Source organism: Tenrec ecaudatus, unplaced genomic scaffold (genome assembly GCF_050624435.1).
Source record: "Tenrec ecaudatus isolate mTenEca1 unplaced genomic scaffold, mTenEca1.hap1 Scaffold_602, whole genome shotgun sequence".
NCBI classification, from domain to species: domain Eukaryota; kingdom Metazoa; phylum Chordata; class Mammalia; order Afrosoricida; family Tenrecidae; genus Tenrec; species Tenrec ecaudatus.
Window position 1 is genome coordinate 1,463,310 of NW_027459485.1, and position 122,584 is coordinate 1,585,893.

The following is a 122,584-nucleotide window of genomic DNA, read 5'->3' on the forward strand; positions in this document are numbered from 1 at the left end:
CCTTCTGGATGCACTTTTTCTAAGACAATTTTTGTTTTCAGTTCCTCTTTTTAAGTAACTTATTTTTCCTCAATTGCTGTCAGGATTCCTGTCATTTGTAACTTTCATCATGATATGTCATGATTATTTTATTTCAGTCAGCCCTGCTTTTGGTTTGTTTAGCTTCATGAGTACATTTTTTACCATGTCATGATATATTAAGGAAGTTTCCTTCTCTCTGCTCTTTTGATTGTTTTGTTTGTTTCTTCCTGGTTTTTTGTCCAATCACACATAATGTACTTGATGTTGTCCCACAGAATTCTGTGATTTTCTCTAGATTTTCTTGTCTATTTTAAAAATTATTCCTTTACCAAATTAGGTTGAGAGATTTTCTTTAATCTCACTGATGAACTCTCTCTGATTCAATTCTAGTCCATTTGCTCTTTTTTAAAATTAAAAGATCATACTACTGGGGACTCAGTTAGTTTATTGTGCCAACCTGGCCGATAAACACATGTGGGGTTAATTGAAGGGCAGAGGGATAAATGGCTCAGTGAGCCTCACCTTTCTAGTTCTCGGGTCTCTTGCTTTGTGGTCACACCAGGGTGTAACTGCTTTCGCAGTTCCCTGCTACAGCCAGCTTGCAAGACAGACTTCCTGCAAGACATCCCCAGGGAGAAGCCACATGAACGTACCCCGATGCAGTCCTGGGTGCTGGAGCACCCACGTGGAGACCCCTGCCAGCGCTGAGATGCTTACATATTCATTGACTCAGCTTTCCTCTGCAGTCGACATCATTGTGTCTGTTTTGTGAGATGGAGCAGGACTTTGTGGACTGTTATTGGACTAATGGGTTAATGTTGGACTTGTGGGCTTGGGCAGCACTGGGTTGGGATATTTTCTTGATGCGCACTTAACCTTTACATACAACTCTCTCTTATACACAAGTTGCTGTAGATGTACTTCTCCAAAATACCTAGACTAATAAAGGGGCCCTTAGAGCTCTTATAACAATCAATACATCAATTGCATCAAGCATATTTGTACATATGTTGCCAAGATTATTTTCTAAACATTTACTTTCTATTTGAGCCCTTACTATTAGACCCCAGGGACTCTCAAGGGGCAGGATTGTACTAGGAGGCCAAGAGGTGCAGTCCTTATGCCCTTGTGATGATACTGGCCTTGCTGTGCTCCAGGGTCAGTTAGCCCCTAGGGCAAGGCAGGGCATGAAGTGAGACCAGTGTTAAGAGCTCCCCTGGTGTAGGCAGTCCCCAAAGGAGAGAGGGCCACCGTTGATCCCAAACCCTAGCGAGGTGATCTCCTGGCTGTCTTTTCAGGCAAGTGGGGGAGATATGTCAGTTACATGGGCACTGACAGAAAATGAACCAGCCATGTGATGGACATGGGGCTTAGAGGAGCCAGCAGAGAGCAGGCTGCCACGGTCAGGCCTTATCAGGGGTTTAGAGGCCAGGGTCAAAATATCAGTCCCTCTTTTTCCCCTCCCTCCCCACCCCACCTTGACCCCTTGATAAATTATAAATTATTATTATTTTCATATCTTAACCAACCACTCTCTCCCGTCACCCTTGGTTTCTGTTGATCGTCCCCCTGGGGTGGGGGTGTGGTTATGTGTCAATCATTGGAGTCACCTTTCTCCTGCCCTCCTGGTATCACTACTTCCATTGTTATTCCTTGATTCAGTGTGTGTCTCCAGCTCTTATCTGTATCTGTGTACATGTTCTGGTCTAGCCCGCAGTGAAAGGCAGGACTGGAGTCATGGTAGTGGGGGGTGAGGAACCTCAAGGAACCAGAGGAATATTGTATATTTCATTGGTGTTATACTGCATCCTAGTTGACTCATCCCTTGTGACCCTTTTGCAAGGAGATGTTCCATTATCTACAGATGGATTTGGGGGGGGGGGTGTGGGTGTGTGTGTATGTGTTTTGGGTCTTCTGATGCCTGTTACCTGATCCCATCTCATGATCACACAGGCTGGTGTGCTTCTTCCATGTGGGTTTGTTTATCAGCTAGACAGCTGCTTGTTTAACCTCAAGCCTTTCAGATCCCAGATGCTATATCTTTTGATAGAAGAGGTACCATCAGCTTTCTTTTTTTTTTAAATATTAGCATGGTGTGTTTTATTTTTGCAGTACTTTCACATATCCTGCTCCAATTAGTGATACTTATTTTCCCCAGAGATAAAGAAAACAAGGGAATGGGTTATTAAGCTAAACTGAAATAAGGTATGAATAGCAAACTAGTAAATGTACAAGTAATTTTCTCACATAACACTTGATCACTAGAGTATGAATAGCAGCTTCTCCAACTCTGACACCAAGCGATTACATTTAATGCGATGGAAAGTTAATGTCCAAGCCTGGGTGAGCAGCATCTGACACTTGTCAGAGCCAGTCTTAGTTTTCTGTTGTTGTTGTGGTCGGGTGCTGTCGAACCAGCTCCACCTCACAGTGACCCTCTAGACAAGAGAGCACACCCCATCCAGTCCTGAACCATCCCCAGTATCGCTCTATTTTTGCATCATTGTTGCAGGCAATCCATCAGCTTTCTTTACCACATTTGCTTGTGCACCCATTTTGTCTTCACCGATCATGCCAGGAGGGTGAGCATCACAACATGCCAGGTTCTTAGAACAAAGTATTCTTGTATTGAAGGCAGGCCCTGAGCAGAGACCTAAAGTCCATCTACTACATCAATGTCTTGCCATATATGATGTACATAGACCAATACCTCTATTTTTATGAATTAATGTATTTACATAGGTACACACTTATGCTTATACCTCTATCTATAGCTTTGCTTCCTAGATCTTTCCTGTTTCTTTTTACCTTTCTTCTACCTCACCATCACACTCACCCTTCTTCCACCTTAGTAGTTCTTCTCAGCTAAATTGCTGTTACCCCAACACCACCAGGATCTCTTTATGTCCTCCTCATTGTTGATTTTAATTCCTTAGTTATTCCCCTGTCTTTGGCGTTGTTTGCTTACCACTCCCTTCCCCTGCCTCCTTCTACTCGCAAAGTCATTTGCTCTTCTAATGCGTTATCTGTTTCTCTCATCTTAGTATTAATCTTCTGAATTTCTCTTTGCTGTGGTGTACAGTTTCTAGTTTCAATTGATGTGTTATTTTAGTGCTTTCCTGAATTACTCTAAAGTGTGTGTGTGTGTGTGTGTGTGTGTGTTCAGTTTTTCTTTAGCTTCGCAATCTTTCCTTTCTCCCGGTTCATTGATAGTATAAAAGTATAATTTTTAATAGTTTATCAGGTAATTTCAATGCCTTTTCTTCCTGAAAAAAGGTCTTCTAGCTCTATATTGGTCATGTGCTTCAGCTGTTCTGTCTTGTTTCTTCATATAAACTTAAATTGCCTTTGCCACTGAGATGTTGTAGTATTAGTGTTTTTGTGTTTAATTGATCTTAGTATCTTGAGACTGCAGACACTCCACCTATCTACTGGTTGTTGTAAAGGATAATTTGAGAATGTGTGTGGTACTGTTTGTTGTTATTATAGCACAGTTAGCAATGGTTTGTTTGGTGGTCTCACTTACGTAAAGATGATCAGGTGGTACAGGAGTATGTAGTGTCTGTCACTGTATAGGTATGACTACAGTCATAGAGGTGGCTAGGCCTGCGATTGCTGTCCACTGTCAGGTAGAACAGGAAGGGACAAAAAAAATTGCCAACGAAGAAATAATTTTTGAAAAAGAAACCAGCAAGAGACAGCGGACAAACAAGAGCAAGTGAAAGGAATTTAATAACTAGAAGTGTGTGTGTGTGTGTGTGTGTGTGTCAAAAACCAAGGTAGAGAAAAATAAAAGAGAAGCTAATCAAAACATAAAAAAGGAAAGGAAGGGAACTGGAAAAGTAAATTAAAATGGAAAGAATAGAAGTAGAAGCAGAAATAAAGAAGAAAGCAGAGTGCAGAAGTGATTAAAATAAATAAAAGGAAGAGAAGGAAAAGGAAAAACAAAGAGAAAACTTGGGGTGAGGACCTTTTTGTATAGGTCACAGCCTCTAGGGGGTTGAATATTGATTCCAGATGGAGCTTGGCAGGCCTATCTGTTTTCTGTGGTCCACGCACCTGATCCAGTAGGGTGTTTTTACAGCTTAGGTGATAGCTGAGGGGAATCTTTCTGGTAGAGAAGCAGCTGGGTCAGAATGGCTAATCATGGGGGAACTTTCCACGTGTCCAAGAGCAGCGAGGGATCCAGCATTGTATTTTTTGCTAGTGCTATGAGGAGAATCTCAAGCATTTCTGGGCATGGGGGTGATAATCCATCTCTAGGCATGGGGATGTTAAACCATGAGGGCATAGCTTTGTCTTCAAGCAGAAATGGACTTACAAGGATATCTCTGTCTGGTGTATGGGTGAAGGTAGGGGCTGGCAATTGTGATATCAGGAGGGTGTGGGAAACAAGTGAGGATCCTTTCTTAGTGCCAGCTACCAATGTGCCAGGCTTCTGTCTGGATGGAATGCGTCAGGCTAGCTGACAATTCACCTGTCTGTTCTTGCACCACTTTTGTTTCCCTTCATCTTCTAGTTAGTTTTCAGTCCACTTTTCTATAATTTCTTCTGAAGCTCAAGGTTCCAAGATTACCTAGTTTTACTAGATCTCTTGTATCTTTGTTGTAAGTTGTCTGTATAGTTATTCATTATACCTGATGTCCTTAATACATAAGTTCTTCTTTTTTTAAAAAAAAATATATACTAGTTACACTCCTGGAAAATTCAGGGTTTATTAAAGTTGGGCAAAAAACCACTTCTGTGTTTACAAGTTTCTTATTGAATTTAATTTAAACTATACAACTCATTTAAGTAATTCTGATTAAAATACCAATAGCTTTAACAAAATTTGAATAAAGCAATAAATATAGTAAAGTTAACTTAATTCCTTATTAACTACTTGTTACTGTTGAGTTGATTATGATCTATCACTGTTGGAATTTTAAAATAAGCTATTAGTTTGTTTTTTATTGATGTAAAATATAATCCAAGAGGTTATTTTCCAATAATTTCTTTTCTGTGTCCCTTTTTTCCCTCAGCATTTTTTACCTCGTTGGAAGTGTGAACAGTTAATCAGACAAGGAATTCTGGAACATGTGCTGTTATAGCTTCACATTTAGACAGAGTCCAGCTCTTGGAGACATCTGTACATCTTTCCATCTACCTGACACCACTGTTTAATTGTTAAAATTACAGGCATTCTTTATGTAAAACCAGAATTACTTGACTACATAGTTTTAGTGCTCATTTCTAAGAATTTATTAGAATCCTAAGAATTCTCATCCTTGCAGTAATCTCTATCCATATATATAACATTTTATATTAGTGGTTTGTTAATTACCTTTGAGTCTTTTTCCTCTTTTCCCCCCAAACACAGTTGCATTTGGCTGTACAAGAAGAAGGCAGACCCTCATGGGTCTTACATTCGGCAGGGATGCTGTAGCATTCCTGGTGAAGCCAAGAAGCCCAAGATTCTTGAATATTTATTAATGTTTCACACAAGCAAGTTACGATGATGTGTAAGACCTCTTGCTATATTTAATGTGTAACCACAATTGTTTATCATCTGATTTGCGAAGGCAGACAGTAATGGCTAGCCTGGCACATGACTATCAATAAACTTGTGCATCAGCAACAACTAAATGCCATAAGCAAGGTAGCTTAAAACAAAGGGAAGTTTATTCTCGGTTCTGGAGGCCAGAAATCTGAAGGCAAGTGTTGACAGCACCTTGTTCTCTCTCTGAAATAAGGGAGGTCCGTATATCGTTTTTCTCAGCTTTTGGGAACTGCCAGCAATTCTTAGAGTTGCTTAGCTTGTAGTCAATCATTCATTATCTATTTACTTGTGTTTTTGGATTCAAATGCCTTTTAAAGATACCAATCACCATTTTGAAATAACAGTGAAAGCAAATAATAATTTATAAGTGTATGTATATATATAGGTAGATATGAGTTGAACCGGTGGTCTGTGGGAGTATACCTGTGTGGCAGGGACTATTTTGATATACTTATTTGTACTGTAAATATGTCAATATGTCCACGTATGTGATAGAGCATACAGGGTACAAAGTTATGAAAACTTATTCATATCCAAAACACCTTCAAGTTCTGAGGCACTGGACTGGAAGGGTAAAGACCATAGTTTGGAGACTGTCTAGGTCAATTGGTGTAACAGTCTTTAAACCGAATGTTTTGCATTTTATTTGGATGAGTAGCAGTTACAGGGAGTCTTATAAGCTTGCGTGGTGACCAGTTAAGTTCCAACTGTTAGTCTCTTTCCATTTGGAAAAGAGTTGAAATCAAAGACCCAAACAATTAGGTTAAAGAACTATTGGACCACATGAACTCCTACCTCCTGAGGGGTACCAACTCCCACAATCAAACGGGTCCAGTTGTGTAATTGAGGGGTAAAATTAAAGAGACAACAGACAAAATAAAGTATACAATTGCTCACCTTCAGGACGGCCATGATCTCAACAGCCAGGTCCACACACAGAGAGAAAATGTATCATATTTCTAATCATGCTGTATATACATTTTGAGGACATTCAAGCCTCCTAGTGACAGGTAACCATATGCGTAACAGGAAGGGGCTGTACAATAGGTTTATGCGTGACAGAAAGGGGACGAGCTAGGAATACACACACAATAGGAAGGGGGAAACACTGGGGATACACCTGTGACAAGATACCCGCTAAGCATCTGACCTCCAAGTGTACAGTCATTTACCATGTGTTATAATAAGGTTGTAACAACCTGGGGAAAACCTTTCTGTATCCCACAACCTCTCTAACCTTAAGACGAGGAGAACTGGAAGGTTCCTGGCTACCACTCTAGTAAAAATCGAAGATCCTGAACAGAGTAGGAGAGAAAAGACCAGCTTCACTGGTCTGATAAAGACAGGTAGAGAATCCCCTCTCCCCCTAAGACTATAACCCTTAAACATCCGTCAAACCTGAAAATGAACCTATTCCCAGAGATCATTTTTATGCCATACTGGACAGACCTGTAAAATAGTAACACTTGTGAGGACTCATGAGAACAAAGTATACTGACAATCATATGAGAAGAAATGTTGCTAAAAGCCAAGTTCAGAAGGCAGGACGAGGGTGAAATGGGAACCCAAAAAGGATGTTTAAGGGATTACAACTAATGTCACAAAAGAAACAAATTAAGAATTGTTGAATGCGAAACTAATTCTGTAAACAGGTACAATGATGAAGTGTTCTTTAATTAAATAAAAACTTAGTATTAGATTGTTGTTGCTGTGCATGTTGGGTGCTGTTTAAGATTTTCAACTCAGCAACCCCATAAGTGTTTGTTGGGGCTGTAGTTTTGGTCATCTCTACTATATTTTAAATTATGAAATGATGAAATGTTAAGTAAGTGAGTAAAGCTTTTCCAAAAAGTCATGTGGAAATAGAACTAAAAGATAATCAAGAAGGACTTCTGCCAAGATTAAATAGACACCGAGAGATTGAGACAGAGTCACAGAACAGAGGCAGGGTTCAGACAAAAATGAGTGAAAGAGAAAGATTTTATTGAGGGAAAAGAACTCCCAGATGTATTCCGCAACCCAACAAGAATAGGTTAAGGAAGTCGCGCATGGTGCTAGGGTGGCAGGATATATACATATTATATGAGCTTAAAGGCATATGGGCCGGTAAGGGGAAGGGAGGTTCTTTGTACTGCGGCTGCAAGTTTCGGAGCAGGAGATGACCTGTCCATAAATCATCTTGTTCTCAGCAAACTTGCTTCCTGGCACGCTGGGGGGGAGTCTGTGTTCTGCCCGGGGGTAAGCTTTGTGACATGCTGGAGGCAGCTGCTTTGAAGTTCAGCAGGTCATTTGTCTTCTTGAGAGGCTGGTGCAAGGGGCTGCCTGGTCCGGACCTGGCCCAAACAGACACACTACCAAGATCCTGTACAAGAAATATGTGAAAGACCAAATAAAACACGAATGAAAATCCAGGGACCCTCAGTTTTAGAGGAGAGGATAGAGAGATTATTTGAATGCTGACTACAAGAAGCTGAATAAAATCTAAATATGAAGACACGAGACTAGTAAATTCTCAACTGACATTACAGCACATCCATTATGAAATTTGTGTTTAATGTGAAATCATCACTATAATCAACATTGGAAGATTTTCTTCTTGTACCCATTGCTGTTGAACATTATGAAGTTTTGTGAACAGGGTTTGATCAGAACAATGAGCTGACAACTGCCCCATATCAATAGCTGGCAGCCCAGGTGCCCAGCCCTCCCCCTCCCCCCACCCATTTACCATAGGAGTTCTACCTACAGGTGGGGGCCACTTTTTGACTAATGATAGTGGCCAACATCTTCTAAATCTGTTCTCAACTGCACTCCGCAGTGAACAGAGAATTATAGTCATTCCCGTTCTGTGTCACACCCATAAGGAGACAGGTGCTTAGCACCTAACAACATATAATCACCAATTAAGTACAAATAGTACCATTACAGTACACTGAAAAATTCAATTTCATTTCACCCAAAGAAACAATTCACCAAAATAAAGATCTAGAAACCCTTTCTAAGGAAGAAATGTCATGGGAACTTCCTAATAGTTAATAATTGGGCATTTTACATAGAGAATATTGCAAGGCAAACAAAACTTTGGGAAAATTCAGGGACGACTACAATAACAAAATTAATGAAACATTAGAAATTATACCAACACAGCAAATTAAAATCCAAAAGATTACAGAAGTAGGTAGCATTGAAGGTAAGTCAATGAAATGTAATCAAGAAGAAACATTCATCAAGAGAAGACAAAGCTCATTAAGCTGATCATTTTTAGGTGCTATTTAGTTGGTTCCTCATAGCAACCCAGTGTACAAAAGAGCAAAATACTACCGTCCTGTGCCTCTTCACAATTAGGTTTGAACTTGTAACCATTTTATCAGTCCATTGTGAGAATCTTTTTTACTACCCTATTTTAACAAGTCTGATGTCCAACATCTTGAGACAATATGTTCAAAGTATGTGAAATGAAATCTTGTCATCTTTACCATTAAGGATCATTCTAGCTGTATTTGTCCTAGAATACTTGTTCTGCCTGTCCCTGGTCTTCTCACTGTTCTTCATCAATACCATGATTCAAATGTATCCATTCTTCTCTGGTCTTAATGCCCAAATGCCACACTCTCTTGGGTCAGACAGGTCTCAGTCTCAAAGTGACTCCCTTGCTCTTCAACACTAAAATGTCTTGTGCAGCAGATTTGCCCAGTGCAATACTGTTTGTTTTCTTGACTGCTCCTTCCATGGGCATTGCTTGTCAATCCAAGCAGAATGACATTTTAGATAATATTAGTCTTTACCATAATGTTGACTACTGATTATAAGGGTTTTGGTTTCCTTTGCATTGAGTTGTATTCCATACTGAAGATTGCAACCCTTGATCTTCATCAGCAAGTGTTTCAGGTCCTCACCTGTAGCAGTTGAGGTGTCATCTGTATATTGTAAGTTGTTAATAAACACTCTCTCCAATCCTGGGCCTGTCTTCATATGTTCTTAGATTATTATTTCACCATATATTTTGATTAAATATGGCGAAAGAAAGCAGCTCTGACATGAATATTAGCTGCTTTTAAACAGCCCCATATTGTTCTATTCCAATGAATGCCTCAAATACCACTTGGTTTGTACAGGGATGATCAAGGGTTGAGGAATTCCCATTTTTCCAAATGTGATCAATAGTTATGATCTATGTACCCTGTTACCTTTACAACGCAAGTAGCAACAGTTGTTATCTTTGTTCAGCCAAGATCCATCTCATATAATCAATGATAAATCCTTTGTTCCACATCCTCTCCTGAATCTGACTTGAATTTCTGGCAGCACTCTGTTGATTGTAACCATTGATGAATTTTTTTCAGCAAAAGTTTATTTAACAGATATTAATATAAGAAGTTTGATAACTTCTGCAGTCTGTTGTATCACCTTTCTTTGACGTAGGCACAGATTTTCAGTTGGCCTTGTAACCTTGTGCCAAATTTCTTAGGCATAGACGAGCCTGTATATTACTTCGCTGAAGAAACATTTCCATTGACCAATTGCAGGAACTTTATTTTTTGCGAATGCCTTTGATAGGGCTTGGACTTCTTCCTTCAATACCATTGGTTTTTGATCAGAAGTTACCACTTAAAATAGCTGAATGTACTTTTCAGTACAGTGAGTGTTCTTCCCATCATCTTTGGGTACTTCCTGCTTTGTTCAATATTTTGCCCATAGGAATCCTTAATGTTTAACTCAAGGCTTGGATTTTTTTTTCAGTCCTTCAGCATGAGATATGTTGAGTGTGTTCTTCCTTTTTGGTTTTCTAACTTCAAGTCTGCATATTTGATACTTTGTCTCATTAATCTGCCCTTTGTGATTTTCTGTGAACTTCATTTCTTAAATTTATTACAGTTGATCTATGATCAACTGCAAGTTTTAGGGTCTCTTCTGATATCTGCTTTATTTTCTTTTTATTGGCATATTGCTTTCTTATTATATAACCTTGTCATTTATTTCATCCCACAGCATATCAGTTGTCATCAGTGTTGTTAATATTTAATGCTGTTCTTGATGTGTCTATAAAATTGAGGTGGGATATATGCAAGGTCATATTGGGGCTTTTGTGGGCATGTTTTAATTTTCAACATCAACCTGAACTTTTTTGTGAGCAATTGATGTTCTGTTTCACAGTCAGCCTTTTGGCTGCTATTACTGAGCTTCTCTGTCATCTCTTCCCATGGAGGTAGTCAGTATGAGACCTATCTATACATTCTGTATGCTGTCTATCCAAGTACACATTATGTTGTTGAAAAAGGTATTGCATTTAAGTCCATCTCAGCAAATTCTATCATGCAATCAGCAACTTTTGTTTCTCTGAAGCCATAGTTTCAAACTATTGTCCCTCTTTGTTCCAGCTCTCATTCCAATTATCAATAATGCATCTTGATTATATTTGTGATCAGTTCAGACTGAAGTTGGTAGAATTCAATTTCTTTATTCTTAAATTAGAATAATAGTCATACTAATTGGGCTTCCTTGTAGGTATATAGATATTTTCATATTACAGAAAGCATTGTACTTTAAGTTTTGAAATTCTCTTTAATCCACATTCACACAATTCAATAGTTCAGTCATATCAAGAAGAATTGTACAATCATTACCACAATTTCAGAATATTTTCTCTATACCCCCCCACTCCCATGGTTAAATCATCTTTAAATTGAGTTGTGTAATCACCTTGAGTCCTAGTACTCACTCCCCCTCCCACCTTCATTGTTTACTTCCGAAATAGCCTCACCCTCCCCAATCCCTGCTCACCCACCCCTATATCTCCTAGAAACCCTTTCATCAGTTAACTATATTTATCCACTCCTGTGCTTCAACTGGTAAATCCAACAGAAATAATAACAAAAAATAAAATGATATGGATAAGACAATAATATATAAAGACAAATAAAAAGCACCACCATCATTTTTTTTTTCCTAACCCACCACCATCAATATTTTAAAGGCCAGGGAAGAAGTTTTTATCATGGAGTAAGCAAGAGATCCTTACACCTAGAACAAATTCAGGATGGATCTAGAAGGTCAACTGATCAAATCCCAAGTTTGATCCAGCATAATCAGGATGACAATGATTTTTGTTTGGTAGTAAGTATTTCAGACCTTTGCCTGTAACTAGAGATCTGCCAGTGGCTTAATTTGTCTTGATATTCTGCAGATGGATTTTGGGCTCCCACTGTCCTCCATAGCCTTCCACAAATTGGGTGTTCATAATTTTAGGTCTGATATTACTTCTTTCATCATATTTGAGTTTATTGTCATCTTTGACTCATACGAGCTGGTTTTCTTCCATGTTGGCTTAGTGGACTCCTTACTTAGATGGCTTTTTATTTGAATACACACCTTAAGACCACAAACACGATTCCACTTGAGAGCCAGGCACCATCTGCTTTCTCACCACAATGCGTAGGACACTCTTCAGTGATCTTTTCATGTGAGTGAGTATTGAGCAGGGCCATGTTTTCAGAACTGACTATTCTTGGGCTGGAGCTAGAGTTCATTAGGGGCCCATAATCTAGCTGCTTCTCCCGGGGATATTCATGACTCAGGTTTACTGTGGTGGTTGTGTGTTAGTCCAGGTAGAGAGATCCAGGGAGACACTCGTGTATAAAAAAGAACTTTATATAAAAGAGCAACTGTATATTGAGAAAACATCCCTGCCCAGTCCAGATCAAGTCCATAAGTCTGATATTAGTCCATATGTCCAATACCAGTCTATAAATTCCTCTTCAGACTCAAGCAACACATGCAATGATGTTGAATGACGAAAATCACAGGCCAGTGGGTGAAAAATCCGGATCCAGTGGTGGTGGAAGCATCTGAGCGATGTCATGGGTCTCCATATGACTCCTCCATCTCCAGGGCCCTGGCTCCATCAGTGTAGCTCCCAGTGGCTTGTCAACAGGAATGTCTCACAGGGAGACAAACAGAGTCAATCAGATACAGAAAACCTTAAGAGTAGAAACAACATTGTCAGAGATGGTGCCAGAAGATGAGCCTTCAGTCCAGAAGACACTCAGTATGACTCCAGGAGAACTACCTTCACAAAGTAGAGTCTATTGTGATGTGGGTGAAATACACCCTACATGAGTAAAGCCTTCAGGACCTTCATTTACTGATGGGACATGACTCAAAAGGAGAAGAGATAGCTGAAAACACCAATCACCATATATGCTTGAGTGTAAGCCACGTTTTTTGTTTTTTGTTTTTTAATTTTAACAATTTATTAGGGGCTCATACAATTCTTATCACAGTTCATACATATACATAAATCAATTGTATAAAGCACATCTGTACAGTCTTTGCCCTAATCATTTTTTTCCTCTTTTCTTTTTTTACATTTTATTAGGGACTCATACAACTCTTATCACCATCCATACATATACATACATCAATTGTATAAAGCACATCCATACATTCCCTGCCCCAATCATTCTCAAGGCATTTGCTCTCCACTTAAGCCCCTTGCATCAGGTCCTCTTTTTTTTTCCCCACTCCCTCCCTTTTCTCCCCTCCCTCATGTGCCCTTGGTAATTTATACATCGTTATGTTGTCATATCTTGCCCTATCAGGAGTCTCCCTTCCCCCCTTCTCTGCTGTCCCTCTCCCAGGGAAGAGGTCACATGTGGATCCTTGTAATCAGTTCCCCCTTTCCAACCCACTCACCCTCCACTCTCCCAGCATCATCCCTCAAACCCTTGGTCCTGAAGGTATCTTCCACCCTGGATTCCCTGTACCTCCAGCCCTCATATGTACCAGTGTACAGCCTCTGTCCTATCCAGGCCTGCAAGTTAGAATTTGGATCATGGTAGTTGGGGGGGGGGAAGCATCCAGGATCTGGGGGAAAGCTGTGTTCTTCATCGGTACTACCTCGCACCCTAATTAACCCATCTCCTCTCCTAAATGCCTCTATGAGGGGATCTCCATTGGCCGACACTTGGGCCTTGGGTCTCCACTCTGCACTTCCCCCTTCATTTAATATGGTATATATATACATATACATATACACATATATACACATACATACACACACTTATATCGTTGTTTGTTTTTTTTTGCATGATGCCTTATACCTGGTCCCTTGGCACCTCGTGATCGCACTGGCCGGTGTGCTTCTTCCATGTGGGTAAGCCACGTTTTTCAGCACATTTTAATGTAATTTTTGTGGTAAAATTAGGTGCTTCGGCAGATATTCAGGTCATATACTTGAGTATATACAGTAATGGAACTTAGAATGTAGGGATTTAGGAAAATTGAGAGTTGTAAAAAATGAAATGGAAGACAGAAATAGATATTCGTGGTGTTAGTGAACCAAAATGGACTAGCATTGGCCATTCTAAATCTAAATGTAGCTTGCTGAGAATGATAGATTCAAGAGGAATAGTGTTTCATGCATTGTCAAAAAGGACATTTCAAGATCTAGAGTATAATGCTGTCTGCGATGCAAAATCTATCCTCATATATGGAAATCCAAACAATTGTGATTATTCAAATTTACATACCAACCATTCAAGCTAGTGATACAGAAATTGAAAATTTCTACCTATGTACCTATGTCTCCATTCTGTAATTTATCAAACATGGGAATACTGCATAGTTTAAAATCATGAAAGGTGTTAGTCAGTTTTATACTGTCTTACCATACTTACTCAATCTGTATGATTAGCTCAATTATATAAAGAATGTGACACCAGAATTGGAGGAAGGCATATTAACAAACTGCAATATGCGGATGACACAACCTTGCTTGCTGAAAATGAAGAGAAATGGAAGCACTTGCTGATGAAGGTCAAGGATTGCAGCCTTCAGTATGGGTTACTATTCTATAAGGTAAACCAAAATACAACTGGACCAGTAGGTAACAGCATGATAAATGGAGAAAAGGTTGAAGTTGTCAAGGATTTTGTCTTGATTGGATCCACAATCAATGCTCATGGATGCAGCAGTCAAAGAAATCAGAAGACATGTATTTGGGTAACTGAATATTTTGAGTACCAAGTTGCGCCTGACCATGCCGTGGCATTTTTTTTCTTTTTTTACATTTTATTAGGGACTCATACAACTCTTATCACCATCCATACATATACATACATCAATTGTATAAAGCACATCCATACATTCCCTGCCCCAATCATTCTCAAGGCATTTGCTCTCCACTTAAGCCCCTTGCATCAGGTCCTCTTTTTTTTTCCCCACTCCCTCCCTTTTCTCCCCTCCCTCATGTGCCCTTGGTAATTTATACATCGTTATGTTGTCATATCTTGCCCTATCAGGAGTCTCCCTTCCCCCCTTCTCTGCTGTCCCTCTCCCAGGGAAGAGGTCACATGTGGATCCTTGTAATCAGTTCCCCCTTTCCAACCCACTCACCCTCCACTCTCCCAGCATCGTCCCTCACACCCTTGGTCCTGAAGGTATCATCCACCCTGGATTCCCTGTGCCTCCAGCCCTCATATGTACCAGTGTACAGCCTCTGTCCTATCCAGGCCTGCAAGGTAGAATTCGGATCATGGTAGTTGGGGTGAGGAAGCATCTAGGATCTGGGGGAAAGCTGTGTTCTTCATCGGTACTACCTCACACCCTAATTAACCCATCTCCTCGCCTAAACGCCTCTATGAGGGGATCTCCATTGGCCGACACTTGGGCCTTGGGTCTCCAGTCTGCACTTCCCCCTTCATTTAATATGGTATATATATACATATATACACATACATATACACATATATACACATACATACACACACTTACATCTTTTTTTTGCATGATGCCTTATACCTGGTCCCTTGGCACCTCGTGATCGCACTGGCCGGTGTGCTTCTTCCATGTGGGCTTTTTTGCTTCTGAGCTAGGTGGCCGCTTGTTCACCAAGCCTTTAAGACCTCAGACACTATCTCTTTTGATAGCTGGGCACCATCAGCTTTCTTCACCACATTTACTTATGCACCCATTTGTCTTCAGCGATCCTATCATGGAGGTGTGCAATCAATGACATGATTTTTTGTTCTTTGATGCCTGGTAACTGACCCCTTTGGGACCCCTCGATCACACAGGCTGGTGTGTTCTTCCATGTGGACTTTGTTGCTTCTGAGCTAGATGGCACCTTGTTTATCTTCAAGCCTTTAAGACCCCAGTCACTACCTCTTTTGATAGCCGGGCACCATCAGCTTTCTTCACCACATTTACTTGTTCACCCACTTTGACTTCAGCCGTTGTGTCGGGAGAGTGAGCATCATAGAATTCCAATTTAATAAAAGAAGGTATTCATGCATTGAGGGAGTGTTTGAGTAGAGGCCCAAGGTCCTTCCGCCACCTTAATACTTGACTTATAAATATAGACATATAGATCTATTTTCCCATCCTCCTATATATATTTGCATGTACATGTATTTATCTAGACCTCCATGAATGCCCTTTGACTCCTAGCTCTTTCCTCCATCTCCCTTGACTTTCCTCCTGCCCTACTACCATGCTTCGTCGCCACCTGGGCTAGAGTATACCTCTTCTCTAAGCAACCTTACCCTTGATCATTTCCCACCAGGCCTGCCACTCCCCCTTCTCTACCATTTGGGGTCCCATGTTTTTCCCTTGACCCTGGGTTTGTTAACACCACTTCCTTATACCCCTCTACCCCCCCACCCCAAGTCCCCCCGGAACTGTCGGTCCCGTTGTTTTTCCTCCAGATAGTTCATCCAGCCTGTCCTATTCAGACAGACCTGTGGAGACACTAACATGCACGAAAACAAGACAGAGGAAAACAAAGCAACAGTATACAACCAGGCAACAAAACAACAAAAACAAACCACTGACAAAGAACAGAACAAAACAGTTCACAAGAGAAAAGCTTGTAGTTAGTTCAGGGATCGTTTGCTGGCCCTTAGGAGCGTTTTCCAGTCCAGTCTTTTGGGGGCCATGGCATTTTTAATCATCTCATTCACATGTAAAAATTGGACATTGATTAAGGAAGATCAATGTAGAATCGATGTATTTGAATTATGGTGCTTGTGAAAAATATTGGAAGTAATTGGACTGCCAAAAAACAACAACAAATCTGTCTTGGAAAAAGTACAGCCGGAATGCTCCTTAGATACAAGGATGGCAAGATGTTGGACATTGGACAGGTTTTCAGGAGAGACCAGTCCCTGAAAGAATGCTTGTTACAGAAAAGGCACAGCAAAAAAGATGGATTGACATGACTGAAATCATAGGCTCAAAGAGAAAACGTGTGTAAGGATGACACAAGAAACAAGCACTGTTTCCTTATGTTGTCGATAGGGTCACCGAGTCTGAACTGACTGGGTGGCACCTAACAAAACAAGATTGAATATATGCCATCAGTTATATCTATTTTTTATGTTCAAATAAATCTTTATTTTTTTAAATCATTTTATTGGGGGCTCATACAACTCTTATCACAATCCATAGCACATCAATTGTGTCAAGCACATTTGTACATTCGTTGCCCACATCATTCTCAAAACATTTGCTCTCCACTTAAGCCCTTGGCATCAGCTCCTCATTCCCCCCCCCCACCCGTCGCTGCCCTCTTTCTCATTAACCCTTGGCAATGTATTATTTTGTAATATCTTGCACTGTCCAACATCGCCCTCCACCAACTTTTCTGTTGTCCATTCCCCAGGGAGGAGGTTATATGTACATCCTTGTAATCGGTTTCCCCTCCCCCCCACTCCTTCCACCCTGCTGGTATCCCCACTCTCACCACTGGTCCTGAAGGGATCATCTGTCCTGGATTCCCTGTTTTTCCAGTTCCTATCTGTACCAGTGTACATCCTCTCATCTAGCCAGATTTGTAAATTAGAATTGGGATCATGATAGTGGTGGGGAAGGAAGCATTAAAGAACTAGAAGAAAGTTGTAAGTTTCATTGTTGCTACAATGCACCCTGATTGGCTGTCTCGCCCCACCCCCCAACCCTTCTGTAAGGGGATGTCCAGTTGTCTACAGATGAGTCTCTCTTGGTTCCCTAATCTGCACCCCCCTCATTCACAATGATAATATTTTTTGTTCTTTGATGGCTCCTACCTCATCCCTTTGACACCTCATAATCCCACAGGCTGGTGTGCTTCTTCCATGTGGGCTTTGTTGCTCCTCAGCTAGATGGTCGCTTGTTTACCTTGAGTCTTTAAGACCTTAGACACTATATCTTTTGCCACCATCAGTTTTCTTCACCACATTTGCTTATGCACTCATTTGTCTTCATCGATTGTGTTGGGAAGGTGAGCATCATGGAATGCCAGTTTAATAGAACATAGTGTTGCATTGAGGCAGTACTTGAATGGAGGCCCAATGTCTATCTACTACCTTAATACTAAACTTTGAGGGCCCCCCAGTCCCTTCAAACCTTGTGGATCTGTGCCTACTTATCTTTATGATGCGCCTCCTGCAACCCAGCAGTGTTGAATTTCCCTCTTACTAGCTCTCCTGGGTTGATTTCTGTGGAGTCCCTCTGGTATGTGTTACTCAGTCACCATCTTCCCTCCAAGATAGTTTTTTTAAAAAACATTTTATTAGGGGCTCATACATCCAAGATAGTTTTTATTGATTGTGTTATTAAACTTTTTTTGGTCTTCATTGCCTTTTTTCTTGACATTTTTTTTTCTTTGAGAGTGGTGTATTGAAGTCTTCTGTTCTTACTGTCGATGTGTCTTGGTCCTTTTTCAATTCTACGAGGATCTGATGTATTTCAAAGGTATTTCATTGAGTGCATAGATGACTATTAAAGTTATGGTTTTCTGAGCTATTTTTCCCTCTATCATTATGTAGTATTCAATCTTTTCTCGTTATGTTGTTTACCTTGAAGTTTATCTTCTTGGAGATTAATATTGTTACCCCTGCTGAGTTTTGTTGCTGTTTGCTGGGTATGCTTTTGTTCCACCTCTGATTTTTAATTTCTTCAAGTCTCTGTTTGTGAGGTGTTTTTCTTGTAGGCAGCATATTGATGGGGCTTGCTTTCTTATCCATTCAGCTTCTCTCTGTCTCTGTACTGGTGTATTTAGTACATTAACATTCAGTGAAATTATTGACATGTATGTGTATTTGTTTCCACCATTTTGGTTTATATATGCGTGTGTTGTGTGTTTGGATGTGTATTGTGTTCAGTTTCTTTGTTCTTCCTGTGTCGTTCCCTTGCTCTGGGTGTTGTTCCGTGTGTGCTGGTTTTTGTGAGGAATTGTCTTGAATGTTGGTTTCAGGTTTGTGTGTTGTTGCTGTTGGTTTTTTTGGCCACAGTACTTCATTGAGTATTTTTTGTAATGGTGTTCTTGCTTTTGGCTTTTCTTGTCTTGAAATAATTGTATTATACCACCATATTTAGTTGCTGAACCTTTGTGTGTAATTGATCTTTTTCTCTAGGTGCTTTTAGATTGTTTGTTGTTTCCGTTCTGATGTTTGACATCTTGACTACAATATGCCGTGGAGTTTGCCTTTTAGAATCTCTCCTGGCTGGGGTTCTTTTGGCTTCCTAAATAATCGTCTTTTTCTCTTTTAGACATTGAGCAAAGTTCTTTGGCTGGCGCTCTTGGACTATTCTCTGTGTGGATGTAACTTTGTTTGTTTCTTCCTCTTCTGGAATTCCTACAAGATGCAGGTTGTTCCTCTTAATGGTGTCCCACATTATTATCAAGCTTTTCTCAGTCTCTTTTGCATTTTTTGGTTATTTGTCCTTCCTTTAGATTGGAATCTATAGATTTGTCTTTCAGTTCACTAATTTGGGTTTCTATCTCTTCAATTCTGTATCTCTATTTTTTTTACAGCCTCCCGCTTTTCCTTTATAGCAGGGGTGTCAATCTGGCCCTGTCGGCCGCATGTAGCCCCTGAGGAGCTTTTTTTGTGGCCTGCGATGCTCTGAAATAAAATGAAAATAGAAAAAAATTGTTATGAAGAAAATAGCACTTAGGGGAGATCGAGGCAATACCGTACACACAATTCCCTCATTAACCCTTTATCTGAAGATGAGTATACATGTGGCCCAGTGCTTTTTGGGGGGCCTGTGGATGTGTATAAATGCACTGACTTAGTTCCAGTGATGATTGGAAGCGATCTGTCTGCCACTCTCAGTGTCACATAATGTAAAGAGATCCCAATAGTGAAAAGGTGAAAAATAGCACTCTGGGTTGTGCTGTTATGATCATACCTAGCAGCAGTGCTAGTGACCATTTTTAGAGGGAAGCCATTACAATTGTGCATCACGTTTGTCAGCTGCCCAAATCTTGGTGTTTTTTATTAGTTACCTTGTTATATTTTCCGGTCACAACATAAGACGTAGTGAAAACTAGTAGAAGGAAAGCACTGTCAAGTTAAGGGTAAAACAATAATTTTAGTTTTATAAATACATTAAATAAAATAAATATTTAAATAAAAGCTATTATAGTATTTTAATTATCCTATCCATATTCCTGAATCCTCACTTCAAAATAGAAATTGAACAAAATTTGTAAATGTGATGTGGCCCATGTGAATCTTGCCTGTTGCACCAAATGGCCCGCTTTTTAATTGAGTTTGACACCCCTGCTTTGTAATTCTGCTATTTATTGTAGTGTTTGATTTTTGTGTTTCTGTTTGTTTCTCTAATGAGGTTATAGCTTTTCTATTGTTTTATTTTTCCTTTCAGACTTCTTTCAGCTGTTGCATGAGCACAAACATCATTCTTTGCATTCTTTTTCTGGGAAATCCATAACTTGTACAGTTTCAGGTATTACATTTAAGTCTGATTGCTATTTGGTTATTTGTTTATGTTTCTCTTGTTTTGTGTGTGTGTGTGTGTGTGTGTGACTAATATCTTCTGTTGTTTCCTTGTCATCTTGGAGTCTATTGGGAGTGTTATGTAGGCGATGTTATTTGGAACTGGTTAACTCTATTAGGTGGTGCAGTAGAGGGCTAATGGATAGTTTGTATTAAGTGTCTGAGGGAGGTTGCTAATTTATGTGTTAAGGGAGTCATATGAAATTTGGGGAGGAAATATTATGAGTGTTGGGAGAGTGAAAGAAGCAGTAGGTTAAAAAAGAGGGTGGAGGATCAGGTAGTGTTATATAGTAGGTTAAAGGAAGGGGTATTTAGCCCTGAAATGCCTCATTTGCAACGATGGATCAATGGGTACTAGTATTTGAGAGCAAAAACAATTTTAAATATTGTGATAGTAGTATTAGTCTTTGGTTTTATGAGTCTGAAAATGTAAGAAAAATTTTGATGATCAGTACAGTGAAACTAAAAGACAGGTTAATGATGTTATGAAGTAAAACTTTGGATATTTAGACTAAATAAAGGAAAATGAAAGAAAAGGGGTAAGAGATGACAGTTTTAATAATAGTAATAGGAAAAATCATACTAGCATAAGATGCAGGAGAGCTGTTAATGTATGTTTGTCCGGGACACTAAGCTTCACACTGAGCTTAGTCTCTGTTGTGGGTGGTGCGAACTAGTAGGTAGATGGGGTGTTAGGGGTCTAGGAAATAAACCAATGAGATCGGAAGGAAAAAACATAAAGTAATATATCATACAAATGATATATATAAACTCCCTTATATAAATTCCTTGCCTGGGCTTGTAAAACCTGTTCTGCCTGCCAAACCTGCTCCAGCTTCTTGTTTTGTGATGCAAATACTTAGTCAATGAGTCAGGTGTATGCAATCCAGGTATGTGTAACAAGTAATATGAAAATAAATCCTCAGAGTGGCCCAATTATTTAAGGTACCAGGCCTTTGGGGTGTCTTCCGATCAGGGGTTGTGCTGAGTGGTACCTCAGGAGGGGGCTGGAGCTCTTGGTGTTAATCACTTAACACCTGCTTTCAGCTGCCCTGTTCTCAGCCCTGTGAGGCTCAGTAAGCTGTGAAGTACCCACTACTAGGAGTGAGTCCTAGATGGGGGATCTCCACTGGCAGTCTTCTGGTCTTGGCAGGAAGCCAAAGAAATTTATATTTTTATTTTCCCTGGTCCCAGTCTGGTCACTTCGAATTATGATCCTTTTGCTCCATCACACCCCACTGGCACGTACCCCCCACCCCCTCATCTAGCTTCCCAATTCAAAGACCCGGGAATCTCCCCTCAGGCGGCCGAGGAGATGCCCTAAGCGGTTCTAATTGGCTGGTGTTTCTGCTCTCTCGTTGTAGTCTATTTGTGTCTACCTATCTTTATGGTGACAATCCTGTGGTCTGGAAGTGCTATCCCTTTCAGTAACTCTTTTGCGCTGTTCTCTGCAGTGTGTGCTGCTTGGTCATCCTCCTCCTCCCAGCTGCCCCTCAATCCCCTCTCAGGTGCTGCTTATCTCCTCTTGCTGCTCTCATTGTCTTTCTTATTTGAAAGTTCATATCCCCTAGGAGGAGTCATCAGGCTGTAACCTGTTTGATAGGTGGGACTAGTGCTACAGTTTCCCACAGGGTCACGTTGACATAACATCTAACTGCCACAACAGCTAAAGGCAAACTGCTTGTGCTGCTCCTTTAAAACTGGAATTGAGAAAAAACACATTTGCCCAATTAGTAGCTGCTATCAGATACTAGAAGAGATATTAATCTACTCAAGCAATAAAACCATTTCTGGGACAGCAGCTGCAATTGGAGTCACCACCTGGATAAGTTTCCAGGCACCCCCTGCCATTCTCAAAGATCCATCTGATTTTTGCACTGACCAAATTGACAGGGACAGAAGAGGCATTTTCTGCCTGCAATATGGGAATTAACAGAAGACCTTGTGAGAACAGGTTAGTAAGCAGGTCAACCTTGAAGCTAGGCCCTAATGAATGTCCTCACACAGCAGTGCTGCTGGAGATAAATCTGACAGCACACTGATCCAGAGACAAAAGCTGAGATTGCAATTTAAAGAGCCTCAAGGGTGGTCTAAATAACTAATTAGAAAGCTAATTGTACATCTGTGGAGTGGCAAACTCCTCCCCTTTAAAACTGTCTTTTAGAAACTAGGAGTCTTCCCCTAGACAATGAATGACCCTTCTTAATTTGTGAAAGGGGCCCCCACTACATTCCGGGAGCAAAGCATATTTTATCTATGCTTAAGGTATCCTTTTCACCATGCCAGAAGGACTCACATACTTTCTTTGGAAATGATTCTATCTATGCTTTAATAAAATTGTTGCCCAGCCTGTGTGATCACAAGGTGTAGATGGGATCAGAAAGTGTTAGGGAGCTAGAGGCAGAAACCTCTACCTCTACCTGCCAAGGCCTCCCTCCACCCTTACAGACTGTGGGAAGCTGCTCCAGGCTGGATGGCATGAATAAATTCAGGCAGTTGAGACGAAGCCAGTACTCTTGGGAGGACCTCAATCTAGGCCAGGTGAGCTTAATTGAGTCAATGGAGTCAACCAGTACTGTCAACCACGCCTCCCAGTGGAGGGCCCTGAAAAGTCAGAATTGCAAGGAGATGACAAGCAATTCTCCAGGTCTCCAGACCCCATATGCTAATTGCCATACATTCCTCACTACCCCTGTAAAAACCCTCGCCCCCAGCTGCTGAATGGGACTTCCCTGACCTGTCCGCCTAGGTCACGAAACCTCGGCAGGGAGCCGCAGGAGCCGCCCTACTGCCCCACCTAATAAAGCTATTTCTGTTTCTGCTTTCCTTGTCCTGTCAGTTATGTCTGTCTTCCTCCCTGTACCTCAGTTTCACCTTTACACTTCTATCCTTTATAAAAATTCACTTGGATCACAAACCAGGCTTAATGACCCAGGTATTTCCACCTGAGGAATCTAACAGTATCAGACATCAGGAGACCCCAAACCATCATATGATGTGAATGAAGGGAGTCGGATGGAGACTCAAAGCCCATCTGTAGACAATTGGACATCCCTCACAGGAGGGACAAGTCAGCCAGAGTGCAGTACAGCACCAACGAGACACACATTTCTTTAGTTCTTTAGTGCTTCCCGCACCCCACCCCACCCACCTATCATGACCCCACTTCTACTTTACAAATCCCAGTTCTAGCTTACAAATCTAGCTAGACCAGATGGTACAGATAAGAGCTCTTGTCACACGGGATCCAGGACAGATAAACACATCAGGAACAGTAATGGGAGTAGCAATACTATCAGCGTAGGCCACTTAGGGGGAATGTAGGGGGAGAAGGGGGAGAAACAGAGAATTGATTACAATGATGATGTAGACATAACCCCCACACCCTGAGGGGGACAAACAACAGCAATGTGGGTGAAGGGAGACAGAAGATGGTGTAAGATAGGAAAACGATAATAATTTATCAAGGGTCTTGAGGGTGGGAGGGTGGGTGAGGGAGGGAAAAAAGGAGCTGATATCAAGGGCTCAAGTAGAAAGAAAATGTTTTGAAAATGATGATGGCAACATATGTACAAATATGCTTGACTCCACTGATGTATGGATTGTTATAAAAGAGATGTAAGAGCCCCTAATAAAGTGATTAAAAAACCCCACACTAAAAACTGGCTTAACCGCTGCTGGTGCTTGTGTGTGTATAAGCACAGCTTATACCTGGACCCTTACAAACCACATAGGTCTAGAGTTTGCTAGTCCCCCCATAGACAACAGCTCAGTTCGGAAGTAATGGTCTCCAGCCCTATATTCTTCAATTCCTTGATGGTGCAATCTTTGCACCCTGATCTTTGCAATCCCTCCAGGAAAACATAATTGCGTTGGCTTTACCATTTTCCTAAGTAGAGGTAGCTTTACTAGCTTCCACTCCTGCCCCTGCCATAGTAGTCCATGTTCTAGAGTCAGGTAGCCATATGGGGTACTGGCAGTCAGTGAGTCTGTCTATTCCATTTATGTGTTCTAGAACAGGGAAATTACTATAGGATAGGTTTGGGCTCATACTGGATCCCCTGTGAGATCAACCTGAGCTAAGACTCCATTATAACTTGACCTTTATATGCTCCTAGTCTGATTGTGGGACCTTAAAATTTAGGGTCACTTAGATTAATGTCAGTTTGGAGCCAATGTCCAGTAACCATCCCCAACGTCTGATTATTTCCTTTCTCCAATGAGAAAGGCGCAGTTTCCACTGGGCAGGCCTGGGAGAAAGGCTAACTATGCATTTTTTTATTAGTCTAGTGGGTGCCTTCCTCAAAGGGACCTGGCTTCCCCGTAAATGAAGGGTTTGTGAACTGGCTCAATTTTTGGGAATTGATCGAGCATTTGCGACTCTATATCTGGCTATTTGAATTAGACTGCTATTCAACTGGCCTAGAATTTTTCAACTTGTACAGATCAATGATAGATTTGGTAGGTTTCTCATTTATTTCACTCCTAGGGACACTCTGCTTAGGTATCCAATGCCATACAAATCAGGCTATTCTGTTACTACTTTGACTCTGCTAACCATTTGGCAACCACACCCACCTTGTCTCTGTTAAATGCTACTGCTTACCGCCTACTACCTTGGGACCCAATCAGCCATGTTATGTGCAAACGTCTTAATTAGGTTATTTTCCACTGTCAAAACTGGCTCAAAATAAAATATCAATCACAGCAGTCTTTAGAGATACTTATGATCCCTTCAGAAATTTGTTTCCCACTGAGAGAAAAGGTGTGTCCTCAGTGCATTCCATTTGTGAGTCTATGGGTCTGCCCTGAAACACGCCCATTCCCTTAATCCTCTAAAGTATACCAAGCTAGGTCTGGTACTTCAACTTAACTTGCTCTAAGCCACTGCAGAAGCTTTGCTTCAGTAAACCAAACAGATAAACTATTAGATTCTGTCCTAACGTCTGGTGCTGAAACACTGACTGAAGGATCAGTGCTTAGTTGGTCCACGTCAACACATTCAGACTGATGCAACCGTTTGCTCCTTGCATCATCATCTCACTCCCGCACACATTCCTCGGGTCTCTGCCTGTACATACTAGAAAATGCTAGCAGTCCTTTAAGAGGATAGCACAGCTCTTTCTGGATCAATATTTGGAGGTCACCTTTGGGATTACTGAGACAAGTTTAGAGGCAGTGTCGAAGCAGGCATGAGTGTCAAGGTGTTTCCCAGCAAGTGTCAGCATTATCTTGCAAGGCATCTGCTGCAGGGAATGCTCCAGATACAACTCGAGGTTCCCTATCAGCAGGGAAAGTTGGGCTAAGCTCAAGTGCAGGTGGAGGGGACAATGGCTTTACTAAGGACGGATTAAACTCTTCAGATGTGAGAGTAGTGTTGTTGGCTGAAGTAACTCAATGGCATGTCAAGGATCCATGTTCTGATATTTCTGAGAATAATCTTTCCATGTGTCCCTATGATGGTTCGATTTTATATCAGTTTGATGCATCTGTGTGAAAGTATGGGTAGAGTTCAATCTCAATAAGGCCCTCTCCTTGGAGGAGGTGCCCAATTTAGAGAGATGCCATGGACAACTTTCCTTCCCTCTCCCTCCATCCTGCTTACCTTGATTCTGCATCTCTAGGATTCATGGCCGAGCCGGCCTGCTGATCATAGGAGCTGCAGTGCCCTGCCCTCTTCCTGCTGACCTTACATCCAGATGCTCTTGCCCCTACTGGCCTGTGATTTTCCCGATTCCTGCTTTGCCTTTGCTTCATTGGCTGGAAGCTAGGTGAGTCTAAAGGGGACTTCATCTAGCATCTGACCCATGGACTTGAGTTGAACTGGGCTGGGCTTCCTGATGTAAATTTATTTTTGCTATAAAGTTATTTGAGTGTAGTTTGATTTATTTCTCTAGAAAACTCAGCGTAGCACAGTCCTCTCCACCGTAACTTTCAGGTTCCCATTTAGTCCCAATCCATGCTCTCCTGTTAACATCAGAAATCATTCTAAGTAGAGGGTTCAGTTAGTGTTGTAATTCAGCCACTCTTTTTTTTTAGATTTAGTACTTTTTAAAAAAACATTTTATTAGGGGTTCATACAACTCTTATCACAACCCATACATATACATACATCAATTGTATAAAGCACATCTATACATTATTTGCCCTAATCATTTTCAAAGCATTTGCTCTCCACTTAAGCCCTCTGCATCAGGTCCTCTTTTTCCCCCCCTCCATCCCAGCTCCTCCCTCCCTCATGAGCCCTTGATAATTTATAGATTGTTATTTTGTCATATCTTGCCCTATCCAGAGTCTACCGCCCCCCCCTTCTCTGCCGTCCATCTCCCAGGGAGGAGGTCACATGTGGATCCTTGTAATCAGTTCCCCCTTTCCAACCCACTCACCCTCCACTCTCCCAGCATTGGCCCTCACACCCCTGGTCCTGAAGGTATCTTCCACCCTGGATTCCCTGTGCCTCCAGCTCCCATATGCACCAGTGTACAACCTCTGCCCTATCCAGTCCTGCAAGGTAGAATTCGGATCATGGTAGGTGGCGGGAGGAAGCATCCAGGATCTGGGGGAAAGCTGTGTTCTTCATCGGTACTACATCGCACCCTGACTGACCCATCTTCTCTCCTAAACCCCTCTATGAGGGGATCTCCAGTGGCCGACAAATTGGCTTTGGGTCTCCACTCTGCACTTCCCCCTTCATTCACTATGGTGTGTGTGTGTGTGTGTGTGTGTGTGTGTGTGTGTATATATATATATATATATATATATATATATATATATATATATATATATTGCATGATGCCTTATACCTGGTCCCTTTGGCACCTCGTGATTGCACAGGCTGGTGTGCTTCTTCCATGTGGCCTTTATTGCTTCTGAGCTAGATGGCCGCTTGTTCACCTTCAAGCCTTTAAGACCCCAGACACTATCTCTTTCGATAGTCGGGCACCATCAGCTTTCTTCGCCACATTTGCTTATGCACCTGTTTGTCTTCGGTGATTGTATCATGGAGGTGTGCAGCCAATGATATGATTTTTTGTTCTTTGATATCTGTTCCCTTCGGGACCATGCAATCACACAGGCTGGTGTGTTCTTCCATGTGGGCTTTGTTGCTTCTGAGCTAGATGGCTGCTTGTATATCTTCAAGCCTTTAAGACCCCAGACACTATCTCTTTTGATAGCCGGACACCATCAGCTTTCTTCACATTTACTTGTTCACCCGCTTTGGCTTCAGCAGTTGTGTCGGGAGGGTGAGCATCACAGAGTGCCAATTTAATAAAAGAAAGTATTCATGCATTGAGTGAGTGCTACTATCTACTTTTTTGCGACACTTCGCTGTAGTACCTTTATCTTCAGTGATCATTTCATGAAGGTGAGTACTGAGCAGGGCCATGATAATTCTTTTTAAGTGTGAGCCCCCAAACCATTCCTGAATCTATGCTTTTTTAAAAATTTGCTAACTTAGGAGTTAATACAAATGTCATATTATTCCATAGTTCAATCACATCAAACAGAATTGTAAAATTGCTGCCACAATCAGTCTCCACACATACATTTCCCTCCTAGACTACTTGACATCATCTCCCTCTTACTTCCCCCGACCCTCTTTATCCTCGCCCCCCCACAAACTATTGTTATATTTTCTTTCTCCAAGTCTCTGGGTCTCATTTACTAAAAAGCAGAAACAAATAACAGCTTCAAGAAAGTGACCCCCATGGTGCTGCACCCCTGAGACACACCTTAATATACCCAAGCACATGCAACACACAGTAGAGGGGCTGTCACAAGATTTCCAGAATAATAGATATCTTAATCTAGCATAAAGGGGGTTGATGTAACATGACCTTATTTGTCCACCAACCATCAGTACACCACTCTTGGTACAGCTGTTTTCTGCTTCCTCAGGCACCATGTATTTCCAGCTTAAGTCCTCATGTTACAAGTGTGTCTGAGGTAGAGTCTAGTTCACCCAGTGGGATTCCCATATGGGGCTCACTGATGTAGCCTCTGGAGCATGCATGCACCCCAAAGATCCAGGATTTGGTGTCCCAGCATTTTATGGCACCTGGTCTGCTTTCCTGGGATACCCCCCCCCCCAGATGCCCTACACCAGTTCTGCCCACCCATTGCATGCCACTGAAGACACCTCCCATTTATTGTTGCCAAGAGCATCCTCAGTCTTTTGTCCCCCACCTGGAGGTTAGCTCTCCCTCCCCTCCCTTCAACAGGCATGCACCTATGTACCCCCAAATTTGACCATTCCCTTTCATCTCCTGTGTGGCACCTCTCATCAGTAAACCCCATTCCTCCGACGGGGCTACCTCCCTCTCTGGGAGACCTCACCACAGATCTAAATGGCTACTATTCAGCGAACAGCCACTACCCCCTCGCACCCTCCATTTGATCCCAGCTGTCGTGAGGTGACCTCCGGCCAAGTGACCTACACTATACTCACCAGGAGCAGATAAGTGGAGGTCATTGGCACTGGTCCAGCTCGTTAGCGGCCTGTCTGACCCCAGCCAGACGACTGCATGGCCTGCACGCTTGAGCTTGCGCCCCTTCTGCTGCTTGTTCCTGCTGCTCTGGACTCACACAGTGCTTGTCCTTTCGTGCTTCACTCTCTTCCCTCAGCTTGTCTTCCAGAGCCCTCCACGACGTGAGGGGTCTCATTGCTGTTCTTCAGGCATGCGCAGTACTCATCATGTTTATGTACCAGAGGTTTTTTATCCATTGTTGGGAATGGAGGCCGCTTCTAGCAATTGTGAGCTGTGCTGTGATGAACATGGGGGAGCAAATGTCTGCTTATGATGTTTTTTATTTCTTTGGGGTATATGTTCAGTAATGGTATTGCTGGATCATATGGTAGTTCAGTTGCCATCTGTTCTAGGTATCGCCATACTGCCTTCCTGAGTGTCTGTACATATTTACAAGTCCACCAGCAGAGGATAAGAGTTCCTATCTCACCACACACTCTCCAACATTTGCTGTTCTCAGCTTTTTTACTTTAACTGGGCTACAGTTATGGGTGTTAGGTGGTATCTCATGGTTGCTTTGACTTGCATTTCCTGGATAGCTAATGACTGAGAGAACTTACTCATATGTTTATTAGTTATTCGCGTATCATCCTTTGTGAATCATCTGCTCCGGTCCTTTGCCCACTTTTTCATAGGGCTACTAGTTTGTTTTTCTTGCCACCTTGTAAATTCTGTAGATTTTAGTAATTAGTCCTTTGTTATGTCATTACTAAATATCTTTTCCCAGTCTATGGGTCTTTTTACTCTTTCAATGAAGTCTTTTAATGTATGCAAGTTTTTTATTTTTTAATATGTCCCACTATTTTATTTTCTATGGATTGTGTCAGCTTTGTTATTTCTGATAGCCCATCTACTGCACTAGGGTTCCTAGTTTTGTCCCAGTTTTCTGATCCTGAGAGCTTTGGGTTTTACATTTAGGAATTTGATCCATCTTGTTTGTTTATGTGCATGGGTGAGGCAGTGGTCTTTTTTTGTTCTTCTGCAAGTGGATAGCCAGTATTTCCAATAGCATTTATTGAAGAGGTGTCTGCTTCCCATTTAATGTTTTTTAGGCCTTTGTCAACAATAAGTTCTCTGTCTGTGGAAGCTAGAGGGTAGACAGGTGTTATTTTTGTGAAGGGAAGACAATATAAAACAAGAGATTGGCAAAAAATATTGGAAATGAAAAGACAATGGTAGATTTAACGAGTTATTTAATGTAAAACTGATGTCTGCTCTATAAACCTTCACCTAAGTAACAATAGAAAATATTTTTAAAAACTTAAAAAAATTCTCTGTCTCTGAATTCTATTCTTTAATGACTATTTTAACACAGACACACACACGTTCTATTTTGTTACCATTAGACTCACAGTTTAATGATAAAAATTACATTAAAACAGAACAGAAAAGTTGGTGAAGGGAGACGTCGGACAGTACAAAAAAAATAAAAGAATTTTTTTAAATTTATTTTTTTTAAAATTTATTGGGGCTGATACAATTCTCTTCACAGTTCATACATATACATACATCAATTGTATAAAGCACATCTGTACAGTCTTTGCCCTAATCATTTTTTTCTCTTTTCTTCTTTTACATTTTATTAGGGACTCAAACAACTCTTACCACAATCCATACATATACATACATCAATTGTATAAAGCACATCCATACATTCCCTGCCCCAATCATTCTCAAGGCATTTGCTCTCCACTTAAGCCCCTTGCATCAGGTCCTCTTTTGAAATTTTTGTTTTTTAAAAAAGTGACTTAAATAAGAAAAACTGTGCATGAGCAGCCAGTAGTAACTATTGGTCTCTCTGCACTCGGAGGAAACAAGAGTGAAGTCAAAAGACATGTTGAATACAATTATTACAATAGAATGATGAACAACCCAAACATTAGTCTCTATAATCTTGAGCTTGGAAAACCTAAATGGTGCCTGACTCCCGCTACCTATTACTCTGAACACAATCACATTAGAAGGTCCTCAATGGAATGGGGGTAAAATGTGGAACAGAACTCATGATCATAAAACAGACTGGGTTTACTGGTTGAATGGAGTCTAGTAGCATACCCCAAGAATATAACCAATGTCCTCTAGGCGTGGAACTGAAATGACCTTTTTTAAAACCATCAACAGCTTAAAACCCAAAGGGCAGCATTTACCCAATGACAAAGTCCAGAGGGTTACTAAAGAAGGAGTGATGGTAAGAGAAAGCCCAGTGGGGAAGTAGGATGGCACATGGAAGGTATTGGAGTGGATGTGCAAAATCAATGTGGATGAATTTTTCTATGTAAAACTGATGAACTTCTCTGTAAACCTTCACTTAATTGGTAATAAGTATACTTCCCTTCCCCCACCCTAACAGTTTCAGAGTCTCAAATGTTTTCGTGTGTTGTATCTTCATTTTCATTTGACTCTAAATATTCACTGGTTGTTTGTATAATGGTTTAATTTCCATATAATTGTGTATTTCAGTTTCATTGTGTTACCAAATTCTGTTTACATTCAATTGTGATCAAGAAATATACTTTGTCGCAGTCTGCTCCAGCAAGGGGACAGCATGCCACCAGCTGTTGTCAGTTGTCCAGTTCCCTCTGTGTCCCATTAGCTTCCCCCAGGGACGTCATCCTCCGAGCCTGGCGTGCCAGCGTGGGGTCTAGTCCCGCTCTCTTTCTCTTCCTCTCTCCTGGCCTGCCTCTGTGTGGGTGTGGCATGCTGGCTCCTCTCCCTAGCCTGTAGCTCTCTCTTCATGCATCCTTCCATGTGACCATGCTGTTCTCATGGTTTGGTGCTTCATAGTAGGGTCTACATGCACTCCAGGCTGGGAGAGGCAGCTCCTGGACAGTCTTGAAGGCCAGCGAAGAGACCCAGGATTTTTGTATAGTTCTTTTCTCTTTTTAAAAAATTTTTCTTATTGATTTACTATTTTTATTAAAAAAAATCATTTTGGGCTGTCATAGTCGGTGTACCTACCTATATAGGATAGGTATGGGAGGCATGCTTGAGGTGAGAGCATTGGGACCAACGGTTCCAGGGAGACCTGGGAGGTCAGAGTGGTGGAGGAAGGGGGTGCTGAGCAGGCTGCGCCATGGACAGGGGAACAACTGGGGTGTCAGAGCCAGTAATGAGGATATAGGGATCCAAGGTGGGGGTGGTGGTAATGTTGGAGCAACAGCAGACTAGCTAAGGGGGTTACCAAGAGGCAGAAATAAGGGGAAAGTGGCAGTGGGACATGAGGAAGGTAAAAGGCAACAGAGGAAGGACCAAGGAAGCAAAGCAATGGATAGAGGTATAAACATAGTGGTGTGCATATGTAAATACATTAATCTACAAAAATAGAGGTATTGGCCCATATACATATATTTATATGGCAATACCCTGAGGTAGGGGATGGACTTTGGGCATCCATTCATATCCTCCTTCCATTCAAGAACACTTTGTTCTATGGGGACCCAATGCCCATCTGTAGACAACTGGACATCCATTGCAGAGCGGTAGTGGGGAGATGAGTCACTCAGGCTTCAGTGTAGCAATAACGAAACTCACAACTTTCCTCTAGTTCTTAAACACTTCCTCCCCCCAACTATCATGATCCCACTTCTACCTTGCAAACCTGGTTAGACCAGAGGATGCACAGCGGTACAGTTGGGATTTGGAAACAGGGAATCTAGGACAGATGAACCCCCTCAGGACCAACAGTGAGAGTGGTGATACCGGGAGGGAAGGAGGGGTAGAAAGGGGAAACCAATCACGGGGATCTATATATAACCTCCTCTCTGGGGAATGGGCAACAGGAAAGTGGGTGAAGGGAGACGCCTGGCAGTGTAAGATAAGATAAAATAATAATTTATAAATTATCAAGGGTTCATGAGGGAGAGGGGAGCGGGGAGGGAGAGGGAGAGAAAAAAGGAAAATGAGGAGCTTATTCCAGGAACCAAAGCGGAATGCGAAGTTTGAGAATGATGAGGGCAATGAATGTATAAGTGTGCTTTACACAATTGATGTATGTGTGGATTGTGATAAGAATTGCATGAGCCCCAATACATAAATTTTTTAAAAAAGAGAAAGTTTTGTTCTAACCAGTCAGCAGCATGAGATGTTTACCCTCCTGACACAATCGCTGAAGACAAAATAGGTGCATAAACAAATGTGGTGAAGAGGGCAAATGGTGCCCGGTTATTAAAAGATATAGTGTCTGGGGTCTAAAAGGCTTGATGTCACACAAGCTGCCATTCAGCAGTGAAGCAACAAGTCCACATGGAAGAAGCACATCACTGGTGCGATCATGAGGAGTCATAGGAACTGGGCATAAGCAGACACATAACAAATAAAAACGAGAGGGCTGGAGCAGAGATCCAAAGCTCATCTGTAGATAGTGGAACAATCTCCCCACAGAGGGACCACAGGGAAGGATGAGTCAACTTTCCTCTAGTTCTTAAATATTTCCTCCCCACCACTATCATGATCCCAATTCTATCTTAAAATCTGGCTAGACCAGAGGATGTACACGGGTACAGAAAGAAACACAGGGGATCCAGGACAGATGAACCCCTCAGGACTAGTGGTGAGAGTGGCGATAATTCAAGGGTGGAGGAAAGGTGGGATAGAATGGAGGAACCGATTACAAGGATCTACAATATAAGCCCCTCCCTGAGGAACAGGCAACAGAAAAGTGGGTGAAAGGAGATGTTGGACAGTGTAAGACATAACAAAATAATAGTAATTTATAAATTGTCAAGGGTTCATGAGGGAAGGGGGTGGGGAGGGAGGGGAAAAATGAGGAGCTGATACCAAGGCCTCAAGTAGAAAGAAAGTATTTTGAGAATGATGATGGAAATAAATGTACACATGTGCTTGACACAATGGGTGTAGATATGGATTGTGGTAAAATGATTAAAAAAAGAGAGAAAGGAATATAGTCATTGTACAAAAAATAAGAAAAGAATATAAGCCAGGTGACATTGCACCATTTCCAGATCTAGCTCTTTCTTTTTTATTAAATCAGTTTTTGGGGGGCTCGTACAACTTAAAAAATAGTTTTATTGGGGGCTTGTATAACTCTTATCACAATCCATAAATATATCAATTTTCAAGCACATTTTTACATTTGTTCTCATCATTTTCCCTTTTGTGTTCAACTTTGAGTGACTTTCTAGTATCATTCCTTCACATTTCTCACGTTGGAGGACTGGCTTTAAGTTTTCTTGTATGGGAGTCTAATAGCTATGAACGCTCAGCTTTTATCTTGGAATACTTAACTTTTTTTTGAAGGACAATTTTTACAGTCCTTAATTTTTGAAGGACCGCTTTACAACTTGTACAGTGTAAGCATTTTTCATAAAACAAGTATGGATAGATATAATCATATTTATCATATGAGCAAGGGGAACACTGCGGAGCATGTTTGGGAACATGGCAGGGCTGAAAGAGACAGGTTTTGTGCTACATTTTATTCATTCCTAAATAGTGTTATATGAAAAAAGAAACTTTTAATTAAAAATATCTTTTGAAATAAGGGCTTGGCTCCCCTCCTTGACCCCAGTGAAAAAGCCTATCACTCATACCTGGCCTGCCCTCAAAAGATCAGGTGATATTTTTACATCATTTACCACAATTCATATGCATTCTGATTCAACCCAATAATTGCAGCAATACTGTCAATGTACCATTTGAGTTCAGTTCCCGATCTGCAGGGGAAGAGTGCAAATCTTGGAGGTCCTGCCTATCTCTGTTCGATCAGTAAACCTGGCATCCTTTAGGGTTATGTTCTTAACTTCTCCCCCACTCTAGACAGAACCTTCTGTTGTGATCCTTTTCATAACACTTGGTCATGGTAGCTGGGTGCCGAACAATGTTTTCAATTTCTAGGTTGTGAAGACTGACGTTTTCCTGGTCCTTCAGTCTGGGCACTTAATTCGGAGACCTGGGTTTGCTGACCTGGGTTTGACCAGAGCCTGAGCTGAATGTCTTTGGGTTGAGGCTCATAGCAGAGTTGTATGCCACTTCGGGTGTTTATTAGCATACCTGAAACTCTGTAATGTGTCCTGTTAAACAGCTACCCTGAGCATTTCTCTTGGCACTATAACTTATTGAGTTATTAAATTCTTTCATCACGCATTTTGTCTGTGAGTTTCTGTGTAGCCGTTGCAATGGATACATACAAAAGTAAAAGAGTGGACACTAATCAAGACTATATAATGCATATATAATAAATGTACAAAGAGACCAGGAGACTTACTTACCATCTTTGGGATAGTGCGTGCCTTTAGGACGAGTAAAAGGTTGCAATCAATAGAATACGACCTTCACCTCTATCTAAAATATTTTATATCTTTTAAAAAGAAAAATTTCCAAATATTATATTAAATGTATCTAGTTGATGGGTATATGGGTTTTCTCCTAAAACTGTATTTTCTAATTATTTGAGATATTTTATAATTGAAGAACAAAGGACAAAATTGAAATATAGATATTTTTTAATTGAAAAACTGCAAATACAGTGACTCATTTCACATTACAGTAGTACATTCAGATAAACAAATGACCATCAATTTTGGTATAAAACTATATTTTTATCTTTTTTTAACATATAGTTCAATTCCCAGTGCAAAAACACTCCAATGAAAAAAAGATTAATGTACAATAAATACAAGCCTACAGGTGTAACCACAGTACCAATATTTACATGTGGTAAAGTGGTTCCAAATGAACAAGAGTCCTCTCCTTTATTGTCTAGAGGACACTCTGCTTACAGAGGGAAGTCCTTCTGGAAAGTCTGCACTCAGCAGCCATTGGGAAGTGTAACAGAGGACAGAGCTGAATAACCAGACAGTAAAGCTCTTAGGTTCAGGGTAATGGTTTCATGGGACATACCATTATTTGGCTTATTAACATGTTTGGTGCTTCTGTTCTACCTCCTCCTTCAGTTGTCAGGCACAGTTGGTGTCGATTCATGTGGAACAACAGAATCGAATAGAGTAGGATTCTGGAATGCATGGCTAATTAGCTGCCTCCATAAACAATGCCCTCCTTTGTCACGAGTCCAAATGAACTGCATGGTGCCTGGCTACCACTGCTGAGCATATTGATCAAAGAGTTCAGAGAAGGATCCTGAACAAAATGGGGCAAAAATACAGACAAGAATATAAAATTCTCACAATTCCCAACTTTCTGGAGCCATGGAGGGTGGCTGAACTCCTAAAACTATTGCCTTAAACCAGAAATGTACCATAATGTCTTCTTGAAACCAAGTAATAGTTTGGCTTAACTAGTAAAAAAAAAGTCTGCTTTGAGCTTGATGATCTTTTAACAACTATGTATGTGGAATAAAATGGAAAACAACTTGAAGTATTTGCCTGGGACTTTAAACAAAAAAACAAAGCCAACCACACTGCCATGAAATCAATTCTGATTCACAATGACCTTACAGGACCGAGTAGACCTGCCCCTGTGCGTTTCTGAGACCGCAACTCTTCATGGGAGCAGACAGCCATGTCTTTCTCCCAAGTCTGTTGGATTTAAAGTGCTGCTTTTGTGGCTAGCAGCCCAGCGCTGTCATCACCATACCACCTGGACTCCCCTGGAACTCTAAGGGGAGTGAATTTATGCTAACAGATGAGCAACAACTCAAAAAAGCTGAAAATGGCTACAGACCGGAGGAATATAATCCGTATCAGCAAACTGTATACATTAAAAACTGCTGAAGTGATGTATGTTTTGTTGTGTGTCTGCTTAAGAAAACATAAATGAAATTTAAAAGGAAAAATATGATAAAGCTGTCTAGAGCCCTACTTTACATTTTAATCTTTGAAGCCAAAGTCACTACGAATTGTAATTGACTCGATGGCAATGAGAGCTTAAGTCGAAAATGCAGTATTGGAACTGCATTATCTTAACCCACTTTCTCTGTCAGGCCTGACTAAGTGTTTCCATCATGTTTTCCCAGTGGTAAAATTGGGAGTTTTATAAAAATGTGCTCTTGTCCAACACGTGTATGTTCCCAGGATCTGGCACAGAGCAGATGCTGCTGGAACGAGCCAGACACCACAGTCGCCCTGTTTCTGAGGACCATGGCCAATAAGCTGCAAGTGATTAAGGCATCACAGTGGCTCAGGTTTTAAGATTTTCTTTTCAGAATGAATTCCAAGAAAGCAAGCAGTCTTTACACACAGAGGGATGCCGGAGAAATCTTACTGATTAATTTGTTGAGAGCTCTGAGTTTTTCTTCCAAGATGAGGCTGTTTTTCTCAGCTCCTCTTTGTTTCTCTTCAGTAACCTGGAGGGCTTTTAGCAGGTGTGCGTTCTCCACATAAAGCTCCTTGAGCAGCAAATTGGACTTCACGCTGTTTTCAAACTAGAGAGGGAAGAGAGCCACCCATTACTGTGAGTGCAGGGAAGGGGTACATGCTCCCGACCCTGTTCATTCCACGGTCGTTGAAATGATAACTTTAGGTTCTTAAGGATATAACAAAAATATTGCGTGTATGACACTTCTTGTTACCCTGAAGTGAGACCTCCTACTGAGGGTGTGATGAATTATGTACTGGAGAAAATTTAAGGGAAATTGTGGGAATCAGTTTAACCGGAAGACCCAAGAGTCACAAATCAACAGTTCTCAGAAAGGCTATTGTACGATACAATAATGAATTGCAAAGAATGACAACAATTTTTGGTTCTTTACTGCCCCTTGCCCTAGGAATCACTGTGGCCCTGACCCCCACTGCTGTTTCCTGGGTCTGAGCTTTCTGCCAAACCCATACGGTTTCACAGATGTGAATGACAGGAAACACTAGCAATGACCTCATTCAAAATACAAGGGCACAAGAATCCCAGCATGGGGTTCAGTCAACACCAAATATCACTTGTAGAACATAGTCAGTAAGCGCCCACATGCCAGGTCTTGCTCTAGCACTAGCGAAGCAGTGGTGAACGTAGTCTCTGGGCTGTGCGCCACATATGCTAATGAGAACCAAACTTAGTATGCCATATGGGGGAAGTGCTGAGAAAACCAAGCAAGGAGCAAGAGGGGGGCAGCTAGTTGGTTGAGGGAACTGTAACGACTAATGTAAACCTCAATTTGACTAGACTATGATTCTCATCAGTCTGACAGGTGCTTTTTCATAATGGAATCAACTTTCATTTTTGTGATCTGATATGAACAGCCAATCAGTTGAAAGGGAAATTGCCTCGGGAGTGTGGCCAGCTTCCTTTATCGAAGTGGAAGTTGTGGCAAAGTTTGCTCTCTTTCTTGACCTGCACTCTAGTTGCCTGATCTGCAGTTCCTGTGTTATAAACCTGAAGAAGTCTCCAGCCTAACCAGCAGGTCGTAGATTCACCAGTCCTACAACCCCACAAGTCATCAGAAATCCTTAGCTTCCACTGGACACATACGGTAGGTTTGGGACTTGCCAACCTCTACAACTGCATAAACCCCTACCATGCAGCAAATCTCTTTATATGTATGTATGTGTGCATCTCACTGATGCACCCCTCTCGAGAACTCAGACTTAGCTATTTGGCACCAAGAGTGATTCTAGAAGAACAAAACTCAAAGAATAAGTGGTAGTTACATCATTTCATGTCAACTTGAAGATATATGAAAGTGTAAGGGTAGAGTTTAGTCTGTCAATCAGGTCACACCCTGATGGTGACTCTCTGTGGGCGAGACTTTCTCATAAGCAGGGTCCTGGGCACCTCCCCCACTCTCTGTGCCTTCACTTTCCTGGCTGCTGCAAGCACTACGATACGGTCAGTTGGATCCACATAACTACACCCACTGGCCTGTGATTGTCCTGCATTCTGCATCATTGCATGTGACTTAATGAGTCTGAAGAGCGACTTGTAGACTGAAGAGCTGGACTGGGATGGAATGTTTTATTGATCCATAATTACTTCTTGAGATAAAACTTTTTCTTATACATATATGAGTATCTCTGGATTTGTTTCTCTAGTCAACCCGGCCCAACACAGAATGCTTTCTTTCTTTTTTAGTTATATACTTTCCTTGGGAACTCTTACATCTCTTATCACAATCCACACAATCATCCATTGTGTCAAGCACATTTGTACATCTGTTGCCATCATCATTCTCAAACATTTGCTTTCTACTTGAGCCCTTGGCATCAGTTCCTTGTTTCCCCCCTCTCCCCAGTCCCCCTCTCTTATGAACCTTTGATAATTTATAAATTGTTATTTTGTCATGTCTTACACTGTCCGACATCTTCCTTCACCCACTTTTCTGTTGTCTGTCCCCCAGGGAGGGGGTTTTATGTAAATCCTTGTGACTGGTTCCCCCTTTCTATTCTACATTCCCTTGACACTCCCGGTATCACCACTCGTCCTGAGGAGTTCATCCATCCTGGATTCCCTGTGTTTCCATTTCCTATCTGTATCAGTCTACATCCTCTGGCCAGATTTGTAAGGTAGCATTGGGATCATGATGGCGGGGGAGGGAGAGGAAGCATTTAAGAACTAGAGGAAAGTTGTATGTTTCATCATTGCTACACTGCACCCTGACTGGCTTGTCTCCTCCCCATGATCCTTCTGTGAGGGGATCTCCAGTTGCCTAAAGATGGGCTTTGTGTCCCTACTCTGCACTTCCCCTCATTCACCATGATAGGATTTTTTGTTCTTTGATGCCTGATATCTGATCCCTTCGACACCTCATGATCACACAGGTTGTTGTGCTTTTTCTATGTGGGTTTTGTTGCTTCTGAGCTAGATGGCCAATTGTTTACCTTCAAGCCTTTAAGACCCCAGATGCTATATCTTTTGATAGCTGGGCACCATCAGCTTTCTTCACCACATTTGCTTATGTACCCATTTGTCTTCAGCGATCATGTCAGGAAGGTGAGCTTCATGGAATACCAGCTTAATAGAACAAAGTGTTCTGACATTGAGGGAGTACTTGAGTGGAGGCCCAATGTCCATCTGCTACCTTAATACTAAATCTATAACTATATGCACATAGATCTATTTCCCCATCATCATATATAAATATATTTACATATGTACACACCTGTACTTAGACCTCTATAAATGCCCTTTGCCTTGTAGTTCTTTCCTCTTTTTCCATTTACTTTTCTCGTGTCCCACTATCATGCTCAGCCTTCATTTGAGTTTCAGTAATTCCTCTCAGTTACATTGTCCTTGATCAAGCCCTACTAGGCCTCTTACACCATCCTCGTCACTGATTTTGGAGCACTTGTTGTTCTCTTGTCCCTGGGTTTGTTAACTCCACTACAGCATGCTTTCTGAACTTATTCTCAAGTCTGGCTGGATTTAAAAGTACTAATTGCTCGACTTCCAATAGTAAAGAGGCATAGTAATCCATGGCATGAGGTGGCAATAAAGACAAGCATAATATCCCCACCATTAGATCAAACATCTGTGAGAGACAATGCTGTGAGTGACTACTATTTCATTATTATCTTTCAACATTTTTGTTACACCCACAAGCATAGTGAAGCTGGCTGGTTCAGCTTTCAGATACACAACGCGGAAAGAGAAAATGATGAGTCCAGAGCTTCAAAGTCCTGGCTCAAGCAGTACATAAAGGACCTGAAAGTTGCTATTTGGGTCTTGAAATAAAGTCTTATTTCTTGTAGCAGTGTTGAGATTGCTGAAAACCCATCCAGAGTCTTATCCTCACTACCACTGAGTTGGCTGCAATGCACAGTGACTGCACAAGCCAAAATCAAATGTCCTCGAGGGCTCTGGGGGCTATAAATATTTATCGGAGCACAAACTTCATCTTTTACCTGGGGCGTGGCTGGTGCTTTTAAAATCGCTGACCTTTAGCTAACAGTCCAGTTTGTAACCCACACACCACCATCATTCCTGAGTCCTAGCTGAAGAATAGCTAATTACACCATCAACTGAATCCCTTATGTTGAAAGGTTTGACGGGGAAGATGTGAGATCCTGAAAATTGAGATGGGAAAATGTGGACAATAAAAGGATCAAGCTAGGGACATGGAGCCCTTATTGTTGAATTACCTTTTTTTATTTTCAGAAGGACCAGCCTCCTGCCCCCATCTGAAGGGATTAACCCACCTTCTTTGCCTGAATCACCTTCGAGAGTAAAATCAGCCCTCTTATCCTCATCTGACCATAGTCCCACAGCTGTGTCCCAGGAATCTTTGTATGAGGCAAATGCTTTGCAAGATGCACTTTTTGCTTTTAGAACAATAACTAGTGTGAAGTCCACTGTCCCGTGACACGACTTCTTTGAGGGATAAAGTGTGGCCCAGGAGGAGGTATGGCATACTCCAGACAGAGACTGCTTGCTTTTCCTACTGAACACAAGGAGAAACAAAGGCCTCGGGATTAGGTGTGGGAACTGTGTCAGTCTGAGTGTAGTGCTATGAGCCTGCCAAGTGGCAAGTCTTCATTCGATGTTTCAGCTCACGGCGTCAGAAACGTACCTAGTAGTTACATTGTTGCGGGACGACAATGAGGACTATGAAGTGGCCTATACTGAATGAAGTTGAATTGCTTTTATATACTGGAAAAGGGATCTAAGAGCTGAAGTAAATTGGAATGTTAGAGTAGATTTATCAAGATGGACATACCCACACATGCAGGGGATGCTTAGAGGGCTCTATCAATTCCAAGATGAGCAAGTGTATAGGCCCACAACTCCTATGAATCCTCTGAGGTAGAAATCCACTACACTGTCAGAATATAGATAGTTAATATTTCTCAAAGGATCCCTATGGCACTAAACTGACACTCATTCTAGGAGGCCCAAATGTCAGCTCATGCCTATCCAACAGTGGGTACAGTGGTCTCTGAAATAATCCTGTAATAATCTCTCCAGGTCCAGAATATGCAATTGGCAGAATTTTGGATCCCTGACACATGGAGAAAGGGTTATTACAGTAAGAAAGGCCAAGTGGAAGCCATTAGAACTTTCCTCAAAGAAATATTAGACCAAAAGCAGTATTACATTGCTGGAGAACCTGCAGAGATTAATGTCACCATAAAGACTTGAAGAATGGAGGGGGATGATTTCCACCACAATCTCATTCAACTTACCTATCTGTCTTGTGCAAAAAAAAAAAAAAGGATCTTAAGAGAGTGACAGTGAATTGATATAAACTTAACCAGTGGTGGCTCTGATTGTAACTGCTAATCCAGATGTGGTTTCACTGCTTGAGCACATTAGTACATTTCCTGGAAGACAGCACATAGCTATTGCTTTAATCAATGTCTTTTTCTTGATACCTGTCAGAAGCAGTGTACCTTTAGCTATCAAGGTCAAGAATACAAGGGGGCTTCAAAAAGTTCTTGAATGAGATCAGGTCCCTTAAGGGTAGCATTGGTGAAGAAATTAGATGGTGCCCCACTAATCAGACAGAACAGCATCTGGGATCTTAAAGGCTTGTTTCCAAACAAGCAGCCATCTAAGTGAGATGTCAACTAATCCACATGGAAGAAGCACACCAACATCTGTTAGCCATGGATTGTAAATTATATAATCCAAATCGGAAGAAGGGAATAGTATCAAAGCTTAGCAGGCGAGATTCTGGTTTTCAGAAGGGAATGGATGAGAGCGGAAGGCCAAAATACATTTGCAGGAGCTACTCAGCGAATAAGTCTCCAGTGATTTTCCGATGAAACTGAGGAATGGGAAGAACCTGGTTACCAGATGAGAGTACTGAAGATGACTATAGGAAATTAAAATGATAACTCTGACTTGAATAGCTAAAATCTCGAACAGTTAAAACTATGGGGGTTTATTTCTGTTGTATTTTGTCATCGTGGTTAGCCGTCTCGATTCTTTGTTATGTTTTTGCTTAACGCCTGGCCTGCAGTTCTAGTTCATAAACCTGCAGACATCTGTTCCTCTGCTACCCCATGAACCAGCAGAGGTCTCCAAGTTGCCACTGGACCCATGGATATGGGACGTGCTAACCCCCCCATGTGTGTGAGTCACGAAGTACAATTTTCTCAATATATTTACATACATGTTTTACTGGTTTTGCTTGTCTACAGAAACCCCGAGGCTGTTCCTGTAAGATGACATGTGAACGGAGTTCTGAGTAAAATGAGAGTCCAGAGACTATCCCAGTTTTTCCCAAAGGGGGCGGTACTGCCCGTTGGGTAGCAGTGAAACAGTCCCGTGACGATGTCTGGGCCTCAAAGCATCCAGGGGCGCTACACAAGCAGACACCCAAACCGTATCCTGAATTAGGGGCAATAGTACAAAAGATTTTAATGGTCAGGTGGACAATGAGTGATTTTTTTTTCCTGTAAAAAGGGGTGGTAGGCCAAGTAAGTTTAGGAATCTAGGGGCTATGTGAACACCAGGTAGCAAGAAGAGAGATTACAAAGACCTTGCAGCTGGTCAGGGCCTCGGGTGACTAGGTAGCAGCAGGCAGCCACCATAGCTGAAGGTGTGTGCTCTTGAGGAAACATAGACAGGAAGTCAGGGCAGGAGTGGACACTAAATCTAAGAGAGCCTTAAAGGACACCGTGACAAGGTTGACTTTTACTTTGAAGAAGATGGGAAGGTGTGAGGCGCGGCGAGCTGAGATCTCAGAGGTATTGCAGCGCCTGTGCTAAGAAGAAATCAAGGCCGGTATGCAAGGCAGAACCAGGAAGGCCAGAGAGAGGGCATAAAGTGAGGGGGTGTGGACCAGAGTGAGATCAGTGGGGTACGAGTGCTTGGAGTCTATATCCATTCTGAAAGCTGAGCTGCGAATTAGGTGTAGACCCAGGCAGGGGGGACGAACAGTGGCTGAGCCATGAGAGGAGCATGGAAGGGAGAGAAGCAGGGTTGTGAGCACAGAGTCTTTGAAGGGCATTTAAAGAGCAGAGAGGAGGGCTGAGGGCTAGGCCAGAGGGCCAGGCTTCTTTACAATGGGCTTACATACTTATGGCAAGGAGGGCTCCCAGTGAGTGGGGGAATAAAAAAGAGCAAGGCAGGATGGAAAGAAGAGGAGAAAGGGAACTTAAGAGGAGTAGGGGAGGGACAGGAGGAAGTAAAGGAACAGTAGAACAGTGACAGGCATGGTGCCTGGCACTCGGTAGAGCAAAACCTTTTACAGGGCCGAGACTATTTTCCCACAACCACGAACAGGGAAGTGTAAGTGTGTGGGTGCCTATTTATGGCTGTCTGGTGATCAGGAAATGTTACCGGTATTTAGCACCTGTCAGGAAGGATTCTCAAGTACAACACATGTGATATTCCACCAGTGAGCAACATGCTTCCCCCAATGCTAATCTGTTTTCTACTTGAGGTATACGATGGGGTACCCCCAAAACCTGGAATTTTGTTTCAAAGCTTTGTATTTAATTTTTTTTACAAAACAACCTTATCACCTTCAAAGTACTCTCCATTACACCTAATACATTTGTCAATTCTGCGCTTCCATTCTTGGAAACATTGTTTTTTTTTCAAATTCAGCTGTTTGGACTGCTGACAGCACCTCTCTCATTTTTTTTGCTTCATCTCTTCTATATCATCAACTAGCTGTCCTTTCATGTTCCTCTGCATTGGTGGAAACACAAAGAAGTTGCATGGAGTGAAGTCAGGTAAGGTGCATGGGACAAGAGAGGCATGCTGTTTCTTGTCAAAAATTGGCACACTGAGATGGCATGTGAGCAGTTGCATTGTCATGATGGTAAAACCAGTCCCCCATCTGCCACAAATCAGGTCTTTTTTGTTGCACATTGTTACACAATATTTTCAAAACCTCTAAATAGAAAGTTTGATTAACAGTCTGACCTAGTGGAAGGAACTCTAAATGCACTATATTATGGACATCAAAAAAATCAAATGAGCATAATCTTGATCTTTAATTTCACTTGACGAGTTTTTCTTGGGCAAGGTGATGACGGTGTCTTCCCCTGGCTTGACTGAAGTTTGCTTGTCACCAGTAATGACCTTGAGAAAAGTCTGGATCACTTCAGAGTTGTTCTTTCCAAGAATGACTTGTTTCCAGTTGACACTCCTTCTTGGTGGCCTGTCACAAATCTTCTGTTAAACTTCACTGAACTAAGCTCCAAGATAGTCCAGATAACTTCCCCATCTTTTTAATGGTCCATCATTGGTCTTCAAGCAAAAGTGGATGAATTTTTTGGACATTTTTGTCTGTTTGGAAAGTTGATGGACATCCAGAATAAGGTTTGTTATCGATCGACATTTTACCTTTTTGGAAATAAGAAAACTACTGGTACACTTGAGTTTTTTTCAGAGTGCTATCCTTGTAAGTTGTATTCAACATCACAACAGTTTCTGTGACATTTTTCTGGAGCAGAAAGCAAACTTTCACAGCCACACGCAGTTCTCTTAAATGAGCCATCACAAAAAACAAGGTGTGAGCAAAACTGCTTTTATGAAAAAATTCACTGTGACCAGAGAACCTTCCCAGGCGACGCCGCTGGGTGCACTAACTCAGAACAAGTTGCTCGATGCTCAGCTAGTAGGAACAATGCATCCTATGAAAGCTCCACAGAGTGGAGTTTTCCTGTTTTTCTTTTTTACCCACTCATATATGTTAGGTCATGATTAAGGGGCTGCTCAGATACCTTATCTGTGCAGTATAGTCTCCCCTAACACCCTGACTCTACAGTCCAGGAAAATGTGTTTTCTTCAAAGCCCTTGGCCAACTACAATCTTATTATTAGCTCTCATCAGCTCTAGAATTTAAGTTCCATGAGGGCTTATTTATCTCAGGTCTACCTAGAAAAATGCTTTCCTACACAGTAGGTGCTCAGTAGGCAATGTGCTGAATGAAGGATGCATGAATAAATCCATAACCTTCCTGAGGTTATGTGGCCATCTCAAAAAAGAAACCTTAAAATGATACCCAAAAGAAAATAAGTACAATAAACAAGCTAGTTTTATATATATAATAGAATCTTTTATTGACTGCTATTAATTATGAATCCTGTGGAAAATTACTTTATGTTCAAGTATAAGGTGTTGACAGAGGCTCAGTCTGAGGGGTAACTAATGAACATGGCCTCTCGGAGTCTGTGACCAGACAGTCTCTTACTACACCAGCTGTGTGAGTACCCAGGAGGTAGAAGTGTGCAGATATAAGATGTTTGTGAGGAAATGACAAGAACTTATCACTCACCTGGTCCTTCTGCTCATCTACTTTTTCTTGTAGAAGCATTTCCATATTCTTTAAGATCATTTCCACTTTATCCACTTGCTTTTCTGTGGTATTAAGTTGTTTTTCATGTATTTCCTGACAAAAGGAGGTTACCAATCAAAAAATTATGTTTTAAAAGAACTAACTTCAAGACATTTAAAATGGTATTTGGGCGAAATGTACACATCTACAAGTTACTAGCTACGAGCCTCTGTCTGAACATGGGATGCTAACAAGCTCTGTCAGGAGTATAGGTGTGGCGCAGGGCGTAGTGTTTTGCATAGGAATCCGACAGTGGCAGTTTCTTACATAGGCTTACAAAAAAACAAAAACAATGCCATCAAGCCAATTTGACTCACAGCGTCCCTCTATAGAGTTTCTGACAGGATTTCTTTATGGGAATAGATAGGCTTATCTTTTTCCCTCGGATCATCTGGTGGATTTGAACTGTCAATCTCGCTGTCAGCAGTCCAATACTTATCTGGTAATGTAACCACTATTCCAAAGGCCTGTCATATGTTTTAGCAGTTGTGTTCCTAGGTATTTACTCAAATGAGTTGAAAATCTGTATCCACATAAAAGCCTGCATACAAATATTTATCGTAATTTTATTCATTATTGCCCCAAACTGGAAGTAATCAAGAGGTCCTTCAACAGGTCAATGGCTAAACAAACGAGCATATCTGTATCATGGAAATATTATCTAGCAAAAAAAATAAATGAGCCATCAAGCCATGAAAAAAATATGGAGGAAACTTAAGTACTTATTAAGTACAAGAAACCAGTCTGAAAAAGCTACATAATGCATGATTCCAATTATAAAGCAAAATTAAAGAGACAGAAACAAGGTCAGCGACTAGCAGGAGTTCAAGGAACAATAGAGGAACAAACAGGTGGAGCAGAGAATTTTAAGGGCAGTGAAATTATTCTGCATGAAACTTTAATCTTGGGTACAGGGCATGCCTACGGGCAACCCTAAGCGTCATCCTGAATGGGAACAAGAGACAGCAGTTAATAACGAAAACTGATGCTGTGGAGTTAGTTCTAACTCACGGCAACACATGTATTTGTCAGAGTCGAAGTGCTCCATGGGGCTTTCTTGGTCATGATCTGACTCTGTAATTCTAACATCCCAGAAAACCTGATCTGATCTGTAACCACATGGAGTTTCTTTCTATCTCGTTATTTATTTTTCAATATGAAAACCGTTTGCAGTAGTGGTCTCATACAATATCTGTCTCTTGTGATTGACTAATTTCACTCAGCATCATGTTCTCCCGAATAATCCATATTATTGTTTTGCATCACATCTTTTAAAACAGTTGTATTAGCATTTCACCCACGTCATACAATTCAATCAGATCAAGAAAAGTTGTCCAATTGTTACAATATTTAATTCAAAACATTTTTCTTCTTCCTTGTACTCATTGTAATTCATGTACTTATTTTTTTCTAACTGTGGCACAAATATACAGAAATATTTTCCAATTGCACAACTTCTAGTTGTATAATTCAGAGCGAGAAGAGGCTCAATAATATTCTTCATGTTGTACAACTATCATTGTTATCCTTTTTCAAACTATCGACCACAGTGACAGAAACTCAATGCTCCCAAAGCAACAGATCTTTCCCCTTCACCCATGGTAACTGTTGGTCAAGTTTGGTTTCTTTTTTTACAGTATTTTAAAAAATCATTTTATTAGGGGCTCATACAACTTAAAAAAAATTATTATTATTTTTAAACAATTTATTAGGGGCTCATACAACTCTTATCACAATCCATACATATACATACATCAATTGTATAAAGCACATCCATACATTCTTTGCCCTAATCACTCTCAAAGCATTTGCTCTCCACTTAACCCCTCTGCATCAGGTCCTCCCAAGAGCAACCTCACTGGACACCCCTCCCCCCACAATGTCAGCCCTCCCTCTTCTCCCCTCAACAGGCATGCACCTATGTTCCCCCAAATTTGACCATTGCCTTTCTTCTTTCCTGTGCTGCCCCTCGCATCAGTAAGCCCCATTCCTCTGACAGGGCTGATTCCCTCTCTGGGAGACCTCACCCCAAATCCACATGGCTACCTCTCAGGGACCAGCATCAACCCCACCCCATCCATCTGATTCCAGCTCTCATGAGGTGACCTTCGGCCAAGTGACCTACATGATACTTACTTTGAGCAGATGATGTGTGGCTCTTTAGCGGCCTGCCTGGTCCCCAGCCAGACGACTGGATGGCCTGCACACTTGAACTTGTGCCCGTTCTGCTGCATGTTCCTATTATCGTGGACTCACACAGTGTTTATCCTTCTGTGCTTGACTAGCTTCACTCAGCATAATATCTTCCAGATGCCTCTACAACTTGAGGTGTTTCATTGCTGTTTTTAGGGATGTATTCCATTGTATGTATGTACCAGAGTTTTTATCCACTCTTGTACTGATGGTAATGTAGGCTTTTTCCAGCTTCTTCCTGCCCACCCACCAGCTTTTTGCTATGAACTCTGCTGTGATGACCATAGGGGAGGGAAACATCTGTCCGTGATCTGCTTCTTATTTCTTTGGGGTACAAACCAGCAATGGTATTGCTGGATCATATGGTAGTTCAGTTGCCATCTGTTTTAGGTATCGCCATACTGCCTTCCAGAGTGCCTGTACATATTTACCAGTCCACCAGCAGGGGATAAGAGTTCCTATCTCACCACACACTCTACAACATTTGTTGTTCTGTTTCTTTTGAAAAATCATTTTATTGGGGACTTGTACAACTTATTGTAATCCTTCCATTGTGTCAAGCACATTTGTTCATTTGTTGCCATCATCATTTTCAAAATATTTTCTTTCTACTTGAGCCCTTGGCATCAGCTCCTCATTTCTCCCCCTACCTCCGCCCTATCCTCCCTTTCACATTCTGGTTTTTTTTAATTGGGCTAGTTATGGGCATTAGGTGGGATCTTATGGTCATTTTGACTCGCATTTCCTGGGTGGCTAGTGACAGGGAGCATGTATCAGTATACCAGTATCAGACTGTTTTGACAACTGTGGCTGTATAAGTAGGTTTTGGGGTCAAGTAATGTGAGATCACCTGCTTTGTTCTTTTTCTTGGGGAGTTCTTTGCTTATCCTGGGTTTCTTCCCTTTTTATATGGAGTTAATAATCAGTGTTTCCATTTCTTTGAAGAATGATGTTAGAATTTGGATCGGCAATGCATTTTATTTGTAGATTGTTTTAGATAGTATCAACATTCTCACAATACTGAGTCTTCTGATCCACAAACACGGAATATGCTTCCATTTGTGTAGATCCCGGTTGGCTTCTTATAGTAATGTTCTATAGTTTTCTTCGTACAAGTCTTGGTTTTGGGTTAAGTTTATTCCCAGGTATTTCAGCTTTTGCAAAGGATACTGATTCCTTGGTATCTTTTTCTGTACCCCCATCCCTGGTATAGAAGAAGTCAATTGTTACTCTTGTATACTGCTACTCTACTAAACTCCTCTATGACTTCCAGCTAGTCTCTTGTGGACCCTTTAGGATTCTCAATATATAAAATCATATTATTTGCAAACAGTGAAGTTTCACTTCTTATAATGAGATTCTTGAGGCTCTTGCTATCTATATTTTCAACTTGTCTTTTCAGAAAGGTTGTAGGAATTTACTCTCTTTTTAAGATTTAATTCCTTTATGCTACTCTTCTAAATAAAGCAGATTTATAAAAAACTATGATATTCCATGTTATTTTCCCCCAGGCTTCCTGGCTATGTGTGGGGCAGTGTATGTCTCCATATCTTTAAGTTGTTGCTCTCATATTCCCACTCTGCACTGCCCACTCACCTGCTCTTTCACCTGGTGACCAGCCCGATCCATCTTCAGTGTCAGCAACTGAACGGGTACTTGATTTTTCTCATTTTGAGCCTTGTGGACAAAGGCCTCCTCACCCAGGTGAAGGATCCTATGGTTGAGCTGAGATAACTGATCCTTGTATTTCTGACTCTAGAGCAAAAAAGGGTAAAACAATGATTGAAAACAAAAACGAAGCCCCAGCAGATCCTTTCAGTGGTTAATGAGGGGTAATTTTGTCTCACTGTGGGACGTGGCAACATCTGGAGGCATTTTTCATGGTCATAATTGGGGTAGGTAGGGGTGGCTACTGACATGTAGAAATGCTACTAAATATCCTACAGTGTATAGGACAGCCCCTATACAGACTTATCCAGTCTCACACAGCAATGATGCTGAAGTTGAGAACTCTGCTTTATTCCTGAGAAGAAGTGAGAATACATCTAGACCATTAAGAACATTCAAACCACTGTTCTGAAGGCCTCCCACTTTTATCTAAGTTATTTAAAACATCGTGTTAAGGGGGGGGGGAGGAAGAAACTTAAAGCATATGAATCTCTTCAAAAGGACCTCTGACCTGTCCCTGATATCCAAATCTATCTGGCAGTAAGTTGTTGATATTCTCAGTACCACTGGGCCAGGAAATTAGAGTGTCTGACAGATGTCCTCTTGGTGTATACACAAATGGCCATGTGTTCCAACAGTTGCTAGAAAATTTCTCAGTTTTTCACCATAGATATTTCAGTTACTGTCAACCACTGGTCAGGAGCATCTTTCAATAAATTACAATTTAAAAGAATCAAATTACATTTTTGTTGGATTGCCTTTCTTTTTTTCTCACAACAATTAGTTTTCAGGGGAGAGATCAACCACAGTTCCAAGGTATTCCCACGTTGGTGTGAATACCTATGGTTCAGCAATGAGCAGAATCATATCATTTTTATCTTGTAGGTTTAATACGCACACACAAGGGTAAGTATAAAAGCATTGTATAATAGAAACTTGTTAAAAATGATTATGGAAACATATGTATGAATGTGCTTGACACAATGAATGTATGTATGGAATGTGATAAGTTGTATGAGCCCCCAATAAAATGATTAAAAAAAGAAACCTTAATTAAACAAAACTATCAAAATATGAAGCTACTGTTTCATGTCATATCTTTATCTATGCCTATATGTTTCTGAAGTGTTTTCATCTTTCTATTCATTTCCCAAAGAATTCTCACTCTTCAATTTATGTCATGTCAAATGGGAGTTTTGTCATGTTCAAGGGATGCAAATCATGTTCGTTTTAAATGTCCTCTGAGCTTGGGAACACAGAGCAGTGTGGAAGGCAGATAAGGCTGCGTCAGGTGGATGGGTCGTTCCCAATGAGGAGCTCGTCAGACAGTCCTTGCTACCCTCCAGGAGGAGCAGGTATGGCGCCGTAACAGAACACACGCCGTGGTACATTTTCCTGTCCTTCTTCCTCCTCCCCAGCGCAGCTTTCCATTCTCTTCAGATGTCTTCCTGAGAAGTCTCTGTGATCATCCTTGAGAAAATATAAAAAGGATTCCTTTGAAACCCAGAAAGAGAGTCTCCAAAGCCTTCTGAGGTGACTTGCCTTGAATTCATCTTTGAGGTCTTCCCGACCTTCATTAAAACGCTAAAAAGTATTGTGTTATGTGGAGCAGCAGCATTCCTGTAAACTTGTGGGAAAACTTAATTAATTTGGGAATATTCACTTGAGTTTTGTTAAAAATGTGATAGCCCTGATGTAAATGAAAATTGATTTTTTAAAATTTATGTTTTTCCCAGATCATTTTATTAGGGCATAATCCAGACATCATACCAATAGCTCTATCAGATCAAGCAGCGTTGTGCAATTACTGCATATAATCAATTTCTTCCTTTTCATACTACGTGATATCAGCTCCCCATTACCTCTTTCCTCCCCATCAATACACCCCAAGAACTCTTACTCCAGTTATTACCTCTACAGATTCACCCAATCTGGGTTTGATAAACCCCCAAACACAGAAAGATACATAACAGAGAATCAAGAAAGGTACCAAAATAACAAAATACAGCAGAGATAAGACCTAATCTAGAAAACAACAGCAAAACCCAGAAAATATTAAAAACTAGATAAAAGTCAAAGTGTATCTAAAGGGAGCTCAAATAACAAGATTTTAACCATTCAAGCCCTATTTATCATTTTAATTTACTATAATCGTCTTTCCAATACCAGCTGCCTGATAACCAGGTTATTCCTATCCTTCAGTGATAGTCAGAGGGGGGTCACTGGAGGCTTATTCCCTGTGGAGAACCTGAACATGTATTTTGGGCTCCCACTGTCAGCCATAGCTTTGTGAACACCAGAATTTCACAAATTTCAGCTCTGACAGCACTCCCTTCTTCAGATCTGGTTTATATAATTGATAATCCTTGGATCATCGATGATCGTGTGCTTCTTCCAGGTGAGTTTACTGACATCTCACTTAGATGGGTGCTTATTTGAAACAAGCTCCAATTATTTCCAACAGGGTTTTGTGGAGACCTTGGGTTTTTCTCTATATATAAAATCATACCATCTGCAAATAACTAGAGCTTAATTTCTCTTTGCCCAATTGCACTCCCTTAATCTCGTGTTGCCTTTTGATTCTGGCTAGGATCTAGCACAATGCTGAATAAAAGTGGGGATAATGGGCATCTTTGTCTGGTTCCCATTTTCAATTGCAATGATTTCAGCTTTTCTCCATCCAGTATGATACTGGCTGTTGGATATTAAGACATGGACTTTAGTATATTGAAGAATTTCCTTATATTTAATTATTGTTTTTATTAGGAATGGGTGTTGGATATTGTCAAATGCTTTTACTACATCCATCAATATGATCATCTGGTTGTTCTATATTTTGTTTATATGGTGGTATGAATCCCATTTGGGCATGAAGTATTATTATTATTTTGATATGTTGTTGAATTCTACTGGCCAGGATTTTGTTGAGAATCTATGTTCATGAGAGATATTGGCTTGTAGTTTTCTATTTGTGTGAGGTCTTCCTTTCATTGTCATTGGTTTAGTAATTTTTTCTCCATCTTTTGACTCTCAGTCTGTTTTTGTCTGTGAGTTTGAGGTGTGTTTCTTGAAGGCAGCAGATTGATGGATCTTGTTTCCTAATCCAGTCTGCTACTCTGTCTTTTGACTGGGGTATTTAGCCCATTGATTTTCATTGGTATTCATTCCAAATGCAGGTGAGTTACTATCATATTGTATTATCTGTGTTTGGGAGGGAGGAATCTATTCATGTCCTTGTTTCCCATCTAGATCTACTGTTTTGGGTGTTGTTTTAGTGTGTTGACTTCTGGATAGTAGCACGGACTGTGGCGATCTCATAATGTTTTTGTGCTGTTGATTTTCTGACAATAGAGATATGGTTAGTGTTTTCGGCAATGCTGGTTTTGTTTTTATGAATTCTCTAACTATTTCCTTGTTTGGGAATACCTTTATTTCTTCTTTATATGTGATATATCGCTTTGCTGGATACAGGATTTTGGTTGGCAGGTTTTTACTTTGAAAGTTTGATCCATGTTGCTCCATTTTCTTATTTCCTGCATATTTTCTGCTGAGAGCTCTGAGCTTATTCCAATCTGATTACCTCTGAAGGTGACTTTTTCCCTCTCTAGCTGCTCTCAAGATTCTCTCCTTTTCCTTGAAGTTGAATATTTTGACTATCATATGTCCTGATGCCCTCCTATACATGTCCCCTACCCCCACCCCCCGGGTCTAACCTCCTTGGAGTTCTCTCTGTCTCCTGAATGGTTATTATCTCCTCCTTTATAGTACTGGGGAAAATTTCCTCCACAAATTCTCTTACTAATTTATATGTAGATTTGTTTGTTTCTTCCTGTTCCAGTATTCCAAACAAGACATTCATTACTTCTGTTCATGGTTTCTCACATCATCCTCAGGTTTACTTCATATTATTTTACTTTTTTGTTTGTTTCTCTCATTTGCTGAAGTCTGCATGGTTGTCTTCAAGTTCATAGATTCAATTTTCATTTTCTTCCATTCTATTGTTCAGTTCTTTTTTGGGGGTAATTATTTTATTGGGGGCTCATACTACTTTTATCACAATCCATTCATACATCCATTGTGTCAGCACATTTGTACATTTGTTGCCCTCATCATTCTCAAAACATTGCTTTCTACTTGAGTCCTTGGTATGAGCTCATTTTTTACCCTCCCTCCCTGCCCCCCTTTCTCATGAACACTTAATAATTTATAAATTATTATTAGTCATGTCTTACACTGTTCAACGTCTCTCTTCACCCACTTTTCAGTTGTACATCCCCCAGGGAGGGGGTTATATGTAGATCATTGTAATTGGTTCTCTCTTTCTACCCCCACCTTCCCTCCACCCTCCCAGTATTGCCACTCCCACCACTGGTCCTGAAGGGTTCATCTATCCTGGATTCCCTGTGTTTTCAGTTCCTATCTGTACCAGTGTACATCCTCCGGTCTAGCCAGATTTGTAAGATAGAATTGGGATCATGATAGTGGTGGGGAAGAAACATTTAAGAAATAGAGGAAAGTTGTATGTTCATCATTGCTACACTGCACCCTGACTGGCCCATCTGCTCCCCGTGACCCTTCTGTAAGGGGGTGTCCAATTGCCTACAGATGGGCTTTGGGTCCCCAATCTGCACTCCCCTCATTCACAATGATATTATTTTTTGTTCTTTGATGCCTGATACCTGATCCCTTTGACACTTCATGATCACACAGGCTGGTGTGCTTCTTCCATGTGGGCTTTGGTTGGCCTAGAAGGCCACTTGTTTACCTTCAAACCTTTAAGACTCTAGATGCTATATCTTTTGATAGCCGACACCATTGACTTTCTTCACCACATTTGCCTTCAGTGATTGTGTCTGGAAGGTGAGCATCATGGAATGCCAGTTTAATAGAACAAGTGTTCTTACATTGAGAGAGTACTTGAGTAGGGGCCAAATGTCCATCTGCTACTTTAATACTAAACCTATAAATATATGCATAGTTCTATTTCTCCATCATCATATATAAATATATTTACATATGTACATGCCTATATTTAGAGCTCTATAAATGCTATGTGCCTTGCAGTTCTTTCCTCTATTTCCTTTTACTTTGCTCTTGTTCATGTTCAGCCTTCATTAGGGTTTCAGTAATTCCTCTCGGTTACATTACCCATGATCAAGCCCTACCAGGCCTCTTACACGCTCCTCACCACTGATTTTGGATCACTTGTTGTTCTCTTGTCCCTTGGTTTGTTAACCACTTCTTTTCCCGAACCTTCCCCTCTCTCATGTCCCCCTGGAACTGTCAGTCCCATTGTTTTCTCCTCCAGATTGTTTATCCCACCTATTTTATCTAGATAGACCTGCAGAGATAATAATATACACAAAAACAAGACAGAACAAAACAAAGCAACAAAAGAAAACAAAACAACACCACCAAAAAACAAATGACAAAAAAAAAAGAAAAGCCTGTCAATAGTTCAAGGTCTGTTTGTTGACATTTGCGAGTGTTTGCTGATTGAGCCTGATGGGGTGCCATGCTCTGAACCCAAAGTCTATTTTTGATAATGCCTCGGGACTTCCTTGCTCTGCTCCCCTTGCTGTTCTGTTGCATGCCCTTCATGTTTTGCCTCAGTGTGGTGGGGTCAGATCGGTCTAATTCCCACACTGTGTCTCCAGTGTTGTCCCCTATAGGGCTATGGGTCAGTGGGGGATGTCCTGTCTCATAGTGGGACCAGCCATATGGTCCTCTCTGTGCATTGGTTGTTCTTAGTGGGGATATTGTCCTTAAGGCTTGGTGGGCCAGGATGTGCTCCAGTCTCTCTTCCTCCCCCTTCATTTGCTTCGATTTGCTCTGATCAGACATGTCCCTCTCTCGGAGCTGTAGCTTCAATGCTATCCTCTGAAGTACTTTCTTCTGGGGGCAAGGGCTGCTGTCCATGTAGTTGGGATTGGGGCCAACCCCTCAGACCTCTCTACTGGTTCCTTGCTTCATGCCAGTATGTTGCATTCACATCTTGGAGCATGGGGTAGAAGTCTGGTCCTTCTTTCCCGGCGACGATATGAACAAGACCCTCCCTTTGGATGGGTTAGTTCCCTGTTCCCCAGCTACCCATTTATTTCATTTTCTTCCCCCCCCCCAACCTTTTTAATTGTCTAACATATGTATCCCTGGATTTGGTCTGGCCCCTGCCATACTACCTGGACCTCACCCCAGGAATGTTTGTGTACAGTAGCTTTTTCCTTATGTCCCTTTTGCATTTTTTTTAAGTTTACCTCAGCGGACTCATGTTGTATTTGTGTTTTGTGCTTGGCTTACTTTGTTTAGCATCATTTTCTCCAGTTTTTCCCATGTGGCAAGGTGCTTCATGCATTCATCACTGCTTTTTAGTGATGTGTAGTACTCCAGTGTATGTATGTACCATAGTTTTTATTTAAATCATTTTATTAGAGGCTCATACAACTCTTAGCACAATCCATACATACATCAATTATGTAAAGCACATCTGTACCATAGGTTTTTAATCCATTCATCTGTTGATGGAAATTTGGGTTGTTTCCAACTCCTTGCAATTGTAAACTGTGCTGCGATGAACACCGGTATTGCTCAGTTCTCATACAATGTTTTATACTTCTGTTATCTCATTGTTTTGTTTCTCGGTTTCTTTGGGGTGTGAGGTTTTTAGTATCACACTTTCTTCCTTTTTTCAGAATTGATCCCCAAATCTCTTGTATGGTCACAAACATCATTCACCTGTATTCTCTTTCTGGTAATTTAAGGTCTTCACTTTCTGTGTATTCCAATGAAGTTGCGTAATCTTCAGTTGTTGACTTTTGTTTATCTTGATTTTTTGTGGTTACTACTGCTGACTGTTGTTTGCATGGCATAGTGATCCAACTGTAGATGGTATGTAAGGTTCTGGATTGTGTGTGAGTAGGTGGAGGAGGGAGGGACAGGACTTGCTCTTTGGGTTAGTGGAGAAAGTTCAGATAGGGGCTGGAAATTGTATTCTGTTGAGATGAGGGAGAAATGATAGAGCTGACTGGGTAGAAGGAATAGGAGATAGGAATACATGAGTAGGATTTAGGTGACAGAAATAATCATGTGGTGTTCTGGTTATAGTGGTTTTCTGATAAATTAAAAAAGGGGATTTTAAGGGGTCTGCTAGTACTTGTTAGTTTATGTGAAAGTGTGTCTCACTGTTAAGATTCTGGCTGAGACTTGCTGAATTCCCAAGGAGGTTCTAACTGGTGGCAGTTTCTAACATTTTATATTTTCTTTTGGCTGAGGTTTTTCTCTGTTTTGCTTTGTCATTGTTTGTGCTTTGTGTGATTTTCTGTGTATGAAATCCAGGCTATGTAAATCTCTAGAGACAGTAACTGGAGTGATAGTTGGCTAGGGGCATGGCAGGGAGGATGCGGGAAGTGGGAAGCTAACAATGAGTGGAAGAAGGAAGAGTTCTGACATTGATGGTGCTGATGACTGCACAACTCTTACTCTTGTACTTCTGCCAAAGAAGCCTCATCTCAATCTAATTATTATCAATGACTAGACAAACCCAAACTTCAAGACACGGAACAAAACAATTGCATGTAATGTTCAAAAGTGCCATGGTCTCCAAAATAAAGAATAGACCGAGAGAAAGAGACAAGAAGACATGATATAAATGCCACATGTGATTCTAAGAATTATCAGGATGGCTGGCAGCACCAAAATGGGGTGTCCCTGACGGCAGTAATGTATCCACACGAACTTTCTGATTTTTGACAAGGGAGGTAGTTACTGCATTCTGAAATCGTTGAGGAACAAAGTCCTCTATAATATTCGAAAATAGTTTTTAAAGAAAGAAAGAAAGAGAGAAAGAAAAGTTCATTAGCTTCACATCAGGTGGTAATACTAAACCTGACTGTTGATCATTTCCATTTCAAGGCAGGCCTGATATTTCTCTTTCTTTAAAATATCAATTTCTTTCCTGTTGAAAAAGCAAAATTAACAATATCATTGCCAATTAATGTGTTTTCTTCTTCTAGTAACAGTCCACCATGGCTTGGACAAAAAGGCCCACCCCTACCTCCCCTCATATTCTACGGCCCAGATCCCTCTACACTACTGCTACTGCTATGATTGATAATAGTGGTGATGGTTCAATCTTGATCCCAAGCTCCTAAAGCCAGAAGAATTTAGGAAAGTTTACCCTTAGGACTTCAAACCGATTCATTCCAGTTCCAACCCCTGTTGATAATTTGAATTTTTGACCTAAATATACTGAATCACAATCAATATTTTAGCAAAGTTCTCAGGCGATTCTTTAATTTTTAAAAAAGTTCTATTGATACATAATTCACAAATATACAATTCAATAGTTCAATCATATCAAGATTGTATAATCATCACCACAATCAGTTTTGGAACATTTTCTTCATTCTTGTACTCGTCGTTATTAGCTTCCCATTTCCTTCTAACCAACTGTGTGAAACTCCCAAAGAACCATTAATCCAGTTAGGGTCTGTATAGATGCACCTATTCTGGACTTCATCTATAGGAAAACATACTTTAAAAACAACAGAAACAACTAACAATAACAAAGTAAAACAGACAAGAACATTTAGAAAAGAAAGCAGAAAGTATTAAAAACTGGAACAAATTAAAAATGGAACTTAAGAGAGATCAAAAGACAAGGTGCCAAATTTCAAACTAACTGCATCTCCAATAATCCCCTTTCCAATGCATTTTACATGAGAACAAGGCTGGTCCCATCCTTGGTCTAGGGTCAGATGGGATTCGTCAGGTGACTCTTTTTGAGGCGGAAATGAAAATTTTCATCAGGGAGGGTGAAACCAAAGCCAGGTGTCACCTTGGTTTGTGCTGGTAACTGCCAAGGTCAATGGTATAGCCTCCCACACCCCTTAACGATTCAGTCTTAGAAACCCTCTACAGACTCAATGAGAGTGGGTTTAGTTTTCGCTTGCAAGATTTTGCCAGATTGTACAAAAGGAGCATTCTCCGTGGCAATCCTTAGTCAAGCAAATTACTACGGATTTAGCAAAGTATGGAACTAGCCACCCAGCAACACAAACACAAACCATCTTACCCTCACTGCGATCTGCTGGGAATGGAGTCTGGTAGTAAACTTAGGAGAAAATGGTTTCAAGGGAAGACCTCCTGGATTTCAGAACTGTAATGATGCAAATCCCCGCTGGTCCCTTCCCCTGCCATCCATATTCTGACCGTCATGGCTACTCCATCAACTATGCTCCATGCTCGCAGCAGGTCAGAGTTGACTTTATCTTGAACTTCTTATTTGGAAGAAAAATCAAAAGGCAGACTGCCCTTGGATATGGCTACAGCAGTGAAAACTCACTGACCAGTGTTAGCACTCCACTCCCTGTCCCTTGTTCCTGCCTCAGTGTCCTAGGGCCCAGACCTACCCCTAATGCCGATATCTACATACAAATATAAACCGTGGTGAAAAGTCCACCTGAAATTATTACTGAGTCATGAACATAGATATTGTATTTGTCTAGGAAGGCCCTAGGATCATTTCACTGTACTAAACTATGTCCACCTGTCATCACCATCAGGTGTGATGCGGAGTACTTTCATACAGGGAATAAGGTGGTATGCCACGATGGCAGAGGTAAGAAGGATGGGTGTAGCAGCTGCTCACTGTGGGGTGGGCAATGCTGCCACATACATACGTGTTCTACCTTTTACGTCTGAGACCAGGCATTCAGGTATGAGAGGGGCTGCCTGCATGGGAAGGTAGGCCAGGGCCCTTTACATATGTGTCATGTCATGGTCAGAGACCAATTAGGTTCATCCACTCTTGGCTTTCTGGAAAGTGAGGTTGATTTGAGAATACGCCCCACTTTCTATCTCAGTAACTTCTACACTCACTTTACTGAGAGGAAACCACTCATTCTGCTATGTGAAAACTGGGTCACAAGCTCAAAGGTCCTAAGTTGAACCTGGACAAGCCTTTACCTCTGTACATCATTTGTTCTTTCTGCAACTTAAAGTTCTTGCTGAATCCTTCCCAATTCATTTGTCAACGATGTGTTTTCTTCAGAAAGCCTCTGTAGCTCGGCTCTGCAAGCACAATTGACAATCAGAAGTAAGTTGGGAACCATGTGCCCATGGTTGGTATCAATGCGTAATACTGAATGTGAGACCTTGGGGCATTCCAAAAGCTATTCCCTGCTAGTGAATCCCGGCAGGGATCTAAGAAACAAGAATGAACAGAGCTTAAAATATATGCACACATTTTCCTCTTTAGTGAGACTGTCACCTGCTATACTCCAAGGTCATCACTGGAAGGAAAAACTGAGGAAGAAACACATATTGATTTATGGAGCGGCCTGATGCACAGTGAATACCTCAGCAGAGAAAGGCAGGTGTCACTATCTACTCCATGACCAAGGCTACCCTGGGCCACATTATTTCCTGACAAACAATTCTTAAAGAATCTCTGCCAAGACAACACAAGTGATTTATGACAGGCAAGTATTTTTACCAACAAAAAAATCCCTAATGAGCTTTGAACCCATACTTTCTGTCCTGAACACATGTCGATATTTATCCCCCCAACTACGTCTTTGTCTGGCATCTTGTTAGATTCTAATTTTCCCAATCTAAGTAATCAAGGTACTATATAACCTTGCCATGCTTATCTTATGCATTATGTTCTAGTATCAAGCACAAATATGTCTCATCTGACTTCATTTGATCTCATGAGGCACTAAGGGAAAAATAGAGAAAAAGAAGTCATGGGAACTTTAAAAGCAGCAAAGGGTTTAGAGTAGGGCTGTCAAATAAATGGGACATGAAATTTGAAATGGTCACTCTGGCTCTAGTATGGGAAACAGACTGATTCTAGGTGTGTACACTGTGTTAGGTGGAGGTGGAATTCTACTTTTGGCTGCTTGGAGCGCAGATACACTGAAGATTGCTCATCCTATCTGCTGAACAATTAAGAGACTATGTGAAGCCAAGTATGTAACTGCCCTCACAGAAGTAATGGAGAACACACTCAGAGCAGAAGACAATGGATGACTAGGGGCTCCGAAAACGTAGACAATTGTGTGTGTCAAGAGATTCCACCAAGAGTCAAAAGAGAAGCCAAAGGCTGTGGAATTTCATATTGGACAATGACATACTGGACAAGAGACTCATCTCTAAAATTTACAGAAAATTGAGTATCTCAACAGAAAGAGATAGACAATCTAATTTAAAAAATCGTCAAAGGATGTGAACAGATCCTTCACCAAAGAAGACATTCAGGGGGGCAAAAATATATGAAGAAATGCTCCTAATCATTAGCCATTAGAGAAATACACATCAAAATGAGATACGACCTCACCCCCCAAATTAACTGGAAGGTTAAAAAAAACAACAACAGATAACAACAAATGATGGTGAGGGTGTGGAAAGACTGGCACTTTCATACACTGCCGGAGGAACTGGGAAATGGTGCAGCCACTGTGGCAGGCAGTATGGTGCACCCTGAGAAAGTTGGGAAGAGAAATACCATGACACATCAATCCCTCTACTTGGTATGTGTCTTCGAGAAATAAAAACTATGACACAAATAAATAGATACAGACCCATGTTCATCAAAGCATTATTCACAATAGCAAAAAACAGGAACAATCTAAATGCCCTGCCGTGGAAGAATGGATGAACAAACTTGGGTGCAATAAACACACAATGAAATGCTATGCAACGTCGAAGAATAACGATGCACCTGCAAAGCCCTCACAGAGGGATGGACACGGAGGACAGTACGCCGAGTGGAATTAGTCAAAAACAAAAAGGACAGATATCGTATGAGACCACCACTATAAAAAATCAACAGTAAGTTTTCTTTTTTTTTTTTTTTTAAACATTTTATTAGGGGCTCATACAACACTTATCACAATCCATACATAGACATACATCAATTGTATAAAGCACATCTGTACATATTTTGCCCTAATCATTTTCTTTTTTTTTTCTTCTTTTACATTTTATTAGGGACTCCAACAACTCTTACCACAATCCATACATATACATACATCAATTGTACAAAGCACACCCATACACTCCCTGTCCCAATCACTCTCAAGGCATTTGCTCTTCACCTAAGCCCCTTGCATCAGGTCCTCCTTTTTTCCCCCCCCTCCCTCCCTTTTCCCCCCTCCCTCATATGCCCTTGGTAATTTATACCTCGTTATTTTGTCATATCTTGCCCTATTCGGGGTCTCCCTTCCCCCCTTCTCTGCTGTCCCTCTCCCAGGGAAGAGGTCACATGTGGCTCCTTGTAATCAGTTTCCCCTTTCCAACCCACTCACCCTCCACTCTCCCAGCATCGTTCCTCACTCCCTTGGTCCTGGAGGTATCATCCACCCTGGATTCCCTGTATCTCCAACCCTCCTATGTACCAGTGTACAGCCTCTGTCCTATCCAGCCCTGCAAGGTAGAATTCGGATCATGGTAGTTGGGGGGAGGAAGAAATAAAAACATTCCTTGATGGTTGCAGAGGATGGAAAGGAGGGGGGGGGAAGGTGCGGCTAGAACACAGGCAAGTGATAGCCTGGGCGGAGGGGAATGCAACACACAGGAGAAACGATGGAGGCAGGCAGGCGAGTACACCGGTAGTTTGCAAAAGTGAGAAACTACAAACGCAAACACTGTTAGATTCAAAGTCCTACAACAGTGGGGGGATTGGGGACTCTACAAGTGAGTACTTGGACATACACACAGGCTGAACAGATAGGAGACTTTTACAAACATATATGTGTGTGTGTGTGTGTGTGTGTGTGTGTGTGTTTAAAAGAGAGTATTTGTATATTTACTTTTACTGCAAATATATCCATGAATGTGGTGGGGCGAACAGAGGACAAAATTATGACAACTTCTTAAATATAAGCAGATACTCTGAAGGAATAAGGTACTGGGCTTTGGGGGAGTGGTATCACAATAGTTGCAGGGGACAAAATGATCCATTAGCATATCATAGTTCACAAAGACAGTGCTCTACATTCTAATCTGGTAAGTAGCAGCGGTCTTAAAGGTCTCTGAGCAGCCGTCTAGGGTGCAAGGACTGATCTCTCCCTGTCCAGAGCAGAGCAGCGGGGTGGCAGTTAAACAGACACAGGGAAAACACTTAGTCGAAGGGACAGTGAGAACACCGGTCTCCACAATCCTGGGCCCAGAAGAACGGGGTGATACCTGGCGCCACCACCACCAGCTCTGCATAAAATCACACTAGAGAGTCCTGGAAAGAGAAGAAGAACCTGTCAATCAAAATCCTAAAAGAAACCAGGCTTACTGGTCAGACAGCGTCTGGTAGCGCCCCTAAGACCGTGCTCCCTTGGGTCTGGACTTCAACTCACTACTGTGTTAGAAAAGTCAACCGTTAAAATGAGATGGGGAGCATTCACCCAAAGACAGAAGGCTAGGAAAGGAGGAGAAAAGGACATAGAAAACAGGGAAGTCGTGGACTAAGGGAGGGCATATTAAGGGGACTGGAATGAATGAATGGCATCAAAATATGTATGAATTGCAGAGTGTTAAAGTATGATCTGCTCTGTAAACCTTAATTCACAATAAAAACTTCATTAAAAAAAGAGTTGTAGTTGAGTTTTGCACAAGACACATTGTTTCTTATGTCAATAAAAAGGTAAACATTATTATATCTTAAAATCTAAAAAATTCCATTCCATACAAACATATTGCATTGACCCAGAACTTTCATAGCAGTAGAAAAATGCAGGCAAGAGAATGAAAAATAAAGTGCAAATGAAATAACTATAGCTCTAAGCAACAATATGGAAGACTCTCACAAACAACATATGGTAAGAAAGGATGGATGGTATGCTTCTTTTATATAAAGTGCAAAAACAGGCAAAATTAAGGAGTTAGAAGTCAGGATACTGGCTATGTGTGGGGAATCCAGGAGGGTTCTATTTCTTGTTTTGGGTGCTGGTAAAACGATCTGATCAATTTCTTATAAAATCATAGCAGTACACTTTTTTATTGCATATAACATTAAAATATTTTAAAAAATACACACCTAACTACACCAAAGATATGTGATCATGAATGTATCAGAGATAAAAAACATCCAGATCACTACTGTGGTTGGCAGATTAATGACCACCTAAAGACTGTTCTGGGAAGCCATGGTGGTGCAGTTGGTATTGTATTCATCTGCATTTCACTCTAGGTTGCTAACTGGAAAGCCAGCAGCTAAAAGACCCACCCACTCACTGCTCTAAAGGAGAACGATGGGGCTTTCTGCTTCTATCAAGATTTATAGCCTCACAAACCCTAGGGATCAGTTTTACTCTGCCCTTTGGGGTGGATATGAGTCAGAATTAACTCGATGGCAGTTGGTAAAACATTATTCATGTTCTAATTCCCGATTGTGAATATTATGTTACATGGCTAAGGGGAATTACAGTTGAAGATGAAATTAAGTCTGCTGATCAGCTGACTGTGAGATAATGAGATTATTCTGGACTATTCTAGTGGGCCTATTGTACAGACTAGGGTCCTTTTAAATGAAAGAGGCAGAAGAGGCACAGCCTTAGATTCAGCCAGCCATTGGACGCTTTGAAAAGTGGAAGAGGCCACGAGTCAAGAAATGTGAGTGGCTTCTAGAAGGTGGAAAAAGTAAGTACATGGGTTCTCCTTAGAACCCCTTGGAAGGGGCACAACCCTGATGACACCTCGATTACAGTACAATTTAGCTCTCAGTTCTAGCTAACATGCAACTAAGCTGTCAAGAAATTAGCTAAATTTTAACCTATTTCTGACCTGTAGCGTCTAGAACTGTAAGATATTAAATCTGTGTTGTTTTAAGCCACTCAGGGACATGGGTCCATCTATGGAAAATATTGGGAAAGGCCTTCCTATATCCCAGGCTTTTGAGATAGAGCATTTGCCAGCCAAAGTCCTCAAGCGAGAAGGCCAGTTCCACCTGTGGCCTTTCAAGCAGCCTGCCCAGCTGGTGGAATTAAGAACTCCCTCTCAGCTCAGCTTTCTCTAGAAGGCATTGGCTTCTGCGGCCAACATCCGAGTGTCCCAGTCAGTTCTTGGGGCTCTCACAGAATTCACGAAGCAGTAGATCTGCGCCAAGGACACTTTCAATAAATACACACAGTGGGGCTAAAGGAAGGTGCTTGGAGCTGGCAGGCAGAGACCTTCAGAGACCCCAAAGGAATGAAATGGGGTTCAGGGCAGTCTTTCGTGGGCCCCGTGAGACAAGCACAGATTTCCTGCCGACAGAGATAGTGAAAACCTGAGTCTAAGCCACAGCAGTCCTCTTGGTGAAGTTCTGGGGGTTTCTGTATGGAAAATTTCTCTTTTCGCATTCACACAGCACCTAGCAACACCACGGCCCGAGTACAGGCCAGACTGGGCTTGTAAGCTTGGGCACACCTGGGCTACATGGTATTCTCCTGGTGCCGAGTCTACCAGCCTGCTAGGAGGAAAGGGGGTTATGCAATCAAGTCATCAGGGACTGAGATGACTCAGTTCCACTTGTTTAAGAATGGATAGAGGGCAAACCTGTTATTCTCTCTCGAGTCTGCTTCTTTCTCCCTAGCCAGAAGCTTATCTTCCAGCTGTAGGAGCCTGGTTTTCATGTCATTCTTTTCTCTCTCCAGCACAGTTTCTACCTTCTGTTATCGGTACAGCATCTTCTAATTTCTGCTGTACTGTCCTAGTGGTCCCTACCCCATGCTCACCTTCCAAGACACAGAGGCTCCTAGAGGGGCAGCTTGTGTCCAGCCATGTCCAGTAAGGGCTGCTCTGTGGCTTTGGACTCCTGCTGCTCAGATGATCTTTGCTTCTGACCAGCAAGGCTGCTAGCCAAAGGTACGGGTTTCTCCAGGAACATGGGCCTTGCCCCTCTAGGGGATAGCATAGATCACCCATGTCTCTAAAGGAGCAGGAGCCACCTCTATATCATTCACCAAGATGGGATGGCCCTGATAGTGAGCTATGCAGAGGGTCCTCTGGGCTGTGGGGCTGCTCTCGGGACCGGGCTCTGGACAGGATCTGCAGTGAGATGCCTCCCTGGCATACGCAGGAACTCAGCCTCTCCACGTTCTGACCCTGCTGGTCCCGTCTCCTTTCTGACTTCTGTGGACCTCAGCAGGCCTGGAGGCAGTTGCCTTTCCCTCCTTCAAGAAGGCTTTCAGCCCCTCTGCCTCCAGGGAAAGCCCTTTTAATTGCTTCCTATATGTGGTTTCTAACTTTTCAAGTGCAAACACTTTGCAAATTTTAGCTTGCTCTTTACTCATCAGCCCTCCCTGCCACCCTCCACCCTCCACCCCCCACCCAACTTGCGTTGCTGCTTCTTGCACTGGGCTAGCATCTCCTTCTGCCTCTCTTCTCTATCCCTTGTCCAAGTCCAGCTGGGCTCCCATGTCTGTCACTAGCTGCAGTTGCCTCTGAAGCATCTTTTTCTTTTTACAGTCCCATTGCTGTAACAAGTGCGCTGCTTCCATCCACAGGAGTTTCTGGCTCAGTTCAGCCTTTGCCCCCTTTCTACAGAAACTTTCACATGGACCTGGCTCAGAAACACGAATGTCACATGTATCACAGGGTTAGAAAGGCCTGCCCAAGCGCACGTTCTAAGTGCACAACTCCTCGCTACTCGTGCCAGCTGCGCTCAGAGAGTGCATGCACAGGATCTAGTTGATAATGCAGCAGACACGACTTGTCAAATGGGACTAAATTTACATTTAGACGGATTAAAATGGAATAAAATCAAAGCTCAGATTCTTGGTCACATCAGTCACTTTCAGTGACCCCATGTGGCCAGTGGCTCCTGTAATGGGCAGGCAAACACAAGATATGTCTATCACTACAGAAAGCTGTATTGGGCAGTACTGGCCTAAAGTTTAGTGGAAAAAAAAGTACCTTTAGTCGAAATTACTCTAAAAAGTATTTTAAACATCTAGGAAAGAGGCCTTTAGAAGCCCCAGGAAAATAACACTGAGGTGGAGTGAGGCCCAGCTGAGAGCAGTCAGCCTGGGAGAACAAGAGTAACTCAGCTCATCAGAGTCATGCAATATGGCTCGACTCACAATCATGACATGGGGTGGGAATGGGGGTGGGAGCAGCCTTCCAGCCAGTTAAGGAAACTCCTGGGACCAGACATGTCCCTTTGCTGCTTCTTAGAGCCTGAGAGGGCTTGGGAATAGTGGCAATGGTCTATAAGGTGTTCTGGACAGTAGCCCGCCCTTTACCAGACAGTTCACAGGTTCAGATACTATGAAGCAAAATTCTCAGGAGGAAGCTCTGGATCATCCTAGCGGGCAGTATGTGTTATTGCAACGCCCAGGTCTGAGGCCACTGTGTGGTCATCTTTTGGGGAACAGAAAGGCAGGGTACAGAAGAGGGTACAATTCAGTAGTCCAGGATTTTCTTTACTGCCCATACTCAAGCTGCCTCAATGTCCTTGCACCATGACAGAAAGGCAGACTGGCTCTGGGATCATCAACCTCCCCAGGTCACAGGACACGGGAGATGGCTTGGTCCACTGTGGTCATCGTAGTGCCACTTCTAACCCGAGCCATGTTCCCAGCTAAGAATGCTTCCCAAGGAGGCTTTGCAGGTCTGGTCAGCAGGGCTCTAGCCCGCTTGGTGTCCAAGTTGGCGAGGGCCAAGATTCTCTGTGGGAGAGTGAGGTCATGATAAATAGGCATGCGCTGGCAGCAACCAGTTATCATTCCACTAAGTGAAACCTACTTGATACGCTCAGTTTTCCAAAGAAATCTTTCATTGCTTTTCTTTGTGATGACACAGCAACTCGCTGCCATGAAACCAATTCTAACTCCTATGCTCTGCAGGATGGAGCAAACTGCTGCCGAGGCTCTCAGATGGTCCCTCTTCTTGGAGGAGCAAGTCTGTTTTTCTCTCACAAAGCAGTTGGGAGGTTGGAATCACCAATCTTGTAGTTAGCAGCCTGATGCTAACCCAAAGCCCCAGCAGGGCTCCTTTCGCTTAGGACAGCTTTGAAAAGCTACCTTTGCAGATAACTGGCCTCCCTATTGCAAAGGAGCTTTTAGCCTTTTTCTCCATTTGCCCACATGCTACCGCGTGCACTGGAAAATTAGAACATGACATTAAATAAGGAAGATGCTTTGCTACTTTGTTCCTTTGCTACAGAGAAGTCTGAGGCAGAAAATAAATATGAATGTGTTAAAAGTAGTCTACAAACTAAATTACTTCATAACTTAAGTTTTAATATATATATTTCTAATTTAAGTTAAAACAACTCATACAAAGCCCTATTTTTTCCTACCTTCCTCTCTGTGGCCAGAGAAAAACTACCCACTTAGCATGCACTGCAGTTGAGTCATTTCCTGAATTAAATATCTAATGTGGGTTTTTGGGAAGAACTTCAGACTGAAGGAGGACTCAGAAGAAAACAGGGCAGCAGACCTGATTTGTGGTAGTCCGTGCTGGTGTCTCAGGCGTAGCTTCTCGTCTGGCCACTGAGCTAAGGTGGCCAACTCCTTGGGGCAATGTGGGCCCCCACTCCTTATCTCCCACAGCTGCCCCTGCAGGCTGCAAAGGGCATCCTGAGACTGTGCATGGAGCGCCTCCAGGTCTGCTCTCTGGCTCTCTAGCATGCTGACTTCACTTTTGAACATAAGCTCCATTTCCCTTTTCTCCTTCTCAAAGTTTTTCTTCATTAGTTCAATTTCCTGCTTGTAGTTTACCGGGAAAGAGAAACATTAGCCCCTGACAATATGACATGGAAACAGCAAGGTTGTCGGGCATGCCAAGGAGCTGAGGCCTGCAGAAGTCAGGGATGAAAAGGCAGCGGTGACATCCCCAAGACTCAGTGCTCAAGATGTAGGCACAGCCTTGTCTGGACCAGTTGGATAACCTCCCGTGGGAGAAGATATTGTCTGGCCGTTGGCTGGCAAGCTCCGTTTAGGTAAGTAACTTGCACCCAGGAGCTCAGAGGTCCCGGTGGAAACAGAGTGGCTGGCTCTCTGAGTCCTGAAAGTAGAAAGAACGCGGCACATGGCAAATGTGTGCGGACATTCTCTTAGTCACCATCTAAGGAGAGGCAGGAGCTAACTTCATCTGAGAAGACCTTGTGAGCCAGGGTAATCCTGGCTGAGAAACTATGCAGCATCCCACGAGAGGCAAAGCCAAGGATAAGTTATGCTAAGAATGAGGTAGGTGGTGTGAATTCTCGCACAGCAGTTGGCAGGGCTGCACTCAGCATGCCAACCCCCAGCGACTTTGGGCCAGGCACTGACAGTCATTTCTGCTTGTATTTCCCTCAAACTGTCTTCTTAGTGCCCCCGCTCACCAACCAGAGAAATCCAAGGCAGCTGCCTGGAGAAGGGTCAGCACTAAGCACGGCTCTCTGTGCACAAAAGGAAGCCCCAGGCTCCCCCTCGGGCACCCCTCACACCTACCTTCGTCTCCAGCTGGCTCTTGACGTCTTGGTAACGTTCTTTCACCTGCTCCATCATGAGTTCCGTTTCGAGGCTCACTGGAGTAGGAGCTGTAACGCATGTGAAAAAGCCTGCGAAGAAGAGGAAATCTCAGCTTAGCTCAGTGAGGATATTACAGGTTTCTTACAGCTTTCCTATTCCCAAGGGACAACAAAGCACAGATTCTACATGTGCTTTTTCAAGGGAAAGGCAGTGATGGTGGAGTCCTGCCGCACTGGCGTACAACAGCACGCATCACTGGTGATCTGCTATGTTGTATCCATGTAGAATAAAGGATCTCAAACTTATTTGGTCAGCTGTCCAATTTTCAGAAAAATAGTTACCCAGCAACCCTCTGGCAATTAACTTTTATACAATAGCCCATCCCTAATCCAGGATAGGGTGTAGGTTATTTGCTTTGGCAGCTCCCACGGATTATTCCAGTGCCCCCCAGGGGGCAGCATTGCCCACGTTAGGAAACACTCATTTAGAACCATTTCACACTTTCACCAGAACAGATTGCTCAGGAGGCTCCTGCAGCCCATCACACCCTTCAAGTTCCTACAAAGTGGCAGTGATATCGTGTGAAGGGACTTCAAAGAACCTCCAGAACACGGAAGAAAAAGATAATGGAATTGTCCATGAATGTAAGACCCCCTTGTACTTCACTTCAAGTTTATTCCCTGGTGATGCCAGGATCATAGAGGAGGTGGGGAGATGGAAGAAGTGGGGTGACCTGGTGACACATGCCTCTGGGCAGTGTGATGCCTGGGAATGAGCCTCACTGTGTGTGAAGGTGGCCAGACACACCTCATGGCCTGTTTATTAGCTAAAGACTTCAAATTGGCCTCCTCCTCCTCCACATTATTATATCACACAAATAATGCTGGGTTTCAGGATATGTAGGAGCTCTGGTGGCATGGTGTTTATGCATTGGACTGTGATCTGAAATGTCAGCAGTTTGAAACCACCATCAAGAGTTACAGTCTCAGAAACCCACAGGGGCAGGTCTCCCATGTCCTATAAGGTCATTATGAGTTGGCATCAACTTGATGGCAGTAAGTCTGTGTGTTGCTCGATAAACTGGTCAGATGATTGCTGAAGCCAAAATGGGTGCATAAGCAAATGTGGTTGAAAAAAGCTGATGGTGCCTGGTTATTAATAGCATATGGGGTCTTAGATGCTTTGCAGTTAAATAAGTGCCCAACTAGCAGGTAAGAAACAGCCCACAAGGAAGCACACCAGCCTGTGTGATCATGAGGTGTTGAGGAGAAATGGTATCAGAAGTTCAAAAGATAAGCAACCAAATTGATGTGAAGGGGCATGGATGTAGTAGAGACCCAGAAATCACAGCCCCTCTGGTAATTGGACAGTCACGCTCAGAAGGGACACAGGAAGGGATGATAAATCCAGGGTGTGGTATAGCACTGATGAACTACATAATTATCCTCTAGTTCCTTAATATTCCCTCCCCTTATGATTATGGTTTTTATTTGTTTTGCCTCTTTAATCATATCAGATTTGATGTAGGTTCATCGTATATTTAATATCATTTGATACATGAAATCTAAGATAGATAACCCTTCAGAAACAATAAATGGAGTAACGGTTCCCTGAGGGTACGGGAAGGGGGGAGGAGATAACAGGGAGCTGAGAGCACTGATGACTGAATAACCCCACTCAATGGGATCGAACAACAGAATTGTATGTGAGTGGATATATTGGATGTGCAAGATATGGAAAAAAATAAAGTAAGGTTTCCTGGGGCGGGGTATGGTGGGCAAAGGAGGGAATAAATGGGGAGCAGATATCAAGGAGTTCAAGAAAAAGAAAATGTTTTGAAACCGATTGTGGTAGCAACTGTACAACACTGTTTGATGTGATTTAACTATGGAATGTTATACTTGTAAGATCTCCCAACAAAATGATTTTAAAATACAATAATAATAATAATAAATAAAGCAGTCAGGCACATTCCATACGTGTGGAATGAGGAATGGTGCTTGAGAGCACTGCAAGGACTCGCTTTCCGACCTGAATCACCACTCCGCACACCAGGCACACAAGGCACATCTTTGAACTACGTGTGTTGCTAGGGCTTGGAAGAGAGCTGGTCTGAGACTCAGAATTGCATTTATGCCATGACTCAGTCTTCATTTTGCAGTGTCAAGGATGGGACGTGGCAAAGTCATCCTCTACTCTCATTGTCACCCTGAAAATGGTGACAAACTTTGACATAAGGGACAAGACAAAAACCTGAATGAGAACCTCTGGAAAGAATTACTTTGCCTTGGAAACTGAGAACTGTCAACTTGCGCAGTCACCTGGGCTGACAGGAGGTCCGTGAGGCTGGACAGTCCACATCACTAGGCTTACTGCAACCCAGCTTCTTACTATTCTCTCAGCAGCAGACAAACATCGGAAGGGTCAACTGAGCCTTGGTGCTGCTTCTAAAATGGTTTCCATCAGAGGGATGGGAGGACAGTACATAAAAAGGCCACATTGTGAAACTGCTAGGTTTCATTAGCGATGGCATGAAGCCTAGGTCTGTGATCTGGTGCCGCAGTCCCCAGTCTCGAGCAGACCCAAGACTTCAGGGCCTTGTCTCCCAGGTTTTGGGTCAGTGGTTCGTGCTGAGGGCCATAAATTCTGTGTAGTTGAGGGGACACAGTGTCCATTTCCCTGGGGATGGCTGACCTGTCTGTTGTGTGGAAGAATACGTAGGATGCCTTAAATGGATGTCACAGCACCCTTGGCATCTCTGGATGTGGTGCAGCTGGCTGTGTCAGGCTCCATCCCACATTTCCCAAATGAGTCTAATGGCCTTTGGCTGTTGACTCACAGGATTTCAAGACACCAATCTGCCATTTGCAGGTGAGCAGGTTATGTTGGGGTCCAAAGACGCTGTACCCACATTCAGAGAAAACTTAAGGTTCCCAGGTTGGCTCTTTTAGCTATAATTCATTTACATTTTATTAAATAAATAGCTTTAGAGCACTACAAAACTGGGAGGGAGGAGGATGCAAAATGCTCAACTGCCAAAGATACACAGGTCAGTGTCCACAGATCTCCCTGGGGTGAGGGAGTGGCCTGTCAGTGTCCACAGATCTCCCTGGGGTGAGGGAGTGGCCAAAACTTAGCACACAAAACCACTGTGTATCAGAGCTTTGGCAGCAGGGCTGAGAGACTTGCCACGGTGTCTGCTGATGCACAGTTGGGGGCACTGATCCAAGAACCAACCCCTGGCTATACAGGACTATGACAAAATTCTAGGGCAGCTGTGTTACCTCCTTGTTCTTGTCTTTTGAAGGAGCTGAGATTAATCAAACACAGTCTACATTGTAGGTGGAATTTGTCATAAACCTCAGCACTAAGAGGATCCTGAAGCCAGAGATATCTACTTTTAAGCAGATATGCATGCCTATGCACACAGGTCCCAACTGCTTCCATTGCTTGACCTGTGTCCTGCGCAGGCGCCGCTGGCACAGGTCTATTCTGAGGAATTCTGACACTCAAGGGGACAAATCTCAAGCTCTCTCTGAACATCAGGGAGTCATTAATATGTTTTAGATATAATTTATCTCTTTTATTAAAAGAGTTTTCACATCAACCAGCTTACAGCTCAGAGGACAATCTGTATAGAGACTGGTCTGTGACCTGGGCAAAGGAAATATAGCTCCTTTATTTACTGTCACATACCCTCACTCTCTCTGTCTCTAGCCTAGGCTGAAACCTCACCACCAAGTCCCTTCATCTTAATCACAACTCTGGAGGTGGCTTTGGAACATCTACGAGTGATGGACATGCCTCTGATGAGGTCATTGTGAGATCACATAACTGCTGCCATTTCATTACAGTTGATAAAGCCCCCATCCCCTTCCATAAATTCCCAGCTACAAGGAACTCAGCCGGGTGGTGCCAGTGTGTCTGGGGCAGGTGTTTGTGCCTCAATATACCCTATGATGCTTGGAAGTGGCCCATGACACAAACTACGGGTAGGTCTGAGAGATAGCCCAGTTTGCTGGAACAAGGACTCCACCCTTTCCCCAAGAAGATCCTCTACCTTCGGAGCAATCTGCTGGGGGCAGGCATCCATCTGGCCGGAAACTAGATGGGCTACTCTGTGTCTTGTGCATCCATGTCTGTAGGCCTTCCAGCGCAGCCTGCAACTCATCATTGCGGTCCTGCAGGTCCTATAAGCAGAGTAGAGATGGCCCTGCAATCCCCATGCTACACAGCAAGGCCCAAGGAACAATGCAGCACCGCAGGGTCTGCAGGATGCCCAGTGGAAAGGAAATTCAATTCCTGACAGCAAACATGTAACATTCAAACTATAAGTTTCCAACTATGCAGTGAGTTAAACATGACAGGGATAATTCAGCTTTCTTAAATCCTACATCGCCTTCTATCACTAGAATCATAGCAGGGGCTAAATTTTTTTTTAAAGTGAAGTGAATGTGGAGGAGAAATGCAGATCACCAACACCTGACTCAACAGGAATGTGTGCAAGTCCACCACAGTGATGGGGTGTGGGCAAGAAAAGCAATTCACTGGTGTCCTTTCTCCAGAGGGTTCTGCAGCTTTGACTGTCAAGGCGTTGCCATCATCTTAAAACAAAATGCCACCCAGCAGAGCAGAAGGGCCACATGGATGGCTGAGGCCCAATGAGGCACATAGTGTGGGGGCTGCAGGACAGACAGGCAATGCTGGGAGGCTGCCCTGAATCTGCACCTGGCTGCAGTGGTCTGTCTGCACAGGAGTTGAGGAAATGCACTGTAAAAAGCACACTTGGTTGCCAGGGTTTAGAGGCGAATCTCCCAAGACACAGCTCTCACTTGTAGATTTAAGGGTAAGAAGGCAAGAAGCGCCTGTCTGTGGGACTATCGTGGTGTGAAGTCTCTTGGCATGGCTCTTCTGTCTAGGTCTTTGTGATTCCCATTGATGATTAGGTGGGACTTTGCAAATAGGGCATGTCTAACACAAAACAGAGTGGACTGGTTCATTTTCGTTGCCACTTCCCTGGCCATAGGGATGTGTTATCTTAGAACAGGAACAGAGAGGAATCCCATGAACTTAAGGGATAAAGAACTACCAGTGGAGAACAAATGAGATCTCTGTCTAAAGACAAGAGGAACCAGAGGCTGTGAAACAGAAATTACTGGACAGACTGAAAGAACAAGGCAAAGTCAGAGGCTGAGGCAAGGAGACACGAGACAGAATTGAAGAGCAACACAGAGACTAAGGACTAGAGAAAGACTTGATTGAGGCGAGATGATACTGTGGACCAATGACTGTATCCTTAGTGTTTTCTGATCTTGGCTTGTAGTAACCCATTAAGTTCTCTAAAAAGCTCCCTTAATTGTGAGTATTGCCTGTGAGCTCTGTGCGACCAGTGCAATGGATTATAGAACACAGCACAAAAGTAGAATGCTGTGGAAGAAACAGTTACTATCAGAAAAGGGTAAAGAATGATGGAGGGTGGAGGCATGCCTGATCTCTATTTTGTGGCAATCGGCCTTGATTGATGGAGCTACGTAGGATTCTTCTCCTTGATGTAGCCAGAGGTCAGCTATGCACTCCATGCGGTTTACTCAGGGACCCTAGATCCCTTCGTGAAGGAATGTGAGGTGTGTGGTCACTTTCCCTTTTGTGCACCTGGGGATGGGGGACTTGGGACTCTTCAGACCTAATGAATACGGCAGCAGTGCTCCCAGGGACTATAGGAGTATGATTCTACCTGGTTTCTCCTTTAGGAAACGTACTCTGGAGGGACACTAGACATTGAACTGTGAAGAAGCCCAAACTGGCCCATCAGGCAGCCACATGGTAAGCGAGCTTTCAGACATTTCTGGTCTAGCCAGTAAGGTGTGTAGCTGAGGCCCTGGCATCATAGGGCAGAGAAGAAACATGTTTGTTATGCTATGTCTGAGTTCCTTCCCACAAAATATAAAATCTATGAGCATATTTAATTGCTATTTTAGGCCATTAAGTGTTGGCGATAATTTCTTATGGAGCCATAGTAACTGGAATAACATGTATGAGTGAGCCACAAATAACTCATGGAAATAGGATTAAAAGGTAAAGGAATTTTCCATGAATTTTTGAAGCCATTTTTCTGTAATTTACAAAGGTAAATTACAGTCTCTTGAGGGGAAAAGTATATTAATTTTAAGTGGGAGAGAAAAAAAAGTTCTCACAAAAATCTGTTAAGAAATGGATGGTAGAGACTTCCAGGAAGATGGCGACTGAGTAACACATAGCAGAGGAACTCCACAGAAATCTGTGCAGGAGAGTCACTAAGAGGGAAATTCCACACCGCCAGGTCTCAGAAGGAGCATCAGAAAGATAAGTAGGCAGAGATCCAATAGGTTTTAAGGAGCTGGGTCTTTTGGCTTACCACAATGGAGGCCAGCTAGGGTTTGACCTTAGCCTAAGGTGGCCAGACGTACCGCTTTTTAAACATTTTTTCTCGTGTCTATGGTGTTTTTAAAAAGTCCCAATTTTTGGAAAGAATGGACAACAAGTGAGGGTATGTACGGTTTTCGGCTGCCATGTGGCAATTTCACCAGAATATGAGTTTTATCAATGGTGTCCCGCTATACCAATGTTAAAATCTGGTCACCTTACCTTGGCCCGGCCACTGTCTTGGCTGGAGCCAGGATCATTTGTAGCCAACACAGGGGCTTTATCTCAACACAGCGACAGTTTGACACCATCTCAGGGCAGGGATTAAACCCCTCCAGCCCCATGGTCAAGGATCAGGTTCATTTATATTGATGCTTCAGTTTCCCTCTCTTCTCTCTATTCCCCCCTATCCCCCTGTCTCAGTGGGCTGTTTTTTTCCTTCTCTTTTTCTCTTCCCCTTTCTCTCACACAGCACTGCCAACATCCTGACCACTACCCTTAGCCTAGGGCATTAATGCCTGCACTCAACCCTGCTGGGCGAGCTCCTCCCTCTGCAGCATAACCGGAAGCTGGGAAAGCCCACCCACACTCCAACAGGGGATATCCTGCCCAACTTCTTCCCTGGAAAAGCCCACCTGCCGGTCCTCTGTAGTGCTTAAGACATGGCTGGAGAAATTCGGCACCCCTTCTTTGGGGGAAATCCTGCCTGTGTGCCTTGGGGAGCTCCTATCCATCCTCTGTGGTCCCACGTTACTGAGGGAGCTTCCTCCCGCCTGCTGTAGTGCCTCACAGACTAAGAAAGCTTATCAAACACTCACCAGCTTTCCACGGAGCAGTGGGAACCTCTGCCTAACCTATGCAGTGATCTACCTGATCAGGGAAATTCCGCCCACCATTCACGGTGCTCTATACCAAAGCAGGCAACCAACCAGATTTCTGTGACACTCCTGTTGCAGCGGGCACCTTTGCATGCCACCTGTGGCAACCCAAGCCGTCATGGGCCACACCATCATGGATTCTTGTGAGATCACCCAGTAAAGCACCATCCTCGTGGATCCACAACAACCCAACCAGCATCTCCGGAGAGGCCCATCCAACTTGTTGACTAGGGAAAGAGTGAAGCCACAGGAGGATAAAGTGGTTGGCTAATTCCATAGTGAAATTAGCTGTAGCAGTTCGAAGAAGCTTTCCTACGAGTCTCCCAGAGAGAGCCAGTGCTCTTTGACTCCCTGAAAAATGGCACCTGGCTCCTCTAAAACAAACAGCAATCAGGCCCAATGACCTCAACAAAAAAACATGAGAAACAAACTTCAATGGCAGAGATGTCCTGAACCGAACGACATGCATAGAAGAAGCAGATATTTATCTGCCACATAAAGAATTTTTCAGAATACTTCTTGCAGTAATACAGGATATGAGAAAAACAATACAGAAAAAAGATGAAATGAAAGAGGAGATTAAGTCCATACACCAAAGGGAAATACAAGAGATCAGGGAAGAGATAACAAAAACTAGTAGCAGACACGCAGACCTCGAGAATCGACTGGAGGAGGCAGATAATTGCACCAGTGACCTAGAGGACAGCCAAGGAGACTTTAAATGCGAACAAAAATCTAATAAGATCATTAGTGAAGCTGAAGAGAACCTAAAAGCTAGGTCTGATGCTATGAAGTGGAACAACATTAGAATTATTGGATTACCAGAGGAAGACACCACAAAGAAGTCAACTGCAACAGAGAGGAAATTCTTGGAGGAAAACTTCCTGAGCTTAATGAATGAAAACCTGGCAACCATTCAGGAAGCTGAAAGAACACCAGTCAGATTGAAACCCAAGAAGAAATCAAGGCACATCATACTTACTATCCAACTTTGAGGAAAAGGAGAAAATCATGAGAAGAGCTAGGGAAAAACAAGCAATCACATAGTTTCCCAAATAAGAATATGCTCAGACCTATCATGTTTCCCCAAAAGTCAGACATCCCCCCAAAATAAGACCTACTTACAATTTTGCCTCGGGCTGAAATATAAGGCATCTCCCAAAAATAAGACCTCCCCAAAAATCAGCACCCCCCGAAGCTACCGTAACTCTGGACTCTGGATCATAGTGGTGGGCACCACCACGCAGCTCACTATTGGCTGCAGCGCAGTCAGAGCAGACAGGTAGTACGAGGTCTCTTTTAATAAAACAATAAACAATAAACGTGTACCACATTCTTCTCCATGGAAAAATAAGATATCCCCTGAAAATAAGACCTAGTGCATCATTGGGAGCAAAAATTAATATAAGACACTGTCTTATTTTCGGGGAAACAGGGTATCAGAGAACACTATGAAGAAGAGGAGAGAGTTGTTGAGCAACATTGCAAAAATTGAAGGAAAATAATGCAAACCCAAGAATACTCTACACAGCCAAATTACTGATCAAGATAGATGAAGAAGTAATTGTCTTGTTAGAGAAGGAAAAACTCAAAGAATACATTAGAAGAAACCCAGCCTGGATCCTTGTCGATCCAGTATAGGCAGAAGAACAGCACTCACCAAGCATAAGTAAGAGACTGCCACAGAGAACAACCTCACCCAGAGGGAAACAAAGAGAAAACAGCCCCCAAGATAGCATTGGATTAAGGGTGAAAAGAAGTCAAGAATGAAACACACACACACACACACACACACACACACACACTACATTAAAAAGAAAGGGAGGTGGGAAAACACCCAACACAAAAGGTGTAAGATGACATCACAGAGTCCACGGATGGAAATAATACCCCTGAATATCTATGAACTAAACTCAGGCATTAAAAGACTGAGGCTAGCAGACTAGTTTAGACTAGTTTAGAAATACAACTAATCAATCTGCTGCCAACAGGAGACACATGTCAAGACTACAAACAAAACTAGGCTGAGAATCAAATGCTGGAGAAAAACATACCAAAGAAACAGCAATTAAAAAAAAAAACAAGGGTTGCAATCGTAATCTTGGATAAAACTGACCTCAAAGTGCAAACCATAAAAAGAGATGAGGAACGCTATATAATGCTCAAGGGAACAGTAGGCAAAGAACCACTAAGCATTGTAAACATATTCCCCAAATGACAGACCTGCTGAATACGTCAAACAAATGCTTCAAAATATGAAAAAGGAAGTCACAGCCTCAACAATTATAGTAGGTGACTTCAATACACCACTCTCTGAGAAAGAAATATCACAGGGAAAGAAACTCAACAAGGAGGCCAGAGATCTAAACACTACAATTAGTCAATTTGACCTGATATATATTTACAGAGCTTTTCATGAAAATACAAAATATTTCACATTCTTTTCAAGCCCACATAGCACATATTCGAAGATAGACCACATGCTGGGGCATAAGTCAAATCTGCATAAATTTAAGCACATTGATATCATATAGACTTCTCTCACTGACCACTGTGCCATAAGGCTGGAAATCAGCAAAAGGAAGATGAATAAAACAAGGCAAACAATTGGAGGATGAATAACTCTCTACTGAAAAAGGAGTGTGTACTGGCTCAGATCATAGATGAAATTAGGAAATTTCTAGAAACCAATGAGAATGAGAATAAGACGTACCAAAACTTATGGGACACAGCAAAGGCAGTTATCAGAGGAAGTTTCATAGCAATACATGCACACCTGAGAAAAGAAGAAAGCCATATGATTGATATGCTGGCACAAAATTTACAGCAACTAGGGCTGAGTCAACAGCACAATCGTGCTAATAGCAAAAGAAAAGAAATAATAAAAATCAGGGCTGAGATTTAGGAGAGGGAAAATAAGAAAACTATGGAAAAAATTAATGCTGCTAAAAGTTGGTTCTTTGAAAAGATAAACAGAATCAACATATCGTGGGTAAACCTAACCAAAGAAAGACGGGAACAAATTTCAATAGCAAGAATGAGGGATGAAAGAGGGGACATTACAACAGACTCTAATGAATTCAAAATGATAATTAAAGAGTATTACGAAGGACTGTATTCCAATGAATTCAACAACTTGGAAGACATGGTCAAATTTTGAAAAACAATCCCTCCCTTGAATTTCCCAGAGGAACATCAAGAATGTCAATAGACCCATAGCAATAGAAGAAATAGACAAGGATATCAAGGGATTACCAACCCCAAATTCCCTGGACCAGATGGCTTCACAGGACAATTCTAGCAAGCATTTAGGGAAGAAATGACACCAATCCTACACAAAATCTTCCAGAACCTAGAAAAGACGGCAACCTCTTGAAGCAAGTATAAATATGATACCCAAACAGGGCAGGAATCCTACAAGAATTGAGAACTACAGACCAATATTCTTAATGAACACAGATGCAAAAATTGTTAACAAAATACTTGCCAATAGAATACAAATGTATATAAAACGAATACCATATATACTTGAATATAAGCCGACGTGAGTATAAGCCTAGGTACCTAGTTATTACCTGGGAAGCTAGAAAAACTGATGACTTGAGTATAAGCCTAGGGTGGGAAATGCAGGATGTGAACTAACACAGAGACCAGAGGGGAGAGACGGAGCGCAGCCACGGACACATCCTGACCAGTTCAGCTGCCAGCGTAAGTGAATCACTATGGGTGCTTCTGCAAATTGGAGCCTTCCACGTCATAGGATGGCTCTGATTGGTTAGATGTGAGTAACAAACATTCAAAGCCCTGCAGTATCAGTGGGGCTTTGAATGAACAGCGGAGGAACGACAATCACCTGTGAGATATTACACCTCGTATAAGTTAAACCCCAGTTTTTCAGCACATTTTTTGTGCTGAAAAATTCCGCTTATACACGAGTATATATGGTAATTCACCATGACCAAGCAAGATTCATACCAGGGATAGTTCAACATACGAAAGACCATTAGTATCATGTGCCACATTGACATGAAAAACTCTAAGAACCACATGATAATATTGATAGATGTGGAAAAAGCATTCGACAACATCCAACACCAATTCCTTTTTAAGACACGTCAGGAGATAGGAATGGAAGGACAATTCCTCAAGACAATACAAGCTATATATGAAGAACCAACAGCCAACATGGTAGTCAATGCAGAAAAGAGGAACACAATTCCACAGAAAAAGGGTCCAGACAAGGATGCCCCTTGTCCCCACTCTTATTTAACATCGTACTGGAGGTTTTAGCTCGCAGCATAAGGCAAAGGAGAGACATCAAAGGTATTCGTCTGGGGAAGGAAGAGGTAAAACTATCGTTATATGTAGATGACATGATTTTATAAATGGAAAATCCCAAAAGATCCAAAAGGGGCAGAGTGGCAGGATACAAGATCAACAAACAGAAGTCCACTGGACTGCTATACATATCAGCTAAAATAACAGAAGAGGAGGTCAAAAAGGTGGTACCCATCACAATAGCCAAGCACAAATTAAAATATCTAGGGAAATAGCAGACTAAAAGAACAAAAGATTTATATGAGGAAAACTATGGAACACTATTACAAGAAACCAAGAGTGATTCAACAAATGGGAGAATATCCCATTTTTGTCGATCAGAAGACTCAATATAGTAAAGATGTCAGTTCTCTCCTAGGCACTATATAACTTTAATGCAATCCTGAGAGAATTACCCTCATCTTTCTTGAAAGAAATGGAAAAACTGATTACCAAATTCATATGGAGAGGGAAGAAGCCCAGAATTAGCAGAGACTCCCTAAGAAGGACACAGTGGGAGGGCTTGCTTTACCTGACTTTAGCACATATTATAATGCCATCATGGTCAAAACTGGGAGGTATTGGTATAATGACAGATACTTAGACTACTGGAAAAGAACTGAAAACCCAGAAATAAAATCATCAGCATACAGACAACTCACTTTTGATAAAGCCCCCAAAATATCAAAAGCAGGTACCCTCTTTAACAAGCGGTGTTGGAAAAAATGGATATCTACCTGCAGAAAAATGAAGCATGACCCTTATCTGACTCCATGCACAAGAATAAACTCAAGGTAAATCACAGACCTTGAGGTAAAACTCCAAACTATTAGGTCCATCAATAAGGGAACTGGGACCAATCTGAGAATTTTGGCACTGGGAATACATGGGATAGCAGAAACAGGGAAGGACACAAATGCACATGAGTCACAAATTGACATGTGGGATACACTGAAGATAAAACATCTGTGTACATCAAAATAATTCACCAAGAGAGTAATAAGAGAGCCCACGGACTGGGAAAACATCTTTAGCCTGACACATCAGACAAAGGCCTTATTACTTAAATCTACAATACTCTGCTAGTTTCCAAAGAGAAAAAAACTAATTGCCCACCGAGGAGGTGGGCAAAGGACCTGAACAGCAGTTCCACAAGGGTACAAATCCGAATGCAAGGAGTTGGAAACAACCCAAATTTCCACCAACAAATGATTGGATTAAAAAACAGTGGTATATACATACAATGGAGTACTACACATCACTAAAAAGCAGTGATGACAAATACTAAGAGGACGCCTGGCCCTCCCACCAGAAGAACTTATTTCAAAAGACGGCATTGAATCTGCAGCTCCAGGAGAGGGACATATCTGATGGGAGCACATGGGTGATGATGAAGGGGGAGGAGGAGAAAGTGGAGCACATCCTGGCCCACCAGGTCTTGAGGACGATTATCCTGATTAGAGCAGCCAGTCCACAGAGAGGACCACATGGCCAGCCCCACTATGAGACATGACGCCCCTCACTGACCCATAGCTCTACCGGGGACAACACTGGAGACACAGTGTGGGAACTACGCCTGATCTGATCCCGCCACACCGAGGCAAAACACTAAGGGGGTGCAACAGAATAGCAAGGGAATGGAATGGCGAGGTCCTCAGGGAATGATGAAGGTGGACTTTGGGGCTAGGGTGTGGTACCCCAATTGATTGAACTGGAAAACACTCCTAAAGGCCAACACACAATCCTTGAACTAACTACAAACTTTTCTTTCTTGTGCTTTTTTTTTGTCATTGATTTATTGTTGTTGGTTGGTTGTATATTGTTCCTTGGTATTTTTATGTCTTGTTTTTGTGCATGTTATTATCTCCGCTGGTCTTTCTAAATAAGATAGGCTGGATGAACAATCTGGAGGATAAAACAACAGGACCGACAGTTCAGGAGGGACATAGGAGAGGTGGGGGAAAAGGTAGTGGTGTTAACAAACCCAGGGACAAGGGAACAAGTGATCTAAATCAGTGGTGAGGAGGGGCTGGGAGGCCTGGTAGGGCATGATCAAGGGTAATGTAACAAAGAGGATTTGCTGAAACCCTGGTCGGGACTGAGCATGATAGTGGGACAGAAGGAAAGTCAAGGGAAATAGAGGAAAGAGCTAGGAGACAAAGGGCATTTATAGAGGTTTAGATAAAGACATGTATATATGCAAATATATTTATATATGAGGATGGGTAAATAGATCTAGGTGCATATATTTATACGTTTAGTATTAAGGTAGCAGAAGGACATTGGGCCTCCACTCAAGTACTCCCTTAATGCAAGAATACTTTCTTCTATTAAATTGACATTCTGTGATGCTGACCTTTTCAACGCAACTGCTGAAGACAAAGCGGGTGCATAAGCAAATGTGGTGAATAAAGCTGATGGTGCCCGGCTATCAAAAGATATAACGTCTGGGGTCTTAAAGGATTGAAGATAAACAAGTGGTCATCTAGCTCTGAAGCAACAAAGCCCACATGGAAGACGCACACCAGCTTGTGTGATCACAAGGTGCCAAAGGGATCAGTTATCAGGCATCAAAGAACAAAAAATCATAACATTTTGTGCTTGCCTCCATGATATGATCGCTGAAGACAAATGGGTGCATAAGCAAATGTGGCAAAGAAAGCTGATGGTGCCCGGATATCAAAAGGTATAGCGTCTGGTGTCTTAAAGGCAAACAAGCAGCCACTTAGCTCAGAAGCAACAAAGCCCACATGGAAGAACCACACCATCCTGTGCGATCACAAGGTGTTGAAGGGATCAGGTATCAGGCATCATCAGAACAAAAAATCTTACCATAGTGAATGAGGTGGGGGGGCGGGGTGCAGATTGGAGATCCAAAACCCATTTGTCAGTCACCGGAATCCCCTTGCAGAGGGGTGTAGGGGAGGAGGCGAGCCAGTCAAGGTGTGATGTAGCAACAATGAAAAATACAACTTTCCTCTAGTTCCTAAATGCTTCATCCTCCTGCACTATCATGATCTGATTTCTACCTTGCAAGTCTGGCTAGACCAGAGGATGTACACTGGTGCAGATAGGAACCAGAAACATAGGGAATCCAGGGTGGATGATCTCTTCAGGTCCAGTGGTGAGAGTGGCACTACTAGAAGCGTAGAGGGAGAGTAGGTTGGAAGGGAGGAATCGATTTCAATGATCTGCATTTGACCTTGTTACTAGGGGGTGGACAACAGAAAAGTGGGTGAAGGGAGATGTCAGACAAGGCAAGATATGACAAAATAATAATTTATAAATTATCCAGGGTTCATGAGGGAGGGGGAAGCGGGGATGGAGGGGACAAAATGAGGACCTGATGCCAAGGGCTTAAGTGGAGAGGAAATGTTTTTAGAATGATGAGGGCAATGAATGTACAAATGTGCTCTACACAACTGATGTATGTATGAATTGTGATAAGAGTTGTGTGAACTCCTAATAAAACAATTAGGCCTCCACTTACTCAATGCAAGAACACTTTGTTCTATTAAATTGGCATTCCAGGATGCATACATTCCCGACATGATTGCTGAAGAAAACTGTGTGCATAAGCAAATGTGGTGAAGAAGGCTGATGGTACGTGGCTATCAAAGCGTCTGGGATCTTAAAGCGTTGAAGATAAACAAGCGGCCATCTAGCTGAGAAGCATCAAAGCCAACATGGAAGAAGCACACAGCCTGTCTGACCACAAGGTGCAGAAGGGACTGGTTATCAGACATGAAAGAACTAAAAATCATATCAATGGGTGCCCACCTCCCTGATACGATCAATGAAGACAAACGTGTGTGTAAGCAAATGTAGTGAAGAAAAGTGATGGTGCCCAGCTATCAAAAGATATAGCGTCTGTGTTCTTAAAGGTTCTAAGATAAACAAGTGGCCATCTAGCTCAAAAGCAATAAAGCCCACATGGAAGAAACACACCAGCCTGTGTGACCACGAGCTGTCGAAGGGATCATGTTTCAAGCATCAAGGAACAAAAGATCATATCATTGAAAATGTGGGTGAGTGCAGAGTGGAGACTCAAAGCCCATTGGTAGCCAATCGGACACCCCATTAGTGAAGGGTTGTGGGGAAGAGATGAACCAGTCAGAGTGCAGGGTAGCAGCGATGAAACATATAACTTTCCTCTAGTTCTTAAATACTTCCTCTCCTCCACTATCATGATCCCAATTCTACCTTACAAATCTGGCTAGACCAGAGGATGTACATTGGTACAGATAGCAACTGGAAACACAGGGAATCCAGGACAGATGACTCATTCAGGACCAGTGGTGAGAGTGGCGATGCCTGGAGGGTGGAGAGAATGTGGGGTGGATAGGGGGAACTGATTACAAGAATCTACATATAGTCTCCTCCCTGGGGGAGGGACAGTTGAGAAGAAGGCGGTGGGAGACATCGGACAGTGTAGTATATGACAAAATAATCATAATTTATTAATGATGAAGGGTTCATGAGGTAGGGGACAGTGGGGAGGGAGGGGGAAAATAAGCAGCAGATATTAAGGGCTCAAATAAAAGGCAAATGTTTTGAGGATGATGATGGCAACAAATGTACATATGTTCTTGACACAATGGATCAAGAACATATTGTGATAAGAATTCTATGAGCCCCCAATAAAATGATTAAAAAAATAAGAAAAAAAGTAGTGATGAATGCATGAAGCGCATTGGAAAGAATTGGAGGAAATTATACTAAGCGAAGTAAGCCAAGCAGAAAATGAGAAGTACTATATGAGTCTGATGAGGAAAGCTTAAAAAAAAAAAGTGCAAAACGGGCTTAGGGAAAAAACTATTGTATATAAACATTCCTGGGTTCAGGTTCAGGGAGTATGGCAGGGACCAGACCAAATCCAGGAATACATATGGTAGACAACTAAAAAGGAAGGGGAAAGAGAGAAAAAACAAAAACAAATGAGTAGTTGGGGAACAGGGCACTAACTCCCCCAAGGGGAGTGTATTATTCATATCTTCTCAGGGAAAGAGGGACCAGACTACAAAGCGGTGCTCTAAGATGTGAATGCAACATACTGGCATGAAGCAGGGAACCAGTAGAGGGGTCTGAGAGACAGGCCCCAATCCCAACTATGTGGACAACCACCCCTGCCCCCTGAAGAATTTACCTTAGGGGCAGCACTGAAGCTACAGCTCAGGGAGAGGGACATGTCTGATCAGAGCACACAGGAGCAAATGAGGGGGGAGGAAGAGAGAGTGGAGCACATCCTGGCCCACCAAGACTTGAAGATGATATCCCTGCTCAGAGCAGCCAATAGCTAGAGAGGGCCATATGGTCAACCCCACTATGAGACATGACATCCCTCACTGGCCCATAGCCCTATAGGGGACAACACTGGATACACAGTGAGGGAATTATGCCTGATCAGACCCCACCACACCGAGGCAAAACACTAAAGGCGTGCAACAGAACAGCAAGGGGAGCAGAGCAAGAACGTCTCGAGGGAATACCAAAAATAGACTTTGGGGCCATGGTGTGGCACTCCATCAGACTCCACCAGAAAACACTCCTAAATGTCAATAGACCTTGAACTATTTTCTTTTTTGTTGCTTTGTTTTGCTCTGTCTTGGTTTGTGCATAGTATTATCTCTGCAGGTCTGTCTAGATAAAAGAGTCTGGATAAACAATCTGGAGGAGAAAACAACAGGACCGAAGGTTCCAGGGGACATAGTAGAGGGAGAGGTGGGGGAAAGGAAGTGGTGTTAATAAATCCCAGGGACAATGGAATAACAAGTGATCCAAAATCAGTGATGAGGAGGGTGTAAAAGGCCTGGTAGGGCTTGTTCAAGGGTAATGTAACTGAGAGGAATTACTGAAACCCAAATGAAGGCTGAGCATGATAGTGGGACAAGATAAAAGTAAAAGGAAATAGAGGAAAGAACTAGAAGGCAAAGGACATTTATAGAGGTCTAAATACAGGCATGTACATATGCAAACATATTTATATATGACAATGGGGAAATAATCGATCTATGTGCATATATTTATAGTATTAACGTAGCAGATGGACATTGGGCCTCTACTCAAGTACTCCCTCAATGCAAGAACACTTGTTCTATTAAACTGGCATTCCATAAGGCTCACCTTCCCAACACGATCGCTGAAGACAACACAGGTGCGTAAGCAAATGTGGTGAAGAAAGCTGGTAGTGCCTGGCTATCAAAAGATATAGCACCTAGGGTCTTAATGGCTTAAAAATAAAGAGGCCATTTAGCTGAGAAGCAATAAATCCCACATGGAAGAAGCACACTACCCTGTGTGATCATGAGATGTTGATGGGTTCAGGTATCAGGCATCAAAGAACAAAAATATTATTATCACTGTGAATGAGGGGCAGTGCAGAGTGGGGATCCAAAGCCCATCTGTAGGCAAGTGGCGATCCCCTCACAGAAGGGTCGCAGGGAGGAGATGAGCAAGTCAAGGTGCTGTGTAGCAATGATGAAACATACAACTTTACTCTAGTTTCAATGCTTCCTCCTCCCCACTATCATCATCCCAATTCTACCTTACAAATCCAGCTAGACCAAAGGATGTATACTGGTACACACAGGAACTGGAAACAGAGGCAATCCAGGACAGATGACCCTCTCAGGACCAGTGGTGAGAGCGGCGAAACAGGGAGGGTGGAGGGACGGAGGGGTAGAAAGCAGGAACTGATCACAAGGATCTACATATAACCACCCCCTGGGGGACAGACAACAGAAATGTGGGTGAAGGAAGATGCTGGACAGTGTAAGACATGGCAAAATAATAATAATTTATAAATTTATCAAGGATTCATGAGGGAGAAGGGTTAGGAGGGAGGGGAAAAAGGAGGAGCTGATACCAAGGGCTCAAGCAGAAAGAAATATTTTGAGAATGATGATGGCAAGAAATGTACAAATGTGCTTGACACAATGGATGTACGTATGGATTGTGATAAATGTTGTACGAGCCCTCAGTAAAATGATTAAAAAAATAAAAAGCAATGGATGGTAATTAAAATAGGAAAAATCCCACAAAGAATGGTGTCTTGCTAGGCACCCGGTTGAGTAGTACTACCAATCCCATGGGTGTCAGGGTAGAACTGTGCTTCACAGGGTTTTCGATGGTGATTTTTCAGAAGTAGATCACCAGGTCTTTCTTTCAATATCCCATTCAATGTGGGTGGACTCAAACTGCCAGCCTCGCAGTCGGCAGTGGGATGCGTCAACTGTGTGCACTTGCAGCTCATTTCCCTTTCCACTGGGCAGCACGGATCTTGGAAGCAGCATCCACAGTCATATTTATCTGGTGGCCTGCTTCTTGTGTGGTTCTTCTTATATTCCAAATAGGTATTCTGAAAATGTCCACTGCTGATAACAAGTTGATTCTGACTCACAACGACCATATAGGGCAGAGAACTACTTCTTTCGGTTTTTGAGGTGGAAAATCTTTACAGGAACAGACGGCTTCATCTCGCTCCCACAGACTGGCTGATGGGTTTGAACGACTGACCTAGATTTTAACAGCACCCAAACATAGCCACTAAGTACCACTAGGACTCCTTTAGACACATCCCTACTACTCAGCAGTGTGAGAAAGCTGATGCCTGATATACAACGAGTCGAAGTCTCTCTGTCTTGAGATTTAGTAACACAAAACCTAGGAGCATAGTCCATTACAACTGGTAGAGATGTGTGGAGCCTGAGCTAGAGCAGCAGGGCCTTAGCACGTCTACTTGGTGGCTCTCTGGAAGGATGGAAGTCAGACTACTGTTTTTAAGTTATCACTTGCTTAAGTGGGTGGCTGTGGATGTTGAAGGTGATAAGGAATGTGGGGAAAGTCTTGTGAAGTAGCAAGTCCACTAAGGTCTATCACAGCATTAAGAACAAAGGACTCTGGGTTTCTTACAGAGGCCACAGAAAGCCATTATGGTGTCCAGCAAAATACACAGCAGAAAAAAGTATCAAACCAAAGATAGCGGGTTACCATCTTATATTTCCTTTTATCAAAGGCAGCCTCACCAGGAAAATCAAGATGGACAGTTGGGAAAAAAAAGAAAAAGCTGAAATGATGCTTAAAGAGAAAGAACATTTGATAAATCCATTGTAGTGTCCACAATAGCAGTAAAAACTGCCACTGAAAGCGATCTGACTAAAATCTTATATTTGCCAAGGGCAGCCTCATCGAGAAAACAAAGATTACCAGCTGAGAGAAAGAGAAAGAAAGTTAAAATGATAGCTAAATTGGAGGAAAATTCAGCGACAAAGGGAAGAAGCATGGTTGTTGTGTTTTGCAATATGCATTGTAAATTACAGTGAAACTTTACGCTAAAATTTGGAAAAGAATGGGCGCTACGCAGGGGGAAAGGTCATGCTATTTCTCCTTCTGTAGAATGAGTGTAAGACACTGAGTTCAGCCAACAAGCAAGGATATCCCTGTAGCAATGAGCCCATCTGGTAACCTAATCGACCTCAAGAATCATTCTCTTGTCAAATGAACCGGCAGTCATTGGAGAAATGGCAGATTCTGGGGTAAATGGCAGCAATGTACAAGGTAAATCTGGAGTATCTCAGGAACCACGTAATAAAACAACCAAAACAATGATGGTGCAGTGCAAAAACTTAGCAGATAGGTTGACCTGTCTGGCACAATTTGAACACCAGAAATCTAAGCACAGTAATGAATTATAAACCTTTGGTAATAAATCGGAAATTCTTTAATTCCATAACAACAGGTAAAAACCCACTGCCTTCAAGTTGATTCTGACTGTTCGTGTCCCTATGGGAAGAGTAAAACTGCTCCCCATGGTTTCTTGGTTTCTTTTTTTACCCTAGAGTTCTGAGAGCGTACATGTTTATGGGAGCAATAGCTTGATCTTTCCCCTACAGAGAAAGATGGATGTGAATTGCTGACTTGTGGTTAGCAGTATCACACCAATCTGCACCACCAGGGCTCCTTATACCAATATGTGACACACGCCAACCGATAGATGGCATCGCCCTACTTTAATTAAAAAGGAAACAACAGAAAAGCACTAAGTCAAGGCATTTCTTTGAAACAGGGAAGAAGAGTCCCAAATAACCAGAAGCCTTGGGAATTTGGCAATACCAGACCAGCCCTACATGTACTTAAGGAAGTTTTCTAAATGGAAAGGAAAGAACATTAATCAAACACTCAAATGTACACAAAGGGGGAGGAAGGAGTCAGACAGAGATCTCAGAAAATAAGTACATATTACAACTACTGGATGTAGGGTGCACATTACTGTCACTGGAGATTCACCAACAGAAAAAGGAGAGGGAACAGTAAACCAGGAATACTTAATATTTCACATTCATTGTTGATTGCATGCTAAATGTTACTGTAATTGCATGTTGTATAGTATAATATTTGTAGTAACCACTAAGAGAATATGTAAAGAGGAATTAAAGCTCATAACAAAAGATGCTAAATACAAAAAATAACAGGAAAATTGATAAAAAGAGAAACCAGATAAAAGAAACTCAAAACCCAATTAGCTAAAAGAATGAAGAAAATGTAAATAGCCAAAATATTTACACAAAAGGCAGAGTGATAGACTGGATAAAAAACATGATTCATCTTTTGTTACCTACACAAAACACACATTCACATTAGGACACAAACTGACTGAAAATAAAGGATGGAAAAAATGTTCCGTGCAACCAGCACCCAAAAAAAGGAGTGTGGTCATACTGATAAAGGCTATTACATAATAAAAGGGCTAATACTTCAAGAAGATACAATTATTAGCATATATTCACCTAACCTGTCCAAAAACATGACACAAACACTAATATCAAAGAAAAAAATTACAGTGCCGCTATTAATATTTGTAGATTTGAAACTTTCAATTTCAGTTCTCGACAGAACATTTAAAAAGTGAATCAATAAGGACATTAAGAACATAAAGAAAATCATAAGCCAATTTAACTTAGAACACTCTATCCATCATCAGCAGACATATTCACAGGATAATTTTTCCAGAACCAACTACAGATTAGGCCACAAATCTCAAGTTTTAAAACATTAAAATCATACAAAGCATACTTTCTGACCATAATGGTATGAAGTAAGAAATCAATCACAGGAAGAATAAAAATGAATAATTATTATTATACCAAAATTAAATATTGTACGACTAGAAAACAATTTCTCTATGTAAGAAATTAAAAGTGAAATAAAAATATACTTGGTATCAAATATAAAGGAAAGCACAACATACCAAATCCTTTGGGACACAGCACAAACCATTCTCAGAGGGAAATTCATAGCAATACATGCCCATATTTAAAAAGATGGATGAAAATCAATTGTTTAAATGAAAACTTGAACAAAAAGGAAAGGAAGAGCAAGAGGCCAAAGATACTAGCTGAAATGAATAATAAATACCAGTGAGAAAGAAATGAAATAGAATACAGTTAAACAACAGAAAAAAATCAATCAAAACAGAAGTTGGTTCTTTGAAAAGAATCACTGAAACAAACTACTGGATATACTGGGGGGGGGGGGGGGGAAGGGCAAATAATCAAAAGAAATGAATCTGGAGACAACACAACATATTCATTGAATAAAGAATCATAACACTATGAAAAAGAACTGCAACAGATTTGAAAGTGCAGATGAATGGGACAAATTCCTGAAAATATACGACATACCTAAACTAATATGAATAGAAATAGGTTTAAGCAGAGTAATTATGAAATAAGCAATTCAGAATGTGATTAACCCCCTGCTCCACCCCTTCAAAAAAGACCAAAAATATATATAAAAAGAAAAGTCAATGGCAAGATGGCTTCACTGGGATATTTCATAAAAAATTCAGAAGTGCTGACACCAGTTCTATAGAAACTTTTAAAAACATTAAAGAAAGGGGACTAGAACATGTCCAACTGAACACATACACACAGGTAGATCCTTATGTAACAACCAGGATAGACTAGGCCCTAAGAAAAGACAGGTGGCCTGTGATCTCAGACAATGGCTTGAAAGTGAAGTAAAAGGAGGCTTCCACATATCAGAGACTGTGGGAGCAAGCAGAGAAGGGAAGGAAAGAGCAGGTCCACTGAAGAGGCGCCCAGTGGTCTCCTGCTACCCATCTGTAGCTCCATTCTGCAATGCTGGCTACAGCAACCCAGCTACACTCCTCAAAGACTATCATTGTGAGCAGGGTCCAAAGCTTCACGTGTAATAAGCACGCAGGTCCCATGTGGCTTCCAGCTCTCCAAGCAAGCTGGCCTGCACAGTTCCCGGAGCATAGGTCCCAAAGGACCAGCCTAGGCTATCCCAAGGACAAACTTGGCACCATGATAGTTTTCCTGAAGATTGCCTGTGCTTTGACGGACTATGTTAAGAAGCTCTTGGCCTTAGGGAAGAATACACTCAAGTACAGTGTTCCTCCCCCTCCCAACTTTTCTTAGTACAGCCTTTTACTGCCCAAAGCCTTTTTTCCCTCCCCCGTCCCTCTTCTATTATTCATTTCTGGCACTACTCAACAAAGTCATCGACTCCCACAAAATCTAGCAGCCCTCCCAACCGTAATACCCGGCCACGATGCTGCAGTGGCAGCAGTCACTCCTGATTCATCAGAAGAAGGATTAACAAATGAACAACACTCAGATCTCAAGGAATTTTCTTAAAAAGAACAGGCTCTGAAACTATCATAAATTGAATTCAGAAAAATGTTGTCATGTACTTTCAACAAAGAGTTTGCGAGAACAATGGTCAGAATAGAAAAGCTAGATATCTTCAACAAAAACCTCTAAAAAGAAATGCAGAAAATATTAAGATAAGAGAATTAGGCAACAATTTAGAAGAACAGAGTAAGAGAATTGAAGAAATGGAAAGCTGAATTGGTGAGTTTGAAGGCATATCTCTTAACTCCAATTTATGAGTGATACAATCAGCTAAAAGAACAAAAGAATCTGAAGAAAACATAAGAATGAAGTGGGATTCTATCCATAAAAGAAATTCCGGAATAATACTTCCTTAACAGAACAGAGGAGGAGAAAATAATTCTCCAGGAAGCAGAGAGAACCCAAAACACCACAGATCCCAAAAGAAAACACTGGAACATATTGTCGTTGAAATTTCCAAGACAGAAACAATTAGCAGGCTGAGAACAGCTTGGAAAAATTGTTTTAATTCATTTACAAAAACACTTTTATTGGCATATGACTCACATGTCATACAATAGCTCAATTATATTAAGATAAATTGTAATAATCATTATCACCACAATCAATTTTAGAACATTTTTTCTTTATTGCATTCATGTTATTTCCCCCAACCTCCCCTGCCACAGCCCCCAAAACCATTGTCTATATAGATTTAGTTATCCTGGATTTCATATACAGAAAAATGTATTTTTAAAAGCCTAACAACAATAACAAAGAAAACAGATTAAAAAAGCTCTAGAAAAGAAAGCAGAGGTTAAAAGAACTGGAATATATTTAAAATGAGTCAAAAGGGAGATGTATAAATTTTAACTTAAATACATCTGTAATAACCAATTTTACAATGCTATCTGTCTGATAACAGGGCTGTTCACATCCCATGGCTCTGGTCAGAGAGGATTCCCCAGAGCTTGCAAATGTTATCCACAACCTTAATACCAGGTGTTCATAATTGAAGCTGATATCATTCCCTCCTTCAGATTTGAATTTCATGAGTTAAAATCCTAGGATGTTACAGGCTGGTGTGCTTCTTCCACATGGACTTAGTTGGTCCCTCACTTAGATGGCTGTTTAAGACCAGCTTTTAAGACCCCAGAGGCTATTTTTTTCTGATAGGTGGGCACCATCTAGTTTCTTCATTACACTTTCCTATAGCATTCATGTCTTGAGTGATTTCTTCATGAGGACGAGCATCAAATAAGGCCATTTCATAAGAACTAATTGTACTTAGATTGAGGCTAGAATTAAGTGCAAGCTCAAAATCCATTCACATATTTATGGTTCATCTGGCTCTGGTTCACCTCAGAGATATAATTGTTATTTTCTGTTAGAGAACATTATCAATCATCCCCTTGGGCATAAGGCAATTTTATTGATAGTGTAATTAATTTAGCCAATGGTATAGAATTTAAAACAAAAATATGTCTTGTAAATTTAAATTTTATGTTTTCTTCCCATTGTCTCTCTTTTGTTGCCTTTAATAGATATTTTTATTAATTTATTTCTATTACCATCCTTTTTGTCTTTTTTCTCATATTTTTCTGTGTTACCAATGTTCTTAGGAACCAAGACACCGCTCCTCTATCTGTCTCTAGGTGGGTCCGCCCACATGCAGATACACCCACATGTGAGTACCGTGAGTGAACATTGTTACCCATGCTGCACCATGCTTTAAGACAAAATTTCATTTATTTGTCAACAGAAATAAATATTTCAAACAAAACAAAACTGTAAACCAATATCCCTTATGAATATAGGGGCAAAATCTCAAAATCCTGGCCAACAGAATCCAACAATCTATCAAAAAGCTAAGCAAAAGAACCACAGCAGGTGAGATTGGTTCCAGGGATGCAAAGATGGTTTGAAATGAGAAAAATAATGAATGTGATCTACCATATAAAAAAGAAAAACAACCACATGAGCATTTCAATTGATTCAGAAAAGGTATTTGATAATATCTAACAGCCATTCTAGATACAAATACTAAAAAATAGGAATCGAAGGGAAATTCTCAATGAAATCAGGGACATATATGAAAAACCAACTGCCAGCATCTTACTCAATAGGGAGAAACTGAAAGCACTCATTCCTCTTTCAGATGGAAATACACAACAATGCTCCTTATTAACACTCTTATTCAACATTGTACTGGAAGTTAGCCAGAGCTATCAGGACACAAAAAGAAGTTTCAAAAATCCAAATGGGCAAAGAAGTAAAACTGTCACTATTTGCAGACGATCTGATTCTATACATAGAAGGCACCAAAGGCTCAACAAAAATATTGCTAGAAAATATAAAAAGATTTGGCAACATGGCAGGAAACAAAATTGACATATAATAATCAACAGGATTCTTGCATACTAACAAAGATAACTCCGGAAAAGAAAACAAGGAATCAATACCATTTACAATAACCACATAAAGATGAGTCTCTTTAACAAATGGTGCAGGAAAAATTGGATTTCGACTTGCAGAATAATTAAATAAGACTAATGCCCCACACCCCCACAAAAACATATAATATGGATCAAATATCTAAAAATAAATACCAGAAAATCAATGAGAAAACATGGACAAACTTAAGAGTCCTATTGCAGGGGATACACAAAATGTCAAATATTAATGAAGGATACACACGTAACAGAAGACAAAATTGAAGTCTGGGACTTAAGAAAAGTAAAACAAAAACTTCATCAAAAAAGTAAAAATGTTATCTACAGATTAGGAAAAAGATTTTGGCAATGATATACGTAATTGAAACACTTCAATAAGAAAAAGATGAATAGGTCTGTGTGGCAAGATGGTGATGGAGTAGCATTCCAGAGGGACTCTGCAGAAATCAGTGGAGGAGAGTCACTGAGAGGGAAATATCACTCTTCTGGGTCACAGGCAGAGCATCTTAAAGATGAGCAGACACTAGGTCTTGAAGAGCTGTGGGGTTTGGGCTACTACTGTAGAGGTTGGCTATGGCTTAGCCTTTCCCCTGCCACAGTCTCGGCTGGATCTGAGCTCTCTTGGCCAGCACAAAGGCTTAACTTCAACACAACCACAGCTTACTGCTGCCTTTCAGCAGGGTTTAAACCCCTCCAGCCCCACAGTCAGGTGACTAGGGCTGTTATTTCTCTCTCCCTTCTTCCACAGTCTAATTGGCCTCGGTACCCACCACCTGGTCTTTTTTCTTTCTTGTCTTTCCTTTCACATGTCACTGCTGGGCTCCAGGTCACTGCTCTTTGCCTAGAGCAACTGCATCCATCCTCCACTCAGCTGGGGCAGCTCCTGCCCACTTGCCCTCTGTAGCCTTACAAGCAGCTGGGGAAATCTTGCCTGTCTTCTGCCACACCTCAAATGGGGGAATCTCCCCTTAAAACATCTAGGAGAACTCCCATCAACCCTCCAAAGCCCTGTAAGCAGATGATGGAAATCCCAACCACCCTCCACGGTGCACCATGTGGCTGGGAGGGTCCCTGGGCCCCTCCCCGTCCTCTGTGGTCCCACATGGCTGAGGGAACTTCCTCCTACTTGCTGCCGTGCTTTACACAACTTAAGACAGCTCTGTGAGCCCTCTCCAGTGTGCCACACTGCTGTGGGAGCATCTGTGTGACCTATATGGGAGATCTTGCTACTAGAACAATTCCGTCTGTTATCTGCAGTGCTCTACACTAAAGTGGGCACACCCATCAACACTATGTGGCAATCCCGCTGCAGGAAGCACCCCCGCACTTCCCCTGAGGTGTTCCAAGCCGCTGTGGGCCACACCACCATGGCTTCCTGTAAGATCATCCAGTGCAGTGTCATCCTCCCCAGTCCACAATCACCCAACCAGAGTCCCATGAGAGGACCATCCAACGTAACCTCTAAATAACAGGATACGGGTTGGCTAGGTAAGGAGTAAAACCACAGGAGGAAAAAGTGGTAGCCTGACCTAGTACATTTAGCTGCAGGCAGTTCAATGACGCACTCCAATGAGTTTTCCAAAGTAGGAGACCAGTGCTTGTTGACTTTCTGAAAAATGGCACCAGGCTCTTCTAAAACAACACAACACAAACAGCAACCAGCCACAAAAACCTCAATGAAAAAACAGGAGAAACAAAAGGCAATGCCAGAAGTCCTGAACATAATGACATGTATAGTAGAAGCAGACATTGATCTGCAAACAGAAAGCAATCTTCAGGATTTCTGCTTGGAGTTATACAGAATATGAGGGAAGCAATATAAAAAAAGGATGAAATGATAGAGGAGATAAAGGCCACGCACCAAAGGGAAATAAAAGACCTCAGGGACAAGATAACCAAATCCAGTAGTGAATTCACAGACTTCTTCAAAAGACTTGATGAGGCAGAGAATTGCACCAGTGGCCTAGAGGATAAACAGGCAGACTTCAGCAAATGGGAAAGGCAGTTAGCCAAGATAATCAAAGAAACTGAAGAAAAGCTGAGAGCCATGTTTGATGCTATGAAGAACAACATCTGAATAATTGAACTACCTGAACAAGGCACAACAAAAGAGTCAATGGCATAATAAATAGTGTAGAAATTCTTAGGGGAAAACTTCTCCAGATTAATAAATGAAAACTAGGCAACTATTCAGGAGGCCAAAATAACACCAGCTGGACTGAATTCCCAAGAAGAAATCACCAAGGCATATAACAGCTATTCTATCCAACTTAGAGGAAAAGGACAGACTCATAAGAGCAGCTAGGGAAAATAGAAACAGTTACCTATAAAGGAACTCAAACAAGAGTCTGTTGAGACCAATCAGCGGACACTGTGAAGAGGAGAAATTGAAGAAAATAACACAAACCCAAGAATACTCTATCCAGCCAAATTATCAAGATAGATGGAGAAGTTAGAGTCTTCCCAGACAGGAAAAACTCAAAGACTACGATAAAAGAAACTAGCCCTACAAAAGATCCTTATCTAACCGGTATGGGCAGAAAAACATCACTCACCAAACAAAAACAAGAGACTGCCACATAAAACAACTCCACCCAGATGTAAACAAAGAGTAAAGAGCCCCCAAGATAACAGTGGCAAAGAAAGGCAGAATGAACCACACACAAATGGACAACACACTGATAAGAAAGGGAGGTAGGAAAACATTCAACACAAAAGGTACAAGATGACATCACAGAGTCCACAGTTGGATATAATAACCCTGAATAACAATGGACAGAACTCAGCCAATAAAAGGCAGAGGTTAGCAGCCTGACTTAGAAAACACAACCCCTTGGGCTGCTACCTATAGGATACACATCTTATGATTACAGACAAAAATAGGCTGAGAATCAAAGGCTGGAGAAAAATATACCAAGAAAACGGCCATTCAAAAAAAAGAAAAGGTTGCAATCCTAACCTCAGATTGTAAAAATAGTTCCCAAGGTACAAGCCATAACAAGACATAAGGGGTAGGGGCACTATATAATGTTCAAGGGAACAGTAGATGAAGAACCAGTGAACATAATAAATATATTCATGTTCAACGCGACGTCCACAAAATTTATCAAACACTCCAAAAGATGATAAAAGAAATCACAGGCTAACAATTATAGTAGGTGACCTTAATACACCATTCTCTGAGAAAGATCACAAGGAAAGAAGCTTAACAAGGAGGCAACAGATCTAAACATTATGATTAAATGACTTGACCTGATAGATATTTTCAGAACGCTCCACCAAAATGCAAAAACACCCTCATATTCTTTTTAAGCCCCCCATGGCACATACTCAAAGATAGACCACATGCTGGGACATAAGTTGAATCTGTGTAAATTCAAACATAAAGAGACCATACCGACTTCTCTCTCCGACCACTATAACATAAGGCTGAAAATCGACAGAAGGATGATGAAGAAAACAAGGGAAAAAATTGTAAGAAAAATAACTCTCTTTTGCAAAAGGAGTGGTTACTGGCTCAGAAAGATATGAAATTAGAAAATTTCTAGAAACCAATGAGAATACAGTTACCAAAACCTTTGAGACAGCAAAGGCCGCTATCAGAGAAAGTCTGATAGTAATATGTAAGCACATGAAAAAGAAAGAGACGTATGATTGATGTGCTGACACAAAACTTACACCAATTAGAGCAGTCAGCAGAATAATCCTACAAATTGCAAAAGAAAAATAAAAAGGGCTGAGATTCATGAAAGGGAAAACAAGAAAATTATGGAAAAAATAAATGCAGCTAAAAGCTGGTTCTTTGAAAGGATTAACAGAATCAAAAGACCATGGAAAACCTAACCAAAGAAAGGAAGGAACAAATTTCAATAGCAAGGATGAGGAATGAAACAAGGGACATTACAATGAACCCTAATAAAATCAAAAGGGTAATTGCACAGTACTATGAAGGACTGTACTCCAATGAGTTCAACAGCTTCTCACTCCCCGCTATCACGACCTCAGTGCCGCTTCCCAATCTAGACTAGACGGGAGCATGCGCATAGGCATAGGCAAGAGATAAAACTCACGACACATGGAACCAGGAACAGGAATGGGAATAGAGACAACAAAAGGGTAGGGGGAAGGGGGGCGAAGTGGGGAGAGAGGAGACACCAATAGCAATGAATAGCATATAATCCCGTACCCCCAGTCAGGGGGGAGAACAACAGAAACTAGAAGGGAAGGGAGATGGCGGTCGGAGTAAGATTTGAAAATAATTAACAATCTACAATGTATCAAGGGGCCACGAGGGTTGGGGTTGGGGGAGGAGAAGGGAGAGGAAAAAAGAGGAGCTGATCCCAAGGGCTCCATGGAAAGTAAATGTCTATAAAAGAAAGACAGAATATATGTACGGATATGTCAGATACAATTGATGTATAGATTGTAACAAGAGTTGTAAGAGCCCCCAATAAAATGATTAAAAAACACCCACACAACAACTTTGTTTTTAAAGAAAGATATACAGTAGAAGAATAGCAGCCGTCAAGTCTGGAGCACTGGGCCTGGTTTCTTGGGACATTCTTGTGGCTATAACATGAGGCCACTTTTAGATATCAAGTTGACCTTCCACACGCAGCAAGTAGACGTCATCAAATTTGAGGCTTTTCAGCAGAATCAAGGCTAAACGTAGAAGCCCGGTCTCTTCAAGAAGATACTCTCAGTGGTCTCCTCTTTCAACCTCCAAAAGGAGGGCCTGAACATGGCCTGCTCAAACCTCAGCCACTCTCATAGCCATCAGCTAGGTTGAGCTACACAGACACTGGTCACCTACAGTTCTGTCCATTCTAATGGTTGAACACCACCCTCTTAGCAGGTACAATGAGACAAGAAGTAGAGTTCTTTGGACTTTTTTGCACAAGAGGTCTAGAGACCTGCTGATGCAGCCAGAGGGTCATGCTTTTAGAGAAAACCCTAAGTTCCCCATAAGCTTTGACCCTGCCCCAGTGTAGAAATGGTTGGGGAAGAGGATGGGAATGAGCAAAGGTGAAGGTTTGGGTACCAACAACCAAAATGCTGGCATGTAAGACCCAATACAAGATTAATATGTGACTGCTCACAGCAGTCAAAAGAGTGAGTGCAGTAGAGCTGAGGATGGTGAGGGAACCCCCCCGGCCCAGCCCCTCAAACTTCCCTGGCACATACCCTGCACTTGAATTCATACTCCTTCAGGATCGACATGAACTGTTCTTGAGAGAAGAGTGCAGTGCCATCTGGTTCCAGCTGATGTCAGACCCAGAAAGAAAGCAACAATACAGAGAATGGTAAGGCAGGTCCTCTTGGGCCAGGTTCCTGGGGCCACCTCCTCACTTTCCTTCTGGGAATCTAACTTCTACTTTCCAGTAGCTCTAGAAAAAAGCATCCAGTCTACCTACTTTCAAACTTGTTTAAAAGGTCTTGCCACCAACAGCGTTTTCTTAGCACCCGGAGCCTGTGGTGGCTGGGATGCACTTCTGCCTTGTCTCTGGTGCAACTTCTCCCTTCCCAGCAACGTCCTTAGGGTAGATGACATATGATGGCACCACGCTCTAAGTGCTCCTTTGGCCTCTCTGGCTAATCCCAAGTACTATTAGTGGGTCCTGGCTTTATCAGTACAGAGGCCATACTACGCGGGGTAGCACTAGGTCACAGTGACTTGGCATGAAAAGGGGAAAGAAAAAGATATTATATAGATTTCTCTCCATTACAGGATTTTTGTAAGGAAAAAAACCAAAGTTCTATCACCCAAGTATCATTTTCAAGACATGGCCCACACTACTGACCATGATTCTAGTTGAAAGACTCAGAATAAGCAGAAGCACTTGCCTTGTCCTTCAGCACAAACTCAAGGTCATTCTGCAGTTTCAGCACCAGCTTCTCTGAATCTGACTACTTTTCCACAACTTCAAAGATCTCCTTCTGCAATCGACTGTTTTCCTAAAAGATTCAGGCCAGTGGTTTAATAGCTATATAACGCAAGCAATGACGCAATGGTAACTTTCTCACCTTTCCATAAGGGAGAGGTGTTACAGGGAGGCAAGCTGCTTTTCCTTGAAAGAGTTCCTGTAGTGGTGGAGGGTGTGAGGGCAGCTGTGTTGAAGTGAAATTACTTGGAATGGCTTTTCTATTCATGTCTTTGTAACTCCCACCAAATTTTGGGGCCATATCAAGCAAATAGGGTATGTGAAATGCTAACTGAGGGAATTTGTTGGTTTTCCCATTGCACTGTGTATATAAGAGTGAATGATAACAGTTGCAGACAGAAACATTCCATGTTAATCAAGATGGAAACACCAGGAATGAGCACATGTAAGATCCTTGCCTGAAGTAGTGGAGGCACCAGAAGTATCAGAGGCCAAGGCACTGAGAACAGAAGACAAAGCAAAGGAGCAGTGCTAAGCTCATGAGGTAGAGGGCAGAGGTGCAACACTAAGAAAGAGATGCCTACCATCGTGGGTGAGAAGAGGCAATGCAGACCAAAAAACCTGTTTCCTTAACGTTCTGTAACTGGTTAGCTTCCTTAAGCAATTCTATAACCATGAACATTGCCTGTAAGTTTTTTTGAAGACGTTGCAATACATTATTGAACCCAACAGAGAGGTAGCGTGCCAACTGAGGGATGTTGGTATCAGATAAGGGTAAAAAAAGGATAGAGGGTCAAGGCATTCTGCCTTGTGGCAATTAGCTTGGGCTGGTGTGGCATTGGAATCTCCCCCTTCGTGTAGCTAGGAGGTCAGACGTACGGCATTTCATCAGTTGGTGTCAAGAGTGGAATTAACTGCAATGGCTCCAGGCTCATGAAAGCATGGGGTTTTACAAAAGAAAGGTCAGGGTAAGGGAAGTGAAAATTTTGATTCTTAGATTATTCCTTTGGTTATTCTTACTATGGACTGCTGAAAGGACAAAATGATCTGTCTTGGAAGAAATACAGCTATAGTGCACCTTAAGAGTCTAAGATGGGCACACTTTGGACATGTCAGGAAAGACCAGCCCCTGGGGAAGACATTATGTCTGATAAAGCAAAGGGACAGTGAAAAAGAGGAAGGCTCTCGATGCGATCGATTGGTACCATGGCTGCAACAGGAGGCTCAACGGGAAAAACTGTGAGGATATTGCAGAACCTGGCATAGATGCATAAGGTCGAAACCTACATGATGGTACCTACCTAAAACAATGGCAGTGCTTGAAAGAAATGTAAGAGATGTCAAGGGCGTGAAAGTGCTCTGGAGTGGCCTGAAGGAAATACCAGGCTGGTTAAACAAAACAGTTAATAAGAAGGCCAGGGTTTCCTGGATGTACCCTAACAGAGGCCCAAGTCCGTAGACATACGAATGGGATAATCTGGGTGGAGAAAAGAACATTGAACTGAGTGTTTTTAAAAGGATGATGTATTTGGGTTTATGTGTTTAGCTGACTGTTGGATAGAGGTTTCTCCTGACTAGTGTTATAAATAGGTATCATGTGCGATAGAAACAAATACTCAGTTTTATGATTACAGAGAGCTTGTATGTTCACATTCAGCCTATTCTTATTGGATTTGTTAAAAGGGGAGTTAGGAATTTTCCCTGAAGAAATGGGTTTTTGTTTTAAGTCCAAGTAGAGTATTGGAGGCCTGTTGGTGTAGTAGTTACGCACTGGGCTTCTAACTGCAAGTTCAGCAGTTCAAACCACAAGACACTTCATGGGAGAAAGATGTGGCTTTCTATTCCTGTAAAGAGTTACAATCTTAGAAACCCACAAGGGCAGCTCTACCCCCTGCCCTATAGGCTGAATGAGAGTCAGAATTGATTTAACTGCAGTGAGTTTGGTTTGGTTTGGTTTGGAAAGAGCAGTGAAAGCTCTCACCAGTGTGGATGGAAGCCTCACCCAGAACCTTTGCTACCAGTATTTTTGCACTTATTTGCAAAGACATGCAGATCCACCCAGAACAACTGAAAGAATGAGTAGGAGAAAAATCGGTTTGGCCTTTTGAATTTTGAGCTGCCTGCCTTTAGAGTCATCTTAGCAGGGAGAAGTGTGTTCCTCTCAGAGAATGGCTCCTGACAGACTGAAGTTAAGGGAGCTGGCGGCAGCCTAGTACGCTCACTGTGCTGACACTTGGGTCCACTTGGGTGGGAGTGGTGGAACTGCCGCACTGATGACACAGCCTGCATTTTGGCATGTTCTATTGGCACCTGCTGATCTGGCCCCAGAAGCTAGAGATGAGAGAGAGGGGCTGGCTGGTCTGAAGTTTGAAAATGTGAGTGAAGAGGGGAAGACATTGGGAGATTTCATGAGTTGTGAATTATAAAGCTGATGATCAGGACCTAGGCCATGGGGAGTTAGGGTTGATGAGAATATATGAATTGGCCAGTTAATCTAAAGTACAGGGAGGTGTGTGTGAACTCCCAAGCTTGATACTGGTACCTATTTGATCTACCTTGGATTCTAGGGCTGAGTTGACCAGAACCCAAATGAATGACAAGATAAATGTTGACACTATGATCTGGCATACATTGCTCTAATTTGATGGCTTTCCCTGGATTGGATTATATTTATGGAAACAGATGCTCAAAGTTTAAATCATAAATAAAGATTCTTCTGATCAAAAATTTGCTTGTCTCCTCAGAGGACTGGTTGTTAGGGATTGACAATTTAGCAATGGGATATCTAAAATAGGGAGTGGTAATGAAGTAGCTGGTTTACCAGTTTTTGTGGGTGTATTAGTATCAATATGAAAAAGAAAAGAAAAAGAACAAGTCAAGGGAAAGTCCCCATTGAAGAGTGTCCTCTTTTCACCATGGGCTCAGGTAAAAGGAGGCGAGGAGAAGATGCTGGTTTGATGATATGACTGAAGTACGAGTGACTGTTAACAGGGTCACCACGACTGTGAAAACAAATCCTAGATGTCAGTGGGCAGGAGGCAATTCTTCATGTATTAAAGGAGCAATGTCTAGAAGAGCCAAAAGGTAGCCCGGGGTGAAGTGAAATGATCCAAAGGGCTCTTCTATCCATATCTTTGTAACACTCATCAAATAATTGGGTGGGACTAGGCAAATCGGGTATGTGAAACACTCATAGATGGGTCGGACAGTGATGCCCTTGCACGGCATCTCAGTAGCAGAGAGAGAGAATCCTGTGTCCATCAAGAAATAAGAGCCATCAGTGGGGCACATGTGAGATCCATGCCGTAAGTCGTGGAGGCAGCAGAAGCCCTGGCACTGAGCACATGAGACAGAGCAAGGAGCAACACTGAGACCACGAGGCAGAGTGGTAGGCTTCCTGGCCCATGGAACAAAGCAGAAGCCAAGGGACTATGCAACTGAGAGGCCTGGGACCAGAGAAAGAGGTGGTTATCAGCATGGTATTGTAGACAAAAGACCTGTATCATTAACATTTCCCTGATTAACTCGATAATTGTGAATATTGTCTGTGAATTGTATGTGGTCACTGAAATAAATGACCGAATCTAGCTAAGAAGAGTGTTATGGGAAGGTTAGGGATGGTTGGCGTTAGAATAGCATAAAGATGGTGGGGGGAGGCATCTTTAACTTCTGCCCTGTGCCAATTGGCATTGGGTTGGTGTTGGAGTCTCCTCTTCTGTGTGTAGCCAGAGGAGGTGCGTGGTGGCCCCCATAACATTTCTTTAGTAGACCAGCTCCTAAGCCAGACATGCAGACACTGAAGTGCCCAGTGCTTTCCCACTGCCGCTACATCTCCCACTTCAAGAGCTCAACAGCAATAAGCTAGGAAAGAAGATTAGAGACAAATGATTTCAGGGTGTACTTCTAAATAAGAGATCTGAAATAACATCAATGCAGTCCATATATCCAGTCAGGGAAAAGTCCAGTGTTTACAGACACTTGAAAGCTGCAATGACGAATCAGAAGGATGTGGAATTACTTCTGAGACACAGTGTATAACTAAGAGGTAAGGCTCTGCTGAGTGCTCCGCAGGGTTGAAAAGCCAGGAGCTGGAGTAAGGGAGACAGACATCAAGGGAGGGAGGACAGGTAGAAAGGGAGAGAAAAAAGGAGCCAAGATGAAAACGGAGAAGGCAGGCAGGCTGGAGTGCAAAAAGGACTGGGAAGAAAGTCCACCGAGACAGTCAGCTCAGCTACTTCTGCCTCACCTGCTATGCCATCCTCTCCCCAGAGGCCTCACAACTAAGACAGGGATTCAGGGCCTTCCTGTCTCTCCTGAGAAGTAATCCCTGGGGATCAAGTGCCGGCTGTGGTAAGGACTGGGTGGCACACACCCATGAACCTCTCAGCTCCTGGAAATACAGTGGGGCTCCTGCTAGGTGAGCTTCAGGTCCTGGCTTTTTTTTTTTTTTTTTTTTGCTAAAGCCACAATATGTTCCTGGTCTCTGGGGATGCAGGGGTGCCAGATGCTGTTGCAGACCTTCCCTGGCCCCTATCTACCAGCTCAGAGCTGCAGGCAATAGCCACGAAGTAGCTATACTACCCTAGAGCTGGCTGGGGCAATTGTCAGGGAACACAGTTGTGAGGAGAAAATCAAGCTTTATGTACTCCCAGCTTTGTGCACATGCATTTTCTTTGTATAGCACCCTCATACCTTTAGCACCAATGATAGCCTCTCTTGCAAGCAGGCTTCCTCCCTGCGCAGGGCTTCAAGGTCCTCCTCCAGCCTAGCCCTCTGCATGCTGGTCTGCTGCCAGAGCAGCTCTTGTTCCATCTCCAACTCTGAGCGAAGCAGGGCCAATTGTCCACAGTATCCCTGCTCCAGGTGTCTACAATACCCACAAAGGAGAGACTGAGGGTACCTTTTGGGACACCTCCTTAAACTACCTCCCCGGTGTCACACATGGCCTGGCCTTCTGGAAGATTGTATATCTACTGACAGTTTTAGACTTTATAGCCGCCTGTTTGATGGAAAGTATGAGTGTTCTGAAGGCAGGGACCAGACACTGGACACCACATTCACTGCTGGTCCTTCCAGGAGAACATGACCCCACACAGAGGCAAGGTGCCAAGGGGCCAACCTTTTCACCACGCCAGGACTCTGCATCATTTATGACGTCTCTCTCACTCTCTCTGTTTCCTGAGGCACATGATTGGGCCTATGCACAGTCATCAGAATTAGGAAGCTCGACATATTGTGTTGGTCATCCCTCCATGCTAGACAGGGCTCATTACCATTCTCAGGTTAGAGATGAGGAGACCAAAGGACTCAGCTTACCCAAAGGGCAAGGGGCTAGGGGCAAGGAAGTAGGATTCTAAAAGGGCATGCCCCACAGACATCTTGCCCACCAGTGAAGGAAGACAGACCAGGGAGCAGGCAGCCAGTGTTCTGACTTCTGGCATGAGCCAGTATGAGAGAAAGAGAAATGTAGAAGATCATTTCATGTAGCCTCAGCTGTTTCCAGCAGAGCACCTTCAGTAAACAAAGGATTCAGGAAGGTGAATCACTAGCTGAGTTTAGCCACCTCTGGCCAAGACTTTTCTCTCAATAGGGGTGAAAAAAACCTTCTCCCTGATGCAGTGTGGATATATATGTGGCTAGGTTTTCTTACATCCTTTTCTCTGGCCTTGAAGCCATCACCAAACATACCATACAGAGTTCCCCCTAAGACTGTTCAGTATGAAGGGTGATGAGAGGTAAGACTGAGGTGTTGGGGTACCTTCACTGTGTTGAGTGCTACCTGCTGAACTCCTGAAGCTGTTTGCAAAAAATATCTTACATAACACCCATCACAAGCACAAACAATAGTTAAAGGTCTTCCTTGAGCTGAGGGCAGGTCCAACGGATTGAGCAAAGAGAGTAGAGGTAGGGTAGAGACGAATGTCTGCAGCCCATAGGCATATAGAATGAGAAGCCAGTGCATACTGCACCAGCCCCACCCAGAGTTCAGTTGATGCTTCTATTGTACCCTCATCTTTCAAGGAGTCTTGTGATAGCTAATTTCATGTGTGCCGTTGGGTAGGCCATGGGGCCCCACTGCTTATTAACATATTGGCTTAGTATTGCTATGAGGGCATTACATATGATTAGCATTTAAGCCTGTCAGTCCTCAGTAAAACAGGTCATGATCCATGATGTGTGTGTGTATGTGTGTGTGTGTGGGGGGGGTTATGCAATAAGTTGAAGGTTTTCCGAGCAGACGTTAAGGTTTCTGGAAGGAGAAGGATGTTTTAAGACCGTAGCCATCCTGCAGACAGTCTCCAACCTGCCATCTGACCGATGGATTTTAGAATTGCCAAGCCTCACAACCAGGAGGCAGTTTTCTAAAATAAATGAATCACGTGTATCCCTCCATGTTTCCACCCATATGAACACCCATCTATCGTACTGACCGTGTTACTCTGGAGGCCCCTGACTGATGGTACAAAACAAAAAGTTACATTTTCTGGTTTCTACTGGCTCAAGTAAGGCCTTCAATGAACCAGAACTATAGCACTGCCACTTGGGTAGCAGCTATTTGTCCTTCACCCACCCTCTGGCCAGGGTGTAGGGACCAGATTGGGGACAGCTGCTGTGATTCTAGAGGGCTACTGTGCCAGGCTCTGACCCAGAAGCTGTCTCGGTGGCACCTACTTGATCCTGCGTTCCGTGAGCTGTTCCATGGCAGAGTGGCAGTCATCCATCTCTGTCACAAACTCCAGGTTCCTCTTCTCAGCCTTCTCCAGGTCCTGTCTTGCCTTGTCTCGCTCCTGCACCATTTGCTTCATTTGCCCCCTGCCCACAGGAAGGAGACACTGTCAAATGTAGCTACTACTCTGTCAGCTTCCCACAGAAGCACATACCGTTGCAGGGCCCTCAAACTCTGGGTCTGCATAAACGACAAAAAACAGCCAACATGATGGTGTTGAGTGCGGGCTAGCCTTGTCTTTGAGTCTTTGAAGAATGGTTCTCTAATGGTGTATCCTGACATTAAATGACTTTATTCGTTTTAGTTTCTATTATTGTCGACTTGCTTTTGAATTGAGGTTTTTTGGTGTTTATTTTGTTTTGTAGGATTTTCTGTATATGAAATCCGGGATAGGTGATCTATAGAAACAGCAATTAGATTAATAGCTCCTTCCGGTTGTGGCAGGGGAGACTGGGGGCTATGGGGAGTTAATAATAACGGGTACCAGAATGAAGAAAATATTCTAAAACTCATTGTGGTGACGCCTACACAATTCTTTTAAAATATGTCTAAACCACTGAATTGTATGATACATGACTTATATGCCAACAAAACTGTTGGAAAAGTTATCTTTCTATAAAATACTATCAACTTTTGTCCCTGTGAATCTATTTAGCAGAACAACATGAATAACCCGTTGAGTGAAAGCAGAGCTCTGTTGTAATGGAACACGGTGCCAACTGCCACGTTGTGCTCAGTGAAAAGGTCTAAGAAGCAATTTTTTTTTGTGCGCTTTCAGTCAATTGGCTTAAGCCTGGGGCCCCCGTGGGCTGGTCTGGAGAACATTTGCACCTCCATAATAGCAAGAAAAATGTCAGTCACATAAGTTTTAAGTTGGATTCAGCTGCTTGGGATATTATTAAGGGGATTAGGTTAGGATTTTGAGATCTGGCTTTCTAAGCCTCTCACCAAGTATGCAAGACCTGTGGCAAGAATAACCGTAGGCGGCCCCTTGCTCATTAGGCCCTATTAGGAAGAGGCAAAGCGTCTCTCCCTACACCAGAGACCCTTTTCCTTGTCTCATCACAAGTTGCCTATAGAGGGTGGTGGGGGCAGGCAAGGCAGCAGCCCAGACCCTTGCCAGTCCCGGACCCCTGAGAACAAACCACACCCCTAGCCTTGAAACAACCTCTCCCAGCCTCTTACTGGAGGTAGCTCAGCTCCTGGTGGTAGGAGGCCAGGGCCGCTTGCTGAATGACACCAGTGACCATCAGGAGCTTGTTGTCGATAGCCCAGGCCAGATCCAGAAGGTTCACCTTCTCATCCACACTGAATTCGAGGCTCTAGAAATAAATCCCAAGGGACATTCAAGATGAGTTTAAGTCTCTCAACAATTTGACTCCAGACTCCATTTTCCTTGGCTCTCCCATTTGCCTGAGACTTTTCCTCTTGGGGCCGCCCCCACTCCAACTCCTAGGCTGTCAATAGGAGATCCCACTGTGCCTGAGCCAGGGACACATGAGGAAGAATATGACTCCATGCATAGTACTTCATGGGGATTAATAGCAAGAGAGGGGCCCTTCCCCCCACCTAAACCCAATAATTATAAAGGCTGTATGGAGCTACAGAGAGGAGACTTTGCCCAAGGCTAAGGGCACTGGAAGGAGCTCTGGTGGTGTGGTGGGTAATGCAATAAGATGTTAACTTCAAGGTCAACAGTTTGAACCACCCCATTTCCCTGAGGAATAAAGTAGAGGCTATCTATTCCCATAAAGATTTAAATTCTTGGAAACTCAAAGGGGTAAGTCCATTCTGCCCCCTAGCATCATGATGAGTTGAAATTAACTTGATAGCAAAGGAAAATTTGGAAGCAGTTAGAGATGAAAGGGTACTGATACAGGCACTTACAGAGAGCAGTGGCTAAATTAACTCTGCCAACTGCCCACCACTGTAAGCCACTAACATTCTTTCTTAAAAAAAAATCATTTTATTTGGCTCATACAACTCTTATCACAATCCATACATACATCAATTGAGTAAAGCACCCTTATACATTCGTTGCCCTCGTCATTCTCAAAATTCGCCTTCCACTTGGGTTCCTGGAATCAGCTCATTTTCCTTTTTTCCCTCCCCTTCCCTCCCCATTGCCCCCTTCCTCATGAACCCTTAATAATTTATAAATTATTATTTTATTTTACATTCTCCTTTTTCCTTATGCCACTTGGAGTTGAGTTTTTACCATTTCAAACTAAAAGAATTCTGGGAGAGACTCCTAACGTAATATATGTAAAGAATCCTGACACATATTTCATATCTCCATAATATCTATCTATCTATCTATTTATCTATCTACACACACACACACTGATGATTTGTATTGGTAGAAAAATTATGTATCAGAGGACATGAGCCATGGTCAAAAGTATTACAGAAAATGAAATCTTCCTTCTCTCTCAGAATTTTGAAAAATAAACTTAAAAAGAGATGTTATGTGCATCTTACCACCCACATATACAGAATGAAACAATGAATGTTTAAAAATGAATCTTTGCTATATTTATTTTAAATTGACTACTGCACAGTGTGACACTAAGTCCAAGAGCAAGAGCTACACCAGGCTAGTCTCCTGGGCCAGTTGCAGAAGAAATGGAGGAGCATGGGCAGGAAACCCCCATGGCTTCCAGGAATGCGAGGCTGGCCTGTGGAGCCAAGTGGCACAGTTCCCACCTAGGTCTTTTTTGATCAAAGGACTTGGCAGAATGCATGCCCTTATGTAGTGGTCAGTGCTGACTATACACATGCACCTTCTCTGACTCTGATGCCACCACAAAAGTGTGCTTGTTCCAACGCCCGTCGGAGTGCTGCCTTGTCCAAGCAACAAGCCTGAAAGGTTAGCATGGCAAAGGGGGAAGTATCTAATACATGAAAACCTACCTTCAGAGTGTTTTTATCACTGTTGTTTTCTCTGTATTTTATTTATGCTCTTTCAAAATTAAAATTTTTATATATTAATAGCCAAAAAGAAAAGTTTCCCGAGAATTTCCCTGTCTGGGATTCTCTGTTGCAGCAGGAGTAAGGAAGCCAGAGAGCAGAGGCCAAGCACAGTAACCCTCTCGGGCTCCCACCCCACCCTCAGCCCATTCTCAGCGGAGCAGCTGTGGCCATCCATTTCCAAACCTGCAAAATCTCCTTGCCATTTTGAATGCCCTCCTGGGCCCACAGAGCCACCACCTGCTCAGGGCATGCAAACCCAGTGCCGTCATCGATGCCGGAGAAGAGGTGCCGGTCTGAGCAGATGGACACGAGGGACGAAGTGGTCGTGTGGCAGCTGCTCTCCTCTGTGGCCTGTACACCAGGGACCAAGAAAGTGCTGTGAGCACGCACGTCTGTTCAGCCCAATCTCTTATTTCTCATGTCCCCCACTGCACAAACCTGCACGCTGCCTAGCAAGAACAACCTCACCAGTTATCGCTCTCTTCACTTTCTAGCAAAGGTGAGAGGGCTGGGCACAGCGACGTGATTCATCAAAGCAGCCATGACTGCTCTGGAGCCAGAAGGCAGCAGACAGGGCTTTCTACTCCCACAGAGAGCTACAGGCTTGCAAACTGCCAGGGCAGGCCTACTGTGTCCTGTATGGTCGCTATGAGTCCACACTGAGTCAATGGCAGTGAGGATGAGTGTGAGTTGGGTGTGTAAGTGCAGCCCGTGAACTATCCGCATCTCTCTGGCATGACGAACAAGGTACACAGGGCCTCACAAAGGAAGAGCCTAAAGAGGGGCTTGCCATCATGGAGAAATTCCTAAGAGGCTCCAAAAGCAGAGTGGGCTTCCCTGTGTGTGAAACTGCACATTACTGGGAATACAGAAGCAAGCAGCTTTCAGCTAAGCAAGCTAGGGGAGTCTTACGATGATGGTAAAGTCTCTCAAGCGGAAAGCTGACCTGCTACGTTCAGATATTCTATGAATCCACAAGGGCAAGAAATATTTCCCTTAAATTTTTTCTACCTCAGAGCCCTTTCCAGTAAATATGTGTTGTCAGGAATCCCTGGGAGTAAGAATGAGTGTTCTCCACACCTTCAGGTCATCACATTTCTGCTCCAGGCATCCAGCGCTCCTGCCTCCCTCAGAGTAAAAACCACCTTGCTCCAACCTGCTCATGGCTCTTCAGCTACCCTCTCCTCACTGCCTTGCTGGCTGGGATCTGGATCTGGGACCCTCAATACCTTGCTCAATCACCCTTAACTCCTCTTTTCTGACACACCGGCTCGCTGGCCTCCAGATAGAAGGATACCTAGCTATTTTTTAGCCCTTTCAAGTCCAGCCCCACAGCTTAAATCATGCTCCTCTTGCTCTTTCTGGCTCATCCTGGACTCTTTCCGGTCCCTTCTCTGATGACCACCAGGCTTGTCCTGGCTATACTCTCCACCCTTCATCCCTCATCTTCTCCCAGCAGTACACTTCCTGAGTCAGGCTCAAGGGAGCAGAAACCTCCTCTGCCTGTACTCACTGAGTCACCAATTCTCTAATGAAGGAGCTTGTTCACCGAGCTTACTAAGCTACGCTGGGTGCTCTGCGTGCCAACTGGACAACACTCTAGAGCAGGCATTTTACTCTGTTTGCAGGTGGAAGAGGGCACCATGGCTATCAATGGAGAGTCCCAGATACTCAAATGCATCTGGAACTGCTATGAACCCTCTAGCCACTTACTCTAGAAAATATGAGGCTCAGAATGGGTTTCCCCTATACCATGTCCACCTGATTCTCCTGCTGTCATATATATATATATATGACATCAGTACAGAGCTAGTATACCTGTTAGTAAGTAGGTTATCTATCTATCTATCTATCTATCTATCTATCTATCTATCTATCTATCTATCTTCTATCTATCTATCTATCTATCTAACAGGTATACCACATGACATGGTCAAACATCACACTCTATAGCCAAACTGTGGAGACACACACAAGATATGGCACACTCTACTTTGAAATAATACAGGAGACTCTACCACCCTGGCCTCCTTCCAGTTTCTGCCCTAAAATGACAGTGCAAATGGGCAATTCTCAGGTGAGAGGTATCAAGAGAGGGGTAGAACTTTGTGCTCCACAAACGAAAGACTGAATCCGCCCACTCCTCAGTTTGACATTCTATGCCCCAAAGGTATTATATACTGTGTATACACTCATATCTCTGCAGTGAATTTAGTGTGGGTGTGTAGAGAGTGCATGTATATGAATATACTGTGCATGAATGCATACAGAATGTATAGTGAAGGGATGTGTAGGCACTGTGTTTATGATGTTTACGTACACTAGCAGTGTGTGTGGTGGGCATGAGTTTGTGTGCCTTACAATTTGTGTGCATATAGTAGGTGGTACCCCCCCAAAAAAAACCTGGAATTTTTTTCAAAGCTATGTATTTAATTTTTTTCCATGTACCAGTGACCGGGCTATGGAGGCTGCTGAAAAGGAACAGCCCCATGCATGCATCCCAGGATCGCTCTGGCCCATTGCCATCGCTGGAAAGCTGTACCTGCCCAACAGTGCCCAGCAACCATGGGGCATGCATTTAAATTCTTTTACAAAACAAACTTGTCACCTACAAAGTACTCTCAATTACACTTGATACATTTGTAAAATCTGCAATTTAATTCTTGGAAACATTTTTCAAACTCATCTGTTTGGATGGCTGACAGCACCTCCCTAGTGTTTTTCTTCACTCTTCTATGTCCTCAAATAGTTATCCTTCCATGTCCCTCTTCTTCGAGGAAACAAAAAAAAGTCACACAATGCAAGGTCAGGTGAGTAAGGTGCACGGGGCAAGAGAGACATTCTGCTTTTTGCCAGAACCTGGCACACTGAGATGGCTGTGTGAGCAGGTGCATTATCATGGTGGCAAAACCAGTCCCCTGTCTGCCATAAATCAGGCCTGTTTTTGCCACACACTGTTACAAAATCTTTTCAGATCCTCTAATAGAAAGCTTGACTAACAGTCTAACCTGGTGGAACGAATTCCAAATGCACTACAAATCGACATTTTTATCTGTTCGATAAGATGATGGACGTCCAGAATGAGGTTTGCCATCAATCAACATTTCACCTCTTTTGAAATGAGAAAACTACTCATACACTTAGAGTTTTTCCCATAGCACTGTCTTTCTAAACTGTATTCAACATCACAACAGTTGCTTTGGCATTTTTCCTGAGGAGGAAACAAAGTTTCATAGCTGCATGCTGTTCTCTTAAATTCGCCATCATGAAAAACAAGGTTCCAGTGAAACCGCTTTTACAAAAAATTCACTGTGACCAGAGAGAACCTTCTCAGGTGGCGCTGCAACTCGGAGCTCTCAAAGAGGGAGAAAAAGTCATATTATGAAAGGTCTACTCTGCCCAGCACAATTCCAGTTCTGGGAGGGTACCACCTTGTATCATGTGCATATATAGTGTGTGTGTATAGTTAAGTGTGTGTGTGTGTGTGTGTGTGTATGACAGACGCATCTATAGTTTGGGTGTATACATGTAGCATTGACTACATGTATCAGGTGTGTATATATAGTGGGTGTACATGTATACAGTGGATGGGTCCAAACTGTGTGGATATGTGTACAAGTGTGTGCTGTATGTAGAAATACACGTGACAGGAAGAGTAGATGGCTATGACAGCAGGATAATGGGTCAAGTTGCTGTGCTGAAAGACCTGTTAGTCTGGGTAGATTAGAAAAACAAATTCATAGACACTCATAGGTGTTAAGAGAAAGCTTTATACACAAGAGCAATTGAATATTGAGAAAAAATTTCACCCCAAGTCCAGATTAAGTCCATAAATCCAATATTAGCACATATGTCCAATCCCAATCTATAAAATCCTCCTCAGACTCACGAAACACATGCAATATGCCAAATGCAGGAAGATCACAGGCCAGTGGATGGAAAGTCTTGTGGATCCAGTGGCATTATAAACATCTCAGGGCTGGCATGAGTCTCCATGTGGCTCCATGGCTCTATCTGCCATCAGTCTAGCTTCATGTGGCTTGTCCGGAGGAGGATGAAGCACCTATCTGTATCTATCTGGCCTCTGTATCTATCTGGCCTCCAGTAAGCTATTTATCTCAGTGGCACGCCTAAATGAGGTTATCAAGCTGTGACCTGATTGACATGCTAGACAACAGCCCTCAACAAGTTGACACCAGAATATGTAACTACCACAGACCAACCTTTGTCAAGTTGACACTTTTACACAACTTTTTACCCATACATAATTCTTAACAAAAAAATAATAAAATCATATCTGTAACTAACAAGATAAAACTAATAAGTGTACCATTCAGTATGTGCCATCCTCATTTAAACATATTATATAAGTGACAAAACAATATTCTATGCCTAAGCATCGCAGTTAAGGAACACACACTTAAACCTATAATCCTATGTACATATTCCAGCACCTATGAAAGTTTGTAGCCAACCACTTCATGCCTTTATCATCTCCATTTTAGGTATAAAATTTCTATACTGCCCACTTACATCAGCCGTGTTCTGAGGAACCTTCATCCCAGTTAGAACCTTGTGAACTCCCCATCCATAGTAAAGTCAAATCAGGACAGGCTATCCATGAAGTCTGCAGCAATATCTCTACTTCACAGGCTCAAACATCTCTTCATCTGGTCGGATTCTGGTCAACTCAATGTGGGCTGCTTCACTCAGCGTCCACATGGTGCCCATTGGTCACCTCGCTTCTAGACCATGGGCACTGTCACAAATTTTCAACAAGCCTAGCCCCCTTGCGCTAGATCATGAATTTCAGACCAGTCAACCCACTCTCGTTTTCTCTTCACGTTCCTGAAACAAGGTCCATGAGTGTCAGTGGCCAGACTCAATCTGTCTCTTTATTGCTGCATTTCGCCCACTTCCACTCAACAAGTGGATCTGGGTGGTCGCCTAGCAAGCAGTTCAGCCTGCCCACAGGCTCCCTGTAATATTCAGCCCAGAGAGTAGTTTTCTTCATGGTTCCAGATTTTTTCCCAGCTTCTGACAAAACCACGAGTTCAAAATTTAAATATCCAAAGAGTTCCCTTTTTCCCCCTGTCAATCTGTCAACAGCCCTTGGCAAGTCTCTTCACCCTTAAATGTCCTCAACACTGAAGACACTTTTCTTTTCAGAGCTTATTTTTTCAAAGCCTTCTTTGCGGGTGTGTCCTAAACCCATCTAACAATCCAGTTTTAATGACGAGAAACAAGTGGGCTTACAAGCTCTCTATTTTCAAATTTCCCAATAATCATTTCTATCAATCATATATCAATAATAATAAACAGAAAAAAAATCAGTATAAACAGAGTAGCATCAGATCCTAAGCTCTATTCGTAAAACAGTCAAATTCGATGCTTATTTAGTTATCTTACTCATTATCTAAACGCTTCTATTGATAGAAAATATGGCATTAGGCCTCTGACAGCATCAAGCCAGAGCCAGGGTTCATTATTTATTTTTATTTTTTAAAATAATTTCATTGGGGCTCATACAACTCTTATCACAATCCATTCATACATCCATTGTGTCGGGCACATTTGTACATTTGTTGCCATCATCATCATTCTCAAGATATTTTCTTTCTACTTGAACCCTTGGTATCAGCTAAGCATTTTCTCCCTTCCTCCCCCACACTCCTGCCTTCACGATAATTTATAAAGTATTATTTATAAATTATTATTATTTTCTCATATCTTACACTGTTCAATGTCTCCCATCCCCCACATGTCTATTGTACGTCCCCCAGGTAGGGGGTTATATGCAGATCATTGTGATCATTTCTGCCTTCCCTCTTGTCCCACTATCATGTTCAGTCTTCATTTGGGTTTCAGTAATTCCTCTTGGTTACATTGCCCTTGATCAAGCCCTACCAGGCCTCCTACCTATTCGTTGCCATCATTTTTGGATCACTTGTTGTTCACTTGTCCCTGGGCTTTTAACACACATGTCCTTTCCCCCACCTGTCCCTCACCCATGTCCCTGCAATACTGTCAGTCCCGTTTTGTCTTCCAGATGGTTTATCCTGCCTATCTTATCTAGATAGACCTACAGAGATAATAATATGCACCAAAAACATGACGGACCAAAACAAAGCAACAAAAGAAAACAACAACAAAAAAAAACAAATGACAAATTAGAAAAGAAAAACCTGTCAATTATTTATCTGTTCAAAGAAACAACTTTTAGCAGCACTAATTTTACCATAGTTTTCTTATTTTCCCTCTTCTGAATCTCAGCCATGATTTTTATTATTTATTTTCTTAATCTATTAATAGGTTTGTCCTGTTGACTCAGCTTTAGTTGCTGTAAATTTTGTGCCAGCATATCAATCATAAGTCTCTCTTCCTCTTTCATGTGTTCATGTATTGCTATGAGACTTCCTCTGATAACTGCCTTTGCTGTGTCCCATAAGTTTTGGTACATCATGTGCTCATTCTTGTTGATTTCCAGAAATTCCCTAATTTCATCTCTGATCTGGGCCAGCACACACTCCTTTTGCAAGAGAGTTATCATCTTCCAATTGTTTGTCCTTGTTTTCTTCATCTTCCTTTTGTTGGTTTTCCAGTCTTATGGCACAGTGGTCAGAGAGAGAGGTACATATATCAATGTGCTTAAACTTATGCAGATTCATCTAATGCCCCAGCACCTCTATCTTTGAATATGTGTCATGTGGGCTTGAAAAGAATGTAAATTCTTTTGTATTTGGGTGAATAGCTTTGTGCACATCTATCAGGTCAAATTGTCTAATTGTAATATTAAGATCTCTAGCCTCTTTGTTGAGTAAAAGCCCTAGGATAAGAGGAGATGCCTGGAGGTTGGCAGTGGTGTGTGAGATTAAAAGGAAGAGAAAGAGAGAGGAAAAAAAAGAAGAGCCTGTTGAAACTGTAGTGGGAAAGAAGGAAGAGTGAGAAACAAAAGTAACAATATAGCTTAACCCCATCCCTGACCCTGGGGCTGGAGGGGTTTAAACCCTTCCACAATTCGGAGTTGAAGTGTGGCTGTGTTAAGATAAAGCCTTTGTGCCAGCTCCAGATGATCCCGTCTCTGGCTGAGACAGTGGTGGGGCTAAGGTTAGACCTTAGCCAGCCTTCACTGTGGTAAGACAAAGCCCCCAGCTCCTCAAAACCGAGTGGATATTTGCCTGTTTATCTTTATGACGCTCCTCCTGCAACCAGGCAGTGCGCAACATCCCCCTTAGTGACTCTCCTGCGCTAATTTCTGCAGAGTCCCTCTGCTATGTGTTACTCAGTTGCCGTCTTGCCTGAAGTGCTCCCTGCCCCTCCAGCCAGCTTTCTCTCAGCCATTTTGACCTTCTGTCAGCCATTTTCACTAAGCAACTCTGAGAAATTCAAGGGGTGATTTTGTCCCCTGAGCTCAAAATATACATTAATCACATTTTCACCATTTCACACAAGAATAACCAAAGACTACAACCAATGAAAAGAATCCAAACTTTAACTTCCCATGTTCTTTCCAGAAAACTATCCAGTAAACTGCATGGCCATATCTGACTTCTGGCTAGCCAAAGAAGCACTATCATGAAGCAGAGATCAAACAAACATCCACTCTCCATCTTTATGATTCTTTTATCTAGTACTCCACTCCCAAGGGACCATAATGTGTTAGTCTGAGTAGACTAGAGAAACAAATTCATAGACACCCATCTGTGTGTAGAAAGAGCTCTATATACAAGAGCAGTTGAATATCACAAAAACATCCCACCCTAGTTCAAATCAAGTCCGTAAGTCTGATATTAGCACATATGTCTGACATCAATCTATAAAGTCCTCTTCAAACTCACAAAACATATGCAATGATACTGAATGCAGGAAGATCAGAGAGTAAAATATCTTGTGGATCCAGTGGCAGTCTAAGCATCTCAGTGCTGGTGTGGGTCTCCACGTGGCTCCTCCAGCTCTAAGGCTCTGGCTTTCATCAGCCTAGCTCCATGTGACTTGTCCGAAGGAAGACGATGCAGAGACTGTGTCTATCTGGCCTCCAGTGAGCTATTTATCTTCGTGGTGGGTCCAAATGAGGTCATCAAGCTATGACCTGATTGATAGGCTAGACTCTACCCCTCCACAAGTTGACACCAGATTGTGTAACTACCATAGGACCCATACTTCAGTGGTATTCGAGGTTACAGAACTCTTAGGGATCCTGCCCTTGCAGGCTCAGGGGTGCCACTTTGAGATCCTTATCCTACACTAGCTTCCAGCAACACCTAGGTCTCCACATTTGGACATGAGTTACCCTTGTTTCTGTATCTTCCCTAGTTCTTAGCCTCAGTGCAACTTACCCTGGAGAAAATCCTTGACAAAGAAGAGAAACCCATTTCCATGTTCAAATCTTAATCCACAAACAGGGATCACACTTCACTTGATGTGGGTGTCTCCTGGAAGACATACCTGCCTGCCTAGGTCATTTCCCCAAGATTCCTCCTTACAAACTCACACCTCTGGCCAGAGAGCATCTGTTCAGGAAGGTGTGCATGGCACAAGAAGCGGTACGGCTCTATAGCCACTATCTTGATTCTTTAATGCCAACTATGCGCACATCCATCCCTAGTTCAGTGTCCACATTAGTCTATACTTCAGATGAATACAAAGGGAACATGGGGCTGCTTCTGCTTCAAGGAAGTCATATCTGCCAATTAACCCAATCAGTGACATATAAGGGCCATACTCTGATTTTTTTTTTACCTTATATGGCCTGAAATCTCTCCTTAATGCTCTTGAATATCTTCTTCCTGCATTCTTGTTGATTTTAGAATGAAAAACTTATGCTCTCAGAAGTACCTACTCAGTGGTGAAGAATATCACACTGGTTTTACTCTGCCTCCCACACAACATGGGAGTCAGCCACATCCTTGTGCAGAAAGCAAGAATTCCTTAGAGCAGTCTGCTCTGTGGTGGGAGAAGGAATTTCTTCTGTTCGGAAAGTGCTAACCCAGCAGTCACTGAGCAATGCTATGATTTAAGGAAACTGCCTAAATCTGTTCTGTTTAAAGCTGCACGGAGACCTGGTACTTCTGCAAGACATAAAACCCAGGGATAGGAGGGAGGAATCCAGACTCAGGACCTAAATCAAAAGGGCTGCCCGAGGGAGATGTTGCAGAATGCTCTTTGACATTGCTCTCCTGCTGCATCATGGTATGAGGGAAAAGGGATTTCCCTACTGAAATGTTCTCTATCCCACAATTAAGAATGGCTGAAGCTGTCATGTCAGACACTACTTGGTCTTATAGAACAACACCTGGGAGGCAGGCATCACAATTGCCCCATTTTATAGATGAGGAGCATGAGGCTCAGAGATGAGCATGCCATCCAGGGACATACAGTTATGGAGGTCTGTGTGACCCCAGAATCTCAAACACATATCTCTGTTACTTATCCCTCTTGAACCCCTGGACAACAGTCAGGTGACTCAGAGAGGACAGGTTTGTGAAAGATGCTGACGGTTATGGTTGCAGTCATCAGAAAGATAATACTTAATGTGGTTCATAATTTATTTGTCCTATTTTACCTGGTAATGAGTCCAAGGATCACTCAGTTCGATGGGAGTAGAAGATTTCGGAAATGAATTGGGTCTATGACTGAACAGGCTAAGCTGGAATTCCTCAAGACTTACTCTGCCATCTCCATCTTGATCCAATTTGTTAAACAAATCTTCCATTTCCTAAACAAAAGTCATACACCTGGATCAGAACACATGTTTTGCTTAATGCAGAGGTTCCACAAACAGGCAGCTCAACCCAGATGTCACCATTGGGCCTCCTGCTTCTCCAAACTTTTGGATCAAGCATTCAACAAGGGCAGCTTGCTCATCTTCATCCACATTCAAAATTGTCTAGGTCCCAACTGGCTGTATTTCCAAAATATTTTTCCTTATCAGTCTCAAGGGAAATCTATACTACCATGTCTGTTTTAGTTCCATAATCAGTAGCTGAGTCATTCAAACTGCCTGAACTCCATAAATAACTTATTTCCTATCTGCTGTGGCTGGGAACTTGCAGTATGTCGGTGGAAGATGTACCCACAAAAACCAGCCTGGCTCCAGTGGGTCACAGGATAACAGCAGCTAGGCCAAGAGCGCTTTAATGAAGAGTGAGGACTGCAATATAACACTCCACCTCTATTCCCATCTGATGAGACTACAGACAGGTTCTAAAGAGGCCTTACTTGGCCGTAGTACAATCAGCCTGGCAGGCAGGGAACGGTGATCTTGAGTGACTGTGTCTAAGAGTGCCTGGCACAACTGCCCTACAGTGGTGAGAGTTTATCACAATGGGGGGGGGTCTGAGATATATTCTTTGACAGGAGTTTTGAAGCCAGTCAAGAGTTTTAATGAGAAATTGATATGTCTGAATCATAGTCTAAAAGAGGGTGAGAGTTTTCAGACCAAACATTTCAAAGAAAAGTGGTTGAGACAGGTCAGTCTCAGGCTTTCTCTCACCTCTTTCTCAAGGTCTTGTAGCCCAATGGTTTGACAGACCAGAGTCAGCTCTTGCATACTGAGGAAACCACTGCTGCCAACGCCAAGCTCTTCCCAGATTATCTGGGCTTGGATCTCAGGGGTATGAAAGGAGGGGCTGCTGAGCTCCAGAGGGCTCCAGACTTGAAGTTGGCCTGAAATAAAGGGAAGATAGTTAAACGTGGTACCACTTGAAGAATTTAGGAGAAGTGTACCAACACCAGTAAGGTTTTCTAAATTAAGGAGGAACAACTGGATAGAGGGATGGATAGATACACGACAGGACATGATGGACATATATATATTAGGTAGAAAGACTCTAAACTTATTTTAGTTGTTGTTCAGTGCTACTGAGTCATTTCCAACTCATAGTGACCCTAAGTACAACACAACGAAACACTGCCTGGCCCTGTGCCATGCTCACAATTGTTCATATGTTCAAGGCCCTTGTTGCAGCCACTGTGTCAATTCATCTTTCCGAGGGCTTCCTCTTTTCATAGTTACTGGTCTCTCGTGATAACATGCACAGGGAAAGAAGATGAAGTCTTGGCATCCTTGCCTCTAATGAGCTTCCCTGCTCTACTTCTTCCAAGACAGATTTGTTTTTTGTAGTTTGTGGTACTTTCAATATCCTTTGCTAGCACCATAGCTCAAATGCATAAATTATTCTTCAGTCTTCCTTATTCAATATCCAATTTCCATGTGTACGCAAGGGAAGTGAAAAAGTTCATGAGGGAACTGAAATGATACAGTCAAAATGGTATCATGGCTTGGGTCAGGCACACATTAGTCCTCAAAGTAACATCCTTACTTTTTAACAGTTTAAAGAGATCTTGTGCATATTTATCTAATGTATCGCATCATTTAATCTCCTGACTGCTGCTTTCATGAGCACTGATTGCAGATCCAAGCAAGGCGAAATCCTTGATAACTTCAATCTCTACTCGATTTATCAAGTTACCTATTGGTCCAGTTGTGGGGATTTTGATCTATTTTATATTGGGATGTAATCTATACTAAAGGCTTTAATCCTCGATCTTCATCAGAAATTACTTCAAGTCCTCCTGATTTTCATCAAGTAAGATCATGTCATCTGCACATCACAAATTGTTATTATGTTTTTCTAATCATTGCCATTCTTCTTCATGAAATGCAGCTTTTCTGATGATGTGCTCAGCACACAGAGTGAAGAAGTGTGGTGAGAGGACACAGCCCTGATGCACACCTTTCCTGATTTTAAACTGAGTAGGATACCCTTGTTTGTACCCACAACTGTCTCATGGTCCATGCACAAGTTTTACATGAGCACAATGAAGTGGTCTGGAATTCCCATTCTTCTCATGGCTATCCAAACTGTTATGATTCACACATGAGATAGTTTAGCCTACTGAATAAAACACAAGCAACCTCTGGTGTACTCTGCTTTCAGCCAAGATCCACTGACATCAGCAATGGTATCCCTTGTTCCACATCCTCATTTAAATCTGGCTTCAATGTCTATCAGGGTCAC

At 42.3% G+C, this 122,584-nt stretch overlaps 1 non-coding gene and 1 pseudogene across 1 annotated transcript; both read right to left on the reverse strand.

Moving 5' to 3' along the window:
* Positions 1 to 49,761: 49,761 nt before the first annotated feature.
* LOC142436761 (ninein-like protein) lies at positions 49,762 to 121,229 on the reverse strand (annotated as a pseudogene).
* LOC142436767 (small nucleolar RNA SNORA84) lies at positions 113,005 to 113,136 on the reverse strand. The gene has a single exon (XR_012782104.1). It is a non-coding gene; the product is annotated as a small nucleolar RNA SNORA84 (small nucleolar RNA).
* Positions 121,230 to 122,584: the final 1,355 nt, after the last annotated feature.